At 43.2% G+C, this 144,179-nt stretch overlaps 2 protein-coding genes across 2 annotated transcripts; both read left to right on the top strand.

The window, feature by feature from the left end:
- The first annotated feature begins 87,647 nt into the window (after window positions 1-87,647).
- tncb (tenascin Cb) lies at window positions 87,648-136,298 on the top strand. Its single transcript, XM_056286786.1, has 22 exons — window positions 87,648-88,134; window positions 89,390-90,610; window positions 94,670-94,933; window positions 95,890-96,005; window positions 96,560-96,713; window positions 101,457-101,726; window positions 103,663-103,848; window positions 105,820-105,909; window positions 106,469-106,732; window positions 114,384-114,659; window positions 119,097-119,369; window positions 120,827-120,949; window positions 122,541-122,684; window positions 126,814-126,933; window positions 127,337-127,480; window positions 129,664-129,794; window positions 131,510-131,642; window positions 132,569-132,720; window positions 133,487-133,583; window positions 133,770-133,931; window positions 135,490-135,653; window positions 136,188-136,298. The coding sequence occupies exons 1-22, from the start codon at window positions 87,648-87,650 to the stop codon at window positions 136,296-136,298; spliced, it is 5,082 nt and encodes a 1,693-aa protein (XP_056142761.1).
- A 3,660-nt stretch (window positions 136,299-139,958) lies between these two features.
- b3galt8 (beta-1,3-galactosyltransferase 8) lies at window positions 139,959-142,670 on the top strand. The gene has a single exon (XM_056292285.1). It carries the CDS (start codon window positions 140,162-140,164, stop codon window positions 141,125-141,127), a length of 966 nt encoding a protein of 321 aa, XP_056148260.1. The 5' UTR covers window positions 139,959-140,161; the 3' UTR covers window positions 141,128-142,670.
- Window positions 142,671-144,179: the final 1,509 nt, after the last annotated feature.

Here is a 144,179-nt window from a genome sequence, read left to right as displayed (position 1 = left end):
CTCTTTCCCTCCCTGCCATCCGACTGTCAGAACGATTGCATGCTTGCACATACGGCCCTCTCTTCACACACTGATCTTGTGTCTTAACTGTTTTTCCATTGAAACCACATGGGAAACAAGGACACATTGTGTCAGAGATGTGAAGCTAAACTCTTTCCAAAAATTGTGTGTGCTCTGTTATCAAGGAGTTGTAGATTTGGAGACTTTTCGATGCATTCACTGCCTGTTGTCTCATACAGCACGTGTATACCAGGGGTGTAACAGTACACAAAAATCATGGTTCGGTAGGTACCTCGGTTTTGAAGTCACGGTTCGGTATATTTTCAGCACAGTGGGGGAAAAGAAACTAAACGTAAAATTGCTTGTTTTCTATTTAACAGTGGTTTACTGAACAAACTATGGCTCCCGTTCTTAAATAAAAAAGGTCTGTCAATACTGCTGCAACCTACTAATAAAAAGTAAAATTTACTTAAAAGTAAATCAAAATAAATGTTCTCTCAAATAAATAAAATATAATGAAATAAACGTACATTAAGGTGCTGCACTTTGGAAAATTAACTCTACTTGAATTGTGCTGTTTTTATATTGCCATTAGCAGCTTTCAGCTTCACATTAGGAAAGTGCAACATAAATATTCTCAAATCTACTACTACTTTCGGCTGCTCCCGTTAGGGGTCGCCACAGCGGATCATCCGTTTCCATTTCTTCCTGTCTTCTGCGTCTTCCTCTGTCACACCAGCCACCTGCATGTCTTCCCTCACCACATCCATAAACCTCCTCTTTGGCCTTCCTCTTCTCCTCTTTCCTGGCAGCTCCATATTCAGCATCCTTCTCCCAATATACTCAGCATCTCTCCTCCACACATGTCCAAGCCATCTCAATCTTGCCTCTCTTGCTTTGTCTCCAAATCGTCCAACCTGAGCGGTCCCTCTAATATAATCGTTCCTAATCCTGTCCTTCTTCGTTACTCCCAGTGAAAATCTTAGCATCTTCAACTCTGCCACCTCCAGCTCCGCCTCCTGTCTTTTCGTCAGTGCCACTGTCTCCAAACCATATAACATAGCTGGTCTCACAACCATCTTGTAAACTTTCCCTTTAACTCTTGCTGATACCCTTCTGTCGCAAATCACTCCTGACACACTTCTCCACCCACTCCAACCTGCCTGCACTCTCTTTTTCACCTCTCTACTGCACTCCCCGTTACTTTGGACAGTTGACCCCAAGTATTTAAACTCAAATGCCTTTGTCACCTCCACTCCTTGCATCCTGACCATTCCACTGTCCTCTCTCTCATTCACGCATAGGTATTCCGTCTTGCTCCTACTGACTTTCATTCCTCTTCTCTCCAGTGCATACCTCCACCTCTCCAGGCTCTCCTCAACCTGCACCCTACTCTCGCTACAGATCACAATGTCATCCGCGAACATCATCGTCCATGGAGACTCCTGCCTGATCTTGTCCGTCAACCTGTCCATCACCATTGCAAACAAGAAAGGGCTAAGAGCCGACCCTTGATGTAATCCCACCTCCACCTTGAACCCATCTGTCATTCCAACCGCACACCTCACCATTGTCGCACTTCCCTCATACGTATCCTGCACCACTCCTACATACTTCTCTGCAACTCCTGACTTCCTCATACAATACCACACCTCCTCTCTCAGCACTCTGTCATAAGCTTTCTCTAAATCTACAAAGACACAATGCAACTCTTTCTGGCCTTCTCTATACTTCTCAATCAACATTCTCAAAGCAAACATCGCATCTGTGGTGCTCTTTCGTGGCATGAAACCATACTGCTCCTCGCTGATTGTCACCTCTCCTCTTAACCTAGCTTCTATTACTCTTTCCCAAATCTTCATGCTGTGGCCTCTCCACCATGTCGTCCAACTCACTCCAGAATTCTTCTTTTTCGTCCATCTCACACCCAACTTGCGGGGCATATGCGCTGATAACACTCAGCAATAAACCTTCAATTTCCAGCTTCATACTCATCACTCTGTCTGACACTCTCTTCACCTCCAGCACGCTCTTGACATACTCTTCCTTCAGAATTACCCCTACCCCATTACTCCTCCCATTCACACCATGGTAGAAGAGTTTGAACCCACCTCCGATGCTCCTGGCCTTACTCCCCTTCCACCTGGTCTCTTGCACACACAGTATGCCTACCTTTCTTCTTTCCATCATGTCAGCCAGCTCTCTCCCTTTACCAGTCATAGTGCCAACATTCAAAGTTCCAACTCTCACCTCCACATGCCTACCCTTCCTCCTCTCTAGCTGCCTCTGGACATGCTTTCCCCCTCTCCTTCTCCTTCGCCCAACAGTAGCATAGTTTCCACCGACACCCTGCTGGTTAACAGTACCGGTGGCGGTCGTTGGTAACCCGGGCCTCGACCGATCCGGTATGTAAGTCTTATTTATGATCCGCATATTTGATTTGGCAAAGATTTTACGCCGGATGCCCTTCCTGACGCAACCCTCCCCATTTGTCCGGGCTTGGGACCGGCACTAAGGATGCACTGGCTTGTGCATCCTCAGTGTCTGGGTTATAAATATTCTCAAATAAATAAAAAATAATAGCTAGAAAAGCGCTATATAAAATGCAACTTGATTGATTGATTGATTGATTGATTGACTGATTGATGTCCATTAAGGTGCATTTAGAAAATCTAATTTTCTTGAGCTGTACTGTACTTGTATTCACATTAGCAGCGTTCAGCTTCACATTAGGACAGCTTGTACTGAGATTCATTGTATTTTCATGTTTTTGTTTTTAGTTGTTTTTTTTCAGAAAAATTAACTTGTATACGTTGTTTGCAGAAAGGGCAGATCTGCGGGCACTAAGTTCTGGTTTATCTGCATTTGCCATAACTACAAAGCTGCGCTGTGCTAAATTACAAGCAATCTCTCTGTGGAGTGCGCATGTGCGCAAGCAGTGTAATTATGAATCCCACGACACTTCTAGGCGAGACGCGCCCCGCGTAGCATTCAAGCGCTAGGATTGGCTAGTACTTGTTGCCTTCGTTGGATGGGTTGGTTAAGGTTAGGGTTAGGGCAGGGTTAGGGTTAAAGGTTAGCTAATCAGAGGCAGAGTAGGCGGGTCTTCCTAGAATCCTAGCGCCTGGATGCTACGCGGGGAGTGTTTTGTCTAGAAGTGCCGTGAGATTCATAATAACGCGTGCTAGCATGCTTAGTAAGGAGGCTGAAGTCCCCAGCTAAGGGTCTGACCCTTTAGCCGAGCGGTTAGTGATGTCGCCTTGTGGCGCAATACACCCCGTATCGAATCCCGCACCGGGCAAGAAAATAAGCGGTTGCAGTATTGTAGCGAAGTCAGGGGGTGGTCAGTAACCGCCTCAGCCGGGACGTGAACCAGGCCACCCGCGCCATTGGTTACTGCGCTAACTATAGTCACACTAAAGGGTCCGACCCGTTAGCCAAGAGTTAGCGAGTCTAGTCATTCGTGATTGTTACAGTTCTGGTCTGTTCTGGCCAGTGTGAAAGTAAAAGAGCACTCCCGGAGTCGTGCAGTGTATGGGACCCGGGTGCTGCCAATAAAATGAGATCTCGGCCTCTTCGACTCATTCTTCCATAACAGCTCGCCACAATAGATTTTTTTTCATCAGTTCATCCATCCATTATCCAAACCGCTTATTCTGCTGTCAGGGTCGCGGGGATGCTGGAGCCTATTTTCATCAGTTCAACAGAGCTAAAATTTGCTTGTTTGAATCATGTTTTTAGCTAACCGACAATCCAGAAAAGAAACCTGACATGTTGGAAACAATTAAAAACTTTTATCAAAAGATTGATTTGTTTGAACAATTTAAAGGTGATGGAGCACGTCTTACTGCTCTGTCAATGGTGTTTCTGCGAAATCCTATGTTGAATAAAACCACATGGACAATACCAAGTGATAGAGTACGAAGGAGAGTTTAAGAGACAATAATGGTGGGGGGTAATAAGGATTAAGAAATAAATAAAAAGCGAACTCTTTGATGTCTGATATCAGCATATATATATATATATATATATATATATATATATATATATATATATATATATATATATACAGTGCATCCGGGAAGTATTCACACCCCTTCACTTTCCCCACATTTTGTTATGTTACAGCCTTATTCCAAAATTAATTAAATTCCTTTTTTTTCTCATCAATCTACATACAGTACCCCATAATGACAAAGCGGAAAAAGTTTTGTAGAAATTTTTGCAAATTTATTAAAAATAAAAAACTGAAATATTGCATGTACATAAGTATTCACACCCTTTACTCAGTACTTGGTTGAGGCACCCTTGGCAGCGATTACAGCCTCAAGTCTTCTTGGGTATGAAGCTACAAGCTTGGCACACCTATATTTGGGGTATTTCTCCCATTCTTCTGTGCAGATCCTCTCGAGCTCTGTAAGGTTAGATGGGGAGCGCCGCTGCACAGCTATTTTCAGGTCTTTCCAGAGATGTTCAATGGGGTTCAAGTCTGGGCTCTGGCTGGGCCACTCAAGGACATTCACAGACTTGTCCCAAAGCCACTCCTTTGTTGTCTTGGATGTGTGCTTAGGGTCGTTGTGTTGAAAGGTAAACCTTCGCCCCAGTCTGAGGTCCTGAGCGCTCTGGAGCAGGTTTTCATCAAGGATCTCTCTGTACTTTGCTCCATTCATCTTTCCCTCGATCCTGACTAGTCTCCCAATTCCTGCCACTGAAGAACATCCCCACAGCATGATGCTGCCACCACCATGCTTCACTGTAGGGATGGTATTAGCAAGGTGATGAGAGGTGCCTTGTTTCCTCCAGATGTGACGTTTGGCATTCAGGCCAAAGACTTCAATCTTGGTTTCATCAGACCAGAGAATCTTGTTTCTCATGGTCTGAGAGTCCTTTAGGTGCTTTCTGGCAAACTCCAAGCGAGCTATAATGTGCCTTTTACTGAGCAGAGGCTTCCATCTGGCCACTCTACCATAAAGGCCTGATTGGTGGAGTGCTGCAGAGATGGTTGTCCTTCTGGAAGGTTCTCCCATCTCCACAGAGGAATGCTGGAGCTCTGTCAGAGTGACCATCGGGTTCTTGGTCACCTCCCTGACCAAGGCCCTTCTCCACCGATTGCTCAGTTTGGCTTGGCGGCCAGCTCTAGGAAGAGTCCTGGTGGATCCAAACTTCTTCCATTTATGAATGATGGAGACCACTGTGCTCTTCGGGACCTTCAAAGCTGTAGAAATTTTTTTGTACCCTTCCCCAGATCTGCGCCTTGATACAATCCTGTCTCGGAGGTCCACAGACAATTCTTTTGACTTCATGGCTTGGTTTCTGCTCTGACATTCACTGTCAACAGTGGGACCTTATATAGACAGTTGTGTGCCTTTCCAAATCATGTCCGATCAATTGAATTTACTACAGGTGGACTCAAATCAAGATGTAGAGACACAGGATGAACCTGAGCTCAATATTGAGTGTCATAGCAAAAGGGTGTGAATACTTATGTACATGCAATATTTCAGTTTTTCATTTTTAATAAATTTGCAAAAATTTCTACAAAACCTTTTTCACTTTGTCATTATGGGGTATTGTGTGTAGATTGATGAGAAAAAAAGGAATTTAATTAATTTTGGAATAAGGCTGTAACATAACAAAATGTGGGGAAAGTGAAGGGGTGTGAATACTTTCCGGATGCATTGTATATATATATAGCGTTTTTTCCAAAACCGTCAATGGTGTTGAGTGCTCGACTAATGAGGAGCGGAATATCAACACGGATACCATTCCTGTATCCGTGTTGATATATATTTATATATATTTTAGAAGCAGTTTCTCCCAAACATTTTTGAAGAGGTTACAACCCCCCCCCCCCGAAAATGTGTACAGATGGTATAGCTAAACGTGAGAAACTAAATGTCAGTTTGTGAGTAAATTCGAACCCAGGTCCATAAGTTGCTTTGCATCTAAAAAAATCCAGTTTAGCAAGCACATTTGAAACCATCAAAAGCCACCACACATAATTAAAATGTGTGTGAAGAGGGCATCTGGGTGGTGTGGCGGTCTGTTCCCTTGCCTACCAGCGCGGGGATCACCGGTTCAAGTCCCCGTGTTGCGGTCTGGCGTCCCTACAGACACATTGGCCGTTGGAAGCGGATGTGGGTATGTGTCCTGGTCGCTGCCCTAGCGCCTCCTCTGGTCGACCGTGACACCTGTTTGGGGGTGAGGGGGAACTGGGGGGGAATAGCATGATTCTCCCACGTGCTACGTCCCCCCTGGCGAAACTCCTCACTGTCAGGTATCAGAGGAGGCATGAGGTAGTCTGCAGCCCTCCCCGGATCGGCAGAGGGAGTGGAGCAGCGACCGGGACGGCTTGGAAGAGTGGGGTAATTTGGCGGATACAATTGAGGAGAAAAAGGGGGGAAATTTTTCACAAAAAAAAGTGTGTTAAGATGTGTAGTATTTTCAGTGCATTGAGCCTTGTAAGTTCTTGATGCCCTTTGCACCAAAAGGCCATTACATATTTTTAATTTACGTGGGTTTCATATGATTCTAAAAGGTAATAATGATGACGCATAGGGAAGATGATACAAACTAAAAACAACTTAGTCTTAACATAGTAAATACTTGATCATTTCATTTGCATGTAGTGGTTAACTGGCAGTGACCTTCCACCTCTGTGTTAGTGGAAGCATGACAATCTCAACAGGAGCAAAGGCATACTAATTAGAAACTTTTTCTTGTGTATATTAAAAAGGAAAAATCTCACAAATGCAGGACAAGTCTGTAATCGGGTTTCACTAATCCCTCCCTTCAACTGTGTATCAGAATGTTTAATGAAAGCTTAGTTCAATGACAAAGCTTTGAAATTCTCAAATCTCAAGGATTAGAAGACTTTCATGAAACCAGCATAAAAAGATATTTGGAGTGCCGGGATACAATATATCTGTGATTGCGACTGGATAATATTTAAAGTGTCACCAAGGATATTTTACATAAAAATGCTGACACCAGGGGTGGAAAAACGCAATGTGTCTTGGTGAGTTTTGTGGCACATTAAGGCACCAAGAGTTCAGGGTAGCATTTCTACCAATGGTAGTTCTTCCAGGTGGCTTAAAGTTGCTCTTTGAAGGAGACTGGATCTGCTGAGAGATATTTGCATTGAAGTTGGCCCATACTGCCCATGCAGGAGAGTCTGGAAAAGAGTCTGGAAACTCTGATTGCTCTCCCCTGGGATCTCCTTTGCCCATATTTACTGAAAATGTAGCTTTGCACAACCTATTGAACTTGGTAATAACAGTTCATCAATACACAGCATGACTTCATGGCAACAGGACCTCCTTTCTCCCTTAGCAAGACAGTCTGATTATAGACTAGGGTGGATGAAGTACGGGAGAACTAAAATGAAGTCAGTGACATCCACAGTTTATTCATACCCATTCAACTGACAGACCTTTATTTTCGTGGCTGCCCAGTACCATGGAGGGTGGTTGATGCAAAAGTATCATTAGCTTTTGCCCAACATGGAAAACCCTATCTAAATGATAGATATGTCTGTCATTTAGCATGTATATGCACCCGTGTGTACGGCCATGACATTTTGGGATTAGAAAGTATGTGAAAGCGAGTTTAGGGTGTTTTAACATGATGGACAGCATAACGTACACTTACCAAAATTGCGGTAAATGCTGGTCATCTGATAGTCAATGCAGATTAATACAAATACTGAGCATTATTTACAAGATATGACTATTTGCTCAATAGAGCTGGGCGATATGAAAAATATCAAAATAATCATAAGGAATTTTACACAATATCAAAATATATCACAATATCTGCTACATATGCTAAACTACCATATATATGAATCCAAATCAAGTTCATCACAATGAATTGTACGGTAATGTGAAGTATAACATCTAGCCAAAACTACACTGCTCAAAAAAAATAAAGGGAACACCTAAAAACACAATATAGACCTCGATGAATGAAATATTTCAGCTGAAAATCTTTATTTATTAGACAGAGGAATGTGTTTAGAGCAAAATAACCTAAGAATGATCAATGGAAATCAAAATCATTAGCCCATTAAGGTCTGGATTCAGAATCATACTCAAAATCAAAGTGGAAAATGAGAACATAGGCTGATCCAACTTCTGTGGAAATTCTTCAAGACGATTCAAAATGAGGCTCAGTAGTGTGTGTGGCCTCCACGTGCCTGTATGCACTCCCTACAACGTCTGGGCATGCTCCTGATGAGACGACGGATGGTCTCCTGAGGGATCTCCTCCCAGACCTGGATCAGGGCATCGGTCAACTCCTGGACAGTCTGTGGTGCGACATCGCGTTGGCGGATGGTACGAGACATGATGTCCCAGAGGTGCTCGATTGGATTCAGGTCTGGGGAACGTGCAGGCCAGTCCTTAGCATCAATGCCCTCGACATACAGGAACTGCTGACCCACTCTGGCCACATGAGGACGAGCATTGTCATGCATGAGCAGGAACCCAGGGCCCACTGCACCAGCATATGGTCTGACAATGGGTCTGAGGATCTCATCCCGGTACCTAATGGCAGTCATGGTACCTCTGGCTAGCACGTAGAGGTCTGTGCGGCCCTCCAAGGATATGCCTCCCCAGACCATCACTGACCCACCGCCAAACCGGTCATGCTGGAGGATGTTGCAGGCAGCAGAACGTTCTCCACACCGTCTCCAGACTCTCTCACGTCTGTCACATGTGTTCAGTGTGAACCTGCTCTCATCTGTGAAGAGCACAGGGCGCCAATGGCGAATCTGCCAACCAAGATGTTCTCTGGCAAAGGTCAATCGGGCTGCACGGTGTTGGGCTGTGAGCACAGGCCCCAATGGTGGACGTCGGGCCCTCATACCATCCTCATGCCTTCTGTTTCTCACTGTTTGAGCAGAAACCTGCACATTAGTGGCCTGTTGAAGGTTGTTTTGTAGGGCTCCGGCAGTGCTCCTCCTGTTCCTCCTTGCACAAAGGACCAGATAGCGGTCCTGCTGCGGGGTTGTTGTCCTCCTGCGGCCCCCTCCACGTCTCCTGGTGTACTGGCCTGTCTCCTGGTACCTCCTCCATGCTCTGGACACTGTGCTGGGAGACACATCAAATCTTCTTGCCACAGCACGCATTGATGTGCCATCCTGGATGAGTTGCACTACCTGAGCAACTTCTGTAGGTTGCAGATACCGCCTCATGCCACCTCTAGTGGTGAGGGCACTAGCAAAATGAAAAACTAACCAAAGATCGGCCAGAAAAGATGAGGACAGGCAAATGGTCTGTGGCCACCACCTGCAAATCCATTCCTTTTATAGGGGTTGTCTTGCAAATTGTTTAATTTCCACCTGGTGGAAATTAGACAATTTACCAACAGGTGAAATTGATTCACAAATCAGTGTTGCTTCCTAACCGGACAGGTTGATATCTCAAAAGTGTGATTGACTTGGAGCTACATTGCATTGCTTATGTGTTCCCTTTATTTTTTTGAGCAGTGTAGTTTTCAAATAGTGGTCCCTCAAATATTTCAGACCTTGTTTTGCAAGACATTTTAGGCAATAGATTCTCGCTATTATTAATTTTAAGACTATAAAATTGTGTATCACAGCATGATGGATTTGTTGATTTTCATCCCGATGCAATACCATTGAAAGATGTTAAATGATTATACTGAATAATTGTCCAGTCCCACTCCTTGACACCCTACTCATCAACACTTCTGGATTCAGAAAGTGTGTTGGTGCAGTATTAGTTACAGTCACACATGTTGGATGAATAACAGTTAACCGCTTAGAAACAAGCAGTGAATTCTGTCTGTCTGTCTATCCCCTGTGTCCGGCCTCAGGATTACTAGCTCATAGAGACTCTCTACAGTGTGTGAATGGAAACCTTCTTTACATTTTCTCCAGACATCCGCCAGGTTGACAACATGCAGCAGTGGAAGAGCTGCAGTGGATGAAAGATTGCTGTGTTAAAAAAACCACAGAGAGCGAAGGAGACAAAAAAGTAGATCAGTGATTATTTGGATTTTGAACCGTGAGTAAGCAAAATCGGTTCAGAGACCTCTCTGTCTGTCTGTCGGTCTGTCTGTCTCATTAAAGCTGAGTTTGGATATTTTGCCCTCTGATATGTTGTGAGATGTTTCAATAAAGAACATCAAACGTCTCTCTTCTTCTCTCTCCTGCTCCCTCTCCTACTTTCCTCTTGCAGAGACTGAAATTGCACATATCTCGCAGAACGATTAGTCTCCCTAAAATTCAGCAAAATGCTCTCCATCTTTCTTTCCCTCTCTCTCTAAACTTTCTAATCCTGTCTCTCATCTGGCTTTCTTCTGAACTCTCATTTTTTCAGTCTGTCTGTCGTTCTATACATCTTACTGTCATTTATCTGCCTCTTCCTCTCCTGTCTTCCTTGCTCTCTGGCTTTGATCAGGTTCTCTGGGTCCAACACCGGGAGTTATGTCAGGCTTGCTCCCGGGTGGGAAACCTGAGGATTAGGGCCTCTCGATGGGCCCCAGTGCTTCCTCCTCCTGCTTCCGTCAGTGAACTCTTCATTTTGCTCTCTCTTAAAGGTGGGTAGCTGATGAGAAAACCATCTGACAGAGACGGAAGAAGAGGAAGACAGAGATTAGATGGGCATAAAAATTCAGGACCTCGACAAAGACAGGAGGACGGAGGTAGTGGGGGTGGGGTGGGGTCAAAGGTCAACTGCAGTAGACTAAATCAGAAGAAGTCAAGAACATAAACAATTTTATTCTCTTAAGTATGACAGCCGTTTGAAAAAGTGGACTTGACGTATAGGAAATTGTTTTCATTTGGTCTGACAACTCCAAATGGAAACAAATGATGGTGCTTTATGAAGGCTCATGGTTGAGTTAAGGCAGAGATTGACAGAATGACATGTATTCACAGGTCCAACTCTCCGGTCTCTGCACAGGCTTCCAGGGTGTCATGGAAAAGACTTCAAAATACTTCTGCTCATCTACAAATTTTTCAATGGTTTACAACCAAAATACAACTAAAGATTTAGTTTTGCCACATGAACCCTCTCGACCTCTCGGGTCGTCTAAATATCCCGAAGTTAAAACAAAACATGGTGAAGCAACATTTAGTTATTATCCTACGGAGCTGGAATAAACGTCCAGAAGATGTAAGACTCGCCCCAACTCTGACCACTTCTATGTTTGCCATAGCTTTTAAATTGATCTTCTGCCTACTGACAGTTGCATTTAGACTGTTTTTCCCCTTTGATCCTACTCTTGAACCATGTGTAAACTACTAATAAGACACGTTAGCCCCTAGCTAACGGGTCTGACCCTTTAGCCGAGCGCTTAGTGATGTCGCCTTGTGGTGCAGTACACCCCGTAACGAATCCCGCACCGGGCGAAAAAATAACCGGTCGCCCGGTACTGCACCACAAGGCGACATCACTCACCGCTCGGGTAAAGGGTCAGACCCGTTAGCTAGGGGCTAACGTGTCTTTTGAGTAGTTTACAGTCGTCACCCTCTCCCGGAAGCGCGCCCTCGCGCTTTGTTATTCCCGCGCTCCGAAGAGACTTCTGAGGATCTGCACGCTTCCGGATCCCACCGCTGCCACCACTGTAACCGGTTATTTTTTCGCCCGGTGCGGGATTCGAACGGGGTGTACTGCACCACAAGGCGACATCACTAACCGCTCGACTAAAGGGTCAGACCCGTTAGTTAGGGGCTAACGTGTCTTATTAGTAGTTTACAGTCGTCACCCTCTCCCGAAATGTAACCGAGCTATATTCTCGCCCGGTGCGGGATTTGATTCGGCGTGCACTGCACCACAAAGCGACATCACTAACCGCTCGGCTAAAGAGTCAGACCCGTTAACTAGGGGCTAACGTGTCTTATTAGTAGTTTACACATGTATTCTGTTTAGTTTTTTTTCTTTTAATGTGTTTTTAACATTTGTATGTTTTATCTTTTTAATTACCTTTTCTTATTCTGTACATCTTATTTAAATATTTTATTCCTTTATGTAAAGCTCTTTGAAATGCCTTTGTCTATGAAATGTGCTATGTACTATGTGCTATACTCTTCCGCTTCCGGTGTGATAAGATGGCTGCGCGAATTCGCGTTTGTAGTGGCCTCATCCAGAGCCGGTGTCGGAAGATGCCGGCGCGAATTCACATTTGCAACGGCCTTACCTAGTACTGTCCATGCAGTGCCTTTGTCCTCGTCTGCGTCTAAGTTTTGTCTTCGTTTGATGGCTGGTAGAGCTGGCGCTGGATCGGCTGGGGGAGCGGGGCAGACTAAGCTGACTGCTAGCCCATGTGGACCGGCAGTTTCGATAACACCGAGGGTGGTCTGGCGGCGGCCTCACCTGGCTTTGACTGCGGTGTTTTTGATGTCGTCGTGAGGAGTACGGGGAGGTATGTTGAGGGTGTCTGGCCGGGAGAGCTGGCGCTGGATCAGCTGGTCTGCTTCGTCCGTTGGGCCTGGGGACCACGGCCCCTACCTGGAGCTGCGCCCGAGGAGGCGTCTGACAGGACGCGGAAGCGGGGCGGGCTAAGCTAACTGCTAACACATGCAGAATGGCGGTTCCAACAGTCATGCTGGCTGGCGTTCGTTCCCTTGGACAGTGATTTTCTTGTTTAGTTTGGGTATGTGTGTTCTTGTAGTTTTTGTATGTGTTTTTGTCTTTGTGTTGTACTGCTGGGGGAAATGGCATTTCGTTTCATGAAGTGAAATGACTAAGTTCTTGATTCCTTGATGTATATAAACTTGCTTTGCCTGTGTGTGTGTGTATGTGTATATATATATGTATATATATGTGTGTATGTGTATGTATATATATATATATATATATATATATTCAAATGCATATACTTATATAGCATTCTGGAAGTGAACTCCAGTTTTCTTTTACGGTTTATACATTGCCTTGTGGTGAATGTAAGGGCTCAGATCAGACTCATGCAGCACACACCAGGCAGAGCATATAGTTAAGAGTCTTTTACTTGGCAAGCAAAGCAGAGTATAAGACAGGCAGGTGTTTGGTACACAGTGGCAATCAGATCCAGGCATCAGTACAAAGTTAGCAGGGTTATGGGTAACAGCGGAGACAGGTGAGAGTTAGGTACACAGTGACAGTCAGATCCAGGAAAGAGAGTACAAAGTCAGCAGCTTAGGGGTCACAGCAGAGACAGGCGAGAGTTCGCTACACAGTGGCAGTCAGATCCAGGCAACAGTTCCAATTTGGCAGGCAAGAGGAGTCCAATATCTAATATCTAATATGTCTAATATCAGAGATATGTAATCTCATTCTACTTCCGTTGCTCTCCTTTGTCTTTTCTTGATGCCTGTTTAATAATATTTTGTCTTCCTTCTCTCTTTTGCTTACTCTCTCTTGCTCCCTTTCTTTTTTCTTTCTGTCCTCTTGCTTTTTCTATCACATTTTTAAAAGATTTGTTTCATCCGTGTCATAAAAGCTAAATAATTTATAAACATTTTGTATCTACTGATTCAAATGGAAATTATATGTGACTGTCTGATGTTGTCTGTTGATGAGGTCTGATGTTGTCTGTTGGAGTGCCTCTTTAAAAAGTGAAATATCTTCCTGTGGATGATCTACAGCAGGTTGTGAAGATGATGGATCGAGGTAAGACATGAGATGTGGTTGGTATTATGTCTTTTGTGTGTGTGTGTGTGTGTGTGTGTGAGAGTGAGAGTGAGAGTGTGAGACTTGGATTATGTCATCATCTTTTGTGGCTCAAACTGTATTAGGAGCCGAGACACTCAGACAGGATTTTATCGTGTTTGTCAGAGCAGACAGAAAACTGTAGCATAATATTACGTGTTGGAAAGACTGAACTAAAGGAAATGACCCAGATGGATGATCATGTCAAAGTTAGTGACCTAGTTAGTTTAACATCTCCGTGTTGCTGACACTTTTGTTTGTCTTTGTTTTGGAAACTTCTATTTTTACCTTTTATCATCATGTCTTGCTTGCATCTTTTTTTAAAGTTTAATTTCAAACAAAACCTCATTAATCACTGCTTACAAATTGATGTTTGTTGTTATTTTTACCATGGAAAAAAATAAAAAGGATAGGAGTAAGCAATACTTAAAATCTATAAAGATTCACACATTTCTCCCAGTAGAGAGATACGGAAAATAACGAGTGGTTGTTTGGATATCTGGTAAATAGAAAACACCTCATGAGGAAATTAGGTTGTTATAGCCATGTGTTCTGACAGAGGTGGAAGCCAAGGAAATGTGGAAACTATTCTTCATTACAAGCACATGGCTTTTCTCCAACCCAGTTCGCACCCTTGGGCTCTTTTAAACAAAAGAACAATTGTAAATGAATCAATGTCGTTCAGTTGGACATGATTCAGTTTATGCCTCTATTTCATCTGTGGTATATGGAGATAAAAAAATGCAGTGATATCTGTGAATGCAAGTTAAATTTCAAATGAAGCCAGTGATGCTGTTTTTATCAAATATTTAACATGCTAATGATTTTCAGTGGAAACTCACACTCTCATATGAGCGCATCCAGTCATTTTTGTTCTCCCTGTGGATGCAGTTAAATACATTTGACCCATTGTGGTCTTCCTGCCTCATTTAACACGTTTCTGAAATGCTACTCCTCTGTTAGTGTCTGTCACCACTCATTTCTCCTCTCTTGACGGCCACCCATGTATACCTTATAGATCCCATTCTTTTCAATGCTATTTCATCTCATCTGAAAGGCAATGGCACAGGCAATATCTCTTGATATTTTGGTTTACAGGTCATATAGTTTCATTTTATTGGGTGTGAGTGGGCTGGAAATATGGCACCTAAACTGTTAATTTGAAATTTCCCATCACACGGCCTCCAATTTCTCGACCTTTCACACCACCGGACCAATATGTGGTGGCTTGCCTTTCACCCAGCAAGCCATCGTTCAGTCTTATGATGATTGAAAAACATGAGCTTACTCAGAAGGATGCTTTATGAATCTTGGATGGCTGCATTTTGTTCAAGGCTGAATACTTGGCATGCTGGGAAAATAGGGAATTCCTGGTTGCAATGCATCCTGGGCCTTTCCAGATAACCAGTTCTCCCTTGGGCAGAATAGGTCTTCATTGCTTGCATTAGAGTGGATGTGAGGAAGAAATTGCTGATGCTAGGCAAGTAATGACAGGTATATTGCGGTCATATTTTGTTTGTAGACAAATAGGAATACAATGTAATATCTACTAATTCATAATATGAAGAGTTGTGTAGATTTTTTTATCAGCCTGTGATGTTGCTCTATTTGTCCTAACTATATCTTATTTTGCTTTTGGATATTATAAGGAAGTCTGTACTGATAAAATTAGCAGATTTACAATGATCCTCTGATGTGTTGCATTATATTAAAGCCAGAGAAATAAACATCAGATGCATTGCTGCAAGCACAAGCTGCAGGAGCAACTTAAGATGTTGCAAGTTACTCCTCTTGATGGTGTTCCTTGGTGGCAGGGTGGTCAGAGCATTCACATTGCGGTGAACCCTTCTGCATCTTCAGCAGGTATCTCAGGGTCACAAGCGTTTCACCCCTTAGTCTGTACGCCTTGCTTGAGTGGGGCAGCAAAGACCAAATTGGCCTTTACCTGCAAAAGGGTTCCAACTGCAGGCTCTCATCAACCACAACCATCTTGAGCTGGTCTCAGCTGCCATGGCTATCTCCCCAATGGCTTGCCTCAGTTGTCTGGGTTCTAAATCCATCTTCTGTAGGAAATAGCACACTAATGTTGATGGGAAACCACGGCTGCAGACTTTGATGGAAAATAAGGTTGCATACCATCCTTTGACGAGAGCTTCGTCGATCAAATCTTGGTACTTGGCTTTCTTCTGTTGGTGAGAGATGGCTAGCCTGGCATCCTAGGGCACTGTGATTTCGGCGACTAAGATAGTTTTTGTGCTCCTGGATAGAAGTACCATGTCTGGTCGGCGTGAGGTTACTACCATCTCTTCTGGAAAGACAAGTCTCTTCTTCAGGTCCACTTGCATCTCCCAGTCGGAAGTGTGATGCAAAATGGAGCATGGGTTTTTGGGAGTTGTTCTTGCCCAAGGAGCCTTATCTCCTTTCCTTTGGAAATTGACAACTTCGAGTGGTAATGCCTGGTGTTTATTGGCTTTAACCCTCTGCGGGTCCCTCCATTTGGCGATTTCTTTAAGAACCTTGTTGTGCCTCCACTTGTATCGGCCTTCTCCCAGTGCTTTGGGACATCCAGTCAAGATATGATTCAGGGTGCAAAGAGTTGCTCCACACTGCTTGCAGGATGGGTTGTCTTCTTTGCCCCAGATCTTTAGATTGTTTGGAGTTGGCAAGAGGTCAGCCACAGCACTCAGGAGGAAGGTCAGTAGGTCAACAGCCATACAGTACTATGTAACGCTAACATCCATCCATCCATTCGTTTTCCAAGCCGCTTATCCTAATTAGGGTCACGGGATGCTGGAGCCTATCCCAGCAGTCACTGGGCAGAAGGCGGGGAAACACCTTGGACAGGTTGCCACTCCATCGCAGGGCACACTAACATCCATTAAAGGAAATCTATCCTGTTCAGCTTTTACAATATAGTGTAAATGTAAAGTACTGATTTTTTTATGTTATTATTTACTTAAGCATGTTCTCCCATTGTTGTTAAGTTGTTTATAACATTTTCAATAGGCTGTTTTGTGTCAAAGTTAGTCAAATATCAAGTTTCGTAGCATTTCACATTGAATATTCTTTCCTCTAAGAACTCTCACATAAATATATTCAATAACTTCCATATTCAATGTCATTGCTCTGGTTTTGGCTGACCATGATGCTTTGCAAAAACACAGAGACAGCTTTGTTAAGAGTTTCTCCTCCATGGTTTTTCTCTGTGCAGTGCTCAATGTAACAAAATGTGGGGAATGTAGATGATATTGAAATAATGATGTGTATTGAGTCACACACCAGTCTATGGTTTGTAATTCAACATTACATTATTAGCATACTAGTTTGCAGAAGAACTTATTTCTGGTTATTATTTGAAATAAATCTAACTTGATTAAAAAGTTTGCGCAATGCGTCCGAGTAGCATGGTGGGGTATTTCATTGCCTACCAACACAGGGATTGCTGGTTCAAATCCCTGTGTTTCCTCCGGCTTGGTCTGGCGTCCCTACAGACACAATTGGCCGTGTCTGCGGTGGGAAGCCAGATTTGGGTATGTGTCCTGGTCGCCGCACTAGCGCCTCCCTCCTCTGGTAGGTCGGGGCGCCTGTTTGGAGGGGGGAGGGGGAACTGGGGCGAATAGCGTGTTCCTCCCACACGCTACGTCCCCCTGGCAAAACCTCTCAGTGTCAGGTGAAAAGAAGCGGCTGGCGACTCCACATGTAGCGGCGGAGGCATGTGGTAGTCTGCCGCCCTCCCCGGATCAGCAGAGGGGGTGGATCAGCGACCAGGACGGCTCAGAAGTGTGGGGTAATTGGCCAGGTACAATTCGGGGGGAAAAGTGTGTGTGTGTGTGTGGGGGGGGGGGGTTGTGCAAGACTCACATCAGCCAGGAAAAGGTGGACACTCCTTCAATATTTGCCTGAAGCCATACAGTAACATTTACAATTCAACCCAAATATAATAACACAACAGTGTACAGTACACTGTTGTGTCAGAACACTGTTGTCTCAGAACACTGTTCTGACACAAGATTACATATTGTATAGTGTACTGACACAAAAGTCTACCGATACTGTACTAATACAAAAAAGTATACTTGGATACAAGCACACATATCCTGTCATACTGAAATGACATCAGTCTTGTGGGGAACAAGCCGGGTCTTGCAGGGCATCCCTTTCATTTGCTTTTGTTTTTTTCTTTAAGGCAGTTGAGAATTTCATGAGGTATGTCCCCATTTTTAACAAGCACATCATAAATTGCAAAATGGATCTTTTACACAAGCAGAAGCCTCCCCCTCCTTTTTCCCCCATATCTTCCTCCCAGTATGGTGATGGGATGGTGGGTAATTTGTTTAAACAAATGACCATCTGTTCAGACAGCTTTGGTATGGACACCAGTGTCATACAATACCATGGTTGAGGAGTAAAGCCAGAGAAATGCTGCAGAGATGGTGACGGATTTCATATACCAGGTCTTGTGCTGTTATGTGTGAGTAAGGCTGGCAGTTTTAGCATGGCTGAAGGTTTTAATTGTCAAACAAATGAGTACATTAAATCATGAGAAAATTTGAGTTCGGAAAGTGAGTCATTGTTACTTGAATTGTGGGTGCATACAAATGCTATGATTTTAAACACATTTTGTAAATTACAATCTGAAAATACATTGGAACGCATTTAAGCCATTTTATACTATCATTAATTTCATTAGCAGCTTGAAGAGTTGGCAAAAATATTCACATTTAAGTAGATCAGCAGGCAACTGTGTCTCCATAATGTGCACCGTATTGCAGTTATAAACTGTCAAATAGCAACTGAGCATGTGTAAATTAGATTTTTATTAGATAAAATGTTATATTTTGTGCAACAGAGGACTGTTGTGTGTTATTGATTTAGGAGCGGTTGATCCATTGTACAACTGAACTAAAGGAACATTTTCAAGTGTAGTCGTACTTCTGCAGCTTGTATTTGACTTTGGCCTCCTGCAATAAATCCCTGCCAAAAAGAAACTTATAATATCAGTAAGTGGTAACCAGCTGTTTGTCTGTGTGTGTGTGTGTGTGTGTGTGTGTGTGTGTGTGTGTTTGTGTGTGTGTGTGGTGTCTGCATGTTGTGTGTCTGCGGTTTCTGTCTGTGTGTGCGTTCACAGTGGAACCTGACCGTGTCTATAGTCAAGAACAGCACCACAGGTGTGCCAGATGATAGATGCTATCTCCTTACCAATACGCCCAAAGGTCGGCCAGGCTTTTAGATAACCACACTTGTGTTTTAATGTTGGTTGAGGTGAATGAAAAAAGTTGAGTCATTTATCATGTAGAACAGCTGCTGTCCGGGACACAAAGGGGCATGACTTACATACTGAACAGCAACAGGTGAGCAAGAGGTAACAAAGACAACCACATCAACGTTTCTGTAACACTACCTTTCAACAATGTAATTTTCAGACTTTGTATTTCATTCTTCTCGCTCATATTATTTCTTTGTAGTTTCATTGAAAGTTGAGAAGTAATTTAGGTCCTTTTAAGGGGGAGAAAGAAAGGGCTGTCCCCCACCTGCAATGTCTCATTCTCCATTGAAAATGAATCTCTGATTACACTTTCACAGTGCCAAATTCAATGCTACAGTATCACCGTAAAATCGGGGAAAATGTGGCACATAAAGGGGGCATACACTCATAAAAAAGGAAAAAAAATCTCATATTCTTCAAACTCTGTCCTGCTGCGGATGTCATATAATGAATTCCCCATCTTTGTGGCTTATATAGTAGTAATTACTACAGGGTGAGCACATACCACCACTTTGTAAGCAAAGACACCAGGGACATCTGTCATTCAGCTGAGGAGGAATGTAGGTCACTATTCTTCATGTCTTTGCTGAGCGAGGCCTGATTAAAGACCAAAACCCCTTGCCTTTTGATGACCACACACACGCACACACACACACAAACACCACTCAGGCCAGCGAGTCACTGAAGAGTTACACAACATGGTCCTCTTCCGATGCCCAGGTTCGATGATGCTATGCCAAAAAAGATCTGCGATCTTCATGATCATTCGCCACTTTAAGAACCCTGGTCTGCAGCGGCAGCATGCAGCAGCCAGCAAGATTGGATTACCAAGCTGTCAATCATATGAATGTTGACGCAAACCCCACCATGAAGCTTCCCAAACAGATGGCTGGCCGGCCGTTGTCATGAGTGTGCACCCCCCACCCACGTGAGCCTGAATCCAGTCCCTGGTAAGAGACTGTAAGCTTCTTAGGTTTATTTATTTATTTATTTCATGCCCATCACTAATTTGGGTCTGTTCATCGGCAAAGCAATCAAAGCAATACATTCAGTGTTTTGCATAAACGGTGAGGGGCCAGTTTGGCTGACACCTCACATGTGATGTTTGGATTTTTTTTTTTTTTTTGCGATTTTGATGGTTGTCCAATTCATAACAAAAACGAAAATGGCTTAATGAGTTTGCTTATTAAAATCCAGGCGTGTGCTTAAGACAATAGCATGCCAGGGGGATGAATGATGGGTCTATTTTTGGGGCAGGGCGACGACCCCCCAAGACCCCGGGGCCAGCATGGGCAGGAGAGGAGGAGACTGAGATGGAGCAGGTGTCCCTGGTGACATCTGTCTCAGTTCACTGGGGAACCACAAGCACCCTGCAGCCACTACCACTGACAATGCCCCCGACGGGCTCTGGCTCCATATAAAACTACAACAAGGTAGGCCTTTTTTACCACTTCATTGCTAGCTTGCAAATTTGTTTGTCAGGGGGGTGGGGATGGTGAGGTGGTGATGGTGGTGGGGGGTGTTTGACTTTCATTTGCTGTTTTTGTTGCGTGATGTTGAAATTTTCATTGCATTGGTTTAATTCTGTGATATTTTTTTTTTCTGTTTTGGGTCCCAGAGGCTTTGCTTTTTTTGTTTTTCTTTATTTTTTCCCCCCTTGAGTCGCTAGGACTTTTTTTTTTTTACCATGTGCAATGTTGCAGCTTAATCCATAAAAAAGATTTGAGCCTTAAGAGGACTCAACCCAGTTTTTTTTACAAACATCAAAAGAAAAAGAAAATATTGGATGTTGCCTCTCATGTAATATTGATGCTGCCATGTTTACTCGTCTTCCCACTTTCTCTGAATCTAATCAAGCTGACAAGAGAGACCCACAGGGCTGTTAATTCAGATGCTTCATTGATGCACATTTGTGTCCCATTGACCCAAGTTTATTTTTTTAAAGACTGCAGTGTAACCCCCCTGCATGTGTGCTCACGTTCTCCCTGACCTGGCTTAGCAGATTTAGTCTTTGCCTTCTCTCCCCCCGTTTTAAATTATACTTTGCATTCAGCTCTTTGGCTTCCTTGTCCAGAATATCTTACTTTGTGGATTTGAGATAATCAGACATTGATCTGGGTTCTTGCAGTGTGCTTATCAAACAATGGATTATAACGGGACGCTGATATGTTGGCATGCGTGTGGAGCCGATGACAGGAGGATAACGTGTTGAGAGGACTTATGGGAGTCCCTCATAGGAATTCTGAGCATGCACCGAGGTGATATTGAACCCTGGTCCATATACACCTCCTATAAATGTAATCTGTGGCAACAACTTAATACCAGTAACCTTTACAGCTGCAATCTGCCCTGTTTCAGAAAACCCCAATAAGACAAGGAAGACCAAAGGCAGTTACTTCAGTATTCATGGTCAGTACTGCGACAGAAAATGGAAACGCTTTTCTCTCAAGTCTCATGAACCATGATTCTTACTCGAAGTTGTCAGTTGTGAAAAGGGTTTTAATGAGCACAAACACACCATAGACATATCATTGATTTGTGGCTTCGATTTGGTCATTGATTTGAGTGCTTTCTCATGCTCCGTTTTCTCTCTTAGGCACATTTTTCTTTTGTTCTGCTCTGTGTTTTGGCCTTTCTAGTCAACCGCGTGTCAGCATTTATCTTTCAAGACCCTCCAAATTCCAAATGTCAGTAGGTGTAATTAAATCTGGCATTCGGAGGGCTTAATGTATTTGGGCAGATTTGGGTTTTTCCTCTCTCAAGTTGTGAGTTGTGGATGTCTGCAGAGCGGGGCGAACTTGAGCACGCCTTAAAAACCACACAGAAATATCTCATCGTCGTGTTTTACGAATCATTTACTCATCAAGAACCGACTATGTAAGATTATCTCGCATGGTTTACGAATATCCATCTTGTTCTGAGAAATCTTACCTACTTGAAATATCTTACTGTACTGGCAGATTCATTTGCATGTTGGGAGGATTTTCTCGATTGAATTTTGACATGGCATTTCTGCAGTGAAAGTAAGCAGCCTCCTTTAGACTGGCGGGGTGTCAGTAAAATTGTAGGAAGTTATGTAAGCAGGCTCTTGACTGTGTAACTGCTGAGTTGAATTCCTGGGAAGGCTTATATAGAAAACCTGCCCCCCCCCCCAAACAAATAATCGAATTTTAGGGGTGAGGTGAAAAATCCATTCAGTTCAAAATCACTATCACAAATGTGATGATTTTTAATATCACAGCATTTCTCCTGAATCACAATGTTGAAACAGATGCTGTGAAGAGGTTTGATGTCATGATTTGTACATCTCTGAATGTTTGAATATGAATTGTTTGAACGTTTTACTCAAGGGATCAAACTTATGTTTTAAGCTTTTGTGACACTTTAAATAAATGTATTTTGTTGTAGTTTCCCCGGATTACTGCAATTTTCAGATTTTATTGCCAGTAAGAGTGGAACCTTAAAAGCTGTGATATCAAATATCACAATATTTATAAATTTGATAACAAGTTTCAGCAAGTGTACTGGTTTCATGATTCCAAAACTTGTTATAAGGAATTTTCACCAAACAGGTAAAGCAATCTAAAAACATTAAACCTGATTTAAGATCATCTTTCTAGAGTAAATGTCTTGAAACAAGTCCTGTTATCATGAAACAAGTGCACTTTCTTGAAACAAGCAAAAAATCTGCCAATAGGATAAGAAAATTTCACGAGCAACATCTTGAAATAAGCATATGAGACTTAAAAAAAGATAAAATGCCTTGATGAGTTTGTCTAATTTTGGCAGCTGTAATATTGAACCGGGCGGTGTCGGTTGACTCCCAGCCCTGTCTAACTTCCCTCCTGGAAAGTTGTACTAAGCAGCGCCTGTAGGGGTTACCGTGTCTGAATATGTTAAGTGTGAATCAGAGTGTTGCAAATGAAGAAAAGGTGTGCTCACAAACAGTATACCATCTCAAGATGAAAATAACAGTTTAATGGGAGGAAAGATAGTTTAATGGGGGGAATGACGGCACCCAGGCTTATTTGGTGGGGCCGGGGGACTCTCCAGCCTGCAGTCAGTTGCTGATCTGGCATCAGCCTGTCTGGGGACAGGATTAGCGGATGAGTTTGGAGGTGAGGGTTTGCGGATAGACCAACGGCCGCCAGCTGAGCCAAACATGCAAACAAGCGCATTATCAACACACAACCAATATACCTAGAATTACCTAACACATGTCCAGCAAGGTTTAGTTCTACACTTAATCCTCTCAGTGGAGATCACGGAATAATTCGTGACTACCAAAGCCGTATGACCAGCACAAGTTATTGTTAAATATTACGTGTCATGTAACTCAGTAGTCGACCGATGAAATTTCCCTTTGAGGATGATATTTTGACATAATTGCCCTGATCTCCTTAACCAGGTTTTAAAGTAGGATGAAACACCATCCAATTAGTTCCCATTTTTAACCCGATTGGACGTTATTTGCTTCTTATGGATGATTATTTTTTGTGCTCAGTGTGTTACATGCACATTAATATTTCATTGTTATTGACCGTGCCTACTTATGCATTTTTGAGTTGCCATCTGTAAACAATAGTCTGCAAATGACATTGTGGATAAGTACTTATGAGAAGTACCAAATAATACAGTAGATGGCCCTTAGATGGGATAATGTTGGCATCAGTTAATCCACTAAAGCCTTATTTTTTGCCATTTGTATTTAACTCAGCTTCAGCGGTAATGTTCAGAATATTCTCTTTATCAACGTATACCAGGACATTCATAATGAGGTATGAAGATGCATGCAGAATGTTCATGTGACTAAGTCTTAGCATGGATATACTATCTGAAATAACTTGCATACTTGCTGCAAACTTACAAAACAGTATGTTGCCTTGAAAATTGATGTGTGTCACACATTACACTAATACACACCAATGCAGGGGGCTATGTCCAATATTTCACCAGGGTCTCATTTTATGGGGTATTCAATGAGCTTTTGCAGAGCAGTGAATTACTCTATGTCATAGCTTTATACGTATTCTCATTACTATGGATGCTAAATATCTAGGTTAGGACACACAGAATGTCTGTTCAATTATATTTGATAAACATTTGAAGAGCTACTCATCCCTTTGATGCATGCTTAATAATCCAGGTAAGGAAATCACAGAAAGTTGAAGCAGTTCATCAGGACACAACATTTAGTGGGAGAAATGTTTCATCACTCATCTACATGACTTCGTCAGTCTCATCTGACTGCAGGTATCCCCAACCTTATAAACAGCACAGCTGCATAACTGAAACCGACACAGTTGCATCACAACCAAAACTAGCGATCGGTTTCATATGGAAATTGCCATGACCATTATTTATAGTTATAATAGCCATGTGTACTATTCACAGAGGATTGGGGGAATAGTTGCAATCACAGCATTGTAAGATGGCAACAGAATTGCCATTGGTGATGGGGGACATTTGATTGCTGATGTTTACTGTAAACCAATACATACTGATCAGTACTTAAGGTTTGACTCACATCAGCCACTGGAGCACAAAATAGGAGTCATCAGGACGCTGTACCATTGAGCTGACAATGTCCCCACTGACACAGCGGCCGGGAAAGGGGAGAAATCCCACATTAAACAGGCCCTGTTTAAGTGTGGTTATCCTAACTGGGCATTTGTCAAAGCCAGGAAAACGCCCAAACAGTTCACCAGCCAATTGAAGGGAGGAGAAGGACAACTGCTGCTTAAGCATAAACCAGTGGGGATTCCGTATGTGGCGGGAGGGTTGGAATAGTTGAGATGCATATTTTCCAAACACCATGTCTCAGTTGCTTTCAAACCCCAGAACACGCTGTGCCAGAAATTGGTCCACCCCAAGGATCTGGTCCCCTGGCACAAACAGAGCAATACAGTGTATTCTGTTTGTTAAGTGCTGGGAGGATTGCCGTGACATGTACATTGGGGAAACTAAACAGATGCTGGCCAAGAGGCTGGCACAACACAGAAGAGCTAACACATCAGGCCAGGACTCTACAGTCTACATCCATCGACAGACCAGTGGCCACTCTTTCAAGAATGTGAATGTGCACATCCTTGATAGCAATGGCAGACTGGCCATCTGGAGCACTGGGAGTTTACCCGGTCGTTTGTGTGGGTGGTGATGTATCACTGGGGGGGTTGATGGGCCGATCTGAGTCAAAAAGTCCAGGGCCATTTTTCATCCCCAGTCCGCCCCTGCTTGATAGGGAGGAATGCTGGTTTGAACAGGGAGTCAAAGAGGCCATCTATGTGAAGAGGGAACAACCATCCCTGAACCGAATTGGGGGGGGGGGGGGGCTAAGAGTACATCTGTCACAATATTACAATGCTCTGATTGCAAACATTCCCAAATCCTTTGTGAACAGTACACATGGTCATTTTAACTCTAGTTAATGGACATGGTAATTTGCACATGAAACCGATCGCTGGTTTCGGTTGTGACGCAACTTTGCTGTTTATAAGGTTGAGGGTACCTGCAGTCAGTTGAGACTGCAGGACATTCAGTGTGTCCTGACCTACAACTGACCTAGGAGCTGTTCATGCTTCTTTTTCAGAGTTTCCAAAAGCCCTTTGTATATAAAATATGGTGTCTGTCTCACAGAATGCACAAAATCAAATTTCTAAAATTGTTCAAGAAGAGGCATAACACCAAAGGTTCCCCTTTTTGAACCTTGCTGCCTGTGAGATTGATAACGATGCTCCGTGGTCTGTTCACAATCAAAGTAATCCCTCCCAAGTCAAGTGTTTTCATTTCCTTTTTTGGGGACCTCATCCTGAGGACCTTGACCCCATGTATGCCCCCATATCTTTTCAACAACCACTTTGTCTCAGCTAACAGCAAAACAACTTTACAACTCGGAGGTTTGGAGAGAAACTGTTTCCGCAGTCTTTGTGCAAGGATAGTTGAGAAAAAGGGTAACAATGAAAGGAAAAAGGTTAAATGGAGGATGACTAAGACTGTTATGGAAGTGAGTTCAAGGTTGGAGGAGGGTGAGGAGGAGGAGGAGGAGGAGGTAGATATACACACACATGCGCGTGCACACCCGTACATGCCAACACACACAAATGTGCATGTATTCCACATGAATACGTGCGCAAATCCCCTCCAGCCGGCACACATTCAGGAGATTTATTTCCCTTTTGAATGCATAATGAGTTTAATGTGGTTGATTTCTAGTAAGGCAGCCATGATCCAGGCAACACATTTAGGCTTATCTGCTACCAAAAGATAACAGGGAGAACAAAGCCCGGCTGAGCGCTGCAGGCGGACTATCCCCTCACCACTCAACAGGGATAGCCCTCACAGCTATGTGATTGGAGAATTACCCCCACATTACTCTGCCATGCCCCAAGGCAAACGCTCTGCAAAGATGGGGGGGGGACTTTATTTTGGTATGGCTTCTCAGACGTAGTCTTTTCAAACAAATGGGGATGACTTTTAACAGGGCTGGGTTTTCCACCAGACTTTTTACTGGCCCACCTTGATCACAGTAAGGGGTCTGGGAAACTGCAAACTCATTTTGTTCTGTGTTCACAGCCCAGCAGGTTGGTTATACACACTTCACACACACTGTGATGTTTACGATATTAACATGAGGTCATACTTGGATCTTTTACTTTTCCTGATGGGTTTGATTGTGAGACTGTGGGGGAGACTGCGTGACAGTTGCTGTACATGGGGGGACTGACTTTCACACCCATGTACAAATTACAGATTGCACTGGGAGGGGGTGGAAGGGCACATTTTTTTCAGAGTAGTGGTATTTGCCGTAGAACAGAAAAAAATCCCCAAAAGGATTTGTTTTTCTTTTCTTTATCATTGGAAAATACAACATATTAAGTATTTAAAAGTTCAAGGTCATTTGCGTTTCAGTGATTTAGAACGGTTGCTGTTTGACTTGTCCTGATGCGAGAAAACTCAGCCATCTGGTACACTGCAAAAAGACAAGCTTATCAAGGTATTTTGTCTTGTTTTAAGTCTCATAATGTCAAGCTATTGCAAGTAAAATATTCTTATCCTACTGGCAGATGATATTGCTTGTTTCAGAAATTGTACTTCTTTGATGATTAACAGACTTGTCATAATGAATTCTCACTAAACAGGAAAATAAACTTAATTTCAAATATTTCTTTTTCAGACTCGCTGGAATAATAATAATAATAATAACAATATAATAATAATAATAATAATAATAATGGTAATGATGATAATAATAATAATAATGGGACTTGTCTTTAAACAAGTCCCATTATCCTGAAACAAGTGCACTTTCTCGAAACAAAGAATATTATGTGCCAGTATGATAAGAAGATTTAACTGGCAGTATCTTGCAATAAGCATTATGAGATCAAAAAGAGTTGAATCAGTTCATCCGGACACGTTCGTTTCGTCACTCATCTAAGTGACCACGTCCCCACTGACACAGCGGCTGGGGAAGGGGCCGCCCAGGATAAAGTGTGGTTATCCTAACTGGGCGTTTGTCAAAGCCAGGAAGACGCTGAAACAGTGTACCAGCCGAGCGAAGAGAGAAGATCAACCACTGCCTAAGCATAAACCAGTGGTGATTCCGTATGTGGCGGGAGTGTCGGAAAAGCTGAGACACGTATTTTCCAAACACCGCGTCTCAGTTGCTTTCAAACCCCAAAACACGCTGCGCCAGAAATTGGTCCACCCCAAGGATCGGGTCCCCCAGCACAAACAGAGCAATATAGTGTATGCAGTTAAGTGCCAGGAGGATTGCCGTGAATTGTACACTGGAGAAACTAAACAGATGCTGGCCAAGAGGATGGCAACACAGAAGAGCTAATGCGTCAGGCCAGGACTCCGCAGTCTGCACCCATCTACAGGCCAGTGGCCACTCTTTCAAGGATGGTGATGTGCACATCCTTGATAGGGATGAACACTGGTTTAAACGGGGAGTCAAAGAGGCCATCTATGAATGACCATCCCTGAACTGAGGGGAGCCTAAGAGTACATCTGTTGCCATCTTACAATGCCGTGATTGCAACTATTCCCAAATCCTCTGTGAATAGTACACATGGCCTTTGAAACGCTAGTTAATGGTCACACCCATATTTGTATATGAAACCAATCGTTGGTTTCTGTCGTTATGCAACAGTATTGTTTATAAGGGCGGGGATACTTGCAGAAAATTTAGACTGAAGAGGTCACTTAGATGAGTGATGAAACATTTCTACCAATAAACGTTGTATCCAGATGAACTGATTCAACCTTCTTCCATTTTCTTACCTGGATTATTGAGCATGAATAAAGACAGGCATTATGAGACTTATAAAAATCCCTTGTCTTTTTTTGCAGTGTCCATAACGCAGGTCCCAAGTACATTCCCTTATTCTTTGTCTAAATGAAGAAAAGAAACAAAAGGAAGACAGACTGCCTGTGCAGCTTTCAGACCCAATGCAGTTGTATAAACTATTTGATTACTTGTTCATTCATTGGGACAATAATGCTAATAGGCAATTTCTCAGAATCAAGGTCAGCCAAATTATAGGTCAGCAAAATTATAACACAAATTTAGTTTTGGTGACATTGGATTAGAGAGATAATAAATGTGCTGTAGTTATATACCAGGTACTTGGTTAAGGAACACCAAAGACAACAGAACCACCCTACATACATACGATAAACAAAACCATTTGCATGACATATATATGATGTTGACTTTGTGCATGTGAATTCACCAGCTACATTCAGTTGAGGCTAGTTTTAAGGTTTTAGATGTCGTAGTTGCAAGGAAGAAAAATGGAAAAACTAACATACAGTATTGACAACAATATTAAGTACTGCAAAAAGTTGTATGTTCATTTGAGGTGGGAGAGCTGATGCATCAATAAAAGTTAAGTTCTTTGCGGCAAAGAATAATGAAAATTGATTTTTCTAATCCCGCCAATAGCAAAATATTCGCATGAACCCATGTTTTTGATGACTAGTAATATGTGCCCTGCAAATTGAGAGGTTGTTTATTTGCTTAAAGGCCCCATGAAATGAAAAATGTATTTTCATTCTTGTTACCGCTTTTATCTGCACTTAATTTTCATCTTTTTAACACTATGATCTTGAAATTCACCCCAAAATATGTCTTTGTGTTTCTGTGTTTATAAGAATAATCTCATCCTGCACTTGCGGGTAGAATAAGAAAAATGTCTTATGAATGAAATGGATGCACGATTGAGAGAAAACGAATGATCTTCTACCACCAAACTGAAACTAGCCAATAACATGTCAACATCAGGAATCAGGAACACTTTATTTGTCATTTCACTTCATGTACTTGCGTACATGAAATGAAACAAAATATCGTTTCCCCCAGCCCACAGCAGTGCAACACAAACACAAAAACACATATCCAAAAACTACAAGAACACATATATCCAAACTAAGAACGCGTATATCCAAATTAAGACCACATATATCCAAACTAAACACATACATCCAAACTAAATACATATATCCAAGCTAAACACATATATCCAGACTAAGCAACAAAAAATCACTGTCCAAGAGAATGAACGCCAGCCAGGATGACTGTCGGAACTGCCGATCTGCATGGGCTAGCAGTTAGCTTAGCCTGCCCCACTTTCGCATCCTGTCAGACCACCTTTGGTGTTTCCTCTTTGGGCGCAGCTCCAGGCAGGGACGTGGTCCTTGGGCCCACTGGATGCAGCAGTCCAGGCTCCCCCAGCCGATCCAACGCCAGCCCTCCCAGACAGACACCTTCGACACACCTCCCCGCACTCCACATGATGACGCCAAAAACACAGTTAATGCCAGGAGAGGCCGCCGCCAGACCACCCTCAGTGTTATTGGAACTGCTGGTCTGCATGGGCTAGCAGTTAGCTTAGCCTGCCCTGCTTCCGCATCCTGCCAGACTGCCCTCGGTGCCACCTCCATGGGCGCAGCTCAAGGCAGGGTCGTGGTCCCTGGGCCCACAGGGTGCAGCAGACCGAGCTCTCCCGCCGATCCAGCGCCAGCTCTCCCAGCCATCAAACGAAGACAAAATTTAGATGCAGATGTCGACAAAGACACTGCATGGATGATACTGGGAGAGGCCACCGCAAATATAAGGTCGCGGCACCATCTTCCCACACCAGTACTGGGTGAGGCCGCTGCAAACATGAGCTTGTGCCGCCATCTTCCGACACCGTAGAGCAGTGTGCATTTTTATTTAATTATTAATTAATTAAATTAACGTAATTCTTAATTGATTTAATTCTTAATTTTGAAGAATGTGTGCGTCCACATTCTTCTAAAAATGCCCAGCCATTATTGGCTGTGAGTGAAGTCAATCATCTTCCCCCCACATCATCATCATCATCAGCGGTCACTCAGGGTCAAGTATTACTGTCCCCCCTCTGGATCCCTTTGGGTCCTCAGGTGGTTGTAGAGGCCGATCCTGGAGCCACATAATGGGAGGACGCCTGTGCGTGACAGCTTTTTACATGGATTTGCTTATGCACCTGCAGCCACCACATGGTTCTTGGCAGGGGGTGGCCAGAGTCCAATGGCATGGAGAACCAAGACGATTGGGGACCACCCTCTGTTTCAGCCTTCATTCGCCTTCACTGCTGTTGTGACTTGGAGACATCTTTCGCCAGTTCTGCTATTGAGGTCGTTGTTGTCACAACCCCTCTCCCTTGACACCTGCTCACTCCTCCTCCTTCACTCTGGCACACCTGTCCATGGTCTCAGTCAACACACCTGCTGGCCATCAAGCAATCACTCTCACCTTTAAGAAGCCTCCACTGTGGACCTGTCTTTGCTGGAATGTAGCCGTTCATGGGTTGTTGCCTAGAGGTTATTGCATGTCCAGTCCTAGCCTGCATTCTCTGATGTTCATAGTTTTTGCATTTTTGCCTGCCTGTCTGATTTTTTGCTCTCTGCTCTCCGGGACTTCAGTCTGCCAGTCTCCCTGCCACTGAGCCAACTCCTGTTCTACTCCTGGGATCTGCCACTTCTATAAGGACTTGATTTCTTCCTTACCTGGTTGTCCCATCTGCATTTGGGTCTTTCCAGATACGTGACAGTTGTTGGCTTGTGCTTCGTCTAGAACCTCCCCCTTGACCAATTCGTCTTGAGTGACCCTATCAGGAGCAAAGCTCTGGACGGCAAAGCTCTTGGGATCATTGGTACACACAAGCTTCTCCACCGCAGCAAGGTGGCAATCCCCCCCCACAAAATCCCACCTGACCGTTCTGTTTGATTTGGATATACGTACTTCAAATCACAGATTCATGGAGATGTAGATGCATGGCGCCTTTCATCATGGCACCCTTAAATTGATTCATGCTGTGATTTTTTTCACTTAAAAAAACCCCCACTAAACATTTGGAAACATAGCCACTCACACGAAACCATCCGCTAAACATCAAGTGTAACACTTCTGAGAGTGTCATTGTGGCTTAAAGCAATGGCTGAATGGGGGTTATCCAGTCAAGCTACATAGCTGTTTAGGGAGAGTTGAATTCCTACCATGAATATTTCAAATGTGTAATGGAGGCTTCTTTTTCCCCCCCATTTTTCTTCTCAATTGTACCTGGCCAATCTCCCCGCTCTCTGAGCCGTCCCGGGCACTGCTCCACCCCCTCTGCCAATCCAGGGAGGGCTGCAGACTACCACATGCTTCCTCCGATACATGTGGAGTCAACAGCTGCCTCCCTTCTTTTCACCTGACAGTGATGAGTTTCGCCAGGGGGATGTTAGTGCTTGGGAGGATCACGCTATTCTCCCCAGTTCCCCCTCCCCCTGAACAGGCACTCTGACTGACCAGAACAGGCGCTAGTGCAGCGACCAGGGCACATACCCACATCCGGCCTCCCAGCCACAGACACGGCCAAGTGTGTCTGTAGGGACGCCCGAACAAGCCGGAGGAAACACAGGGATTCGAACCGGCAATCCCCGTGTTGGTAGGCAACGGAATAGAACGCTGCGCTACCCAGACGCCGTGTAGTGGAGGCTTCTTGATCGATGTGTTAATGATCGTGGAGACAAGGATTTTGGCATTTTGGCTCCTATCGCTTACATCAGATGTTTCTCTCATGTAGTAGGTGAGGCGTATTGTCTGTAAAATGATCCTAATGGAAATGACTTGAATCAGGTAGGCCAAACAAACAACAAAGGACTCATCAGTCACATGCCTAGTGTGTCAGGAAGAAAATATCACACAATGGTAAAATTAATTGCCAGCAAGTAATAGTAGTACTACTACTTCTACTCACATTGAGCCAGTTGCATGATCATTATTAAATGAAACAATAATGAACACCGAAAGGTTAAGATGGGACCGGTTTTCTACTGAAGGACATTTGCTAAAATGGAAAACTGCCAAATCTGTCATGTTTCTTTATTCAACACATTATACCATATTTCCCAGACTATGCATCGCTGCGTTTTTTTTGTTTTTTTTACTCGTCTTGTTGGTCCTGTGACTTTATTCCAAAGCAACTTCATACAATCTACTTTTGTTCGACGAACATACAGCATTTCAACTAAGGCCACCAGATGGCACTGTTTAATCCTGTGACTCATGAAAATACTGTATCCCCATATAAATGCGACTTACACACCGAAGCGACTTATGTACACTACCGTTCAAAAGTTTGGGATCACCCAAACAATTTCGTGTTTTCCATGAAAAGTCATACTTATTCACCACCATATGTTGTGAAATGAATAGAAAATAGAGTCAAGACATTGACAAGGTTAGAAATAATGATTTGTATTTGAAATAAGATTTTTTTTACATCAAACTTTGCTTTCGTCAAAGAATCCTCCATTTGCAGCAATTGCAGCATTGCAGACCTTTGGCATTCTAGCTGTTAATTTGTTGAGGTAATCTGGAGAAATTGCACCCCACACTTCCAGAAGCAGCTCCCACAAGTTGGATTGGTTGGATGGGCACTTCTTTGAGCAGATTGAGTTTCTGGAGCATCACATTTGTGGGGTCAATTAAACGCTCAAAATGGCCAGAAAAAGAGAACTTTCATCTGAAACTCGACAGTCTATTCTTGTTCTTAGAAATGAAGGCTATTCCATGCGAGAAATTGCTAAGAAATGGAAGATTTCCTACACCGGTGTGTACTACTCCCTTCAGAGGACAGCACAAACAGGCTCTAACAGGTACTATTTAATGAAGATGCCAGTTGGGGACCTGTGAGGCGTCTGTTTCTCAAACTAGAGACTCTAATGTACTTATCTTCTTGCTCAGTTGTGCAACGCGGCCTCCCACTTCTTTTTCTACTCTGGTTAGAGCCTGTTTGTGCTGTCCTCTGAAGGGAGTAGTACACACCGGTGTAGGAAATCTTCCATTTCTTAGCAATTTCTCGCATGGAATAGCCTTCATTTCTAAGAACAAGAATAGACTGTCGAGTTTCAGATGAAAGTTCTCTTTTTCTGGCCATTTTGAGCGTTTAATTGACCCCACAAATGTGATGCTCCAGAAACTCAATCTGCTCAAAGAAGTGCCCATCCAACCAATCCAACTTGTGGGAGCTGCTTCTGGAAGCGTGGGGTGCAATTTCTCCAGATTACCTCAACAAATTAACAGCTAGAATGCCAAAGGTCTGCAATGCTGTAATTGCTGCAAATGGAGGATTCTTTGACGAAAGCAAAGTTTGATGTAAAAAAAATCTTATTTCAAATACAAATCATTATTTCTAACCTTGTCAATGTCTTGACTCTATTTTCTATTCATTTCACAACATATGGTGGTGAATAAGTGTGACTTTTCATGGAAAACACAAAATTGTTTGGGTGATCCCAAACTTTTGAACGGTAGTGTATGTTGTTTTTTCCCTAGCAACAATGCATTTTTTTGCTGAGTGCGACTTATATCCCATTGTGATTTGTAGTTCAGGAAATGCGCTACTCATTTTTGTTCTTGAGAGGGAAATTTGCTGGGCTTGATTTTCCCCTCATAATTTTTCACGGTATCTTTTAACAAGATCTCCAGTGGTGGTGTATATGGGGTGTGGGTATGGGGTGTGTGTGTGTGGGAGGGGGGGACGCAGTCAACAGCCTTCTGTTGCCTCCAATCTCCTGCTGGACCTGAATAACAAAGTGACCTAGTTAGGAAGCCGCTGATGAGAAGACGTCTCAGCCACCTAATGTAAAGAGACTAATTGATGAAATGATTTAGGCCTTTATGAGCCATGTCGAACCAGCCTTTTTTTTTTCAAGTAATCAAGAAGAGAGTCAGGAACAGACAGAGAGAGAGAGACAGACAGAGAGAGAGAGAGTGGAAAAGAATGTGATCCTCGGTCAGGGTTTGTGTGACACATGACGGTTATCTAATCACCTCAAATGCAAACGCTCCGGCTCCCCCGGACGCCTTGGCACCATGCTCTGGCATGGCCCCCACTCATCTGGCCTGCGCTTTCTCTGGACCGAGCTAAAGACCCTCTGAGAGCGAGTCTTCAACTCGCTACAGTCAAGTACTGTTGGCAGCCAATTAATAAGTGCAAAGAGGGAAAAAGAAGGGGAGAAAAGCACTTTGCACAGCCCTTTTCTCATGCTCCTGTTTCCATGGGCAAATACTCTCTGGTGTGTTTGTGTGTGTGTGTGTGTGTGTGTGTGGGGGGGGGGTTGATGGGTGATGTCAGAGAGAGGACCAGGTACAGTGTTGTGCTACCTTCAGCAAGCTTAAACAGACCTCTGAGAAGGTTTTTTTTTTTTTACGACTGCTAGCTAACTTCATGACATGAAGATTACTGATGAAACGTGTGATTTCTCCCACCCCTGCCAGACTCCGTCCTATCGGGTGGTCATGCGAAGCTGGAGCCTCTTTGAGACCTCTCTCTCTTTCTTGCTCACTCTGTCTCTCTCTTTTCTCTCTCTCCTGTCACTGTGAGAAGACGGCGCTTTGCCACCGCAATCATCTGCCAGAAGAGTTGCTCTCGCGCCAACTCCTTTTCATTTAAACAGAACAAACGGCTGCATTATCTCAGTGCCATCTCCCCGGGAAGGCTCCTGTATCTCCTAGCCGGGGCTGCTGGTCTATACGTTTGTGAACAACAAGGTTTATTTTAAGTGTAAGGATATGTTTTTGTATGGTTGAGAGGCTGTTGTAGGTGATAATGTCCAACTTTATGCAATAACTTGGCAAAACAGAGCCAGAGAATCAACTCCAGAGCTACTGGACCAACAGAGCAGTTTATGGTGTGTTAAGAGACTGTCGGGAATACTATTGTTACCTGAGAAGTGTGAAATGTTAAAGTGGTGCTGCGTTTATCCAGCAACATGTCGACCACTAACTATCCATCAGCCAAGGCTCAGACTGGTTGATCTAAGCCTGTCCATGCTCTTCACATCCCAGGATGAATGTGTTTACATTGCATACTTGGCCACAAAGTGCACTCCCACTAAGTGATCATTAAATCTCTATACTTCTCATCTCTTCTCTTGTCCCTCTCTTCTCCTTTCTTTCTCTCTTATCCGCTTAATGGCCAAGTGATGATGCAGGTTAGGTCAAACAGCAGTCCATGATGCCAGCGGCCCAGTGTGTCAATGCAGCCCACGTGCCATGTGCTTAGTGTCAATATACCCACTGTCGAATCCCATCAGGGCTAATGGAGGGGGAAGTGTCCTTCTCTGATATGTAACCAAAGCGCCAGGTCTGCACCAAAGGCCAAACAGGATTTTGTCTCGGTTCTGCTGCACTAACAAAGCAGTCACGATGGCTTAATGGCTCCCCTCTGGCAGACTCATTGATGAGGTCATTATCTCTAAATAGCACTTTAAATTGGTGCTACAGGTCAATGAAGGTTGGATTGGAGGATTTAGACTATAAACCCAAACTTTTGAGATTTTTTTTTAAATTTTTGACTGAACAATTAGCAAACTATTTTTAAACTAGTACATAAATATTACAATGTATAGGATTATTTTAAGATCAGAATGGTCCAGGTTATTATTTAAAAGTAGCAAATATATTAAGCCTTGATAGTCTGAAAGGACACTAGGAGAAATTGCCTTAGCTCTACTCATGAATATTTTTTTTGCACCAAAATATTTAGTCAAATCAAACGAGGCATGGATGTTGCTGGTGTCAGAAGTCTAACGGTCCATGTAAATAAAAAGCTCCCCTTTCAGACAATAGCATCAAAGTATACAGAACAATGTGTTTTTAAAAAAAATGTATTTCTGATTTTTCCCTTTTTTCTCCCAATTTAGTGGCCAATCGATCCCTATTTTAATTCAAACACCCACCCTCGTACTGCATGCGTTCGCCAACTGCATCTCTCCGGCCGGCAGTCTCGAAGGAGATTGCCTCCCCACTTTCGTGACAAGGCGACTCCAGGCCCGAACCACTGTTTTTTCCGACACACACAGAGATGCATTCACGTGACGACCACAAGCCGACTCCGCCCTCCCGAAGACAGCGTTGCCAATGATTGCTGCTTCATCGAGTCCGGCCATAGTCGGATCTGACGAGACCGGGGCGCAAACCCCAGTCCCCAGTGGGCAACTGCATCGACACAAAGCCGATGCTTAGACCGCTACACCACCGCGGACTACTAGAACAATGTGTTTCATTGTTCCACACTAAAGTCCCTCACCCCACCATATACTGGGGTACACACACACACACACTTGCTTGCTTGCTGGTTGTCCATCGTGCCTGATGATGACCATCTTCTTCTATTTGTGGGTCCTTTGAGGACTCAGATAGCAGAAGATACCTGCGCAGAGATGGTTTTTTAAAGTGGCATGGGGGGTGCGCCTCTCCCAACGCCACATGACTTGATTGTAGAGGAGATGGTTCCGATGGCAAGGGGGATCCCTAGACGACCGGCACCTCCACACAACTGCAGGGGGCTGCCGGAAATCCAGTTTTTTGGAAACCGCCTCGAAGCGTGCCGCCACAGCTTGCTTTTCTGTTGGGGTAAGCTCCCTTAGCCTTATGTCTTCCAGACTCACCCACAAGGCAGCGGGGCAGTGGTTGATAGGTGCCAGGGTGTGTCCACCAGGGTGGGCCTGCCCACCATATCTCTGGGGCCCACTGCTGCTCCGAGATCCCCTGCCAAGTTAGCCTGGGGCCGCAAGACCCCAGTTACCATGTGTGGCCACGGTGAGGCCTGGCAGGAGTCTTGGTGAAGGAGAGGCTATGTACTGGCAAGGGAAGGGTTACACGCTAGGATGCTTCCCTATTTGCCACAAAGGCTAGCCAGCGGCAGCAAGCTAAGGGCAGGAAGGACACAAGCGGGTTGGAAGAACACGTGCACCTTCCCTCCAACTACACACTGCTGCACTAGACGCATCACAACACTCTGTGTGTATGTACACACACACACACACACACACACACACACACACACACGCACATTGTAAGATGACGACAGATGTATAACGACCGAAACCAATGACCAGTTTCATGATCAAATATGGGTGTGCCCATTAACTAGAGTTTCGATGGCCATGTTTACTATTCACAGAGGGTTGGGGAATAGTTGCAATCACAGCATTGTAAGTAGGTGACATATGTACTCTTAGCCCCCCCCAGTTCAGGGATGGTCCTTCCTTCTTCACATAGATGGCCTCTTTGACTCTCTGTTCAAACCATCGTTACTCCCTGTCAAGGATGTGCGCATCCTCATCCCTGAAAGAGTGGCCACTGGCCTGTAGGTGGGTGTAGACTGCGGAGTCCTGGCCTGATGTGTTAGCTCTCCTGTGTTGTGCCGTTCTTTTGGCCAGCATCTGTTTAGTTACTCCAATGTACAAGTCACTGCAATCTTTCTTGCACTTAACAGCGTACACTATATTGTTCTGTTTGTGCCAGGGGACCTAATCCTTGGGGTGGGCCGGTGCAGCATGTTTTGGGATTTGAAAGCAACTGAGGTGCAGTGTTTTGAAAATACGCGTCTCATCTTTTCTGACACTCCTTTCACATACGGAATCACCACTGGTTTACGCTTAGGCAGCTGTTGTCCTTCTCTCTTCGATTGGCTGGTGCACTGTTTTTTCTGCGGTAATGTCCAAATAATGTCTGAAAGCTGACATCTTGGTCCAATATGCATAAGTTAACAAACTGCTTTTTATTACTATTGACATGTCTCTATTTTGACTATTTTTAATGTGAAAGCATACATTTACACACTTCACTGACAATTGCAGGGGGAAAAAAATAGACCTGAGGAGTAAATTTAATGAAGCACTTAAAAAATGACAGACGTCGTACATACATATCAGGCGTCCTTAGCACAGTGACTACAATATGACTACAGTTCCTTAGCTCCATCAGGTGCACAGATTAGGCACATTTAAGATATGTGTTCAGTTTATATTAGGGTTAAACATAATTAACAAATATGGAGGTGGCCTTATTTCTTTCTGCGGATAGTCTTCTCTGGCAGCGAATGCAGCATAAAAGAAACCACCCATTAAGTCAAGTCAAGTCAAGTCAAATTTATTTGTATAGCCCAATATCACAAATTGCAAAATTTCCACAGGGCTTTACAGCAATACAACATCCTGTCTTTAGACCCTCGCATCGGGTAAGGAACAACTCCGTAAAATAACCCCTTTAACAGGGAGAAAAAATAAGAAGAAACCTCAGGGAGAGAGCAACAGAGGAGGGATCTCTCTCCCAAGACAGACAGATGTGCAATAGATGTTTTGTGTACAGAATAAAACACAATTTACAGAATACACCATTGAAAGAGGATGACAGAATTATAAAGGAATTATAAGATATATGAAGAATTTGTTGAGCAGGACGCCAAGCAGTGTCCAGATGCCCCTGGAGCAGCCCAGTACCTGAGTCACGTGACCACCGTCACCATGTAGACCTGGCAGGAGGACAGACTACACATGCGCACAGGGGAGACTCACATCACACCATTCACATACATGGGAGAAGAGACAAGAAAAGACATTAGTCACACATCGGAGTGAGAGAAGGATATAATATTGAAACAGGATAACAAAACTATGAATTTATAAGATATATAAAGAATGTGATGAGGAGGATGACAAGCAGCATCCAGGTGGTGACCACCCTCACCATAGAAACATGGGAAGTGGACAGACCGTATGTGCATATGGGGGAGACTCACATTACACCATTCACATATATGGGAGAAGAAAAAGAAGACATCTTTCAGAGACAGAGAAAAGACGTAAGATAATAGAACAGTTGCAATAGTCAATAATCTATATGCTATCTTGTCAGCAGACCAGTGCTTGGTAAATTGATTGAGACAGAAACTGACCCGCCATGCAGTACATGTCATGAAATACTCAATTTAAAGACAACTAAATATAGGTTAAGGCAAAAAGATGAGTTTTAAGTTTGGATTTAAAGGACTCAACAGACTGATTGTCTGACAGCAGCAGGCTCTGCCACCAGCTGACTTATTTTTAACTTTGGGTATACACAGAAGCCCTATATTTTGAGATTGGAGAGTTCGAGATGGAATGTACAGTTTAAGGGGATGAGACAGGTATGATGGGGCAAGCCCATTTAGGATTTTATAAGTCAGCAGAAGCACCTTGAAGTCTGATCTATCATGGATAGGAAGCCAATGAAGGGAGGCAAGAATTGTTGTAATATGGTCAAATTTTCTAGTTTTAGTTGGGATTGTAGCTCCAGCATTTTGAACAATCTGAAGACTTTTAGTACTAGCATGTGGCAGACCTGAAAACAGAACATTACAGTAATCAAGTCTGGATGAAACAAATGCATGTATTAGAGTCTCTGCATCAGCCATGGACAGGAAAGACCAAATTTTAGCTACGTTAAGTTTGGCAGTTTTGGTGATTTCTTTAATGTGCTTATCAAAAGAAAGACTGGGCTCAAACATAACACCAAGATTTTTGGCTACCACACTTCGTGAAATCTCAGAGTTGTCGATTGTTATTGTTATTTGATCAAATTGGTGTCTGTGTCTAGCAGGGCCAATGACCCGCATCTCAGTTTCATCTGAATTTAAAAGCAGGACCTTTTTCCAATTTTTCTCAGCAGCCAAGCAGGCCTCTAAATGAGTCATTTGAATACGATTATCAGCCCTTATAGGCACATACAGCTGAGTATCATCAGCATAGCAATGAAGATTTATTTCCTGACTGTGTACAATTTGGCCAAGAGGTGAAATATAAAGAGAAAAATAGAGGGCAGGGTACCGAGCCCTGAAGAACACCATATTTAATGTCAGAGAATTTTGATGTAATATTATTATAGCGGACACACTGTGTTCTTCCAGCTAAGTAGGACATAAGCCAAGAGAAAGCTAAGCCAGACACACCAAAATGACAGTTCATTCTGTCTAATAGTATACAGTGATCAGTGGTGTCAAAGGCTGCACTGAGGTCCAGTAGTAGAAGCACAGAGATGGAATCAGAGTCCATAACAAGTAGAAGATCATTAACCACTCTGGTCAGAGCAGTTTCAGTGGAGTGGCAGGCCCTGAAAGCTGATTGAAAAGGTTCATATATACGTAGATAGTTTTCTTCTATGTGGGTCGAAAGGTCCTGATACACATTTCTCTCTCGTACTTTAGAAAAGAATGGACAATTATCGATAGTTATTAAGAGACCCGATATCGAGGTGCGGTTTCTTAACTAGAGGTTTGACTACAGCTGTCTTAAAACTGCTGGGAACAATGCCAGTAGTAAGTGATACATTAACAATGTCTAGCATGGTAGGTCCCAGGAAAGGCCAGAGGTCTTTAAAAAGTTTTGTTGGAAAAGGGTCAGGTAGGCAAGTAGTTGGTTTAGAAGCTGACTTGAGCTTAGTCAAATTATCAAGAGGGACAGTCTGAAAAGCTGTAATAACAGGGACTATCAGTGACTCATTGTATAGTTATGAATTTGGTAAGACAGGATCTGCAGGAGTAGCTGGAGTTGAAGAACTAATTTTGTTTATGATCTCATCAACTGCATTGTAGAAAGAGTCTCAAAACTCATGGGCCGTGAATAGTGCGCAGCTAATAGACAGCTGCGTTTTAATAAATTCAGCTAGTGTCAAAGAGAAATCTGGAATTATGTTTACTAATATTGATTAAGCAAGAGAGATATGCTGCTTTTGCAGCAGATAAATCATGCTTGTATTTCAATAAATACTCATGCCAAGATAGGTAAAAAACTTCCAATTTGATTTTCGCCATTTACGTTCCAGTCTCCTGCAGGCCTACTTAAGAGCACGTGTCTCATTGTTCAACCAGGGTGTAGGTCTCTTCAGTCACCTAGCTCTGGTAGTGAGAGGTGCAACTGAATCAAGGAGACTAGAGAGGGCCACATTTAATTCACTAGTGAGATTTTCACCAGTCTGTCTCTACAGTGAAAGGAGCTAAGGCTTCCAGCAGCTGCTGGCCAAATGCAGCTACAGTTGACGGACCAATGTGGTGAGCGGCAAGTACATCTCTGCCGGCGTTAACAGGACAGGCCAATGATGCTTCAAATTTAATGAGAAAATTATCATTAATTTAAAAACAATTTTGTCTCAGCATCTCGTAGTGTCAAGTTAAACCACGATCTGCGACCACTGCCATTGTTTTGGAAGGGAAATGAAATGCTTAGGGAGCGTTTAGCATTTCATTACTGCCCATCATCTGTGTACCAGTTATCAACTCCTATTCCCATTCATACACACACAGCCAAGCTGATTTGCATAGAAACTGGAGTCATCTTTGGTTGTTGCTACTTGTTTTCAGCAGGACTTGGCACTACCAGTTGTTGATAGCTGGAGTGAATGTGAACTTGACCTGATTGAACACTAAAATAGGAAGCAACAGCTGTTGTTAGCTCTTATGTGAACAGGGCCCTCAAAGCCATCTCACCAGACCACATACAGTTTTTTGCAGCTCCATAACTCGCCTCTCAGGCGGTGCATTTTTGAGTTAAAAAAAAGAAGAAGGTATTCTTGAGTTGATAGTTTTGTTCTACATTAAAAAAGAATGCGGCTCTGATATTTATGTCCTGCTGTTATTCTGGTACGTCGTAAATAACTACGATTTGTGGGCCTCCATATAACTGCAGTGACCAGTCAGGTCAGTGTCATAATTGTAATAGACTGCTCTGGACACAGGAGGCTTTGTAAAATACTTTTAAAACTGAAGCATTAAAGAGGGAATAGGCAAACTGTCCTCATAACGATTTGCTTAAAGGAACTGGAGGTAGTAAACTCCTGTTAATACATCTCCACTGGGTGTCTAAGTATCTATTTCAAAGACAATTCAAAGTGGGTGTGCTGTTAGTTGAGAAATACAATATGGCCTCTCTTTTATTATGAACATTCAGAATGACGTGTATTTCAAAAGTAGTTTCATGGAGCAAAAAAATTCATGGAAAACAATGAAGAGATGGCGTTTCCCTTCACAGCTGTGGATGAGTTTCATTTTCAGCTTAATTGTCATATGTAATTAGAATACAATAAAATTCTTGTGCTGTGGCTCTCTCTGCCTTAACACAAGGGACATGGACAAAGAACACAAGGACCTGCCATCCCAAAAAAACAAAAACAAACATAGACTATGAAAGAAGAAAGCCACTTTATTTTGTCATAGTACCTTACAACGAATTGTATTCTTACAATGAAATTTGTTCTCTGCATTTAACCCATCCTATTGAATAGGAGCAGTGGGCAGCTGCAGCGCCCGGGGACCAACTCCAGTTCTTTCCATTGCCTTGGTCAGGGGCACAGACAGGAGTATTAACCCTAACATGTATGTCTTTTTGATGGTGGGGGGAAACCGGAGTACCTGGAGGAAACCCAGGCAGAGCATGTACACTCCACACAGAAAGGACCTGGGAAGGCCCGGGGTTCGAACCCAGGGCCTTTATGCTGTGAGGCAACAGTGCTAACCACTGGACCACCGTGCCATCACAGTGAATTCATATATTATATACACAATATACAGTGCACGATAACACAACAATGTAAGGTGCATATGGGTGCGTCAGCTGTTCTGCAACCTGACTACTTGTGGAAAGAAACTATTACTGAGACTGGTAGTGTGTGATTTGAGGCTCCGATAGCATTTGTTTTAGATGGAAAGAGCAAGAACAGAACATGAGCAGGGTGGCTGGTGTCCTTTTGCTGCTTTCTTTACAGTCCTTTGAAGCAGTCTGAGCCATACATAATTCCCATTTCTAAAAAAAGTGTCAGATATGACCTCTCACTGGGTTGTACAGCTTCTTTCCAACTGACAACTGGAAAATGGCTGGAAGAAAACATAAACCATATGCATATATTAAAGACGTCACGGGGATTCATAGTTGATACCTCTGCGAGGAACTGATTGGCCAAGAGCTATGAGATGGATTTACGGTTTTCATACTGTGGATTATGTTGCAGGAGGAGGATTATATAGGCCAAGTAAGTAGATATATTATCGCTGATATACATTCCATGTGTGAATAAGTACAATACACACATATAAATAGACACACACACACACACACACACACATAAGAAAAAGTCTACAAGAGACAGAGCTATATTCATGCTGTTTATTTCATGTCAGTTGGCTAAATTGTCAGGGCAACAGCTAATAGCTTTGGGGAACCAATAGCTTTAAGTGTCCACAGATGTTAAGGTAACAGACAGACAGTACAGAACAGATGAATATGAGTCCAGGAGAGTTTCCCTCAGTATAAATGTTAGAGAGAGAGAGATGGGGGGGGCCCATGCTACATCACTTCCCTTTCTGCTTTGATATGAGTAAAAGATATGCAGGCTGGAGTGTGAAGGAGCGGGTGACATGAAAATTATATTTCAACTTTTGTGCCACAGCTGTGATTGTTAATCTATAAATGCTTCCACAATGGGTTATTGTGTAGAGTTGATGGGAGGGGGTGAGGGGTAGACTATTATTTGATATGGGACGAGATGGAGGCATTAAGTGACATATCTGAGTTTGATGACATGTCATCATGGAGGATCGGCCTCCAGAAAAAAGGGCCATCGCCTCTCCGGTGATGAGCCCCTAAGTCTGGCCATGCGTCGGTTCTCATGGGCCACAGCATTGTGACTGGACTCCCCACTTCCACTTAACTGCTGTAGACACCTGTATGTGAAGGGCCGTATGACTTAGGCCTTGTCCACACGTGCACAGGTATTTTTTAAAACGTAGCTTGTTCTATGCGTTTTGACCTTTCGTCCACACACAAACTGCATTTTAGGTCACTGAAAATGGACCTTTTGGAAAACTCCTTCCAGGGTGATGATGTTCAGACACTCCGTTTTCAATGTTGACGTGTAGACAGAGAAAACAGAATTTTTGGTTTGTAGCATCAGTGTGTACAGGCGACATTTTGTGCAATGTCGAACGTGGCCAAAATATTGGTGGCAGCTAGGACGTCAGTATACTTGGACTGGCAAGACTCCCAGTCCATGTTTTCCTGATTTTTGCTAACTTTTTTCTTTTCTTTTTTATTTGGATTTCCTCCCACCCCTTTTTCTCCCCAATTGTATCTGGCCAATTACTCCACTCTTCTGAGCCTTGCCGGTCACTGCTCTACCCCCTCTGCTGATCCGGGGAGGGTTACAGACTGCAACATGCCTCCTCCTATACATGTGGAGTCGCCAGCCGCTTCTTTTCACCTGACAGTGAGGAGTTTTGCCAGGGGACGTAACACGTGGGAGAATCACGCTATTCCCCAAGTTCCCCCACCCCCCTGAATCGGTGCCCTGACCAACCAGAGGAGGCGTTAATGCAGTGACCAGGGCACATACCTACATCCGGCTTCCCACCCACAGACACGGCTAATTGTGTCTGTAGGGACACCTGACCAAGCCGAAGGCAACACAAGGATTCGAACCCATGTTGGTAGGCAACGGAATAGACTGCTACGCTACCTGGACACCCCGAGTTTTGCTAACTTTATATTCGAGTGTGATTTTGAGAATAACTCCACTTTGCTATCAGTCCACACATATGATTCTTCCCTTCCTCAGTGCACCATTGTTGGTGGCCTACTGGTAATAGCTGTTTTCAGACTTCTGATTGGCCAACATGGCTTTAGGGTTAGGGTTATATCGCCACCTGTTCATTTGGCATGCTCTTGACAGCGCTTCCTTTGTTTTTTTGTGTTTTCATTTGGACGGAGATTTTTTTTTTTAAAACAGTGCTTGTAAGAAGGAGGAAAAACTGTTTTCAAAAATACCCCTGCACATGTGGACTAGTTATTAATTGCAGTCAAGGAAGCACAAACTTATGAAAAATTTCAGCATCATAAAACATGGTTATGAAGGGAGGATTTGGATCAGAGGATCATAACTTGGGTTAGATCTTATACTTGAGAGCAACACAATCTTTCCGTCCAACACGTGCATGTATGCGTGTGTGTTTGCCACCAGCCTATATATGTAGTCCACGTCTGCTCCTTTCTTTTCCACCTAGAAATTCACACACTGAGTTCTTTGTATCACCTCCTGTTGGGTACTAGCACAGCAAAAGTGGAGGAGGGAAACCAAAAGCAAGCAGACCGCATTCCCCATCCATTCAGTCATGAGACTCCACCAGCATTTCAATGTATAGGCCACTTTTTTTCATACTGGACTCCACAGTTCGCTTTATAGTCAGCCATGCAATGAGATTACAGAACTACGGTGCTAGTCAATCACACAACAGGAGCCGCACACTGATACGCCAAAACCCTCCTGGGCTGTCAGAGCAGACAGAAAAAAACAAATAAAGCTTATTCTCATATTGAAATTCACTGCTGTTCTTCTACACTTTAATGAAATATGCAGGAACTTATAAAAGGGAGCACTCTGTAGCACAAAAAAAAAATACAAATGAATACAAGGAGTTGATTCAGTTACAGGGATGGTCATGTAAGGGTAGTGCGGAGTTATACTGTATGTAATGTGTTATATTTTCAGGGAAAGTTTTGCTTCACCTCTGCAGGGCTTGCGGAATTTCATCCAAGTTTACTATTTCAAACACTGCTGCGGCGTGGTGGGGTGAGATCACGCCGTAAGGCTCCAAAGCCTATCTCAAGCTGGGTCTGCCAAACAAATCTCCTGAATAACGCTCAGATGCTGCAAACCCCTGCAGGTTTTAAGATAGCTCCTGTTTTTGCCAAGTGTTTTGAAGATTTTACAAGACCTACCAGAAATGCAGCCCCTGTATATACTCATCTATAGATTTATACCCCAGTCACAATTAATTGGAGACGCACAGATATGAGTTTAAACTGCTGTATACAGAGGATAAAAGTGCAGATTCAAATGAAATATACATTTAAAAAACAAAAATGAACAAGGCATTCCATTGAAATACGTGTGTGTGTGTGTGTGTGTGTGTGTGTGTGTGTGTGTGTGTGTGTGCGCGCGCACACAAATGCATGTGTGTGTGTGTGTGCATGTGTGTGCATTGTTCCACGGTGATTATTGCGATTTTTCTGTCTCTTTAAATTGGTGGCCTGCAGTCGTTAATTGGATGCATTGATTTGATCAGAGGTGGTTCTTGGTGCACATGTTTAAAAAACATTTGTGCTTGTGTATGTATCCAGAATCTCGGTGCTGGTTGTGATTGATCAGTGCAGACCTCGGAGACAGAGATGATATCAGAAGAGTTGGGAGTTGTCGGGTGTTGAATCTCCGGCCAGGTTTAAGTCTTCCACAAACAAGTGTCCTGCTGAAATCTGAGATGAACCCTTGGCTATATTCTGCATTTTATATTCACATTAGTGACTCTATCTGTCTCATAAATCCCTCACACACTTGCTGAGTCCACTTCTCTCCATCCCCACCGGGCTTTGAATCGGAGGCCAAAACTCTGGATCTTTGTTGTTTTAGTTCCTTTCCTGGGAAGTACCTCCCTGTCTTTATGGGCCAGAGTGGTACAGTGCAATTTACTGTTGTGTGATGCCGCAGTCGGCGCACAGGCCACAGATCCTGATGTCTGTCCGGCTTTTTGCTGGGCTTGTAAAATGATTCGGGGTCATGAGAGGAAAGAACCGAGGTCACTGTCTGGCAGCTCACTGTGGTGGTTTATCACACACACAGTTTGAAGGTTTCTGCTTATAACTCACACCAAACCATTTGGTTGGTTGGTTGGTTGGCTTTGTGTGTGTGTGTGTGTGTGTGTGTGTGTGTGTGTGTGTGTGTGGGCAGTGTGTATTTTATGGAGTGCACCTTGTACAGTATCTTCATGATGAGCCCCACATAGACATATTCAGTAAAACCACTGATTTATCTCAGAACACATGTTTCAAATCCTTCACCGAATTTCAATAGAGGGATGGAAGCTGGTCGCCAACACTCAATATGTTAGCAGCACAGCTTTTGTACATATTTGACATACTTAACTCTGCATGAAACTCTTCCCCCAAACTGACCCTTTTAATGCTTTTTTGATTTTAAGTCTTTATACCTGGGTGTATCTTGTAGTAGAGTAGATTTATAACAGTATGTATTCTAGTTATAGGACATACATTTAACCACCAATAGTAAAGAAGCAGTGTTACCTTGGTTTAGAGGCATGGCTAACAGCTGGGCATATTATTGACAACATATATTGACAGATTGTAGAGCCATGTCACAAATTAGCAATACTGTGTAATGTGCTGTAATGAAACTGAAAGGAAATGGGCATATTAACTGGGATCAGAGCCAACCTGACCTATTTTCGTCAGGATGCTCTCTGTCAGTTGAAGAGATGACAGCCTTTATGAAAAAAAAGAAAACCTAGATAAGAAACAGCTCTCCTGTTAATTCGTGGCATGTTTTGTTATATATTACCTAGAAAGCAGATTGTACTTGCAGTAAATTGTCAGCTCCTTTAGACAAGGTTGCGACCCTTTGCTAGCCGCCCTGTTCCTATGGGATGTCTCAGATTTAACTGGCTTGTCTGTGCATGTATGTGCACTGGAATAGGCCTATGTGTGTATGTATTTACTGCCTCGTACTATATTTCATTGCCTAGCATCCTTTGAAGAGCCCATAGCAGGCAGATGTGTCAGTCTAATTTGTGTGCTTGGATACAACAACAGTAATATGGAAGACAATAAATTCCCATCTATAAAGCATTGTTCATTTTTTCATACTTATATACTTTGACTGTGGTTTCAGAGACAGCTTACTCATCAAGTATGTACTGCCTAGATGAGTGTATAAGTACTTGCAGTGGACAACTAACTTACTGATGATACAGTCTCTTTGAATGCCTGTATGTATTTTTTATTTAAATTAGAGATTATTGCAGTTTTATATTCTCTTGGCAGTCAAATCAGACAGTCACTTGTTTGGAATTGTTTTCCTGACCATTTAAATAACTATCAAATGTCTACTGAAGAGCTATTAAACCAAGTCAAGTCACCTTCCTGGGTTCCCTGTGGAGCTATGACTGCAGATAATCTTTAGCTTGACATCTTATTTGGGATCTTTGGGTTATCCTGCTTACTTAAATATGGGGTGTGCGATATATACAAGATAAAGTATTTGAATCTGCCCTTTGCTGATCTCTTCTTCCTTAGCTGCAATGTGCTTCTGAAATCCTCTGATTTTACCAAGCCCTTGTATTTACTTGTGCCTTTGCGCCATGTGAACCAGCTTGAACCTGGAAAAGCGATGCATGCCGTCACATAGACTCAATGCTGAGAAACTCCACTGGTGTCACTCTTCAATACAGAAGAGACAAAACGCATAAAGCCCAAATAAACTTCAACAGACAAGATGGTGGAAAGTGACAGGGAAAACAGCCAGCGTGAATTAGACTAACAGTGTCCTTTAACAAACACTTGATGCAATGAACTGCCATCCCAGTGCTCCCGGTCTTACTGGCCGTGTGCTGAGCCGACGTGACATCAGAGCATTTACACAAGACATCCAGGGAATTTCTCTGATACCTTCACATAGTTTACATGGAATCCTCCATGATGAGGGAATTCTGTTTAAAAACTAACTTTTGGAGAAGGATGTATTAGTTGCATCGGCTCTTTATTTTCAATCCTTCACATGAATCATTAGTTTATATCGTAATTGTAATTATTTTACTAACTGCATTTTTACTTTACCTTGAAAAATACCTGACTTATTACAGAGGCTCATAGGTTAGCTCCATTGTCGGGGGAAACACACCCACCGGTGGCCGGTGACACCCCTCCTCCTTCTCACAGCAACATATGCATGGGCAGGTTGATACTTTGACCTCCTGCTCTATGTCCATGTGCCCCATTACTTGGATGAAGGTAGTTGTAAAAGAGCAAAAAGTGGCCATCTGAGGGCCATATTTGAGGTCAAACCCCACTGTTACTGACCCTGTCAAACCATTGTGGCCCCCTGAAACCGGATCACACCTACACAGTAGTGCAGGGAGAAGGCTTTCACAATGAGTGGTACAGCCATCTGCCTGCTATGGGCTGAGGGTGTTTTCTTTATCTGCTGATTGAACCAAGTAGACAACAACCATCCTTTCTACTGGTGCTGGGCCCCATCGAAACCTGAAGATTTCTTTGGTCTCAATAGAACTATATCAGAGGACGACCTTAGGAAATTAACTCATATATTTACTGCCACTTTGTTTCGTTGCAGAAGCACAGAATGTCAAACATAATTTTTTTAGACTAAATTTTTAGGTTTTTTTTTTTTTTGAGAATTTGTTTGTTTCAAATTGTGTGCAAAAGTACTGCATGATCACTTTATGCTGGCCCTGTATCTGCTATAATTTTGACTAATTTATGCAAAATGTTAACATATTTCTCTACTTGCTTCATGAAGTTATTTTTAACCCTGGCCTTTGATCAATATCAAACAAATTATTAATCTTCCAGGATTTTATTAGGTTGGATATCATAGAATTTCTCATTATCATCTCATGATCATCTCATCATCTTATGCAAAATTTAAGTTAACGTAACCATAAAGTAATTTTGTCTGACACTGAATAAGCCCTTTTCCGCCATCAAGTTCAGTGATCTGGTTAGGGAAAAACTCCACAGATAAAAACATTTTCAAGGAGAAAACTGAAGACGTACAAGGAAGAGTTTCAAGGAAGAGGGAGGTAGTGGACACGGTAGACAATGTGGTAACAGGTTAAGACATAAATATCTGAATGAAAGTATTGAACAAGTGGTGCCAAGTAAAGCAAACACCACCCCTGAATTTTGACCACTACCTTATAAAATGCATTTTTCCACAACAGTGATGGACGGGAATATAGCTTTGAACTTGAAAGTCGGACATTTTGGTGCAAATTCGAAATAAATTGAACCATTTTTGACAGTTATGACCAAGAAACAACTTTGACCTCTTTCATGGCCCTAACCTTGACTGCGACGATGACCGAATCACCTCTACAATTTATTCCTCGCAGGTGAGGAAGTGGCTTGGACTGCCAAGGTGCCTCAGCAGTGTTGGACTCTACGGCAATGGAGCCCTCGCACTGCCAATTTCCAGCCTGGTTGAGGAATTCAAATGTGCCAAAGTGAGGCTGGACATGTCCCTCACAGAATCCCGAGACCCAGTAGTGAGAGGAGTTGCTCCAACCCTAGCAACAGGGAAGAAATGGACCCCGGCTGCAGCTGTACTGGAGGCGAAATCTGCCCTCCGCCACCGAGACGTAGTAGGCCATGTTCAACAAGGCAGAGGTGGCCTTGGCCTGGGAATAAAAACACCTACCTGGCAAAAGGCAACTACTACCGAACGGCGAACTATGGTGGTTGAGGAGGTCCGCCGACAGGAAGAAGCAGCCAGATGTGCTAAAGCCGTAGCACAAGCCAAACAGGGTCGCTGGATGAGGTGGGAGGGTGTTGAAAAGAGGAAACTCACATGGAGTGAGCTCTGGAGCATGGAATCAAACAGGCCGAGTTTCATCATCAAGGCCACATATGATGTCCTGCCCTCTCCCATAAATCTAAATCTCTGGTTTGGAGAGAATCCATCTTGCTCCCTGTGTACAGCCCCAGCAACCCTCAAGCATATCTTGGTTGGCTGCAAGACCAGCCTTACCCAAGGAAGATACACCTGGCGACACAATCAGGTGCTCAGGTGCTTGGCAGCTGAACTCGATTGCAAGAGGGTTTCCATCAATGCCCAACCCTTCAACAACCAGGAAGGGCCCCGGCGGTTTCCAGCTTTCATTCGAGAGGGGGATAAACTGAAGGCCAACCCTTCACTTCCCAACTTAGGCTCACTAAACTCAGCCAGGGATTGGGAAATGCGAGTGGACTTAGGCCAGAAGCTCATCTTCCCGACAGAGATCGCAACAACCACCTTGCGACCAGACCTCGTCCTCTGGTCCAATTCTAACCAGCTCGCTTACATCATTGAGCTCACAGTCCCTTGGGAGGATGCAGTCGATGAAGCGTACGAGCGCAAGAAGCTGCGGTACGCCAACCTAGCAGCCGAAGCAGAGGACAGAGGCTGGAAGGTGAAGGTGTGCCCTGTGGAGGTGGGTTGTAGGGGCTTTGTTGCCAGCTCCACAGCAAAACTCCTGAGGGAACTAGGAGTCAGGGGGCAGGCCCACAGGAGAGTGATCAAAGAGCTAGCCAACACTGCTGAGAGGACTAGCCACTGGATCTGGCTCAAAAGGCGAGACGCCGTCTGGGCTGCCAGGGTGAACAGCTAACCACAGGTCACACACCCAGGACCGATCAACCTGTGATGGGCCTGCCTCAGTGGAGGGTGTCTTGTGATAAAAGGCCGAAACACCCTGTGATGCTGAGGTACACAACTGATGATGTGTCCTGGTGGTGGCAATGTCACCCTGGCAGACATCTCCAGTTTGATCTCCACTGAATCTGTTGCAGTGCAAACACTAGGGATTTTAACAACCAGTCCTTTGTTGAATCAGGTCATCTTGGAACCATTGCCCACCTTTCCTGAAAATTTTATGTCATTTGCTAGACCGACAGACAAACAAACAGCACCAAAAACTATATCCCTTAGGAAAGAAAAATGACAACACTTATGTAATGCAATAATGCAAATGGTCCTTTTAAAAATCAAGTGAAACCTATTGACGTGCCTTGGATCAATTTGTGCACATTGAGCATAAGAAGAGAATGTAGTGCAACTAAACATAAATGGAAGTAAAATAAATTACAAGCCCTACATTAAATAGAATGAGACCTTTAGTCTAAGGTTCATATGGTGGTAAAAGATGCTGGTTTGCTTATTTCTTTGAGATCATAGAACTCCAGAGCCATTTGTAAAGGACATGGACTTGATGATTAAACCATCAAAACCTGCCCTAACATTTTTTTTTTGGTCAAAAACGTTTACATTTCAAAGTTTCAGATTGTGTCCCATCAGCTCCTCTACATGCCCCACAGGTGTTGTCCCCTCCAAATGGTGGAAAAAAAGTTTGAAAACAGTTACTTTTAATATTTATTATCAAATAGTTCCTCATCATTATTCACCCCCCCCCAGAGGTAAGTATGGATCAGTTCAGCCACTTTAAAAAAAACAAACTTAGATTCAAGAATATTTTACAAAAAAACTGGAGAGTGCACTTACCACCATATATCTAATGCAAAATTAATTTTGCACTCCAAATCGTAATAAAAGCCATCTGCTGGAAACACAAGCGTGATGTGCTGGCATCTGCAAAGGACCAGTGGTGACCGATTCAGAATGCCTCGTAAAGACTTGCAGGGGAAAGGCTTAAAAGTACTCAAACCATGAAGGGTGTAAGCCATGAGAGCTAGTAAATAGATTTGATTATGTTGCATGAATGGGTTTGGTCGGCAGTTGTTTGTGACCTTTTAAGCTCTTCTGCGACTGAGTGGAGACCAATGAGCAGGAGCACTCTACTAACCCAAATCTAGACCTAAGCCTAAGGGAGGCAAGGCCTTCAGTGTCAGGACACCTTAGAAGGGCCCATCTGAGGAGTTCAGGCTGGCAGAGTCAATATTTTTACCCCTACCTACTATTGTTGCAATTGACCTTTCGCAAAGTCCCGCCCCCCTTAGTTACTGCCCGTCAAGCATTGCAGAACTATCCAGGAAGTAGCCGGAAAACACCAAAACATGAAGGAAGAAATCAGCGCATTGTGTGGTTAAAAGTAACAGTAATAATACATTAGCTGTATTAGCTATCAATAATAGCTAGTAGCAAGCTTAGCTTGGAGCAGACAGGTATTTTTGTTGATGTTGGATGGATTAAGCTAGCCATGGGGTCTGCTATACTGCGAAATCTATTGCCGACATTGCGCTTCTTGCGTTCTGGGTTTTGGGAAGGGAAAGAAAATTACACCCCCCCCAAACTTTTCAGATATCTAGTATCCGATTTGCAGATCCCATAGGCACACCGTTTCAGCATTTTGTTGTGTGTTTGAAAGCTTGACGGACCGTTGCTATGGTAGGATTGGACAAGCTCCGTTCTGGGGCGGTACTTTGCGAAAGGTCAATTGCTCATGTCTTTTGGAGTTTTGTTTGATGATATGCTAATATACTGGTTTGTCAATGCAGCTCTATTCCCAACCCAGAACTCCCCATCTGCACTCTCATCTCATGGTGCCATTCATCAATGTTTTTGCCAAAGCGTCAGTATATGACGGGTGAGCTACCCATATGCATCTGTATAGAGACACGCTAGGTGTCCCGTAGACTACATTGTTAAACCTGTGGCCTAATATATAAATATGAATGACGTACAGGTTAGGTAGTGGTTAAGTTTAGAGTAAAGGTTAGGTAATGGTTAACCCAGTGTGTCTCAAAACAGACACAAAAGGTTACCTTGCTTGTCAATATATTCATTAATTTTCCAAGCCACTCATCCCAGCGCTCATTGGGCGGAAGGCAGGGAAACACCCTGGACAGGTCACCAGTCCCTCACAGGGCAGACGCAAAGACAGACACATTCATGCACACATTCACACCTAGGGGCAAATTAGTATCTCCGATTCACCTGACTTGCATGTCTTTGGACTGTAGGAGGAAACCGAAGCTCCCAGTGGAAACTCACACAAACACGGGGAGAACATGCAAACTCTGTGTCAATATATGACATGCAATATATGACAAATGCCCATCAAGACACACTCACTCAGTCCAGACACACCACTGACCATCAGCACATGTGTGCAGATGTACACACATACATACAATCATACACACACAACAAAATCTTATCCTTGTCTTAACCTGGCTATACAGCTAATAGTTTTAGCTATGTTTTAGCTTTGGAGACTGAAATATCAGCTACTTCACATATGCAGTCATATTTTGAGATTATATTCAGAAATCTAATATCTCATCCTGGGCAGAGCTTAACTACCATCAAACATCTCAAAAACAGGGCTCACGCTGTTATTACTACTTTTTTTTTTACATTTCCCCCCTTTTTCACTCCAACTGTATCTGGCCAATTACCCCACTCTTCTGAGCCATCCCGGTCACTGCTCCAGCCCTTCTGCTGATCCAGGGCAGGCTGCAGACTACCACATGCCTCCTCCGATACACGTGGAGCCGCCAGTCGCTTCTTTTCACCTGACAGTGAGGAGTTTCGCCATGGGGATGTAGCGCATGGGAGGATCCCACTATTCCCCCCCAGTTCCCCCTACCCCCCGAACAGGTGCCCCGACCGACCAGAGGAGGCACTAGTGCAGCAACCAGGACACATACCCACATCTGGCTTCCCACTCAAAGACATAGCCAATTGTGTCTGTAGGGATGCCTGACCAAGCTGGAGGTAACACGGGGATCTGAACCGGCGAGCCCCGTGTTGGTAGGCAACGGGATAGACCGCTACACTACCCAGATGCACGTTATTACTACTTAACCCCAAATCCATACCCTTATCCTATCCAGGGTCTATACTGTATGTTAACCAAACACTGTACATGCAAAGAAATGTAAACAGACACTTCTACAAACCCATCCTGCACCTTAAAATATTGTATTTTCACAAACCCTGGCGACCAATTCCATTGTTTTTTCTTTTCTTTTTTAACCTGGATGTGTCTGTCTCCTGTTTGTCTTGATTGTGCAGCACTTTGAAACCTTTTGCATGGGAAAAGTGCTACACATCCAGCCATCCATTATCTTAACCGCTTATCCTGCTCTCAGGGTCATGGGGCTGCTGGAGCCTATTCCAGCAGTCCTTGGGCAGCAGGCGGGGAGACACCCTGGACAGGCCAGATTTGCTACACAAATAAAGTTAGTTGTGTTAATATCCCACTAATATAGTTAACCCCCTTTCTTTTTCTCCTCATCTCTCCATATGTATCCATTCCATTTCTACATGGATGTTTCCTCGTGAATAGCAGTATCTTACGCAAAATGTTTCATCAAAAAAAGAAACATGCTTTCTGGAAATCTAGGCAGCTAAAGCAGTCACACATTTTATCTTTTCTCTTTCTTCTGCCTTAGATGCAATTATCCTCGGAGGGTAGTTACAGAGAAAGTTTTTTCTCCCCTGCTCAATGCATGCAGCAGTTTGAGTTGATCCATTTGAATCAGTGCTTGGAGGTAAAGGAGCCATATTTCCTCTGGTGCTCTTAGGGGAAATTACCCATCAGGCCGCCTGCTCTCACTTAGAACCTGCTTCTGTAATTATAGGCCACTGCCGCCACCACCACTGCCTATACTGCCGGTGCTGGGGCCGTAGCACTCCCTCTCAGCAGACTGGTCTTGTAATCATGCAGATGTACAGGCGAACATGTAGATATGTACATTCAAAGACACACACACACACACACACACACACACACACTAAATTGAGGAAACTATGGGTGCACTGGGCTTCAAGTGGAAATGTTTCCAGAGAACAGCTGAGACTGACTGATGACTCCCTAGTAAGTTCAGACAAGCAGCAGCGCATGTTGAACTGAGGCATGGAAGCCATTACATTAGCCCTGGAATAATGCATGAGCCAAAGTCTCACCAAGGGTAGTTCAGCCGTCCGTAACTATCACAGCAACAGAAAACCTTATCACACCCAGGTATTAGATCTGTTCCTCCAAGAAAGTATTCAAGTGTTTTGGACTGGTAATACTGGTTGTAATATACAGATATGAAGTAACTACTGTGCTCCTAATCAAGCATGGGTGAATTATGACTAAAATTTTTTTTATATATATATATATATATATATATATATATATATATATATATATATATCCATTATCCGAACCGCTTATCCTGCTCTCAGGGTCACGGGGATGCTGGCGCCTATTCCAGCAGTCATTGGGCGGCAGGCAAGGAGACACCCTGGAAAGGCTGCCAGGCCATCACACAGGGCATACACACACATTCATACCTCGGGACAATTTTAGTATGGCCAATTCACCTGACCTACATGTCTTTGGACTGTGAGAGGAAACCGGAACACCCGGAGGAAACCCACACAGACACGGGGTGAATATATACATTTTTTTTTTGCTGTTGAAGCACTTGAGTTGCGGGTGGGAAGCCAGATGTGCGTGTGTGCCCTGGTCGCTGCACTAGCGCCTCCTCTGGTCAGTCAGGGTGCCTGTTGGGGGCGGGGGGGGGAATAGTGTGATCCTCTCGCGCACTAAATCCCCCTGGCGAAATTCCTCACTGTCAGGTGAAAAGAAGTGGCTGGTGACTCCACATGTGTCAGAGGAGGCATGTGGTAGTCTGCAGCCCTCCCCGGCTCGGCAGAGGGGGTGGAGCAGCGACTGGGACGGCTCGGAAGAGTGGGGTAATTGGCCGGATACAATTGGGGAGAGAAAGGAGGGGAATAAAAAAAAAACGTATTTAGTCATCTCCAGCAAAACATTATGATGGAGGCGCAATCTACTTCCAATATGGGTTAACCTACAGAGGCCATTGAGCATCTCTGTATTGCTGTTCTCATCCATTTGCATCTCCACATGACATGGCAATATGGAGCTCCTTATGTGGTTTAGGCTTATAAGAGGCGTTAGGTGAAGCTTGGCTTGCAGTGGGAAGATATTGGTTTGTGGTATATGGGTTTAAAGGTAAATCCAACAGTCCAGTCTCACTCAGAAATGGGCCGAAATCCTGTCTGAAAATAAAGGTTAAATTGGACACAATAAAAAACTTAGATCACATTTGGGGACATAGTGAGAAACCTTACCATTGAACATTACCGTCACGCTCTGTTCTTATAAAAGAAAGTGAAGTTGTTTTTTTTCCCTTAATAGTTTTATCTCTGTTTCAACTAGTGATTAGATCCCATTACAGCTCCCATAGGCCTGCCATCATTAAAGGAAAGCTTTAGGGTAAATCTGGATATAATTCATGTTTGTGAGACATGTGCAATGCTCCATAAGTGAGCACAGCATGGCTCCGAATATATTTTCTCTTTGTTTCAAAGTGCCGACAGGTTGTGAGAATAAATAGAGCAGACTCCATATACCTCCGGAGATTAGCAGAGAGCCTCTAGAGTCCCACAAGCTAGTTTATCATTAATAAACACTTAGTATGCACCCCCTCACCACCTCCGCCACTGCTGTCCCCATTCCTCCTTTTCTCCTCCCCCCCCTCTGTCCCTCTACAGGCAAATATGAATCATTAAGTTTTTTGTTTTTTTTACAAGCTAGATTGCCTGCATGCCATGGTAGACAGAGTAGAAAAAGATGGGTGATGATCGATAGAAAGAGGGAAAGACAAAGAGAGAGAGAGAGCACCATTATCTTGGTTGTCATCCCTCATAGTAAGAGCGATAGCTCTACCAACTTGTTGTATGACAGGTTTTATTTTCCCGCTCCAACCCACCACACTGTCCAGTCATGAAAAAATCTCTCCCCGCCCAGGGAAAGCAAGCCAAGCATAGCGGCTTTTACAATCATCGTCTGTGTCGCTATATCTGCAGCCAAGTAGCCAAGCGTGCATGGATCAGGAAAATCATTTGATGTGTCATAAACGTGGTTTCAAACCTGAGGGTTTTCGACAGCCTGGGTCCAGTGAGAACCACTGACTGTTCTACTGATGGAAAAGAGATTTTTAGAGAAGGAACATTTGAATCAACATTAGCATTTCATATTGTCAGCAATGATTTAATGTTTAGTATGAAGCGTTGTACATATCTTTCTACTTCTGTTCTGCTTGTACTATGTAAATATTTCATTATATTAACTATCACTAATATTACAAGTAGCATTAGTGGCTGATAATGCCCCCTTGAACTTTGATTTTTCACTAACATGACCAAATTTTGCACTAAACTGAGCATCCAATTCCACATTTCATTGTTCATGTTCATGTTCTTGAACAATGACAGTAAAGTTGAAGTGAACTGAATTGAATGCAACTGAATTAAATTGAACTGAATGATCCATCCATTATCCAAACCACTTATCCTTACTCAGGGTCACAGGGATGCTGGAGCCTACCCCAGCAGTCCTTGGGTGGCAGGTGGGGAGATACCCAGGACAGGCCTGTCCAGGGTATCTCCCCAGCTGCCGGCCATCAGGGTATATACAGGGTCGACACACGCACACGCACACGCACACACACACACACACACACACACACACACACACACACACACACACACACACACACACACACACACACACACACACACACACATTCACACCTAGGGACAACTTAGTACAGCCGAGTCACCTGACCTGCATGTCTTTGGACTGTGAGAGGAAACCGGAGCACCCGGAGGAAACCCACGCAGACACGAGGTGAACATGCAAACTCCACACAGAGGATGACCCAGGGCAACCCCCAAGGTTAGACGACCCCGGGGCTTGAACCCAGGACCTTCCTGCTGTGAGGCGACCGTGCTAACCACTGCTCCACCGTGCTGCCTGAAATTATTTGAACTGAATTGAATTGAATTAAAATGAATTGAGATGAACTGAACATAATTGAATTGAATGGCGTTGGACTGAAATGAGGTAATGTATATATGTGAGCAGGTAGGGGTTTAGTGTTTTGCTTGGCAGAACACATTTAATCTGTTACCTTCTGGCTATAAAATGTTTTGTCCAGCAACGTCAAACGTCAAAATTTATGCATAACGAACTATGTATTTTGGCTCGACCCCAAAATACATCTAGAACAACTTAAAACGGTACGAATGGCAGGATCTAAATGTGGTTTTAAGTATGAGTATTAACAATTGATTGTAAGTAACAGACATGGCCTGAATGGTATCTTTCTTTTCTATTATCCCAGTCGCTCAGTATGGTATGTGGATGAAATATCAGCCGGCATCATTAAGAAGTCTTTCTCTGGCATTTTTCGGGAGGAGCAAGACAATGTGTAGAACAGCATGTTAATGGTGCTTCCATTAAACTGGGAGGGAAAACTTAATGGATGTTTAAAGCATCACTTATTCATTTTCACAACAGCTTATCTGATTTGCACAGAGCCAGCTTTCACAGCCACCCTCACTACAGTGCTGTCCACTGGACCTTCTGCTCTCTGGCTGACCCACCTTCCACCTCCCTCCATCAGTACAATAGCCATGGGCTTATGATGGATGTTTGTTTCCCCAGATTTACAGGTTTTCCTCTTCCCCCCAACAGGCAATTTATACAAAAAAAAAATGTGAATGACAAAGTTTGTTGCGGTTCAAAGTCTGACTCGGGCTTTGCGCCTGTCTTTTCCCCCCCTTTTTAGCTCTTCACTAGAGCAAAGAGAGAAATGGAAGATGGTAGTGAAATAATTGAGTCTATAGGGTGAGAAAAGCGAGGCAGAAGAATACAACAAAAGGTGCAAAAAAGGTGCAGAGGGGAAAGTGATGGGTGAAAGGAGAGAGAATGTAAATTGAAGAAGATGGAGAATGAGAGAGTGGAGCAGGGACAGCAGACGCACTGTCCCCTCCTGACCTTACCTCATCTCTACTATGATATGAGCTCACATAAACAACATAAATACGCCATAAAATTTAACCTTCCTCTACCTCAATTTTCATTAAAGACACCATTATGTCTCGAAGGGTATGGCCCTCATTAAAATTCATGGCTGCCATGGTTGCCCTAAAAGACACAAGTCCTCACAACGCCTGAACGTATTCACAAGACATTTTTTTTTGACTGAAAGGCCTGACAATGCTAATTCAGCCGATAGTTTTTGTTACAGTGGATGCGGCTCTGGCAGCTTTGACATGTCTGAAATGAGAACTACATATCACATTCAGGGACCACCGAACCAACAACCAATCACACCTAACCCGACTCGGACATCAGTCACCGAGGCGGAGCCATGGGGGCCTGATGAGGTGGTGGCGGCAGTGGCCGGTGGAAGCTTCCTCCTTTGTATTGCACAGCGGGACAGTTTGACAAGGACTCCATTATTCCTCAGCTCATCTCCTGTCACTTCACACATCACCTGTCAACCCCCCAACCAACCACCCACCCACTCCACTGTGGCCTAATGTCTGGAGGGCATTGATGGCCTTCACTTCCAACAACACTGTCATCTGCTGCTCACTATCATCCCAGCTGGCCCTAGACTCTGTTTTTTTATCTGTCTCGCTAACAAGGGGGCTATTGGGATGTCACTCACTGGGATGGAAACTGAGTACCAACTAAAGTGGAGGGAGCATTGTTTCTCATTTCACAATTGCCAAATTTTTTTTTTTTGCACACCTTTCTGCAGTTTGTGTGTGTGTGCGTGCGTGTGTATGTGTTTGTGTTCATTGGTGTGGATAGTTTTGCGTGTGTGAACAGGAAGAGATGCACACTGCATTTCTGAAGTGTAACTTGCCCTTTATATATAGGGCACTACAGGATTGCTGACACCAGAAGAAGGGTTATGTTATACTGGACGGACAGGCAGACAAGGATGACTATGGATGGAGGTTGGAGACAGTGGGGTGGCAGAGGTGTGTGGGGGGGGTGGAAATACAGGACTGGTTTGCTCAGAAAATGTAAGTGTGGAGTGGCAAAGGCGGGTGAATTTTTAAATGGCATTTCTGATAAGGTGACATTTAAAGATATCTCCACTTTCCATCTCCTTTGACTCAAAAAAAGGTTTTATCATGATCCCATAAAAGAGACTAGAGTCCAGTTTTGCTGGGAAGTTAACAAACACTGCAACTAAAGAAAAAATGCATGGTTAAGGATTAACTGTCATGTTAGTCTTATAAATTTAAATGTTTGAAGAGTTGCTGAAAGTTGTATTTAAGAATGACTTTTTCTGTGGAGGAGCACACAGTAACCGAGGGTTTAGCTCCGTTTCAGACAGCACATCCCTTTGGTGCTGGGATGATCTGTAAGACGTATTGGTCCTGATGTTGATAGATAATGATGGAGTATTTGGACTGTGGGAAAGAGGATGTCAGCTGTTCAGAATCAGAATCAGAATACTTTATTCATCCCCGAGGGGAAATGGGGTAACATCTCCCTCCCATTCCGGTCCTGTAGGTGATTCTCAATGCTGCCAAGACCTCCCTTTTTCCTCTGGCTGCCATTGCCCATACTAAGCTCATTTGTCCCCTCCCAATAGACTCATGATCTACCTTTTGTTTGGGCCCCAACCTCCCATTCATGTTCTCTGCAGGAGAGCGGACAAAAGAGGAAGAGACACAGGCTTGAACCCCCTCGCCCAGACGGACTTGGTAAAAGTAACCATAAAGAAATGCTGACCTTCAATAGCGCTGTGTTGTAGTACGAGTCTCTGTTAGCTTTGACTGGAGGCTCTGTGTGTTGAGATGGGCTCCTCTGTCTCCTCTCCATAACACACACCAAAATCTGTCAGAGCAGAATGCTGCCATTGTAATAGTATGATAGAGCCCCCATCTTGGGTCTTATGTTCGTTTTGCTCAGAGAAGACGGCACCTCCTCATGTGTTAGCTGCATTTCAGTATGTGTGAGAAGCAAGGATTTAATTCTCTTGCTTTAAATCAAAAAGGGTGATGGTGCTGCGTGCCTCAGATAGTAAAATATCAACTCTGGATCCAAGTTGTCAGACAAATTCCCGGGCTTATCCCTCTGCTGTGTCTTGCAGCTATGTGAGTTTGAGATCGTGAGCTTGTAGCTTCACCAGCAAGACCGCACTGAACTCAAAGACTTAACCAATCCCCAAATGGAATAAAGTCTGACAAATATGAAGCGTTCTCTCTCTCTCTCTACCGGCATTACATCAGTAACAAAGCTGGAGTTCAGCGATGAGACACACAGGTTGGGGTCGGCCATACTGCGCCATATGTATAGGCTCCTCTGTGGAGTTCAAACTGGGAGAGATAAAGAACCTGTCTCAGCAGGCATCCGCAATATTGCAGAAACGTTGTGAGCAGATATGTGTGTGTGTGTGTGTGTGTGTGTGTGTTTGTGTGTGTGTTTTTTATATATATATATATATATATATATATATGTATATATATATATATGCATTCTACATAGCAATGAGGAGTGCAGTGGCCAGCTACGCGTTTGGAGTTGAAAATGAGGAGTCTGGTTTTAATGCGGTGCCTCTGTAGATTGAACTAGCTGACTCCCTCTCTCATGAAATGATTGCTGAACGTTAGCAGCATCAGCTGAAAGACAGCAACATCAGTGTTCGATGTAATATTTGGTTCGCTACTTGATTCTGGATATTTCAACATCTTGTGACCATAGTTCTAGAAAATAGCAATGTTTTTGTATGAGAGAATCAATGTTTAAAGGTGTACTGTGGAGTTTTGCATGTAAACAAACAGGTTTGTTTACATGCAAACAGGTTTGTTTACATCATAATTTCCCTCATGTAGATGTAGAGTAGGTTGTTGAGCATGTTGACCCCATTGACTATGTTGGGTAGAAGTTATAACAATCAAAAATGTTGATAAATTCCTATTTTTAATATTTAGAAGGCTTCCATGTTTACATGCTTATTTCAGCGAAGCAGATCAGAGAGGAAGTTAATGTGTTTGTCATGGTACGGGGACCCACTTTGCTCACTCGCATTACTAGTGGCCAAAAACACCACATTTATTTTATCTTATCTTATCCTATTTATCTATTAATTTTTTTGTTTATTTGTTTGTTTTACATGGTGATGCTGGTCGCGTGGCTTGAGTCCTGGGCTGTTCCGGTAGCGTCCGGACACTGCTTGGCATCCTGCGCATCATATTCTTCATAAATTTTATAATTCCATTATAATTCTGTTATCCTCTTTCAATGTTGTTTTCTGTAAATTGTGTAGACACAACATCCATTGCACGTTGTCCGTCTTGGGAGAGAGATCCCTCCTCTGTGGCTCTCCCTGAGATTTCTTCCTATTTTTTCTCCCCGTTAAAGGTTTTTTTTTTTTTACATTTTTCTTTAGGGAGTTGTTCCTTATCCGATGAGAGGGTCTAAGGACAGGATGTTGTGTTGCTGTAAAGCCCACTGAGGTAAATTTGTAATTTGTGATATTGGGCTATACAAATAAAATTAATTTGACTTATATTTAACATTGAGTGACACATTTTAGAGTATTGCACAATAATCACCAAGCGTTGCAAATCTGCAATTTTTTTGTTTAGATTAAGAATTTGTTTGTTCTGTGTCAGTGGAAGTGTAAAATATACCCCAATATCTGTCCATTCAATTTGCATTGCTTAATTTTCTTGTCCAATGCAACCCTTCGGGATGATAGGTTGGAACTGAATTGTAACTGAGATTGACTTGTACTGAGGGTGACCAAGCATTCCCGCGTTAAATTGCATATCGCACATTTTTTGGGGGGGGGGGCTTTCCCCCCCTTTTTCTCCCCAGTTGTACTTGGCCAATTACCCCACTCTTCCAAGCCGTCCTGGTCGCTGCTCCACCCCCTCTGCCGATCCGGGGAGGGCTGCAGACTACCACATATCTCCTCCAATACATGTGGAGTCATCAGCTGCTGCTTTTCGCCTTACAGTGAGGGGTTTTGCCAAGGGGACGTAGCGCGTGGGAGGATCACGCTATTTCCCCCAGTTACCCCTTCCTCCTGAACAGGTGCCCTGACCAACCAGAGGAGGCGCTAGTGCAGCGACCAGGACACATACCCACATCCGGCTGCTCCACCCCCTCTGCCGATCCGGGAAGGGTTGCAGACTACCACATATCTCCTCCAATACATGTGGAGTCATCAGCTGCTGCTTTTCGCCTTACAGTGAGGGGTTTTGCCAAGGGGACGTAGCACGTGGGAGGATCACGCTATTTCCCCCAGTTACCCCTCCCTCCTGAACAGGTGCCCTGACCGACCAGAGGAGGCGCTAGTGCAGCGACCAGGACACATACCCACATCCGGCTTCCCACCCGTAGACACAGCCAATTGTGTCTGTAGGGATGCCCAACCAAGCCGGAGGTAACACAGGGATTCCAACAGGAGATCTCCATGTTGGTAGGCAACGGAATAGACCACCACAGTAACTGGATGCCCCATATCACAGACGTTTGACCCTTTGTCCCGTGACCCATGTATTGAAACGATGTCTAACATTTTGAAGCAAAAGAACAAAACTATCTAATGTTCTCCATTTAAACATTAAACGATCACTTTCACTGGATCAAGCATTAGCATCGGACAAAGAGGAGCATTGTGTCTGTCTGGCTCTCATTAATGCTTGCTCGCTAGCTAATCAGACATTCCTGCTTAATGACTTCTTTACCTCTCAGGAATTGGATTTTGTGTTTCTGATGGAGACCTGGCTTCACGCTGGTGAATTCACCCCATTTTCTGAACTTCTTCCCCCTGACTGTTCATTCATCAGCTCGCCTCGGACCACTGGCAAAGGTGGAGATCTAGCTTCTGTATTTAAATCCAGCTTCCACTGCCGACAGACTCCGTCTGACAGCTTTTCCAGCTTCGAGTTGCAACATTTTGAAATAAAGTGTAATTGTCCCGTGTTTCGTGCAGTGGTCTACCATCCACCAAAATTCAATAAGGACTTCGTTCAGGAATTCACATACTTTGTGGCAGGGACTATAGTGAACTATGACAGTTTCTTAAGTGTTGGTGATTTTAATATCCATGTCTGTTGTGAATCCAGACCTCTGGTCAAAGACTTTTTGAATCTTATCCACTCTTTTAACCTCAGTCAATTCGTGACTGGCCCGATGCATGAGAAGGGTCATGCACTGGACCTTGTGTTGGCCTTTGGTTTAAGTGTATGCATCATTGAAATATGTAATACACGTATATCGGTGTTATTTAATGTGACGCTGCCTTGTTCTCAGGTTAATTTGCGCACCCTGTTGCTTTTAAAGACTCTATGCTTCACACCCTGGATGACTCTTGTAATCTCAGTGCTGATGACATTACCACTCTTTTTAACTCTACCTGCACTGACATACTGTACTTGGTTGCTCCTGTTGCAACCAAACGCCCTAAACCAGTAAGAGCCATGGCTCAATGACACCACCCGCACTCTTAGACGCGCATATAGATGTGCTGAGAGAAAGTAGAAGAAAGACAAACTTCATGTCTCCTTAGGAATTCTAAGAGATTGCTTATCAGAGTACCAGAGAGCCGTTAAATCTGCAAAACCACAGTTTCTATCAATCTTTGTGTCCAACAATTGTCATAAGCCTCAGGTTCTTTTTAATACTATAAATTCTCTTATAAATCCATGTGATTCTCCTTGCATTGTGCCAACACCCACGCTCTGTGAAGAATTTCTTAAAGTTTTTACAGATAACATTTCTGCTATTAGGGCCTCACCATCTTCTTCAGCCTCAGAGCCTGCTGTTTATTCTATGTGCCCAGCTGTCTTAGAGCAGTTTCACCCCGTGTCCCTCTCCTTTATATCTGAGATAGTTAAGCATTTGAGGCCTTCACATTGCCCCCTAGAAAGTGTTCCACTAAGACTGTTAAAGGATGTTTTTACCACTGTTGGGTCTTGCATTGTAATTTTGATAAACACCTCTCTTCTCTCAGGCTGTGTTACAGCTGCTTCCAAACATGCTGCAGTACAGCTCCTCATCAGAAAGAGCAATATTGATCCCTCTCTTCTTTCTAACTTTAGGCCAGTTTCTAAGCTGCCTTTTCTTTCAGAAGTCTTAGAGAAAGTAGTTCATGTACTATTACAAACACCTAGAAATTAATGGCATTTCTGAAAAGTTCCAGTCTGGTTTCAAATCACATTACAGCACTGAAACAGCCCTTTTAAGAGTTTTTAATGGTCTTTTTTAACTGTGGACTCTGGGAACTCTGCTGTTCTAGTGCTTTTGGATTTGACTACTGCCTTCGACACGGTTGACCATAATATTCTTTTATCATGTCTTGAGCTGTGTATTGGCATTAAAGGTACTGCCCTAGAATGGTTCAAGTCTTATCTGTCAAATAGAAGCTTTTCTGTCCATATAGACAAATTCTCTTCAGCTGCAGCCCCACTTAACTGTGGGGTCTGTCAAGGCTCCATTTTGGGCCCCATTCTTTTCTTATTGTATATACTGCCCTTGGGGTCCATTTAAAAAAAACATAATATGTCTTTTCATTATTTTGCTGATGATTTGCAAATCTATCTGCCTATAAAAACAGACAGCAGAGATTCTATACAGGCTTTGCTGAGTTGTTTAAAGGATGTCAAAACATGGATGGAGTTCAACTTCCTAAAACTAAATCAAAATAAGACTGAAATAATTGCATATGGACAACCTGATCTTCTGGATGGTTATGATAGCGCCCTTGGCCCTTTAGCTTCCTATGGTAGCTCTTCCGTTAGGAATGTTGGTGTGATTTTTGACAGCTCTTTTAACTTTGATAAATAAGCTCAGTCATCAAATCAAGTTTTTTTCAATTATGACTTCTTGGAAAAGTAAAGGCCTATCCCACTCCAAATGATCTTGAAAGGGTAATTCATGCGTTTATTACGTCTCGTTTGGATTATTGTAATTAAATGTATGTTGGTGTAGCTCAGTCGTCACTTCGTTGCCTGCAGCTTGTACAAAATGCAGCTGCTCGCCTTCTGACAGGAAAGAAACGACGTGATCGCATAATGCCTGTACTGGCCTCCTTCATTGGCTTCTTGTCTGTTTTAGGATCCAGTTTTAAGATTTTATTGCTTGCTTTTAAGTCTTTAAATGGGCTGGCACCACCTTATTTATCTGAGCTAATACATCATCATACACCAGTCAGAGCACTCAGGTCGACAAACCAGATGCTCTTACATGTTCCGAGATCCAGGCTTAAGAATAGGTGCAACAGAGCCTTTGCAGTGGCTGCCCCTGATCTCTGGAACAATCTACCAGTACACATAAGATCTGCTCAGACACTAGAGACTTTTAAATCTTTGTTAAAGACCTACCTCTTCTTGCTGGCATTCATTTCAAGTTGAGCTTGACACCACGATTTTATTGTGCAAATATACTTTTACTCTTATGTTTTATTGTTTATAGTTTATATTCTTTATTTTATTATGTTTTCTTTACATATATTTTTATATTCATATGTGGCACTTATTTTATATTGTATTTTAAGCTTTTGCAGCACTTTGGTTCAACTGTGGTTGTTTTAAATGTGCTATATAAATAAACGACTTGATTATTATGCAACGTTGCTTGCAGCATTGGGAATCGGCATGACCTTCTCTTCCGAGACTTCTCCGCTCTTCTTCTCACATCTGATTAAATTATGGCCAGTCAAAAAACACCAACATGGCAGTCATCGGTGCTAGTCCACAATATCTCAGGTGGATACCACTAGCAAAAAGAAATGAGCCAGTGCCAAAAATGAGGCCAGTGCCAAAAAATGTGCTGGGGATAGAAGTATAGCTTAATAAACCAGATACGCAATACAAGTAGTCCCCGGGTTACGAACACCCGATTTACGAATGCCCGTACTTACGAACCGACCTCCGTAAAGCCTATTATTTGAAAAAAATCGAGTTACACACAATGGTTTATACTAATGAAAGGACGGACTACTTTGCACGGCGCTCGAAACATTGCACGTTTTAGGCAGTTCGCCGACCCGAGGGGAGAACAACGCCACGCTGTCCTCACCATTTTAAGTCAGATCGCATGAACATTGTGCGCGTTGTGTTTTGAATTAAAATATTCGTGGATTTACCTTCATAATCATGGCTTCAAAATGTAAATCTGATGCAAGTGATTATGAGGCATCGAAGAAAAGGGAAATGATCATGATTGAAACAAAAGTGGAAGTAATAAAGCGTTCAGAAAGAGGTGAAACGCTCTTGCCTTTTTCCCAGTGAGGCGGGGAGGCGAGCCCCGAGTGGGCTGTTGTTTCTGGCGTCAAACGGGTGGCCTCCGCCGGTCACGGCCTGCTCTGGGACAGTGACGGGGGGGGGGGGTTGAAATGTACAAAGTGTTTCTTTAGTGTTTTTTATACCTATACACACATTCTCTCTCCTAATTATAAATACTGTGCTATAATTACATTTATTATTATTACTGCATTGTTGTATTTATGATGTTTTAGGTAAAATATATACTATATACTAAGACAAACATTTGACTAATTGACGCTAGATGTGAACCATATGTAACTGTTCCGATTTACATATAAATTCGATGTGAGAACAGACTCAAAAAGGGAACTCGTTCGTAATCCGGGGCTGCCTGTATATCAGTTATTTTTGCATTGGTACAGCACGTAAGAAAAGGAATATTATCCATCCCATGTTGGCCCATTTGACCTGCATTTGCACTGTTTGCATCTGGTCACCCTACTTGTAATAATGTGACACTATTTCTGTGTCTCCATCAGTCATCTCGGGGGTAAAGGCCTAGCTAAGGTCAGCTCTCAGGGGTTACATCTCCCAGGAGGTCCCCTACTCTCTCTGCACATTCCAGATTGAACACATTCCAAACAGGCCAAGTCACTTTTTCTATCCTGTGCTAGTTTTCGCCTAAGTTTTTTTTTTGACACCTTCCAAACTTTTTTTTTCATTTGCTTGTGTATTTTGTCACAGAGCCAGTGATGTTAAAGAAGGGATTTTGGTTACACTTTATAATGAGTAGCTGTAAATAGTGATGAATAAATGAGTAATAGGGTACTTATAAGCACTTACGACATACGTATCATTAGTAGACAGTTTGAAAACATAATCACCTTATTAATATGTCTTGGGCTGTTGTATCTAGTGCCTTTTTCCTTTTTTGTCTAAACCTAACCTCTTCCTAATTGCACTTAACAGACTAGACTGCCTAGACCAAGAGATTTGTCTTAACCTCAACCATTTAGGACTTAACCTTCAGGTTTGTGAAGCCATTAGTTACAATTACCTAAAAATTATAAGGTCTTAAATATTTTTAAGCATTTCTTAATGTTAACAAGTGTGTTACAATAACTTATAAGTGCTATATTAATCATTTGCTCATCATCATTTACAGCTACTTATTATAAAGTGAAACCAAGATTGTGTAGAAGTATTCCAATTGAAAATTGGACTACGTGGTGTGTATTAGAGTACATGTGGATGCCTGTTTAATATTTGAAATATGTTTTATAGCTCTGGTCCTGTTTTGGACATCTTATTCATTGAGTTTCATCACCAGCGCAAACATGAATGAAGTTTTTGTTGCATTGACAGACATTTCTCAAAGACCTCTCAACCAATAAGACATCATCATATTGTAAATTTATTGCCAAAATATATCATTATTACTGAAATTATGAATAACATTGACTTATTCAAGACTGATCTACAAAAACAGTGTTACTCTTAAATAAGAGGTGTGCTGGCAGGAGTCTAATGCCAAAATTAAAACCATCCAGGAGAGAAATGTGAATTTCCTACACACAAAGTAACTTATGCAGCACGTGTCTGTCAAGCTATCTCGGGACTGGTACAAAACAGTTGCAGGATTTTATTTTCCATCCCTTATGTTGATTTCATTATGTAAGGGGGGCTTCCTGTGGCTCTCTAACGTCCCCCGTCTGCCAGTAAAGCTCTCAACCAACAGCCTCCGTCTTCACATCCTCTGTCCCGCTCGCCGCTGAGTCTTTTGTGGACAGACGATCAGGAAGAAAACGGTCCACTTGTCTTGACACGTTCTGTTCGACCTCATTTTGTTTGTACAGGTATGGGTTGTTCACTGTCTGATGGTTTGACCGGGCCATATCTTAGTAGTAGAAAAACATATAGCGCTAGGGGGTGGGTTGAATTGTTGAAGGGTAGTGTTTTATTCCTTAACATATGGCCTATAAATCAGTCTTTAAAGTGATTATATAGCACGTTGTCATGTGATATTGAATTTAATCATGTCTAGTGCATCATATAAAAAAAAAACCCCGAAGAATTTTACTTTTTTTTCTCTCTTACATTTGTGTTAACAAGAGTTATGTTTGCTGCCATGTCATATGTGCAGCATCAGTATATGAGATGATGAGAACAGTTGTGTAACACAGACGGCAAGACTTGAACACAGTACCAACTGTAGCAACACAAAATGTAGTTGGACCATGCTTATAGGGGTTACAGGTCAGGGACCACTGCACAGATAAAAGCTCTTCGCTGTGTGTTGAGGACATTAACTGGCATTTTATACAAATGGATGCAGGAGTGTTGTCTGTGTGTGGTCCAAGACAGCAGCCCATCTGCAGTGGCCCCGCACAGCTTCTCTCAGGTAGCAAATAACACATATGGCTGCAGCATTTGAGCAAAATATTTCGACTAAGTGGGCAAAGCTGGCAGCAGTTATGTAGTTTGAGTCATATTTGCTGTCATTGAGCCTGGAACGTTTGACTGACATTCACTTTTCACACTTTATTTTTTAAAGCAAATCTGGGACTCAAACTGGCTATTTTAATATCCCTACTATGCACATACACACACACACACACACACACACACACACACACACACACACACACACACACCTTGAAATATGGACTTTCCTTTGAAAATAAGATATTGTAATAGCCATTTGAACAGCTGCAGCCAAAGTACAAAGAAGACCTGACTCTAAGGTCTTCCTGCAAACCTCCATGTCCCAAACCTATCATAGGTTCAATCTCTCCCAGGTCTTATGAATTATGGATCCCTGCTAATAGGCTAGTTCTCCGTTGTTTAACTCATTGTGGCCATAGGCATACTGCTGATGGCTGACTTTGCATGCGCTCCATTGCCAAGCACTCTCCACTAACATTTATACCACCCATCACTTTATTGTCTTATTATTGCATTAGAGCAGCACTGGCTCCCGTAGACGGCTTTAGAAGTAGACCAGCTTTTCCGTCCGAATGACCCTCCCTGAGGACTTAACCCACACCATCCCACCTTGCTGCTGCATAATGGATGAAGGACAGACATTTGGAGGGAGAGAAGGAATGGGAGCAGGGGCCCTTATTACCTAGTGATACATTTTTAATGAGGTAAACAGGTCTTTCCAGGTCACCTGTGAGCTTTAACACACACACACACACCCATGGCGGGTGGTGTGTCTATCCCCCATCAAATGCCTTATTGCTGCTCACTTTGACATCCTCCATAGCTGCAGGGGCTCCATAGTATAATTAGGTTTCACTGTCATTGACAGAACGTGTCTCACTTCCCGCCGAGGCCTTTTCCTTTCCTTCAAGTTACATGCCACCAATTACACAGTGGCAAGAAGACCTTATTATAAGTGCTGCAGGCAACCTTTGCCTCATTTTTCTCTCTCGCCACCATCAGATTGGGTTTTCCAGCAGCGGGTTATGCTGTGTGAATAGCACCTCCACAATTAAGCCGCCATGCCATGTTCCATAATTGATTTCATTTGCAGTTTGAAGCTCATGGATTGAATTTTAAACTGTGTAGGAGCAAAGTGTTTCCTGTATATAAACTTTATCTCGCCCCTTCCTGGAAGTTTCTCAAGTCTTGGATATCAATACTGCCAGATTTTGTGCACGTATAGCTGACCTCTCTCTCTTCTTGACATGGTATAACAGCATTTTTTTACTGTATGGTGCTACATGACAGCCCATAACGCTAAACATAGCTGTGCGCTAATGGAAATAAAATGGGCTCTCTTAAGCAGGTGTCTGGTTCAGGAATGGTGGAAATTGGATGACAGGGAGGGATGCGCAAACTGGTGTCATCTGGGAAATCAAGCCTGCTCGCTGAGTTGCTTTGAAAGTCAACGAACAGGTACGCCTTCACAAACAGGGTGGGAGAGAACTCCCACAGCAATCCGCTGCAGACCCTGGTGATGTGAAGGAGTGAGAGAGAGAGAGAGATACGGAGCGAGAGAGAGAGTGTGTGTGTGTGTGACAGGAAGGTGAGAACAGGAACAGATGGAGGAACGCAGTATGTCTTCCCGGTGACGCGGGGAACTCTGCTGCTTTCTGCATTTAGCGTGCGGACATGTTCATTTGAAATAGTGCTATACATAGCAGCTCTTCCAAGTATCGCTTTCTAAATGATATCATTACAAGCAGTAGTCATTAAAATGGAGCTTTCTCGCCCGAACTGTATAAATTTCCCCCAGTCCCCTGAGGGAGAGGGGACAAAAATGAATTTAGGGCCCCTCAAGTCATTGAATATGCTTTTTATTACCTCGTATCCCTGATACCTATGTGCCATTGTGCTGTATATAGGATTAGAAGGGGATTGTTTCTGCCTGACTGCCGACTTGCTCTCAGCAACAAGACAAGGATCAACTCCCCTGGAGAGCAAAGCCTCTCTCAGACTGGCTGAAGTCCTCTCCGCGCATCGGCATGTTCAGCATCCATCCTGGCTGACTCACTACTGATGTCTATCAGCATGTGTTGGGCATCAAATCCAAAGGGCAGTTTTTTTTTTCTGAAGACTGCATCGTTTATCCATAGAAATGAGAACATTCACATTTTGCAAGGTCCAGTTTAACTATGCAGCCAAGTGTACCATTTTGTGTTTTATTCTACTACTGTATAACAAGCAGGAAAAAGCTCAGTCTGGTTTGTGTTTTTTGTTTTTTTTTGTCAAAGGCTTCTTTAATATTTCCCATGGGAAGCTCTGCTTGGCACCATTATCACCAGAATAACCTTTGTAGCTCTATGAATTAGTCTGAAGGGTCACATTCTGATTTAATCAGAGTCAATCCACCCTCCACGCTGGCTCCTGACAAAGATCTTTTAATGCACATCTCTTTGGTCTTTGAAGTCTATGCTATGGCGGGTGGTGGTGGGGTGGGGGAGGCTGGAGTTGCACGGTGAAGGACACCCCTGAGCACTTTGTAAATGTGTTTATTTGAGGTGGGGCTGCCTGTTTACATCAAAACTCTTGGTGCAGAAATGACTGGTAATTGCAACCGGCATCTTCTCTTCTGTGTTCTGATCTTCGTGGAGGAGGCTCTAATCAAGAGTTGCCTTACGGATGGGAATATTTGACACCATGCATCAGGCTTCAATCTGAATCCACTGTAAGAGCAATATGTGGAGGGATGAGTAAGGTCAGTGTGAAGGCGCCCGTCTGGGAGCATATCATCACTGCAAATATTGTGAGAAGACCTGTCGGGTGGCAGAGAGAGACAGAGAGAGAGAGAGCGCCAGCTCCACCTAGTTAACTTGTACACAACAATACAATGCAATACAAATGCATCTCTCACTCGGTGCTGATGTGACATGTCAATATGATGGTGTGCATGGAAGAGGAGGCATGTAGGGGCTGTGTGTGCTGTGTTTTGTGTGTGCTGTGTTTTGTGTGTGTGCATATAGTTTGATGCTGATTACCCTAAAAGGGGAGTGTTTACTCAAATGGACTGTGTGGCTGTCTCACCAGAGAAATGGTCCTTCCAGCACTGATCGTGTATGTTTGTTCTACTTGTTGGTTTGTGTGACCCTGAATAAATCTAATATATAATAGGACCACTCGAACCATCATTCTCACGTGTCCTTTTCCGCCCACAAGCATGAGAACTGAGCCACATGTAAACCGCCAGCATCTTCACCTTCATCAGTTCTAATGAATGGAGTGGATGCTCACTTCAGGCTTTACTCTGCTTTTAATATTTTAACTTCTCTAATGCCGTGTTGATGTAGGGCCTACATTCACCCGTATCTTCCTTCCCATTGGCTACTGCAATTTGCAGTTAATGGTCCACAAGCCCAATACCACAACCCCCCCACCCCCTTCTCTTTTTTCCCCCTCTTTTCTTTCATTCTTTTTTAAGTCAGTCCACTCACCCACTCTCCCTGTCGTCCCCATCACGAGCGGGAGCCAGCCTTGAGGCGTCCCGTTTCAGCCCCTTAGCTTCCAGTCAGTAGCTGAGGAGGGGGGGGGGGTAGGTGGGAGTGGAGTCTGACCGCAGAGGGCCTACTGTTTAAGAGAAAGAGAACTCTCCCTCCCCTCTCCCTCTCACTCTCTCTCTCTCTCTCGCTCTCTTTCACTCACTCAGTCATACACTCCCTCTCTTCTCTGCTCGCTCTCTCTCCTCACTGGCTGCACAACATCAGCAGGCTCTCTAGGTAGACTGGAGTAAACACACAGAGAACAGGGTGGAAAGATGACAGGGCTGTCAGAGCTCTGAGAGATACACACTGTTTGTTGAGGCTGGCTGATTGAACGTCGATTTTTTTTTCTCCCTTCACCTCGTTTCAAAATTGTGCTGTAGATTTCAAGTCGTGGTGAAGTGGCGAATTCTGTGAAAGGTAAGTCGTCCTTTTTTTTCTTTTTTTTTTATACCTGGTGATGGTGTCTTCTAACTGGCGGTGGATGAATTCATTGGTTGCTTTGCTTGATTGAGAAAATTTCCACGTTATACATTTTAACACCTTGTTGGCTTGATTCTTTTTTGTTTTTGTTTTCTTTTTTTACATATTACACAATCTGGTAGAAAAACTTCTTGGAAAGGTGATGTTGCATGAAATATTGCATGTGTCTCTGCTGACATGCTGTTGTCATGTGTTGTATTCTGTACTACAGCTAAGAATGCTGGCTTGTTTTAGGAACAGTTTGGCCAGTTTCATCCTTCAAAGCTGCCTCTGCTATTTTCACCTATGTTTTACGAGGAATGACTTGGAGGATGGTATAATTGCATGCACCTGGGTGCCTCTTGCAATAGTTTTGAATGTGAAAGTTTTTGTTCATATGGGTCTGTTTATCACCAGGCTTGGAAAACAGGCTAATTTGAGTCGCCACAAGTCAGTGATAAATGAATAATTGTGTAAATAATTGTGCATTTGGGGTTTGTGTTGAGCTGTGGTTTGATTGGGTAGGCAATGGGAGAAGGTTATGCCTAGTGTGTGTGAGTATGTGTTTGTGTGTGTGTATGTGTGCGTGTGTGTGTGTGTGTGCATCGTTCAGTCATGTTTGTGTGTGAGATGAAGCGTGTGCATGCGTGTGTGCTGCTTGCCAGTGTAGGTCTACCTCCCTCCACACTTTACATGGGCAGACAGCAGGCTTTTGTAGCCCGGGAGACAGACAGCTGCTCAGCATTAGATGCTGTTGGTTTCTCTCTCAGCTCTCTTCCATACATACATTGGCGGCTGGCTGTAAGCCACCAGTCCCACTGACACAGACAGACACACTCACTGTCTCTCAGAAGCATGCACTCGACACTCGACAGTCTCCGTCTCCAGTTCGGCTCAATTCGTTTGTTGGTTGAGTAGTGTCCCATGAAAAGCTCATAACACTGGATGTTGTGTGTGTGTGTATGTGTGAGAGTGTGTGTTTCTGTGTGTGTGTGTGAGTGTGTGCGTGTGCGTGTGTGTGTGTGTGTGTGTGTGTGTGTGCTTGTGTGTGCGAGAAAGATACGCCAATTGAAAAAGGAAGTGATACTGTGTATAAGAACAGAGAAAGGCAAAGAAAGAGAGAACAAGAAAAAGGAAAAGATGGTGAGAGGGAGAAAAAGAAAGGGGTAGAGAAGTGGGTGCATATGTATGGAGAACTTAGGTGGGTGGCGATGGAGGAGACCCATAGGATACCAGGGCAGTACGTCTTGGATGGTAATTGAGTATCAGGACAGGATGACAACCCAATTAAACATCCAGATTTGGGTAACAGAATGAGTAACTCATAACACATTGGGGACACGTGAACTGGTCTCCATGAACCTGATTCAGCTAGTTAACACCTCTTTCCAAAATCTGGTTGTGTGTCTGATTTATACTCAGCGTGTTCCACCATGTTGTGTGCTTTTATGTTTCAACTGCACCACACTAGGGTTTTCCCTTTCATCCACTGGCAATGGCTGTGTGGTCTTTGTGCATTAATGCTGTTATCGTGCTATGGCTATGTGTAAAGTGGCCAGTGACAATGACACCCAGCATAGAGATGAGTGGGAAATGGGGCTTTGTTTGGACAGCTGTTCGCTCCCAAACACTCTGTGCCCCACTATGCTCTCTAAGAGGGTGACTGTATTTAACCCCACTTAGCTCCTCTGCTGGTGATGGAGAGGAAACAACAATTGTGGCCGAAGCTTAAGAGCACCATCATGGTTTTAGCTTGGACAAAATGTGTGTCCCCTTCGCTTCAAACCGGTCAGCCCTCCCCGCCGTTGCAGCTCTCGGCTGTCCTCATTCGCCTCCGTTTACAAAACCACCTTCAGTTCCTGTTGAAGTGTTTTGCCGATGCTTTTCATGCTGTGCTGATTTGCTGGAGCTAGAAAAAACGCCCCCCCCATGCTCATTTATAAGTGTATGAAAAATAAAGAGTATCCAGTTTTTAAGATAGTCTTCTGATTCATGCCGTCCTTTCCAAAAAGAAATGTAATAGAATTATGATTGATTCCATTTTGCAGCAGCAGTCTTTTGGTAAAGCAAGCAATTTTTTCCCCCAATGTTCTTGCTTTGGAACAAACTTCTTAGAAATGATCATCCCACGCCTGGAGATGAACCCTTGTAAGGGTTTGAGGAAAGACACAAATGAGAATACCAGTCCTGTATGAAAGTCATGAAAATTCTTTTCCTGTGTCATTCTCCGAGCCAGCGAAAGAGAGAAAGACCCCGTCAGATTAGTCATCATCATGGAACAAAGATCCCCCTCAGAGGAATCCAATGTCTTAAAGTCCCAGATGGGTTTTAATGTTGCTGATGCAAATGTAAAAAGGGGGCAGGGGGGGTTGGCTGTTGGGTGGTTGGTGGATGGGTGGGGGGTTTAGGGGTGGAAATCTGGGCGCTCTCGGTTCCGGGATCCTTTTGTGAAGCCTTGCTTCTTCACTGGTGACTGCCAAGAGACAAACACATTGGGTAGACACTGCTCTGACACTTTGCCTCCACCAGTGACCCTACACATTGGAATGCATGAGCCATAATCTTTCTGGAAAAAGAGGGCGTGGGTTGGTGGGGGGGTTTTTGGGGCTTTTGAGCTTGCCAGACGAATTAAACTGGGGGGGGGGATGGTAAAACAGGGAAGCCAATAAAGAGCACAGAAACCTCAGGGACTAGGGTCATTAGGCTCATACAAGTGTCTGAATGGATGGTACTCCTAATTTGGACACGCAACATGCTTCAGGCTTTCATTACAGACAAGGACAAACAGATGTCCTGATATCACAGCCAGCATGCTGGCCTCCATTTCCAGAAGAGGGAACCAAAAAAAACCCCATCTCTTCCTTCCTGTTGGAAGGTGCCTGAGCTATAAAGCTTTAGTGAAATATGCTGAAATATGCACATATACCACCAAGCCATCTTCATCAGTACTTCAGAGGATATTCTGAAAGGCTGTGAATAAAAATTAACAGAATTCCTCTTAGGTGCTTGTAAAGTACACATTGGACTTTTCCATCCGGTTAGCCACCTTGCTAGCCCCGTGTTCAATCACAGCAGATGTGGATTTAAGCCACATTGCAGTTTGAGTTGGAGCAGCTAGGACCAAGGACAGAGAAAATCTCCCCTTTCCACATACTTGTGAGGGACTTCCAATACAAACGAGGGCTTTTTTTCCTCTTCGCAGATTTATACTTTCCTTCGCTACATAATCACAGAAGTCTGGGTTGTGCTTGGCCTCCCAACGGCAGGAAGCAGACCGTTTTTCATCAAGCTACTGAAACACACATTGAGATTTTCTCTGACTGTGTTCATTCATTCATTCCCTCTGTTTTCCACAGGTTAAGTTCCCATTTGTCATGTCTGCTTACTAACGTCACTTATGGAGATGCAAAGGTGGCAATTAAATGCACATTATATACATGATGGGGGACAGCCATGCAAAATAATGTAGTAGAAACACTTCTGAGATTACTTGGCGATTGTGCCCTCACCTTGCTGCTGATTACCTGAGAAGGAAGGGGTTGGTTACACAGTAAGTTTATATGCCTCTCCAAAGTTGACCTCAATACATCTGTGTAGCATTACGGCATGGTCAGCCAACCAGCCAGCCAGCCAGTCCGTGGTAGAAAGAAGATGCATTTTATTGTGATTGCAATGTAGTGCAAAAAAAAAAAACCAGAGGGAAGGAAGTAGGTTGAATGGAGGGGTATGCTGGTTACGACTGTCTGGAGAAATCAGCAGTTTGGATGAGCGCTGAAGGCTGCCAGGCCTCCACACCATGCAAAAGGTTAGGCTAATAAACACTAGGTCACCAGCACCCAGCATGTTAAAACGCTCATGAACAATGACTAGCATCCAGCGTCACCATCTGGACCCTGCGAGAGCAACAGCGTGAGACAGAAACACTGCAGGGGAAGAGCCATAAAGATTATTGATGGGCTCCATGGCCAGGCATGAGCCAAATTGCAATGCTGTAAAAAAAAAAACTGAATTGAGATTTGACTCTCTGCTCCATGGTTCATCCAATGTACTCGCATGAGACCCCTCATTTTTTTTCATTTTTTAATCCATATCATGGTGTCAAAGTCGGAAATTGGTTTTGGTTGGAAAAAAAATAGACTTTTAGGAGGTATCACTCAGGCATGTCAACACAGGTTCCAAATCATTTTGGTAGTTTCATGAGTGTGATAGGGCTCAGCCCCGGCAAAGTGATTTCTGGGTAATATCCAGATAAGGGTTTTCTGCTGGTATCACAGACACCCCACCCCCATTCAAGTCTGTCTTATCAGGCATGAACATGCGAACCCCCCCCCCCCCTTGCCCACTATCTATGTGATCAGATCCAATGGGGTCACGGTGGAGGTCCAATGAACAGAGTCTCAGTTGGAGTGAAACCAGTCTTTTCATTTATCAGAAAGCTCAAGTCCTTGTGTGATTTCCCTTACGACAACAAATTATATTGTTCTTGCCATACATAGCAAAGAGAAAAGTGATAAAAATGTTTACACATTTACTTACTTATCGATGTGATGCTAGCGTCTTCATTTGAGAAGATTTTTTCTATCAAGTTTCATATTTATCCTGAATACACATTAATAACTTGATGTTTACTCAGGGGGCCTTGAAAAATTTTGCAAGTCTGATAAAAAGGGGCGGCAGTGCCAAAGGGTCTTTTCATACCTGCTAAGTAAGTTTTTCCATAAATAAATGGAAATGACATTAATTGCTTCATCATCACGCTCTTCAGAATTGAGTTTTTCTCGATATCGATCGCCAATACTCTTCTTTATTCCCATGCCATGCTGTTCATTTCAGCACAATGTGGTAAAAGTAGTGGCGGAACCCAGACAGAGAGAAAGACGGGTAATTTATTTAATGAACAGAGGTGAAAAAACTTGAGAAGCCAGTTCTGAAAACTACCAATAACGGCACCATCGATCCTGCATCAGCTGGTTGATTCACGCAATGCCTCTTGCTGGAAATTCATTTCTATGTTTGATGATTATAACTCAGGACCGTAGTGCTGCCCTCAGCAACTTGTTATCTCTCTCTCTGTGGTTATGACCTTGGTGGACATATAGGAACAAATCAATATTCACCTGCCTCCTGTGAGGACATATTTGGTTTTCCTTCACTCCCAAGCTCATTGATTATGATTTATGTGTTTATCAGCAGATTTCAGTACTCTCGGAGATGTAGGTGGTATGTAATTCAAAAGCGATGGTGTATTTGTTAGATCACACCCAGCCTGGCTGTGGGCGCCTGTGATTGAAAGCCATCTCCGAGTCATTTGCCCCCCGTTACAGTGAGACATTAAGGAGACTCACATTTGTTATTGTGTATCTCAAGGTGAACTGAGTACCAGACTACAACCCATCATTCAGTCTCTATACCACTGACCCACATTTTAGATTGTGCCAAAGAAGGCTAGCCGAGTTTTTTTGTCATGGCTGACCTACAAAACTAGGGAAGCTTGATACATTCTTCAGAAATGAAAAGAAAGCATATGTATCCAATCAAACCTCTTTAACATGCGGCTCTGGGACGGGAGTTTGTTGTTGTAGTCATTGAATATTTACAGCTTTTACGCATCAAAGGGGGGCACGCTGCTTCATTATTCACTTTGTTTGTTGTGAAATTATCTGATGGATGCCGTAGTGTCTGCTTAATGCTGCCTCGTTTTCTGGTGATAGCGGTTATCAAATGGTTTTTTTTCCCATCCTACCTTTTTGTAAAAATTCTGTTGTTTGCAGCTTCATATCAGTCTGCGTTAAAGTCATCATGTGCCTTTTGCATAGTGATTATGCTCGCCTTTTTTGTTACACAAGCAATTTGCATTCTCCTTTCATAATGGCTGATAAACTGTTGCTGGATGCCAGGCAGAGCAGAAGTCTTCTGCTGTGATTTATCTCTCGCCCACCATATGGTCGAGTCTTAGTAAAGGTAGACTACGTTGACGATTAAGTTTGCCAGCATGGGGCCTGGGCTGAGTTTGGACGAAATCCCGACCTCTGTAGATGACGTCTTCAATCCTCCACGGACCAAAAAAAATAAAAAATCTGCTCATCAATCACAACATGCTCCATTTGAATCCAGTTGGAAGTTAAACCTATCCATCCAGAATATGACAGAGAGATGAAGGAGAGGAGACGGCAGGAAAAGTAATCATTTTGCAAATATTCTCAGTTTTGTATATTCAGTTTTTGTGCTTTTATTTCCCCCCTTAAAATGCCGGGATCCAAATGAAAAACACGATCAGTGCTACATTACAAACAGCTAACAGTGAGTTGAGATGTGTGTGTCCTATAGCTTACAGGGGGATTTACTATGCTGACTGGGCTGTCCTGGTTTTACCCTTATCTTGATCCTCTTGGTCCTGCTTTGCGTAAAAAAAAAAAAGCATTTCTTTGATTTACTCAAGGATTAGGGCCTTAGACTGACAAAACATGGCAATGAAGCCAAGGCAACATAAAGGGATGCTGAGGGGAACGCTTCTCTACATAAGAGTCACCAGTTGATGGTGCGTTCGTTTTTACATGGTGCTAAAAGAGAAATAAGAGATAAGGAAAGAGAGATGGACATCTATGGATTAGACCTAATTTCTTTGTGAATCTTGGTAGATAAATGAAAGAGCATGTTTATTAACTCCTCTTGCATTAGAAGTGTACTTCACTTTAAACTGCACTTTGCATAGATGCAGCATATGGATTAGATGGGTACAAACGAATCTCAACTATTAATGCAGAACTAGACAATATTAACATCAATTTATCTTTTCATTCAAGCAAAACCATCTTCCAGACTGTTTCCAGAACATTTTTCAATATTTTCCAACTTTATCACCATTCCACCAGATCCTCCAGCAACTTAAATTCAGCTTTCTTTAGAACTTCATTAAGCCGTTTCATGTAGAGGATCTTCTATCCGGAACTGTCTGCCATAAGACCTGAGAACTTGTGTAACAGTCCAACCCGGTAGCACACTTTTTCGTGCTCACATTCACGAAAATTAACCTATTGAATTGTGTCCCGGAGCACGATAGTCCGACTTTTTTCGTGCTGCACTGAAAGACATTTTAAACCCACGCATTTTAAATAGGAGCATTTCTCAGACTTTTTTCGTGCTGGACTGAACGACTTTTAAACCAATGCATTTCAATTGGAAGATTTTCTTTGACTTTAGCCTCTTCATACGAAATAACAAACTAATGATCATATACAGTCACTGAACGAAGATTACGAAAATGAAATGCACACTTCTTGCTAGAAATGTTATCAAAACGCATTTTAATACCGAAACTATCTGAAAATAATGCATTTTCAGGGCGTCCGGTCTATTCCGTTGCCTACCAACAAAGGAATTGTCGATTTGAATCCCCGTGTTACCTCAGGCTTAGTCGGGCGTCCGTACAGACACAATTGGCCGTGTCTGACCCCCCTCTGCGGCTGGGAAGCCGGATGTGGGTATGTGTCCTGGTCGCTGTACTAGCGTCTCCTCTGGTCGGTCGGGGCACCTGTTCAGGGGGGAGAGGGAACTGGAGGGAATAGTGTGATCATCCCACCCGCTACGTCCCCCTGGCGAAACTCCTCACTGTCAGGTGAAAAGAAGCGGCTGGCGACTCCGCATGTAAAGCAGGAGACATGTGGTAGTCTGCAGCCCTCCCTGGATCAGCAGAGGGGGTGGAGCAGCGACCGGGATGGCTCGGAAGAGTGGGATAATTGGCCATGGGGGGAAAAGGGGGGGGGGCGCATTAACCCATATCTCCCACTCCGCAAGCGACAATGTTAACCAGTCGACTGAAGGGTCCGACCCGTTAGTCAAGGACCAGCGTGTCTACTTATCCATGCACGTTACAATATGAAACGTGTTTTTAGTTCGGAAACATCGAGATTTTAATGTATCCGTGGTTTGCAGAAACGTAAAATGCCAACATTTTATTCTGGCGAGTGGGTTGCTCCCCCCCCCCCTTCTAAAGTCAAAGAAAACCTCCCAATTGAAACGCATGGGTTTAAATTTCGTTCTGTGTAACATGAAAAAAGTCGGACGATCGTGCTGCGGGATACGAGTCAATAGATTGATTTTCGTGATTATGAGCATGAAAAAGCGTGATACAATGCTGGACAGTCTGATTACCTTCAAAAAATTAGCCAAAGCCCACTTTCTGTCCCAATTAACCATGCCCCATCCACTTTTCTTTGTATGACTGCATTTAATTTGTTTATATTTTTAACATCTCCCTTTTATTTTCTTTGCTTCCCATTTTTCTATATTCTTTCTTTGTTATTATTTTTTTACTTAATTTTCACTAAGTATAAATTGAACTTATTTGGAAAGTGCCTCGTACAAGCCCTTTGGGCTTTTTTGTACTTCCTGCACTCTTCACTCTTCTCCAGATATTCCCTATGTTTGGTCTGTTGTGCATAGTAAATAAGTAAAATTTGGATGACTACTGATGTAAGATGCACAGATGTCGCATTCTTGATTAATGATATTTAGTTGATGTGAACCCCATGATTACACTGGTTCTATTGGCGACTATGGTGATACAGGTATCTATTCGCTGGATTAAAATAGCTCTTTAATTTGTATGCTTATTCAGTTTTACCCTGAAAAAAAAATGACACCCTCCAGTGTATTCATTCGAGTCACAGAAAAAGGAGAAAATTAGGCGGCTTTGCAATGAAACCTGATTGGACATTTAATGCATTTCCAGCTCTCAATCACGTGAGGTATAAAACTTCAAGCGTTGCCTTAGCACTCATTCAACACAGGGCTAATTAAGATCAGTTCCACTAACTCTGTGTGCCAGCAGGTTTCCCCTTCAAAAAATCTCCTCGCATTGGACCACATGGCACCTAAAGCTTCTCTCTTTTTTTGCCATTTGAAAGGCTAACTATAGACCAAAACCAAGTGAGAGAATTACAAAATGGCATCAGTCAAATTGTGTCACATCTCTTGAGTGCCAGCAACCAGCTGCATTACCATGATGCCACGGCCGCAGGGGGGCTCCTGAAGGAAGTCCAATGAGGAAAACAAGTTTGCTTCGGTTCAGGGTCACAGTCTCACTTCTCGTGTAATTATTGTCTTCTTGCATATTAAATGTAAGCATGTATGTAAGAGCAGAAAGGCCAAATTAAAATCTTTATTTGATTCCGCAGAAATTTCTTCTCTTCATCTATTTCTGAATAATGAAGAGTATTGCCAGGGCCACAGATTTTTGCACAAAGCCTGTTTTGGTCTCTCAGGGCCGCCTCGCTGAGAGGGGCATGTGGAGAGCAGCCAGCCTTCAAAGTGAGAAAGCCAACCACCCGCCCAGAACTAAAACCCTAGCAGCAACTCAAAGCAATTTTCTGGCTATTTTGTTGATTTAATCCCTGGTTTGTGATGCTCAGGCACAGCAGTGTGACTATGTGTGTGTGTGTTTGTGTGCACACGTGTGTACTGTGTGTGCCCATTGCACTTGTGCGGGCATGCATATGTGTGATTGAGGGAGAGAGTGTGAGGCTGGGGGGGGGGGGGGGCTCTTTCTCATCCCTTGAGGGTTCCCGATTCTCAGCACTCTCATCAGCAAAGCTACATTGGTGCTTTTACAGAGCGTCCATCATGGAGGCGCTCATCCTTTGCCTGTCTTATCAGGGTGGCTGAGGGGCGGCTGAAGCCGTGGGATCCCTCCAAGCAGAGCTCATCTGTCAGCCAGCTTAATCACACTGTTCGCCCCCAGTCCTGGAGACAGCATCTCACAGGATGTTACCTGCTCAAGAGCTCTTCCCACCACCGACTGCCCCCCCCACCCCCTTCCCCAACCGTCACTTACTCTAAAGAAGCCAGTGGCACAAAGATTGATGACTCATCAGTACTTCTTACAATATCCCATCCCTCTACTGGTTAAGACGCTAAACTCGAAACCGCAGGCTGTAGAGGGCTATCACCTTACCTCAGCAAGGGCCCTTTGGCTTGCTGGGTAAGTCCTGGGTAAGACACTAAACTGCAACTGCAGGCTGTAGAGGGGTAGCACCTTACCTCAGCAAGGGCCCTTTGGCTAAGGACGATGTCCCTACTGATAGATCTGGTTCTCCTGCATGCCTGTATGGTACTCCCCATGGTGCCCAGTCCAGCCAACACATTGGCATAGGAGTAGGGAACTCTGATTTCAAATCCACCTGCTGCCTTGTGGGTTGATGCCTCTTTAGGCAAAGGCTAGGAGAAGGTAACTCTGAATTCAAATCCCCGGGCACAGTCTACCCAGCTGTCAGTACCCGGAAAGGGTAAACCAAGGGTAAACCATTCCCCGGGTGCTGCACAGCGGCTGCCCACTGCTCCTAGCTACACAGCTAGGATGGGTTAAATGCAGAGAGTGAATTTCATTGTATGTATGTACAAATTACAAATAAAGTGTATTCTGTTCTATTCTACTGACCTGGTACTGGATTCACAAAGTGTTCTTTAAAGGACATTTTTTTATTCTTTTTTTACAATCTGGGTCTTGTTTTTGTCATTTTTGCCATTGTGCAATCATGATGATATGATTTTACTCAACTGCTTCAATTTGGAGATTTTGGATATGGGACCACTGTTGGACTCCACTTTACGACAACATCTTATGGTGTAACTCAGGGGTGTCAAACTCCAGGCCTCGAGGGCCGCAGTGTTTGCAGGTATTTGTTGCAACTGTGCACTACACCACCTGATTTAACTAATTAGCTCACCTCCTGGATCAAGGATGGAAAGGAAATAGTTTAATCTGTTGGTGTAGTGCATGGTTGCAACAAATAGCTGCAGACACTGCGGCCGTCGAGGCCTGGAGTTTGACACCCATGGTGTAACTGAACACGAGTGTCAGACATGTGTGATTGAGTCCAGTTTAATCTAGTTATCTAACCTGTGTATTTGGAGGTGAAATGAAAGTGCAAGTTAAACATTCTTACTTGAAATGTCCAATATTATCAACGATGGTCAATTACATTGCTGAGTTACTTCCTGGTTCAACTTGTAGGAACGAGCAGCCTATGCTTACTGTAGGTTGCAGTAACCATCGATAAACTACCCTGCCAGCACAATAGAGAAGTCATAGATAAAGTTTTGTGAATCAGGCCTTTGGTCAGCTATAACAATGTTATTCATCAGCTGATGAAATTCAAAAGTCACCCAGTTGAATCATATTGTGTAAATGCTGATTGATTGGAAAATGTGGTGCATGCTTCCAGCTGCAATTGTTGCTCAGAAATACTTTTTTTTTACAATGAGACATTGACATGTTGACTGCTAGCAGGTATTATTAACCTTTATAGCCGCCAAGGTGCACAGTTTGCAATACAGGTGGGAAATGTTTGGTGTCAGCATTTGTGGGGAGGGGGAGATAGTGGAAAGCTGCTGTGTAATTAGGTGAACACAAAACCAAGCCAGACACTTTTAAAGACAGGATGTTACGTGTTGTTTTGTACTAAAACTGCATTCACATTTTGTCCCCCTCCCCTTACTGTTCCCCTAATGAAACTCTCAGCTCTTGTCACTCATCAGTTTGCATGTAATTTACCAGAAACTTGATGATAGAAGCAGCACCAAAACATAACTAAAATCAATACTGGTGTTGTTCCAGAACATCTAGCAGATAGTCGTAGTCTACTACGTGCAAAGAGGGCCTACTTTTAACTGACCTGTATATTCAGTGTAACATTAAGATCAAAGACGGAGCATAAGCGTTTCAGATGGGCTCCATACAACAGTAGAACCTCAGCACATTTTCCACTAGGCTGTTACTTTTAAAAGAAACAATGTGTCTGAGGAACCTTGAGCAAACAGCCCAATAAGCTGTACCATGGAGAGAGTCGGGTTCCTAAATAAAACCCGGTAGCCATTGGGCTGACAGCAGGCCAGTCTGGGAGTGCTGACCTGCCAGTTTTTGAATAAGAGGGAAATTGTGGACGTTTGCGCCCAGAGGAGACCTGCAGATGGTCTAACCTGGTGCTGGTATTAGTCAGCTTGGGCTGTGGTCTGATGTTAGAGAGAGAAAAAGGGAGGTGTGTGTGTGTGTGTGGTGGTTGGTATTCACTGTGCAGGTGTTGTCTGCTGTTCATGGCAGCCTGTCATGAGAGACATGGTCAGAAAATTAGCGTCAGATCCTCAAGGTCACACTCCAACCCCCCTCGTTGTAATTGCTGCTGTTAGTCCTCTGAGGAATGGGGAAGAGAATACGCCAATGTCATTCGCTTAGTGTTTGTCTCCTCCTCCAAGAGGGGCTACAGTGTGTCACAGGCACCAGGGGTATGGAGGTGGTCTTTTGTCAGTGGCAAAAGTGGAAAGTTAATTGCTTTTAGTGGGATACTATGACATTTCACTGCAACACGGGTCCCAGGTTTGAGGTGTGGTGGAGTGGGATGGGGTTGGAGCTTATTGTTGAATTCATCCTGAATGGCAAGGGAAAACCACAACGGTCAATGTCCTTCCAAGTGCAGTTTCTACCTTCCAATGTACTTCCAAGTGCAGTTTCTAACTGGTGCAATAACATATGTAACAGGATCTCGACAGTTATTTATCTTATTATATATATTTATAATATATTATATTTATTTTATTAAATGTTGTTATTGTTATTTTCCAAATTTGTACAATATCATTTACTTCTGTGCAATGCTATATGCTTTATGCTTCACAGAAACCGGTCTTATGTCTTCCTTACATCATACCTCTTATGCTACACCTTGAATAGTGCTCATACTTGAATCAGCAGTCATAGCTTTAATTTTTATAGTTGTTGTGTTCAGTTTTGATCTCCCAATGTCATACTGAGCTCTCACTTAAATTCTTATCTAATCTTGCTGTGTACATGTTTATATGTTATGTGTAACTGAGAGCAATGTGCCTAGTCAAATTCCTTTGTATGTAATAAAACCTACTCTGACTCTGAAGAGCAATAGAATTCTGTGTTTGTTGAAAGTAGATTGATTTGTGTTCAGTTTGGTATATAAAACTATGCACATCAAGAAGAGCTATGTTTTCAATACAGCGCTAATGTGCATGCCTTGGAGAATTCCAGGGTTTGATCTGTTAACTATCCACCGATGGTCTTTTGAAGTGTCCTTTGGCAAGCTCCTCAGATAAAAGACTGAAATATAAATTTCAGCAAGAGACTTAGCGCTATTATTTTTTCTTAAATGAAAAGTACCTTTCAGATTTTTCCCATTCACACTACACTCATACTTGTCTCTCTTTTACTCCAGAACTCAAGGACAACTCCATCCTTCAGAGAGCTGTGCGTACTCCATTTTCCTCCCAGCTACCGCTCCATCAGAAGCTCTCAGTGCGGCGCTGTCATCATGGGGGTGAAAGGTTGCCTTCTCGGCTGTTTGACCATAGCCCTGCTCCTCCAGCTCTCAGCTGCCGGCCTGGTCAAGAAGATCATCCGCCACCGTAGGGAGACCCTGGCACCCAAGGCCCAGGAGAACCTGACCCTGCCCCACCCGGACCAGCCAGTGGTCTTCAACCACGTGTACAACATCAACGTGCCCTCCAGCTCCCTCTGCTCGGTGGACCTGGACTCCCCTGGAGGCACAGAGCTCAAGCACAAGACCGCCCCCCAGTCAGACATGCAGAACACAGAGCACATGGAGCACACGGTGGATGGGGAAAACCAGATCGTTTTCACGCACCGTATCAACATCCCCAAGCAGGCGTGCAGCTGCAACAACCAGCTGCCAGACATCAAGGACATCCTGAACCGACTGGAGATGCTGGAGTTGGAGCTGTCCAGTCTGAGAGAGCAGTGCAACAGTGGGACAGGATGCTGTGGAGCTCCAGTCACAGGCAAGCCCACTTTTCCCGCTCTTTCTTGCTATATGTGGGTGTTGAATTGATATGTTGCTGCATGACAAGTGAGTGAATGCAACTCAAAATGATATATGAAGTGCTTTAATCTACAGGTGTTTCACTAAGTACTTTAAAGAGCAAACGGCATTGACACAGATTTTAAAAGAAAGAGAACGAAAAGCATCACAAAGTTGGAAGTTGCACTGAAATTGAAACGCTACCATTTTCTGATATCAATTATTACTATTAGTCATCACATATTATGTAGTACCTCATTATATTGAAAAAATGGGTATAAAGTAGAATTTAGTTTTTCTGTTTTTCTCTTTAAAAGCACTCCCCCTTGTTTAGCTTCTCTTAGCCGATCCTTTATAGCTTACTTATGATGTCATCAGACACTCATTTACATACAGCCAATCAGATCAAATCATCAAAATTTGAAACCCCGGGTGTCCGGGTAGTGTGGCAGTCTATTCCTTTGCCTACCGATACAGGGATCGGCGGCTCGAATCCCCATGTTACCTCTGGCTTGGTCGGGCATCCCTACAGACACAGTTGGCAGTGTCTGTGGGTGGGAAGCCGATGTGAGTATGTGTCCTGGTCGCTGCACTAGCGCTTCCTCTGGTCCTTCGGGGAGGGGGGAGGGGTAACTGGAGGGAATAGCGTGATCCTCCCATGCGCTACATCCCCCTGGTGAAACGCCTCACTCTCAGGTGAAAAGAAGCGGTTGGTAACTCCACATGTATTGGAGGAGACATGTGGTAGTCTGCAGCCCTCCCTGGATCAGCAGAGGGGGTGGAGTAGCGACCGGGACGGCTTGTAGAGTGGGGTAATTGGCTAGATACAATTGGAGAGAAAAGGGGGGAAAATTAAAAAAGAAAAAGGAAACCCCGCCCACCCTTACCACCAACCCTTGCTTGTACTTGTCACTCAAAGGTCAGCTCATGAGTAGTAATGATGACTAGACCACTCCCCCACAGTTCTTAAGACAACTGTAAACAGTTATGGATAAAGGTGTAAAAAACACAATGTTAGACAATTACAAATTGAGGTTTGCAGACATGAAAACTTAAATCTGATAATGGATTTCAGTCCCACTTTAAAACCTGTGGCCATAATGTGAGGGTATGTATGTATTTGGGTGGGCCCAATAGTGCACTCAATTTAGTGACTTATTTGCTATCACACTAAAAAATGGTATTTGTTGGTCACAGTGTTTCAATAATATACTTTTTTTTATACTCTTCTTCAGGTGAAGTGTCCATCAAACCCTACTGTAATGGCCGTGGAAACTGGAGTACAGAAACCTGCAGCTGTGTGTGTGAACCAGGCTGGAAGGGCCTGAACTGCACCGAGCCCGAGTGCCCCAACGACTGCCAGGACCAGGGCCGCTGTTTGGACGGCAAGTGCATTTGTTTTGAGGGCTTCGATGGGGACGACTGCAGCACTGAGCTGTGCCTGCTGAACTGCGGGGACTATGGGCACTGCATCGACGGGAACTGTCTCTGCGAGGAGGGCTTCATTGGCGAGGACTGCTCCCAGACCAACTGCCTCAACAACTGCCTGGGCCGGGGCCGCTGCGTGGATGACGAGTGCAGGTGCGATGAGCCCTGGACAGGTTACGACTGCTCCGAGCTCATCTGCCCCAATGACTGCTATGACCGTGGGCGCTGTGACAACGGCACCTGCTACTGCGAAGAGGGCTTCACTGGCGAGGACTGCGGAGAGCTCACTTGCCCCAACAACTGCAACAACCGTGGCCTGTGCGTGAAAGGCCAGTGCGTGTGTCATACCGGCTACAGCGGTGAGGACTGCTCCAGACTCACCTGCCCCAACGACTGCAGTGAGAGGGGCCATTGCTTCAATGGGAGATGCGTCTGTGACCCGGGCTTTGAGGGAGAGGACTGCTCCGTCCTGTCCTGCCCAGACAACTGCAACAACAGGGGCCAGTGTATCAACGGGGAGTGTGTGTGCGACGTTGGCTACCAGGGCGATGACTGCAGTGAGCTCTCCTGCCCCAACAACTGCCTTGGCCATGGGCGCTGCGTAAATGGGCAGTGTGTGTGCCACAAGGGGTACGCTGGGGAGGACTGCAGCGTCAAGACCTGTCCCAAAGACTGCATGGGACGCGGGGATTGTGTGGACGGCAAGTGTGTGTGCTTCGCGGGCTTCACAGGCAATGACTGCGCTGAGCTGACCTGCCCCAACGACTGTCTGAACAATGGCCGCTGTGTGAATGGACAGTGTGTGTGCAACAAGGGCTTCACTAGTGAGGACTGCAGTGAGAAGACCTGCCCCAACAACTGTCTCGAGAGAGGCTACTGTGTCGACGGGAACTGTGTGTGTTTTGAAGGTTTCGCGGGTTCAGACTGCTCCATGCTGACCTGCCCAAGCGACTGCCAGAACCAGGGGGTCTGCGAGAATGGAGTCTGCGTGTGTGATGAAGGCTTAATTGGGGAGGACTGCTCAGAAGGTGAGATGGTGGAGTCAAGACTAGCCACATTTACATTATTCCACCAGTAATCAGGACCCACTATTTGTATGCCATTTTCACCCGCAGGTTAACATCGGATTAAGATAAAGGTTAAGGTTAGGTTAAGATTAGGGTTAAGGCTAGGGCCAGGGCTGGGTTGGGTGGGGTGGGGGTTAAGCTTAAAAAAGATAAGATCGGAAATGTTTAAGGTGATGCCATCAAGAGGGAAATTGCCTACAAATAAGGGAGTACAACTAGTGATCAGAGTAAAAGCCCAGCCATAATAAAAACAACTCGTGCAACCACCTCAGTCAGAGTAAACTGGCCCTGGCCCGAAAGAAACCTCATTCATATTGATAAGGGTGGTACAAAACCTTCTATATTCCGTTCGACAGATGAAAATTTGTAAACGCTCCCACTGTCTTGCTTAAGGCAAGGACAAGAGACTGAGACTAAAAGAGTATGAGATTGAGACTCCTCACAGATTACAGTTATAAAGATATAGTGCAGCTATATTAGGGTGGTTTGAAAATCCAAACTCAGACACAGATATTGCTGATATTGACCGGACCGACTTGCTGAGATAATAAGCAAATAGCAACAATGGGAAGAGGAGGTGGCAGAGGAGATATGGGAAAACGCATTTCCTTTTTTCAAAACGGTAATGGTCATCATCACCATCATCATAAACTCGTTTTTATTAATCGTTTTTAAAGAAAATGATTTATCATTCAGGCTGCTTTCAAGACTAATTTCAAGAACTTTAACCCTGTAAGACAGACCTTGCATCCTGAATAAAGTCGAGTCAGACTCAATTGTGGAGCTGTGAAGCTTTTTTAAAGAAATAGGTTCCTCTGTTTGATTTACAGAACAACAAAGGACATAAATACAACACGTAAACACACGGTGTCTCATACTAGCTAAAAAAAATACAAAAGAGGTGTTTCATTTATGTTAACCAATGATCTTAACAGTGGTTTGAATGAATCTAACCACCTGTACCTAGTTGAATAATTTGCTGTTTTGTGTGTGTTGATCAATCAATCAAGCAGTCAATCAGTCAGTCAATCAACTTGTTTACATTCCCAAATGTATCCTCAGACCATTTCCCCATCATTGCCAAAATAACATGTCAGGACACATTTGTGAAACATTAAATGTAATAGTGAATAATGGTTTGGCAAAATGCATATACAACATGAAGGGTATTGATTTTCCATGGCTACGGGCCACCAAATGAACAGATGCTATAATTTAGGAAATGCAAACATTTACCACTAAGAGACATGGAAAACTTTCGAAATATAGTCTGGAAACTGTTTATTTCAAACCCACCCAAGACACCAATGGGGTTCACCGCGAAGTAAAAAAAACCCTTCAAACATCTTTTTGTTTTCTTCAGCTAACATCATGTATCGCTGATATTAACATGCTAGTCGCCATTCAAACTGTTTTGTATTTCCAAAATTAACTATTATTTATTAATGAAACTTGACAAAGGTGCAGTGATTTAGGCATAGGCATATCTTTCCCGGATGATCCTTGACGATTCTGGGGTGCTGGAGCTCCTTTCCAGTCCAGTGACCCTTTCATTTTTTTAAACAAACAAACAAACAAACAAACAATACATTTTCATTTTTTGTAACCAGTTATTAAACACAAATGACAGACTACAAAGTATTTTATATTAATAAACATCAGGAAAAGTGATACGTGTACGCTGATGAGCCAAAATATTATGACCACTCACAGGTGAACCGAATAACGTTGATCATCTCCAAACACAGGCACATGTCAAGGTCTGGGTAGATTAGATGTAAGTGAACAATCAGCTCTCGTAGTCAACGTGTTGGATGCAGGAGAAATGGGCAGGAGTAAAGACCTGAGTGACTTTGACAAGGGCCAAATTGTTATGGCCACACAACTGGGTCACAGCATCTCTGAAACGGCAAGGCTTGTGGGGTGCTCCCAGTCAGCAGTGGTGAGTTCCTACCGACAGTGGTTCAAGGAGGGACGAACCACAAACTGGTGACAGGTTGTTGAACGCCCAAAGCACATTGAAGTGTGAGGGCAACGAAGGCTATCCCGCCTGGTCCAAACCGACAGAAGGTCTGCTGTGACACAAGTCACAGAAAATCCTAATGATGGTTACGAGAGGAATGTGTCACAACATACAGTGCATCGCACCCTGCTTTGTAAGGGGCTGCATAGTTTCAGACCAGTCAGAGTGCCCATGATGACCCCTTTCCACCATCAAAAGTGCTCACAATGGGCACACGACTGTTGCAACTGGACCTTGGCGCAGTGGAAGGTTGCCTGAGCCAATCAGTCCCGTTTTCTTTTAGATCATGTGGATGGCCATGTATGTGTGCGCCGTTTACCTGGGAAAGTGATGGCACCAGGATGCACTATGGGAAGACAAGCTGGTGGAGGGAGTGTGATGCTCTGGGCAATGTCCTGCTGGAAAACCCTGGGTCTGGTCATTCATGTGGATGTCAATTTGAGATGTGGCACCTACCTAAACATTGTTGCAGACCAGGTACACCCCTTCATGGGCCTCTTTCATAAGGATAATGCACCCTACCACACTGTAGACATTGTTCAGGAATGGTTTGAGGAACATGGTGAAGTTTTCAAGGTATTGCCCTGCCCTTCAAATTCTCCAGATTTCAATCCGACTGAGCATCTCTGGAATGTGCTGGACTGACAAGTCCGATCCACAGCGGCTCCATCTTGCAGTTTACAGGACTTGAAGGATCTGCTGTGAATGTTTTGGTGCCAGATACCACAGGACACCTTCAGGGGTCTTGTAGAGTCCATGCCTTGACTGGTCAGCGCTGTTTTGGAGGCACATTGAGGACTGATAGCATATTAGGCAGCTGGTCATAATGTTTTGGCTCATCGGTGTAACTTGCAATACAGGAATTAAAAACCATAGAAAAATGGTGGCTAAAAAGAAGTATCATGAGATTAAAAGACAACAGGATCTAACACAATACATAAAGTTCAGCATTCCACAGTTGAGTGTCCTGATGGCAAAAACACATTTAGCTTACGTCTCAGTTGTAGACTACCAAATACCAGGGAGGGCCCTGCTTTGGGATCTCATTATAGGTTCTGGGCTCAAAAGGATCAAAAAGGCCTTAAAAAATAGTGAGCTGCCAAACTGCTGCTATGTTTTAAACATGTAGTGTAAATATCCCAAGACTATCAGATCCTGTTAAGACCTTATGCTGTCCGACTGTGCAGATAAATGACATTCAATAACATTAAGAAAGTGCATTAAGGCTTGGAAGAATGAACAAGGGCACAATGTGATAGATGTGAAGTACGACTGCTGTGTTACTGCTGTGAACAGAACGATACCAGATCATTGCCTTAAGTTTGTAATTGGAAGTAGGTCTAGAATTGACTGTGCATTTCCAGTTGAGTAGGTAACGTTACATATTATTTACATCATATCCAGATTAGATGGTTAACATTGACATTATAAAATTGATTCTTTTTTTAGTGGTTCAACAGCGCTCAAGTTAGCTCATCTGAATCATGTTCACAACCCAGAGAAGCAAGCTGACACATCAGAAATTATGAAAAACTTTGATAAAAAGATTGATTTGTTTGAGCAGGTTAAAGGTGATAGAGAACATCTTGTCTCTCTGTCTAAGCATTTCTGTGAAATCTTACTTTGAATGAAACCACATGGACAACACAAAGTGATAGAAGACAAGGGAGAGGCTAAGAGAGAATAGTGCTGGGGGTGCAGGAAAAATATGTATTTTGACAAATGAGGATTATAATGTTAATTTTAAAAAATCTTCAATGTCTTACAACAGCACATCTGTTTAGATGCACTTACTCACAAACAATTTTGGAGAGGGATGCAACTTATCCCTCCACCTTACCACCGAATCCTCACACATGGTGCAGCTAAACGTGAGACTAAATGTCAGTTTGTGAGTGATTGTGTTAGAAGCCATGTCAATGACTTGCTTCACATTTTTTTTAAAAATATTCTGACACTATCTGTTAATTTTGCCAACGTCCAACATCTCCCTACAGTGTCGCCCCCGAAAGAGCTGACAGTGGTGGAGGTCACCCCAGAGACTGTGGACCTGACCTGGGTGAATGAGATGACAGTGACGGAGTACTACATCACCTACGTGCCCACCGCCCTGGGGGGTCTTGAGCTGGACATGCGCGTACCCGGAGATCAGAGGACGGCCACCATTCGGGAACTGGAACCCGGTGTGGAGTACCTGATCAGTGTATACGCCATTCTCAATAACAAGAGGAGCGTCCCCGTCAGCGCCAGAGTGGCCACACGTAAATCCTAAAATCTCTTTGATTCTTCATAACCACCTGCAAAACAGAAAACACTGGTGGTTTATAGAAAAGCTAGTCTCAAGGTTAATACACTTATAAACCGTACAGCCCCGGTACAAGGATTTAATGGATACGTACCCCCTTTGTGTTGTTTAATAAAACTGGACTATTTTCAGAACAGATGCTTAGAGAATTGACTCAATGAACATTTTACCTCTGCAGCAGTATGAGAAAAAAGTAGGTTCAGCAAATGCACCGTTTCAAAAAAGTGTCTGTTTTTCCTTTCCAGTTGTCACACTTAGGGCAGCAGTTCTCAGTCCAAGTATTAACTACAAGCCACCAATTTACTAAGCCACAGGAAAATCTCAATTGTAACATGAGCACACACACACACACACACACACACACACACACACACACACACACACTACAATCTCATCATGATAACAGGACATGTGTAAACATATTACTTTGATGGCAAAAACAATTACACCTTCAACACTATACTAGACGATATGTACTTTTTACTTGTAATTGTATTTACTTGTTTATATGATTAAACTATTGGTGTATCAGTTAAGTAAATCACAAATTGGAAATGTTAAAATATTTTAATGGTTTTGATCGGGCTTTGCCAATTTCCCAGAGCGTAACGAATTTCCAGAGTCATCTGGGGTACCACCAAAGGTGCACTCTGCACACAACCGGTAGTAATCATACCACGGTTTCAGAACTACTAGGCTAAGTTAATATTTCATATTATTGATTGATCCATAAAAGTAACTGGCTTGTCTCATCTGTATATGTCCAAAGTCAAAGACAAGTAGAGAAAGCTAATTTATCCTATTTCTTTGAAAACAGTCCACACTGAACTTCAACTAACAGATGTACCTCAAAGTTCTCCCTGCATTTAGTTTTGTTCCATTGCAAAATAGAAAACCATCTCTCATCCTCAGATCTCCCTGAGCCTGAGGGGCTCAAGTTCAAGACCGTGAGGGAGACGTCGGTGGAGGTTGAATGGGACCCACTGGACATCCCTTTTGATGGCTGGAACCTCATCTTCAGAAACACTGTAAGTCCAGCTCACCCATAATGCATTTGGAGCTGTTAATGGATCTTCTGTCTTCCAGGAGTATGTTAACCCACCCAGAGCCAACCGCAGTCTGTCATTATCCACATTTTCCTGTGGCAGAAACCTTATACGGTGCAGTGCAGACCCCTACTCCCAAACTCCTAATTGACTAATGTGTATAATTCTGCACCGGACACTATGGAAAATGACTTCAGCAGGCTGAAAATGCAGCAACTCAGCAGTTAAAAGTGTCATAATGTTCTGCTATGCTACAATTGACAGCTTTGTCGACTGTATGCCCCTGGGTAATTATTTTTTTGGTAGATGCTTTGTTTTTCTTTCACAAGTGCTTATATTAACCTTTACGACTACTTTAATGTGCACCAACTGAAAGCTGTGGTCTGCTATAGTAAGTCTCCTGTCAACACTACCATCCAAAAACACCGCCAAGAGCACCATTCAGCAAGATTTGGCTGTTCTGTTCCCACATGACAAACTAGGCCATGACTGGTCTTTGTAATAGTTGATGACTGGTAGTTTTTTGGTGTTGGCAGAAAGAGGAGAATGGTGAGATTCTCAACTCTTTGGGCCGACCAGAGACCACCTTTGAGCAGTCAGGCCTGGGCCCTGGTCAGGAATACGAGGTCAAACTGGAGGTGGTAAAGAACAAGACTCGTGGACCACCAGCCTCCAAGAACGTTGTCACCAGTAAGTACTTCTATTCGAAGCGCCTGCCCTTTATTTTCTTGCATACAAATTCTGTCTATATCCATTTTGAATATCTATTATACCTGGGGTTGTAGTACTCAAATATGGATTCGGTCTCAAGTCTGCATTTTGAAGGTCTCGGTCTCATCTCGGACTTCACAGAATAATGACTCAGACTTGGTTCGGTCTCACGCAGACCAGACTCATGATAATTTTTCAAGATCGGTCAAGTACAAGACTTTAATTTACTTTTTTTTATTTTTGAAATTAATATCAAATTCCCCTGAAGAGATTAATAAAGTGCATTTTAATCTGTTTCTTTTATATTTTTATTAATTTGTATCTTTGAAACATTGGAAAATTGGAATCTGAAACATTCCTTCCCTTTTGGAGGAAAAAAAATGCATAAATATTACAGTACAAGGAAATTTTGACTTTTACTACATTGCTCAACTAATACTATAGTTGCAATTACTGTGTTTAATTGGATTTGCACCGTTCTGGTGTCAGTCTTTACATCCAATTGGTCTTGAGTTTGACTTGGACTTGACTCAGACTCGATAAGCTCCAGTCATGGACTTGACATGGACTCGCCCCTGCTAAGACTTGGTCTGGACTCGGGTGGTCTTCACTAAAAGAATAATGAACAATATACAGTACATTTGAAAATTTCTTACAACGCCAACATTTTGTAAGAACGTGGGTCTTTTTTTTCAAATGATGGATGCAACAGGTCACAAAATTGAGCTCAAATTGCAAATGTGTAGTATACTATACACAATGGACTCAAAAGATAGATTGATTCAATAGATTCAATGTGTTAACAGACAGCCCAGCCATTCGATATGAACACTGGATTATCCTTTTTCATACGTGGTGGCTAAACTGGCTTACAATTGAATTGAGCTTTTATTATATAAATAAATGGGTCTTATTTTCAACCGTTCATAATTTTTTATTTAGGAAAAACATTGATATGTTTTACTTATGGCGACAGGCATGGGCGGAAGTTGTGTCAGGAAGGGCATCCGACGTAACATTTTGCCAGATCATTATGCGGATTGACAAGACCGCCATCGGTGCTGTGCCCTCACAGGGTACCAATGGAAACTGTCGACTCTGCTGTGGCGACCCCTGGGAAACAGGGAACAAGCCGAAAGAAGAAGATTGATATGTTTTACTTATATTTTGTACTAATGCTTCTTTTCTTTTACAATTTCACAAAGAAATAATTGATATGTATCTTTGAAAAATAGTGTAAGCCTAGTAGTCCCCTGTTAGTAAACCTTGTAATCATTGCATATTTGCAGGGGAATAGATTTTATAGCCATCTTTCACCATTCAGACTATTGGAGGTTGGGAGGAAGTGATCTGGAGATACTGCTTCATTAGGATTAAATTGTAGGTTGCAGCTCACAAGTTAAACACAAAACCAGGTTGTCGCTTTCATTCCAAAGTTTGCAACTCACACAGTCATTGGTTTCTATATCCTGTTCTCGGCTATCCATCTGCCAGCCCCACAACGGTCCATTAAAACCAACCTGACATGTCAGCCCTGAGTGATTACCTCATTACTTTTCATTGCATAGTTGTGATTTAGCAGGAATAGTAAACAGTGGCATGGTTTTCCAAAGCTATTGGCAAGTTGTAAGGAAAATGTTATATCTTTATCAGTTTATCACTATAAAGCATAATAGCTTGTAACAGATTGAAAAACTCGAAATTTGGCAAAAGGGGACTGAAAACACTTCACCTGCCTACTTAGCCTCCAGCACCAGCCAAACTATTTATGGGTGGCTTGGTGACACATTACCGCCCTATGCTTTCCTGTCGAAGATGTTGAATACGTATTTCGTTAAGACTAAAGCTTTGTGGAATGCTTCCCCCGCTGAAACCTGAGTACAACCAGTGCGAGCCTTCACCCCTGGGAGACTTTGGTTTCAACAAATCAGACTGTAGTCATTTCAATATGTGCAGCAATGTTCACCTCGTTCAGCACCGACTTTAACAGACGCCTTACTGTCCCAATGTTGGCTAAAGGTCATTTCTTGCTTGGTTTAAAACTATTCTGCACCTTGCCAGAATAAACAGAAGTTTGCCTGGGAAAGACATTGAAGACCTGTCATAACCCTCTCCTAAACACCACTGCACCATATCACAATCCCAGCAAGGAAACTATTAATTGTAGCGATTAGTTGTTGGACATTTAGATCCTGAACACCTTGCAATCAAGCTATACCACTTACACGTGTGTGCCTGTACATACATATGTCAATACATACATTTATATTATGTTTGTAAGTACACTATACACCATATGTAACCACTTATGATATATACACACACAGTTACATAACAAACACTTATGCGCACACGCGCGTGCACACACACATACACACACACACACACACACACCCCAATACAGGTTTGTTTATATAGCCTCATGGGGACAAAAGATTTATGTTTGAGTCAAAATTTGGGGTTCTTTCCAAGGCCCAAATTTAACTCTAACCAGCCTGATTCTAATGCCTAACTTTGAAACTACACCTAAGTCTAACCATTACCCCAATTACACCCGTAGCAGTAAACCTAACCCCTAGCCTGGAAATAACCCTGCTCCCTGTAGGGACAAAAATAAAAAATAAAAGTCTCACCAAGTAGATGGTTTTTGATTTCACTATCCTTATGAGGACATTTGGTCCTCAAAATTGTAGATAAGTGAAAACACACACACACACACACACACACACACACACACACACACACACACACACACACACACACACACACACACACACACACACACCAATGCTGCTCAGATTGTTTTTAATGTCACACAAGCTCTCTTAATGTTTGCCATCACACAGGCTTGTGCCCCATACTCCAGGATTGAAATGTGCATGCGTAGGGAGTTTTGCGTGAAGTGAGTCCTTCTGTAACTCTGTTTCCTCTCTCCACCCCTCCAAACACATGTGGGATGAACCAGTTAGTCAGTCAGTCAGTCAGTCAGCGCTAAGGGGGGGGGGGCAACCTCCCAGGAGAATCCAGACATCTTACCGGGATGAAGTGCTCGCAGCCTCCTTGGAGGACAAATCTGTGCTAAACTCAAATGCAGATCCTCCGTTTTATCAGCCCTACACAGAAGGTTGCCTTTCCTAAAGTTGCTTGTGTGTGACAAATCAATTCCACCCGAAAACTGTCCTTCATGGCATAGGACCTTGATCTGTAAACAGCTGGGAGAACCTTGTAAATGCGACAGGGTTCCAGCACTTGTGTTGTATTGTAATCTGAGGATCCTACAACCCCCCACCCTCAATCCACCTCTTTTGTTTCCCATCATTTCTCAGTGCTTTGGTGTCTTCTGTCATCTATTCCTGCTATGCCTTTAACTTTTCTTGTCCTTTACAGCTTGCTAGGTTTGGTATTTCTTAAAGTTCGGAGGTAGACACTGTCCAGTAATGCAGCAAGAGTATAAAATATACTCTTATTTCACCACAAGTGTTAAAGGAATACTCCAGTATGTTTTTAACCTAAACTCTATTTTCCTATCGTAAGGAGTCAAACCCAGTGATGGGTAGCAGAATATTTTTAATTAATTCAATATTAAGCAAGGTAGCACCAGCTAACTACTGTGCACCTGGCTGCAGTGTAATCCTTTGCCAAGTAACTTCTACCAAAAGAGCTCTTTTTCTGCGCTAACAGGCTCACAAAGTAATGAGAAGAGTCTACAGAGCCTTAGCCAGGATATCAATCATGGAATTTATATATATATAGCTGTGATGGCCTGGCGGCCTGTCCAGGGTGTCTCCCCGCCTGCCGCCCAATGACTGCTGGAATAGGCTCCAGCATCCCCGCGACCCCGAGAGCAGGATAAGCGGTTAAGATAATGGATGGATATATATACATATATATTTATATATATAGCGGGTTTTTTTTTCAGAAACCATCAATGGTGTTGATAAGAGTGCTCAGCTAATGAGGAGTGGAATATCACTATAGATGTAGAAAACTTTTTTTTTTAATTCATAGAAGTATCAGTCAGAGGAGAAAATAAATGTTTTCTCCTCTGATTGGTTGCCGAAATTAGGGGCGTGACATGGGGAAAACCTATACTGTGTGCACTAAACAAGCTTGTATTACTATGTATTAATTTTTTTTCCTACATCTAGATTGATATATATATATATATTGTATATATAATCTGCACATATAAATATCAGTCCATTTATAATCCAGAGCAGAAGTATCACTCTGTAATCCTACAAGGAGTGAGTTGTTGCAAGAAAACAGTAGTGAAAGCATGAGAGAGTTGGAGAGAAGCACAAAAAAGTAAACGTTGAAAAGGTCTATCACTGTCGGGAAAGTCTCTTCGTAATGAAAGGTGTTTTCAGACAGATACTTCCCAAATCATTGAGTCCTTTAGTGCCAAAAAGAGCTATTCTAATTGACGTTATTAGCCGAAGGACAACAATGCACCTTGGTGCATAGCAATCAGTCAATACGGAATTAAAAGATTCTGATTCCCTTTGTTCAGTTTGGCTCTTAATGATATAAAGATAGCACTTAGGTTTAAGAATACCAGAGTATTCTTTTAACTAACTATTTAAGTAGTTAGCTGACACTCTTATCCAGAGCCACTTACAATGAGTGAGCAGGTAGGGGGTTTGGTGTTTTGTTCAAAGATCACCAAAGTTACTTTATGGTTTATGAATGACATATGTGATTCCCTCCCCATCCCACCAGTGATCGATGCCCCCAGTCAGGTGGACGTGCGGGATGTGACCGACACCACAGCTCTGGTGACCTGGTTCCAGCCCGTAGCCCTGGTGGATGGGCTCAGCTTGTCTTTTGGGCCCAGCTCAGATCCAGCCGACCGCAATGTGCTGGAGCTGTCCTCCACTGACACCCAGCACCACATGGGTGGCCTCATCCCTGACACCGAGTACGAGGTGTCTCTGATGGCCAGGAAGGGAGAGATGACCAGTGTACCCATATATGAAACCTTCCTCACAGGTCAGATTGAAATTTATTATTAATCAATCAATCCATCAATAAAATGTTAAAAATTGGGTAATTTAAAATTTTGTGAAAGGTGGCAATCATATGAACAACTGAACGAAGTGACTGTTGAAAAGACTTCTAAAGTGTTGTAATTGTTTCGGGACTGAGACTACCTCGTGATCCTTTTCCGCCTATTGAATAATGTTTTCGGATCCTGTTTGCCAATCATTCTGCTTTTAAAAGTCATTGAGAAAAATAGGTACAGCGATTTCGGGGGGGTAGCCCAGGAACCGCCACAGCCGGTACGCGAACCCGTATCTCCCGCACCACGGGCAACACGTTAAGCAGTCGACTAAAGGGTCCGAGCTGTTAACCAAGGGCTAGCGAGTTTGTTTACGTTTGCACGTCATTATATGAAGAAGTCATCACATATTTTAACATGTTGCCAATTTTATAGGAATAATTTTGCTAATAACCATGGTGCAGATGTTGCATCACCTGGCAGAGGACCACAAGCCGCTGGATGTCGGGAGACACCAGGAGCAAATACAGCTTATGCTAAGCTAAGAATTGCTAACAATTTCTTAACGTAGCTTCAAAACCGATCAAAATTCCCCTCAGCCAATATAGAAATGCATGAGAACAATTCTCAAAAGAAAAAAAGTCACTCTCAATGCTGGACATAGATCATAGCAATTATTTTATACCTCCATGCGTTTTTGCAGTGGACTGTAAAGGGGTTGGATCCCGATTTCCTTATTTGGGTATGCAATTTACGTGACATTTTAAAGGTCTATTGTACAAAGATAGAAATTTTTTGGTTAATGGTCTGCCTCAGTGTTTGCTTTTATACATACATTAACAATGTAGGCGATGCAAGCAAATGTGGTTCTTTAAAAGTGCGCTGTGTCTCACCTGAGGGTCTGGACTGTGGGACTTTTAGATAAAAATGAATATCCGTGAACAGGGTTGCCAACTGTTCCTTAAAATAAGGAATCATTCCCTATCATATATATATATATATATATTAAAAAATATATATATGTGTGTGTGTGTGTGTATGTGTGTATAGTCCAAGGCACATCATATATGTTATGCCCGCGCCGCCCCGTCCGTCCAACCCCCATCCCTGTCCCTTGTTCCTTATTTCCATTTCAAGGAGTTGGCAACCTTATCCGTGAATATCCTTTCGGAGATATCGTTCAAATCTGATACCAGAAGCAATGCAGTGTGCATGTGTTTAAATATTGGGGGTATCTATACTTTTAATGATTTTTGACTGTGGTGTGTTTTTATTGATTGTTTTTTGATTGATTATTTTATTGACTCTGTATTATATATTATTGTAAATAAAGTTCCTACATTTAATGAAATATAAAAAAAAATATCCGTGACATTAAAGCCCTTGCCAAATGAGTTCACACAATGAGGATTAAGCCTATCACCACCAGGTGAAGTTCTCTATATACCAGTATACCAGGGAGCTTTAAATGTGGTGTCTGGGGCGACCATGAATGTACTGGCACACCGGAAGTGATGCTTGTGTCGAAAGCGTTTGCATGCCTCTGATTGGCTGACGCTCAGCGCTTTCTGCCAGACAGCTTCCGCTTTGGAAGCTATGACGGAAAAACCTAAGAAGCATCCAAGAAGTATTTTTGATGCTCCAGAAAAAAAGATACTTGACGTTCAGTTCACAAAAAAAAAGAAAAAAAGGGAGATATATACAGCGAGGACAAACAAGGATAACCATTGACTGGTGTAGCTTGCTTTTCCTCGTTGGAGAGCGCTGAAAGAAGAGAAGTCAGTACTCTCACTACCAGAAGGGGGAGACAAACTTTCGCACTGTGAATTTAACTGATATGTGTTTATGAGTTAAGAACCCATGCTAATTGTGCGTGTGTGCGTGTGTGTGTGTATACGTGCGTCCGTGCGTGTTTGTGTTTTGTAGACCTGGATGCCCCGAAGGACCTGCAGACAGTGGAGCTGACGGATGAGAGCATCACTCTGGAGTGGAAGAACAGCCAGGCCCAGGTGGACAACTATCGCATCAAATATGGCACCTTGTCTGGAGGAGAGCATGGAGAGCTGCTCTTCCCCCCGGGACCCAGGGACACTACTCAGGCCAAGATCACCGGTATTACCCCCATCCCTACACACACACACACACACGCGCGCGCAGTCATGGATACATGCACACACAAATACAACTTTATCAAAGGCCACAATCACCAGTACTTTTTGATATCTCCAACATTTCCCCAGACACATGTAGATGCTAAAGAAGACCCACAGACAGACACATGTACAAACTGAAATGTACAACTTAACACTGACATAACTTGTCACATATAAGGCTTAACTAATGTTAGTGTTATACTCATATATTGATAATTAACTAATATCATCAGTATGTAACTAATAAGCTGTACTATAAGTATATTTAGCAACAGTATATATCTATCTACAATTTTCTTTTTTCTTTTTTTTTTGTCCGAACCCGGTCCAAGCCTGTTGGGACCAGACAGGTCAGGCCAGGTTCGCACAAAATTTTTGAAATGATGTTCAGGTTTTCGGGTCAGGTTTGGTTATACACACACACACACACACACACACACACACACACACACAGGGAAGAGAAATAAAGAGAAGAGAGTAGAGAATTTTATCTGTGTTTTTATCCTTCAGATTTTTATTATTTTATATTCAAGCATTTCTGGTGGTTCCTGGTAAATGGCCAGTATTATTCTCATTGTGCTCATTTCCAAAATGTGCTCCCTTTGTTCCATGTTGTAAAATGTTTTCCCGAACACAGAAGGCCCTGTTTTATTAGGGAAAAAAAATCACCCTGGGCCTCGCTCCTTGTATTCATTCTTACAACAGAATTACATCCTTGCCTTTTTCAGCATCAGCTATGCCTTAAACAAGAAAAATGGGATCTATTTCATCTTTCTGCACCACTCCAATTATAAAGCCATGCTTTGAGATGGACATGGTTTTTTGTTTTGTTTCCATACCATGAGCCACTACATGAAAAGAGTAGTTGCCCTGAGAAAAAAAAAGCCCCCAAGAACGGGCTAGTAGTGTCTTTGTCTGGTTCTGTTCTTTGTCCTTGTGAGGCCCTACCCTGAAAGTTAAGCACTTTGTCTATTCAACCTCCGCTTCACACACCTCAGCAGTTCTTTCACACAGTTATTATCTGTAATTGCCTTCACGCCCATGATTTTATTGATGATGAGGTTCCTGAGCATTACGTGTAATTGCGTGCTGTGAGACTCCACATGATGACCTCTGTGGGAGTTAATAAACGAATTAGGGGCGATCAGATTGAGGGAGGCCTTAATTGTGGGAGACCAAAGGGCCCCTGAAACCCATTGTATCAAAGCAGGTATTGTTTCTAGTCCACGACAAGGGCCCTATAGATCCATCAATGTAAATACAACACTGATGTTCTGCAGCAAACAAAGGCTGACCATAAAATACAATTAGGCTGCTGACTATTGTGCCATCAAGACACTTGAGAGTATTTCGTATTTGCCATTAGCAATGGAGACATTAGCTGAAACAGCTGGTGAGTTTTCTACCCAGCCTCACCAAAGTGCCATATGACATGGAACATATTATACAATAGTCATAGGGAACTTTACACAATATCCCTATATATCATGATATCTGCTTACTCAAAAATACCATGTTTAAGAATCCAACTGGGGTTCATGAACTTATTTAGATGACCAAATTTGATTATCAGGACATGACAATATCCGACTTTCATCCAGATACAACACCAGTGAGAGATGATAAACGATAATATTGTAGCAAATTCGGGGAGCAGTCCAGGAGACCGTCACCACAGCCCGGACGCGAACCCGTGGCTCCCACTCCGCAAGCGACAACGTTAACCAGTCGACTAAAGGTTCTGACCCGTTAGTCAAGGACCAACGTGTCTACTTATCCATGCACGTTACAATATTGAGATATTGCCCTGCCTTACTTCACCATTTTACATGAAGACACTCTGCGGAATTTTACAAATAAAAGATCGTTATCATCATCATCATCATCATGCTCCTTACAATGCAATGTTTAATTTCTCTGTGATATGTAGGACTGAGACCTGGAACAGAGTATGGAATGGGCGTGACTGCTGTGAAGGACGAGCGTGAGAGTCTACCAGCCACTACCAATGCAGTGACTGGTGAGATAACCTCATTCGAATCATTACATCCAATAGTATCCATAACAAAGAAGTTTCTACTTGAGTGTTTTCTGTGCCATATACGTATAAAAACCATTTCCGTAGTCCGCGGTGGTGTAGCGGTCTAAGCATCGGCTTTGTGTCGATGCAGTTGCCCACTGGGGACCGGGGTTCACGCCTCGGTCTCATCAGATCTGACTATGGTCGGACTCGATGAAGCAGCAATAATTGGCAACGCTGTCTTTGGGGGAGGGGGGAGGAGTCGGGTTGTGTTCGTCACATGAATGCGTCTCTGTGTGTGTCGGAAAAAGCAGTGGTTCGGCCTGGATTCACCTTGTCACGGAAGTGGCGAGGCGTCTCCTTCGAGACTGCCGGCCGGAGAGATGCAGTTGGCGAACACATGCAGTACGAGGGTGAGTGTTTGAAATAAAATAGGGATCGATTGGCCACTAAATTGGGAGAAAAAGGGAAAAATCAGAAATAAATTTAAGTAAAACCATTTCCGTTGCTCCAAATGTCAACCTTCCATCCCCTGATCTCTCCTCTCTCGTCCCATTAGCACTAGATGCCCCAAAGGATCTGTCCACCACTGAGGTGACAGAGACCACAATGCTGCTGGAGTGGAAGCGGCCCCTGGCTAAGCTGGACACCTACAGGTTGGTGTACGTGTCCGCCGACGGGCACAGGGCCGAAGTGGTGGTCCCCGGCAGTGCCGAGTCTCACAACCTGATCAACCTGACGCCAGGCATGCTCTACACCATCAGCATCACAGCCGAGAGAGGCCACCGGACCAGCACCCCAGCCACCATTTCAACAGCCACAGGTCAGTTTTTCCAAAGAAGGAAAACCGTCTTTGATTCACCAGCATCAATGAATTGTTCATAAGCAGCTGCTGAAGTTTTGTTGTTTGATTGTTACTGGGCAGGATTTTTTTTTTTGCAGTCTTAGTAGATTGTGTTGGACAAATGGCTTTTTTTCTGCATTTGCAGTCTTGATGCTGCTGCGAGGAGGTTTTCACTGACAATTTATCAGTCTCGTTCTATTTTTGATTCCTCTGTATGACCAACATGAACAAATGAGACCATCAGCGAGAAGATTAAATATTGCTATATCTACTACTACTTTCGGCTGCTCCCGTTAGGGGTCGCCACAGCGGATCATCCGTTTCCATTTCTTCCTGTCTTCTGCATCTTCCTCTGTCACACCAGCCACCTGCATGTCTTCCCTCACCACATCCATAAACCTCCTCTTTGGCCTTCCTCTTCTTCTCTTCCCTGGCAGCTCCATATTCAGCATCCTTCTCCCAATATACTCAGCATCTCTCCTCCACACATGTCCAAGCCATCTCAATCTTGCCTCTCTTGCTTTGTCTCCAAACCGTCCAACCTGAGCGGTCCCTCTAATATAATCGTTCCTAAGCCTGTCCTTCTTCGTTACTCCCAGTGAAAATCTTAGCATCTTCAACTCTGCCACCTCCAGCTCCGCCTCCTGTCTTTTCGTCAGTGCCACTGTCTCCAAACCATATAACATAGCTGGTCTCACAACCATCTTGTAAACCTTCCCTTTAACTCTTGCTGGTACCCTTCTGTCGCAAATCACTCCTGACACACTTCTCCACCCACTCCACCCTGCCTGCACTCTCTTTTTCACCTCTCTACTGCACTCCCCCGTTACTTTGGACGGTTGACCCCAAGTATTTAAACTCAAATGCCTTTGTCACCTCCACTCCTTGCATCCTGACCATTCCACTGTCCTCTCTCTCATTCACGCATAGGTATTCCGTCTTGCTCCTACTGACTTTCATTCCTCTTCTCTCCAGTGCATACCTCCACCTCTCCAGGCTCTCCTCAACCTGCACCCTACTCTCACTACAGATCACAATGTCATCCGCGAACATCATGGTCCATGGAGACTCCTGCCTGATCTTGTCCGTCAACCTGTCCATCACCATTGCAAACAAGAAAGGGCTCAGAGCCGATCCTTGATGTAATCCGACCTCCACCTTGAATCCATCTGTCATTCCAACCGCACACCTCACCATTGTCACACTTCCCTCATACGTATCCTGCACCACTCCTACATACTTCTCTGCAACTCCTGATTTCCTCATACAATACCACATCTCCTCTCTCGGCACTCTGTCATAAGCTTTCTCTATATCTACAAAGACGCAATGCAACTCTTTCTGGCCTTCTCTATACTTCTCAATCAACATTCTCAAAGCAAACATCGCATCTGTGGTGCGCTTTCGTGGCATGAAACCATACTGCTGCTCGCTGATCATCACCTCTCCTCTTAACCTAGCTTTTATTACTCTTTCCCAAATCTTCATGCTGTGGCTGATCAACTTTATACCTCTGTAGTTGTTACAGTTCTGCACATCGCCCTTGTTCTTGAAAATCAGTACCAGTATGCTTCTTCTCCACTCCTCAGGCATCCTCTCACTTTCCAGGATTGTGTTAAACCATCTAGTTAAAAACTCCACTGCCATCTTTCCTAAACATCTCCATGCCTCCACAGGTATGTCATCAGGACCAACTGCCTTTCCACTCTTCATTCTCTTCATAGCTGCCCTCACTTCCTCCTTGTTAATCCACTGAACTTCCTGATTCACTATCCCTACATCATCCAACCTTCTCTCTCTCTCATTTTCTTCATTCATCAGCCCCTCAAAGTATTCCTTCCACCTTCTTAGCACACTCTCCTCGCTTGTCAGCACATTTCCATCTCTATCCTTGATCACCCTAACTTGCTGCACATCCTTTGCAGCTTGGTCTCTCTGTCTAGCCAATCGGTACAAGTCCTTTTCTCCTTCCTTAGTGTCTAACCTGTCATACAACTCACCATACGCCTTTTCCTTTGCCTTTGCCACCACTCTCTTTGCTTTACGCTGCATCTCCTTGTACTCCTGTCTACTTTCTTCATCTCTCTTACTATCCCACTTCTTCTTTGCCAACCTTTTCCTCTGTATAATTTGCTGTACTTCCTCATTCCACCACCAAGTCTCCTTGTCTTCCTTCCTCTGTCCTGATGACACACCAAGTACCTTCCTAGCTGTCTCCCTCACTATTTCTGCAGTGGTTGTCCAGCCATCTGGCAACTCTTCACTACCACCCAGTGCCTGTCTTAACTCCTGCCTGAACTCCACACAACAGTCTTCCTTCTTCAACTTCCACCATTTGATCTTCGGCTGTGTCTTCACTCGCTTCCTCTTCTTGGTCTCCAAAGTCATCCTACAGACCACCATCCTATGCTGCCTAGCTACGTTCTCCCCTGTCACCACCTTGCTGTCTCCAATCCCTTTTAGATGGCGCCTTCTACATAAGATATAGTCCACCTGTGTGCACTTTCCTCCACTCTTGTACGTCACCCTGTGTTCCTCCCTCTTCTTGAAATATGTATTCACCACAGCCATTTCCATCCTTTTCGCAAAATCGACCACCATCTGTCCTTCCACATTTCTCTTCTTGACTCCATACCTTCCCATCACCTCCTCATCACCTCTGTTCCCTTCACCAACATGTCCATTGAAGTCCGCTCCAATCACCACTCTCTCCTCCTTGGGTACCCTCTCCACCATGTCATCCAACTCACTCCAGAATTCTTCTTTTTCATCCATCTCACACCCACTTGCGGGGCATATGTGCTGATAACATTCAGCAATAAACCTTCAATTTCCAGCTTCATACTCATCACTCTGTCTGACACTCTCTTCACCTCCAGCACGCTCTTGACATACTCTTCCTTCAGAATTACCCCTACCCCATTTCTCCTCCCATTCACACCATGGTAAAAGAGTTTGAACCCACCTCCGATACTCCTGGCCTTACTCCCCTTCCACCTGGTCTCTTGCACACACAGTATGCCTACCTTTCTTCTTTCCATCATGTCAGCCAGCTCTCTCCCTTTACCAGTCATAGTGCCAACATTCAAAGTTCCAACTCTCACCTCCACATGTCTACCCTTCCTCCTCTCTAGCTGCCTCTGGACATGCTTTCCCCCTCTCCTTCTCCTTCGCCCAACAGTAGCATAGTTTCCACCGACACCCTGCTGGTTAACAGTACTGGTGGCGGTCGTTGGTAACCCGGGCCTCGACCGATCCGGTATGTAAGTCTTATTTATGATCCGCATATTTGATTTGGCAAAGATTTTACGCCGGATGCCCTTCCTGACGCAACCCTCCCCATTTGTCCGGGCTTGGGACCAGCGCTAAGGATGCACTGGCTTGTGCATCCTCAGTGGCTGGGTTAAATATTGCTATATAATGAGTCTAAATGCTTTTCCCCATGCCAGATTCCCCACAAAATCTGATAAAAAGATTCACGACACAAATGGGATACATAGCCACAACAAGCGATATATTACCTCATTGCTTTATATCTTGCAAACAGTTGTTTTTCTAAAACACCACTATATCGCTTACTTTTCTCTTAAATAACTTGCACCAGCTACCAGTGGCTGAATGTAGATCGTTGCAACAAGAGGGAAAGCTTATATGAAATGTGGTTCTTCGAAACACTACCACTTTTGTCCACAAGGGCGCACAAAGGAAACAAAAATCCAAAACGTCTCGTAGCAGTTTTAAAATAAGGTTTATTGTTATTGCATGAAATATAAAGGGTGGTATTGTTTCATGTCTGATTATATTATTCATCCAAAAAGGCTATTATTGTCTCTTGTTCTCTTACATTGTGTTTATTGATATGAAGTATTGCATACTGTACAGTTCTTAGACAGGGGTTCTTTTGAGTGTTACCCGCTGTTTTCTCTGAGATTATTTTGCTGGTGGTTTAGGGCAATGGACTAGTTCTCATTAACCTAAGTTCATTTTTTTGTCCTGCAGCACAGCAGCCAAACCAAGGGAATGAATTGAATTCATTGTTGGCTTCTTTCTGTGAGCCTCTCTGTCTTTGCCCTCCCCCCCCCCCCCCCCAAAAACGTTCATTTACAGCATGTGTGTTTATTTAACTTTTTACTGGAACAAGGAAAGACAAATAGATGATTGTGACTTTTTTTTATAGTGCGGTGAGGGTGCCTCCAAACCAAACATCTCAAAAGTAAATCTTCTAGTTATGCAACTGGTGCCCATTACAACTGCATGACTGTGGGTGAAACTCAATGGCATGGGAGGGAAATTTGTTGAGCTTTGTGAAATAACTGTCCTTTGTTGCATTTTTGGATTGGTCACTGTCCATAGTCGCCATATAGATGATCTCTCGCTCTCCCTTTGTGTGCATGTGTATGTATGTGGGTGCAGTTGTCTGTGTGTGACACTGAGAGAAAAAAAAGATAGAGAATAAGAGAGTAAAAAAGTGTGTGTGTGTGGGTGTGTGTGTGTGTGTGTGTGTGGGTGTGGGCTTATATGTACATGTGTGCATCTCATACAATATCCATTCATGTGATAATTGCTGGCGTGAGCCCACTCCCCTCTGGTTTTGTTTGATTTGACCGCGATGAACTGTGGGGCTGCCAGATAAAAAGGGCCACATGCTGGGACCCCTGTTAAAACATTGTCTCCAAAAATCACCAGTGCTCTAATCCATGGCCCTGCCAGTCTGCAGCCTTTATCGTCTTGAGACACGTCGCGCAAACACAGCTCACACACGTTTGCAAGGATAGAAAGGGATTGAGGAGAAGAGGAGGGGTGGGGTGGGTATGGGATGATGAGGTGAGGCAGCATGGGGAATGAGAGGTGGGGGGAAGGCCCAGGCTCCTTTTGTCTCTGACAGTCATCGTGTGTCAAAACTATCATGAGAATTTGACTTTAAGTGTGTTGGAAGAACTGCTTCATGCGGACGCTCAGACAGAAATAACACTACGGCTAATCCAGACACGTCGACTCATCAAGATCCGGCTCTGGAACTGAGAGGGAGATGTACAAACAGGCAATTTTTTTGATGATACAGGCAAATGGAGAGACAAAAACTAGGCTTATCATAATTTGAGATCAGCTTATTTGGTACTGGTAGAGTTGTGGGCAGCCTCGGTGTTATTTGGCAGGCTTAGGGAACAATGACAACAGATATGATCAAATCATAACGGCTTCAGAAAACAGTTAAAAGATTCAAAAACCAGATTTGAACAAACGTGAGCTTGTCTTTGTCCATTGTTGTGTTAAAGGAAAACATAAAAGGCGTCCAGGTGGCGTGGCGGTCTATACCGTTTTCTACCAACATGGGGAATGCAGGTTCGAATCCCGGTGTTACTTCCGGCGTGGTCGGGTGTCCCTACAGACACAATTGGCCATGTCTGAGGGTGGGAAGCCGGATGTGGGTATGTGTCCTGGTCACTGCACTAGCGCCTCCTCTGGTCGGCCGGGGCACCTGTTCGGGGGGAGGGGGAACTGGGGGGAATAGCGTGATCCTCCCATGCGCTACATCCCTCTGGCGAAACTCCTCACTGTCAGGTGAAAAGAAGCAGCTGGCGACTCCACATGTACCAGAGGAGGCATGTGGTAGTCTGCAGCCCTCACCGACTCGGCAGAGGGGGACGGCTCGGAAAAGTGGTGTAATTGGCCGGATACAATTGGTGAGAAAAGAGGGGGAATGAAATCCATAAAAAAAAAAGAAAAAGAAAACATAAATCAGCAATGTAAAGTTCCAGATGGCCTTTGCATTTGGTACTCTTTCAAAAAACTATAACTAGAAAACAAATGGTCAAGACACACGTCTTCTGAAGTAAATCAGTCCTGTTGGGGAAGTAATTCTGTGATGTAATAACGCTGCATGACAAGTTTGTTGTTCAAAAAGGGTAAAATGAAAGACAAAGTGTGTCAAGAGGACTCTCATTCTTGTGCATGATCTCATATGATCAGTGCTATCGTGCATGGCAGTGGATTGAGCATGGTGTTAACTCTACTTACATTTCCTATCTCACACAACAGGCAGACCATGGCACTAACAATGCTAAGGGTTAAGTTTGCATTCTTGCAGGGACCACCCAAAATGTAAATGAAGGTGCGTGAAGTGCCAAAAAGTACTTTGGAACTTACAATGTCCACTAAACAGCAGAAATCAAAATAACAAGATAGCTTAGAATAACATTTAATTTCATTTGGCACAAATACAAATCTCCACCTACATGTGATGATTGCCAACTCTGAAACGAAGATACAAAAAAAAAGACAAACTTTCTTGGCAAATCTTAAAAGTGTGCAAAATCTAATCAACTGGATAGTTTGAATTTTGTGGGATACCTTTTCAATTCGAGTTAGTTATCTGAGGCCCTAATTGTGTCACAGTGGTAGGTGGGGATCTCTGCATTTGTCCATCAGTTTCTCTAAAATGGCTGGTTGACATAGTTGGCTTTTCTTATTGAAAACTAGGGGGCGAGCTAGCAGCAAGCCTTCTGGGAAACTGAGACTAATAAGAATAAACACGGTACGACACTTCTTCCAATTTTGCGGTTCTCTGGCGATTGCATGGCCAAATAAAAAATACAAATTTGTCTCAAAAAGGAAGCTCGAACAGGTATCAAACAATCTAGTAGTGACAAAGGCATGCTCACGCCTTCCACCAGTAATGCTGGATGCAAAGCGGACTCACATCTTGCCAGCTGGTGTGCTCTATAGAATCAGAACAACCATCATATATACATTATGAACTCATTCTTCTTTAGTATGTCAGCTCTTATAAACAGTGATCGGCTGATTCAAGCAACCCCATCTCCATTGTCCTCCATTACGGTTGCTCTCCACTCTTCTCAACTGAGCTCCACCAGGGACTGAAAAGAGGATAATGGTGGCCTTGACATTTACCTGCACCATCTATCTCTGTCTCTCTCTCTCGCTCTCTCTTTATGCTCTCTGAATGCTTATGCACACACAATGGACTCTAATTACAGGGTGCTCGCACTGCTGCATGGCTTCTCTCCAGGTTTGAAGAGAGCTGTGTACTCCTGCCTTGCCGGTGGGCTACACCGCACCTTCAAAAATTAATGGCCCCATTTGCGGCCATTAATACACGCAAGCCGCATGAATGCATCTACCTCTTTTTTACCTTTATCTTTTATCTTTTCGTCAGAACCCCTTAAGTACGTCCTTCCAATTATTCTGCAAGATGGCGGCAGTGGCCATAGGTGGCAGTTGCTCTTGAGTGTGTTCACCCTTGCACTTTGTAGTGGAAATAAGTGAATATCTCCATTCCAGATAGAAGGACTTCTTCTTCTCTCCTATTCACAAAGAGTAGTGATTGAAATACAAATGAGCCTTGAATAATGTCAATCATTTTCCATTCATAAGAAAATGTTCTAAGAAAAATCATCATACCTCAGAGTGTATTGAAGTAATATCATGGGGGAGGACTCCTTTTTTTCTTCCAGTGAGCAGGAGCTCAATCTTGTGTTTCTTTTGCATGTTTGACTATTCACATTGACAATAAGAGGAGGCTCAAAGAAAGACCCATGTATGTGTTTGTGTTCACATGTCTGTCTCAGTCATGTAACATTGATGTGTTGATGTGTTTGTCACCAATCAGAGGAGGAAAAGCCGGTGGTGACCAATGTCACCATCAGCGACGTGTTGTGGGACAGCTTCCATCTGTCCTGGCTGGCTGAGGAGGGGGCATTTCAGGGCTTTTTGGTTGAGGTTACAGACGCAGAGACGGGCGCAGAGTGGCAAAACCACACTGTGCCAGCCGATGTCCGCAGCCTAGCCGTCACTGGCCTTTCTCCCAGCACCTGGTACAGAGCCAATCTGTATGGCGTGTACAGGGGGACCCTCTTAGAGCCTGTCTATGCAGACACCATCACAGGTATCAACACCCGTCGAGGCGTCTTTCTTCCCTTTTCCACATTAAAACTAAAAAAATGAAATAATTTCAAAGAGACAAACAAGGTATAAAGTATAATATCTTTTTGTATGATTTTTTGTCTGAAGATGTTTTAACCAGCTTTAAAGGGAAACCATTCCTACATTTGACACTCTCTCTCTCTCTCTCTCTCTCTCTCTCTCTCTACCTACCCATATATATATATATATATATATATATATATATATATATATATATATATATATATATATATATATATCTCTTCATGTGTCTCTGAAACGCCACCAAAACTGTACCCGTTGGTGATGTCACTGGAGGACCATCTGTGAATGTGAAAGAGTACGTTCTGGTTTGCCGATAGGCTGCATTGCGTAAGAAAATATGAGTTACAATATTACAGTAAATATGTACAGCTGTATAAGAAAATGCAAATAATGCACTAGAAAATGAGAATAATAACGTGACCTATAGTTGTATAGTGTGCTGTTGTTGTTTGCATTTTCTTATACAATGCAGCCCATCAGCAAACCAGGCAAGTTTTCACATTGACGAATTGTCGGCCAGTGACAAAAGTTTGGCTGCATTTCAGAGACACTCAGAAGACTGCTCGGTGTTATGGCTGTTAATGAGCTGTTACCCCTTCAACATGTATTCATATAGATAGACATAGAGATGAAAATCAAAGGGTCTTTTTTATTTTAGGTAAATTCATGGAGTTCACTGAAAGAAATGTACTGGAAAGAATTCATTTCAATCCAGAGAAGGATTTTTTTGCTCATTAAAAAGGATAAAACATAAAAAAGGAAAAAAATAATACAATTTTACATTTTTGTATGTGACATTTTCAGCACAAGAGCCTTTGCCAGATAAGTCATAGTGAGCAAAACATCATTTTGCAACAAGAGAATCAGGTTTTGATGGAGAGGGTTGCTTGCCTGTTTATCACTGTTGGACTAGTTTATGTGGAGGTTCACACCTCGGCTCCCATTGTTTGAGCACTGTTCTCCTTTCTTAACAAATACAGTGTGGAAAGAAACTGATGTACCTCTCAGCCACTGTGGTAGAAGTTATTCCTTCCAGGGTAAACAAAATTCACTTGGCATTCAGGTGCCTTTGCACAATGCTAATCTCCACAAAACACCTTCTCATCTGCTATCAATCATGTTCATGTCCCTTCCCTTTGATGCAGGGATTGTGAAAAGAGCTCACACGCCTCCACACTGCCCAGATAAACACTCATTCAGTTTGTATTCGCCCAGCTGCAGATCCGCTTTTGATCCACCAAGCTGTCAATCTTGCCTGCTGGTACGAGTCCAGTATGAAAGAGCACGTGGTCCGTTTCCCTCACAGTTAGCCCGCTAATGCTCACTGGGGCTGCTGATCGGCACGCCGAGCTTGACAGATGCACCAATACACCAGTCCGCTGCATCACTTATAGTCATTCACATTTGGCATCAACACTCTGAAACCTGATCGTGACAGTGAATGTGTGTAAACAGTGAAACCCAAATGACTGTACTCAGCAGTCAAGTAAAGGACTACTGCATGAATTATTTCAGTTTAATGGCACTGATACTAAAGCACAATATTGGTATATCCACCTCTGATTGTCCTTATGGCAGAATAGATATGGATAATGATATGTTTAACATACTGCGTACATAAAGGTTTTTTTCCACTGTGTTGACATTTCTGCGATGTTTGGATTTTTCCTGCGAACGGTTCTCAACACAGAATGTCAATAGCCACTTAGAATGAAATAACATCTGTAATTTGAGGTGATTTGTCACTATAATAACCCCCCGCTGTCCCGCACATCTCCCCTGAAAAAAGTACTGAGACAAGAAGAATTGGAAGAGCACGTGAGCTTTTGAGGATTACCCTCCCTGTATGTCCTTGAATGCCCCCGTTGCTCTGGCTGAAGAGTATCATTTTACAGGTCATCTGAAATAATCCTTTCTTGGCTAGCTGGCGTTTTCAGGGCATTTTTGCTCAACATTGCAAGCGTCTATCATATGATAGTGTTATCATTCGGCAGCAGTGTCATTCATCTCTCCGATGAAGATCAGTCAAGTGAAGAAACGATGGGGAGACTGACAGAGGAGGAAAAAAGAAAAGAAAAAGAGGGGGAAAAAAACCCTGAGGTGCCTTTGTCAATTTGTGTGAGGGCTCTCCTCTGTATGCATTCCCAGTTTCCCCCCAGAAAAAGCTCAGACTGCTCTTCATTCTCATGCTGCTATTGCCTCTGGGCTCTGGTGTGAGAGTAGCCAGAGGGCTGCCAGGGCCACGCAGAATATGGCATGCACTCAAGTCGGCCCATTGTCTGCATGCTAATGGCTGGTGGAAGTATCTTAACATTTACATTAAAATCAACTGCACCCATTAAAGCACCCTTAAGTTACAATGCAAGCACTGATGCTGATATTGCTCTACATATGTCCAGTGCTATTCAGGACACTCTGACTGTAGATGCTGCAGCAAAAAGTGAAGTGTTTGGTTAAAGGATGGCGAAACCTCCACACAGCTATAGTACTGTAATGCAGTTAATGATTGACAGGGCCCACAATTTTTTTTAATTTTATTTTTACATTTATAACAACATAAGCTGCTCCTGTAAAGTTCATGTGCAGTTCTGGAAACAGGACTGGGGTTCGGCTCAGCTCAGCTCGCAGACCCCCTTTCAGCAGGTTAGCTGGCGCCTTATACCTCCTCCAATAACAGTCTCCCCTTTGTCAGCAGGGATTGTGCCCCCTAAGGTCTCGCCGGTATGGAGGGGTTGGGAGCATCGGGATGGGGGCAGGGGGGTCAGCAGCTAGCTAGCGCGTGTTAGCCCCCTCTGAAGGATGTGGCCCTCCCTCTCTCAGTGACCAGCTAAAGCTGCCTCAGGGGCTAATGAAGAGTGACAGCTCCCAGGGATTTGTCTGCCCTGCTTCTTATTTCCACCACTTATTCTCACAACAAATGCCTTATGCGTTTCCCCCAAAAAAAATGAAAAAAGGAGGGGTTCAAGCTAGTTCAGGGACCTCTGAGACCCTTGCATTTGGTGTAGTGTTTTAATGAGCAGTGGCACCGGGTTTATTGAGGCTGTGCTGCACCCGCTTATATCTCCTTCTGTCTAGGCTACTTTAAAAGCACTCTGGTCCATATATGCATCTGTGCTGCAAACCGGAAGGCAAATTAGCTGTGGTGCAGGACGACAATAGACACATCCCTAACATAGCATTTTCTCCAGCAGCTGTAGAGTCCCACTGTCTGCTCGGCTCTCTTCTTTTCTCAGCCATTAGTAGCCGCTGTTAATGATTGGCTAAATACCAGCTTTTACACTGCAGTGCAACATGCACACGTGCTAATCAGCACACACACACATGCTGCAGTTAGATGACTGTACTGTGTTTTGAGCTCTATGTTGACACCGAAAGGCGTTATTTCACTTAGCTTCCTGCATGTGTTCTATTTCTTCCTCTTGTTAGATGAAGCAGAAGCGAGCTCCTCAAGATGCAATGAAATTTTATTATATTCACTACAGTGGCATTGACAGGTGCTTTTATTAAACCTGAAATCCGTGATTTTTCTCCATAAATGAAGTTATTTTATCCATCTAGACCATGGAGTTCAGATGGATAAAAGATGCCAGTCTAACTGGCGTCTTTACCATGGTTGGAGACGCTCTCCATATACCACCGTTGACATTGAAAAAGCCTGTTGAGGCAAATTTATAATTTGTGATATTGGGCTATACAAATAAAATTGATGACTTGACTTTAAATTCTTGACCTGATAGGATGAACACTGTTGCAGTGGCAAACACATTCTTACCCAAACAAGGAAAAAAGATTGAAATGTGATTACTATGTGACAATGCTCTTTTGGACAGTTAATCTGCCAGTGCTACAATCAATATTACATTACAACAGTGCTTCTATATAGTTTGATGTAGTTTATAATACATTGCTTTGCCTGTGTTAGCTTTGGTCCCAGGATCCATTGTTACAAGGGTAGGAACTGTTTACTGCTGAGCTGGCAGCACACCAACCACAATGGCTGCTACACCTTGTGTGTAGATCTCACTGCCAGAGGGATGGACGGGTCAAGGAAATCACGGATTTCAACTTTAATGCAATGATTTCTACTGATTTGTTACTATGTCCAAACAAGAATTGAGTGAATTTAATACACAGGCTTGCCAACCAGGCTCCCTCAGTTACCTGACACTTGTTCACTAAATTGAGTAAAAACAACTCTTAATATCAGCTAAAATTGTTGTTAATTGATATCAATAAACTTCTAATTAATATTGGGTACCATCTCAAACAAAGCTGACATTTGGCCGCAGGTTGTTATTTCCTCTGTCATTTTCATCAAATGTCAAGGTGCTCTTTAGGTCCACGGAGGAACAACTTTATTCTCCTTGTCACTTAGAGGCTGAACCAGAAGTGGAGGCTCTGATGGTGTCTGATGTCACCACCGAGAGCTTTAGGTTGGCCTGGACAGCCGAAGAGGACGTCTTCGACACCTTTGTTATAATGGTTAGCCACACTGATGGCCTAGGACATCCGCAAGAGCTGGTGCTGGGCGGCGAGGACAGAAGCACAGTTATCACGGGTCTCGCTGAGGACACGGAGTACAAAATTGAAATCTTTGGGCTCGTATTGGGACAGCGTTCCAAGTCTGTTACAGATGTGGCGAGAACAGGTACACGGTATAGCAACGTCACGCCGGCAACCAACCTGCAACTAGTGAAATCATTTCCATTGAACTGACGCTTTAAACCTGCTTTAAAGTCACAAACGCTGGACATGTCATGTCGATGTAGTGTGTTTTATAACACATCCCATGTCGTCACACTCTGCTCTTTGTGGTAGCCGCATGGGGACAAGGTGGTTAATGTCAACGTTCTAACATTTCTCCTATATGTCATTGCAACTTTTTGTTCACTAACCTGGTTAATTAAAAAAAAAACAAGTTAATGTTGATTGTCCAAGGCACTTAATGTTGTGATCTGGTGAAATTAAAATGCTTAACCTCAAATATGTACTTTATTATACCCCTTTAAATGCAGACTCCCTGGAAAGTCATGAATTGATGATGAGGACCAGCTCTGGCTCCGTTGTGTGCCTTGTTGTGTCAGCGACTATGTGTGTGTGTGTGTTATCATTGTCCTGTCTGTCAAACGCTCCTGAGTGATTCCAACACCAAGCAGTCAATCCACTCATCAATACCCAAGCGTAGTGTGTGTGTATATGTGTGTGTGTTTATGTTAACCCACACTTTGTGTCAGATTTCACACATGGTACCTCCATGGCCTGTCAATCATACTGCTCCAAAGAACTGCTCAGGAGATGTATTCAGCTCTTCCTTATTCTTTCTCTAGTTTAGTCTCTGTCCAGTTGTCCAGTTGTTGTAGTCTTTCTAATTTTGTCTGTGACCGCCAATAGTCTCCCCCCCCCCCCTTCTTGGGGGGAAGGTTGTCTGTGTCAAATAGAATGGGCGTCTGTGGCTGTGTCCCTTGTCCTCCCTAGGGGTAAGGCTTTACTCTTGGGTTGCGTGGCGCATGTTTCACTTTTGTGTCCCCATGAAATGGGGGCAAGTTAATCTCCCTGGGTCTGTCACGCAAGATATTGTGGCTCAGTGTTACTGCGAACGGCCGCCGGGAGCCCTGGCCTCCCCAGGCTCCTTTGTCTCTCTCTGTCTCTCACTGTCTCTCTCTCTCTCTCTCTCTGTCTCTCTCTCTCTCTCTCTCTCTCTCTCTCTCTCTCTCTCTCTCTCTCTCTCTCTCTCTCTCTCTCTCTCTCTCTCTCTCTCAAACTCTCCATGTACTAAAATTAGTGCCTTTCAGTGGTGGGTCTGCCCTGGCTTAAAATAACAGAATACATGTCTGTCTCTTCTTGTTCATCGCCAAATCGTGTGTGTGTGTGTGTGTGTGTGTGTGTGCGCGCGCGCATGTGGATGCATGTGTGGGGTTGTTTTCCACAGCAGAAAACACACTAGAATTGGCTGATGTTCATTGACACATACTGTATCTTCTGATCTCCGGTCATGCCCATGTGGGAAGAAAAAACAAAAACAAAAAGGCCATACACAAGTACTTACTGAAAAACACCTGCATTTTGTTTCCTTGTCCTATCCTCCCCTGTCTTGTTGGGTGTCAGAGCTGGGCACCCCCAAGGGCATCCGGTTTTCTGATGTCACCGATACATCTGCCACCGTTCACTGGATGGTCCCCAGAGCCCGGGTTGACAGCTACCGTATCATTTATGTTCCCGCTCAAGGGGGTGAGTATCACTGTGTGGCAGACGTACTCTGAAAAATGCCCTCTATATGCGTTGATACTACATTAATACATTAATCACCCAACAAACAGCAATATTCAGAAAGAGGGAAACTCGCACTACTTGGATAAAGTCATATCGTGCATCAATGTTCTTTGCCTTTTAAAAGGGGTGAAATTGTCTCACCCATCTGAAATACTATTTGACCTGTGTGAAGAGAAGAAGGATTTTAAGATTGAATAAAACATTGGGTGACTTGTTAAGATGGGTAGGTTTTAGATGCACCATATTTTAAACCAACTCTAGTATGTACTGCAGGAGATTAGTTGCATTTAATTTAATTTGAAAATTAATACAGCTCTAGTATAATTTCGTCAACATTTTCCCTGCTGGTTTTCCCCATGACAGTCGATCTCCCATTTTCCTCCTAGAAAACGTAAGCTCTCCTATCCCATGGTAGTATACCTGCGCCCTCTAGTGGCTATCTTTTAATAATTTATGTAATATGAGTGATTGGGAGTCCCACAAATAGAATTTTAGGGCACATCTGTTCATAATAATAATAATGATAATAATAATTTTATTTATATAGCTACTACTACTACGACTACTACTTTCGGCTGCTCCCGTTAGGGGTCGCCACAGCGGATCATCCGTTTCCGTTACAATTTTATTTATATAGCACTTTTCTAAAACAGTGTCACAAAGTGCTTCACAAAAAAAAAACAGACAAGGCAAAAACAAGAGTAAGACCAGACAAGTAAGCGCAAAAACAAAAACAGCATAAATAAAAAACAAATATCAAGCATTTGTAAAAGCTTTCATAAAAAGAAACGTTTTAAGAAGAGATTTAAAAGAAGCTAGAGACTTGGATTGTCTACATTGAACAGGAAGAGAGTTCCGTAGTGTGGGGTCTCTAACAGCAAAAGCCCGATCACCCTTTGTAACAAACTGAGACCTGGAAATAACCAGCAGGGCTCCATCTGTGGATCTTACTGGTCGAGAGGGCACATACCAGGTCAATAAATCAGAAATGTATGTTGGAGCAAGACCATTTAAAGCTTTAAAAGTGAGCAATAAAAATTTCAATCAATTCGCGATATAACAGGGAGGCAGTGTAAGGAGGCAAGCACAGGACTGATACGGTCATGCCTCTTTGTCCCGGTAATGAGCCGAGTAGTGGTGTTTTGTACCAACTGCAGACGGTAGAGGGAGCCCTTGCTGATACCAGAGTAAAGTGCATTGCAATAGTCAAGCCGAGAATAGATAAAAGCAAGTACAACTTTTTGCAGATCGGCGATTGATAAAAATAACCTAATTTTGGAGATTAGAAAAGATTTGATTCAAATGAGATGAAGATTTGGTGGGAGAATAGAATTCACCATGAAATCTTCATGTTGTGAGCTGTCTTTGGTTAGCTGTGAGAAAACGGTGAAATCTACAGAGAAGGATTAGTCGTTAGAGTATTTACCAATGCGTTCATACTAAGGAAACAGGGTAAAGTATCTTTCCAGGTGAATAAGTAGGGCTTCTCAACCAAACTAAACTAAGCGTATATCACGTTTCACCTCCTACTTTCTTTAATGACATGCAGGGAGTCCAAATACTGTGACAGTGGACGGCACCGAGTCTCACACTGTGCTGGCCAACTTGACCCCTGGTGTTACCTACCAGGTCACCATCATCGCTGTCAAAGGTCAAAGGGAAAGCGAGCCTGGTTCAGACAGTGTCACCATGGGTAAGTGGCACCTAACTTAAAACACACACGCACATGCACACACACACACACACACACACACACACACACACACACACCAACACACACACACACACACACACACACACACACACACACACACACACACACACCCTAAACCAAAGTCCTAACCCTAAATTAGACCCTTCTCCTCATGGGGACCCATAAAATGTCCCTACAAGGTAGGTGGTTTATGGTTTTCCAGAATCGGAGTCAGCCAAGTGTGCCTATGCGCACAAGGAATTTGACTCTGGTTCACAGCAGCGTCCAGTACTTGCAGACTCACATAAAATAAAGAAAAAAGAAAACAACCAACAAACAAATCTATCCTTTCTATCACAATAGGGACATTTGGTCCCAATGAATATAGAAAAATCTGGTGTACACACACACACACACACACGCCGCACAGAACATCTCAAAGTAAAGATAACCAAGGATAATTGATACTGGAAGATCACACCAAGGCTAGGCCAATTTATTTATAAAGCACATTTCATATGCAAACGCGGTTCAACGTGCTTTACATAAAAGCATAAAAACACATTAAAAAAGAGATACAGACCAAGATAAAATGATTAAAAGAATAAGGTAAAGAGTTAAAGAAATTAAAGGAAAATAAACAATAATAATCAAACAGAGTTAAAGAGTCACTTAGTAAAATGCAGTACAAATTCAAAATACAGTTTACTTCAGTGGGCATTGCTGATTCATGCAACTTAAACCAGCTGTGCCATGTACATAGAAGGTAATGAACACCATCTGATCCTTTACTCTGCAGCTAGACTCAAACTCACCGCAATAGCATGTAAGTATGTGAAATTATGTTTAGTTCAAATGCGAAATCATAATTAAGAGGATAAACGTTTGTTCAAAAGTTTGGTTTACATTTGCTGCATCATTTTGGTGAAGCTCTGATAAAAACAAAAAACACAGGCGTCCGGGTAGCGTAGCGGTCTAGTCCATTGCCTACCAACACAAGGATTGCTGGTTCAAATCCCCATGTTACCTCCAGCTTGGTCGGGCCTCCCTCCAGACACAACTGGCCGTGTCTGCGGGTGGGAAGCCGGATGTGGGTATGTGTCCTGGTCGCTGCACTAGCGCCTCCCGTGGTCGATCGGACTGCCTGTTTAGGGGGGAGGGGGAACTTGGGGAATAGTGTGATCCTCCCACGTGCTACATCCCCTGATGAAATGCTTCGCTGTCAGGTGAAAAGAAGTGGCTGGTCACTCCACATGTATCAGAGGAGTTATGTCATAGTCTGCAGCCCTCCCTGGATCAGTAGAGGAGGTGGAGCAGTGACCGGGACGGCTTGGAAGAGTGGGGTAATTGGGCGGATAAAATTGGGGAGAAAAATGGGGGGGGAATCCCACCCCAAAAAAAAACCAAACCGAAAACACTGTTTTTCTATGTGACAATAATTTACAATTTAGCTCAGTTGACCCTGACATAGGCAAATTCAGTACATAAATATATATTTATCAGCCTGAAGGGCCACAAACCAAACTTTTTAAACAAGCCAACATGTAGATTGATCAACCCCACCAAACCGGAAATCGGAAAGATAAGTAAAAAAAACATCGAAAACATGACCGATCAAATCTTGAAAAAAGTTCCCGTAAACCAATGGAAAAACACGGACCAAGTATTAGAATGGTTTAAGAACAAAGATGACAAGAAGAACTGCAAATTTATATGTTTTGATATCTGTGAGTTCTACCCCTCCATAAGCAAAGAGTTACTATCCAAATCCATCCATTTTGCCGCTAAACACTCGGTGATATCCTTGCAAGACAGAGACATTATAAACCAGGAAAAGGAATCACTTTTGTACCACAATGGAGACCCTTGGCAGAAAAAAAGGTAATAGCAAATTTGACATAACCATGGGCAGTTTCGATGGGGTGGAAACTAATTGGAATATATTTGTTATCTCAACTACAAGACCTAGACATCAATGTTGGACTCTATAGAGATGATGTAGCAAAACACCAAGAGAGGTCGAGCAAATTAAGAAAACAATATGGAAAATATTCTCAAACAATGGGCTAAAAATCACAATTGAAGCAAACAAAAAACAAATGGACTTTCTGGACATCTCAATGAACCTTAGGAATGGCACATACAAGCTGTACATTAAGCCCAACAACACCCTGCAGTATGTCCATAGAGAAAGCAACCACCCACCCCTCCATCTTGAAGAACATCCCAGAAAGCATTAATAGAAGTCTCTCAAAATTATCATCGCATTAGTTCATCTTCAATGACGCTACACCCCCATACCAAGATGCATTACAAAAGAGCGGCTACAATTTTAAGCTCAAGGACAACCTGCCATTAAATACTGACTGCCAGAAACCAACAAACGTAGCAGAAGAGGAAACATCACCTGGTACAACCCCCACTACAGTGATACCATGGCCACAAACATTGGTAAGCAGTTTTTTGAACTTTTGGATAAATACTTTACCCCGGATCATCAACTGAGGATGATATTCAATAGGAACACCATCAAAATTAGTTACAGCTGCATGCCTAACATTCAACAAATAATGTTGTCCTACAACACAAGAATCATGAACAAATCAACGACACGTTCATCACAATCGGACTCCCCCCACTGCAACTGCCATGTGAACGACTCATAATAATACTAATAATTACATTTATATAGCGCTTATGCCCCCTCGAAAGAAAATGCCAGACAAAAGGAGTTCTCTACCAAGCTACAGTGACAAGAAATGACAATGACAAAACAGAGACATACGTTGGTCTAACAGAGGGAACATTCAAAAAGAGGTTTAATGCACACGTGTAGCTTTAGAAACAACCATTATATTTGGTCATAGGCAGACAGAAACATTAATTATTCAACCACCTGGAAAATCCTCTCAAAAAACAAAGCACATTAAACCAGTAGTAAAATGTGCAATCTATGTATGTCTAACTGAAACATATTTTATCATTTGCAAACCAGAAAGGTCCACATTGAATAACAGGAATGAATTGGCCAGCAGTTGCAGACATAGATATAGGCACCTATTTTGTAATTATAAATAAATTATGCCAATAGACAAATACCAACCCCCCGTCCCCCAATTAGACCATTAGCGATCATGTGTTTTTGAATTTTTGGAAGTAGGCACCTCTCCCTCCCCCATTGGACGTTGTGCACGTGATGTGCATGACGAGGCAGTAAATGGTATGTTCTTACCCATGTAGCTTTATTGACAGATTGCTTATGTCATGAAACAGGCTTGTACTGTCTCATAAAGAATTTACTGGACTCACTGGATTATTTTGCTCCTTATTTGTTGAGCACTTTCCCTACCGTTGAGTGTTTCTTTTAACAAAGTTGTATGTATATATATATATATATACACACACACACACAAACACACACACACACACACACACACACACACACACACACACACACACACACACACACACACAAGTATTGGTTTGTAGCTCACGTTTAACCACCGTTTGACGGAACAAGGAATGATCATTCATCGGTTATCATATCAGGAAACTGCAGAAAAAAGTTACTAGATTGGACCAAAAGGTTTGTACCTTGGGACAGTTCTGCAAGATGTGCATCGTGGTGTTTAGTTCTCGTACAGTGCAAAATGGCGGCGAATCAAAAAAGGTTGGGTGACTCAACGGATTAGTTGTCTTTCGTGTCCTGTATGTGCCTTAGGAGATACGAAATAAAGACACAGGAAACATTGATGGATGAGCTGTTGTTTAGGGTTTTATGGAGTTTTTGTCATATTCTTGGCAATATCCTGTGTTTTTATTGCTGCAGTGACCGATTTGAATATAGGAACCATCATAGTTTAATCCTGTTGGGCTTATCTTTAAAAGAGAAAAAATATGTTGTTGTTCCCTATTGAGGGTGTTTTCGGTTCAGAGACTGGACACATGCCCGAAGGTAGCTCAGTCTCATGCTTCATTCACACAATACACACCAGCTGTGTCCACAGGTACTAGTCATGGGAGATTTAGCTCATACACTGACTATGGTGTGTGTGTGTGTGTGTGTGTGTGTGTGTGTGTGTGTGTGTGTGTGTGTGTGTGTGTGTGTGTGTGTGTGTGTGTGTTACAGCTCTGGATAAGCCACGCGGCCTGACTGCAGTCAACATCACAGACACTGAAGCTCTGCTGCTCTGGCAGCCTGCAATTGCTACTGTAGATGGCTATGTCATCACCTACAGCGCAGACACTGGTATGTAATGTAGGCACACATATAAAATACACATACATACACACGCGCAAACATGCTAGCACATACAAACTCAAGCAAATGTAAATCTCCAGATTTGCATATATGAAGCAAATTATCGTTTAATTCAGTGCAAAGTATGTTTGTGCAACCATCTGTTTGTGTGCATGTGTGCATATGTATGTGTGTGTTAGTTAACAAACATTACCATTTACCTAATTCATTTATTATTTTTTGATTACTTTATTTCTTCATACAGTATCCTTAAAAATAGAAATAGCTTTGGAATAAATATGTGCGCCGAGAGGAATAAGTTGCAGACAACCAACATACAACACTGAAGATATATAGAAGTCCAAATGCTGGAAGACATTGTTAAGACATGTGTGTGTTTGTTGTTTTGCAGTGGCCCCAGTGATGGAGCGGGTGTCAGGAAACATAGTGGAGTTTGACATGAGCTCTTTGACCCCAGCCACCCACTACACTGTCAAAGTCTATGCTGTACTAGATTCTGCCAAGAGCGCCGCCACCACAACGGATTTCACCACTGGTGAGCGGCCTCAAAGTCTAAGAATCATATACAACACTGATTGAACACCATTTTTCTTTTGAGAGGTTACCAGATAATTCATGTTTCTGTTTGTTTACTGAAAACCAGGTCTGTATTTCAACTTTTTGTATAATGGCCTTTTGGACATGCTGCAACCGGATGAGAATGGCAATATATTTCATGCACTTCACAAAATTTTCAGTAATTTGTGAAATTTGTTGCAGGGATGTGTCGAACAGCATACAGAGAGATAAGTAAAGCTTATATAAGTAGAGCAGATGGACAGGGCCTGATACTGCTTCAGTGTAGATCTGTGATTCCCAAAGGTTTTCACTCAGGCCTCCATTCACAATGGAAAAAGTCTACAGCGAAAATGACCAATCAATATGCATTTGGCTTTTATCTTTGAAATATCACATATACATCCATCCATCCATTATCCAAGCCGCTTATCTCAATTGGGGTCATGGGATGCTGGAGCCTATCCCAGCAATCATTGGGCGGCTGGCGAGGAGACACCCTGGACAGCCCACCAAGCATCACAGGGTTCACACATACGCGTGTATATATATATATATATATATATATATATATATATATATATATATATATATATATATATATATATATATATGGGCAGTGTGGTGGCCCAGCGGTTGGTGCTGTTGTCTAACAGCAAGAAGGTCCTGGGTTTGAACCCCAGGGTTGTCCAACCTTGGGGGTCATCCCAGGTTGTCCTCTGTGTAGAGTTTGCATGTTCTCCCCATGTCTAGGGTGGGTTTTCTCCAGGTGCTCCGGTTTCCCCCACGATCAAAAAGACATGCATGTTAGAGTTAATACTCCTGTCTGCTCCTGACCAAGGCATGGCAAGATGAACTGGAATTGGTCCCCAGGTGCTGCACGGCAGCTGCCCACTTCCCCTAGCTGCACAGCTAGGATGGGTTAAATACAGAGCATAATTTCCCCATGGGGATTAATAAAGTATATCAAAATCAAAATAAAAATATACACCTTGAAATATCATTATTATTGGAGAGTGGAATGTTTTTATTTTATTTTATGGCTTTGGCCTCACCTGTGGCAACATATCTATGGAAGCGGGAAGTATTAGTAGCTCCTTCGCTATCGTGTAGTTTTATACATTTTGTATTTGATATACTATGTGGTACTGATTGTACATCGTTTCATGTTTTGCTCTTAGAAGTATGGGGACTTTTTGTGTATTTCCACCATTGGTGTACAGCCTCTATATCCACAAAATATCCATGTTATGACCACTTGTCATAACCTCTATGCAGTATTTAGGCCTCCTACCCCTTCTGTCTCTGACTTGCTCTCTTCCTCATAAGTCATTTTAATCTGCTCCAGTCAAAGCCTTGGCTTTTACACTTGGCGCTCTGTGTAGTGATGCATTGTGTTTGTTTAGCGCCCCCACATACAACGTTCTCATTAAAAACGTGTCCTCTTGAGCATCCAGGTAGTGTAGCGGTCTATTTCATTGCCTACCAACATGGGGATCACCGGTTCGAATCCCTGTATTACCTCCGGTTTGGTCGGGCGTCCCTACAGACACTATTGGCCGTGTCTGCGGGTGAGAAGCCGGATGTGGGTATGTGTCCTGGTCGCTGCACTAGCGCCTCCTCTGGTCGGTCAGGGCGCCTGTTCAGGGGGAATAGCGTGATCCTCCCATGCACTACGTCCCCCTGGTGAAACTCTTCACTGTCAGGTGAAAAGAAGTGGCTGGTGACTCCACATGTATTGGAGGAGGCATGTGGTAGTCTGCAGCCCTCTCTGGATTGGCAGAGCAGGTGGAGCAGCGATCAGGATGGCTCAGAAGAGTCAGGTAATTGGTCGGATACAACTGGGGAGAAAAGAGGGGGAACCAAAAAAAAAAAGAAAGAAGTACCCTCTGATATTTTTACAGTGCAAAAATGCCATGTCAAAACTGGGACAAACTTTTGCATATAGAAGTAACAAGATAAATTAATTAATCACAATAATTACTGCACTACAAGAATGAAGTTGACCTGACCAGGGTGCCATTATTGTGCCATTATTGTGGCAAGTTTTCGCACTGATTAAATACCTTGATAAACTTTTCTTCTTCTTTTTTGTAGTGTAGATATTTTAATTAATTTAATTTAATTATTTTAATTTTAATTTAATTCTGTTGCGTGTCTTAGGTGTTGACGCCCCTCAGGATTTGGCAGCCAGTAACATCCAGACGGAGAGCTCCCTCCTGACATGGAGACCTCCCCGAGCCGACATCACCGGCTACATCCTCAGCTTTGAGTCTGCCGATGGGACTGTCAGGGTGGGTAGATAATATATTTGTTATTCCAACAGCCATAAAAATCAAAATTATTCCAAAAAAAAAAAGTTAAGTTACCAAAGCAACAGGTATGAATAACACTACAGTGTCTGGTTGCAGACTGGGGATCGTTTTCCCCATGCGGTTCATACAGTTGTCAAAAGTGATATTAGTTTAGTTTAGAGTGCAAATATGTTTAGATGTCTGTGAGTATTTACCATACTATCTAAGGATATAAAAAAAACTAGGTGGAGAAGAGTGTCTGGAGTGATTTGTGACAGAAGGATACCAGCAAGAGTGAAAGGGAAGGTTTACAAGATGTGTTGTGAGATCAGCTATGTTATATGGTTTGGAGACAGTGTCACTGATGAAAAGACAAGAGGCGGAGCTGGAGGTGGCAGAGTTGAAGATGCTAAGATTTTCACTGGGCATAGCAAAGAAGGACAGGATTGGGAACGATTATATTGGGAGAAGGATATATGTTGGATTAAGGATTATATTGGGAGAAGGATGCTGATTATGGAGCTGCCAGGGAAGAGGAAAAGAGGAAGGCCAAAGAGAAGGTTTATGGATGTGGTGAGGGAGGACATGCAGGTGGCTGGTGTGACAGAGGAAGATGCAGAGGACAGGAAGAAATGGAAAAGGATGATCTGCTGTGGAGCGGAAATGAGATGGCATTTTTACATGTAAGAGTGCCACATATGCTCCTTCCTGAGACATAGAGGAAATTAAATTAACCAATAAACACATGTTTTGTTGAGAAGCACCCTTCACAGTTTGTCATATCAATGACAAGATCTTCAGTATCAATAAGAGTTTATTTATTTATTTATTTATTTATTTTTGGCATTTTCTGCCTTTATTTGATGGCAATAGAGAGAGACAGGAAAGGCAGGGGCGACAGAGGGGATGACATGCAGCAAAGGGCCTGGGCCGGCTTCGAACCCAGGCCTCTGGGGTAAGGACTCAGCCTTATGTAGTATGCACTCTACTAGGGGAGCCACCAGGGCGCCCCAAGAGTTTATTTATTTTACTATTTACATATAAACACATCTGGCACTGCCATCACTAACACCACTACCATTAACAAGAACCCACTGTGAACACACCCAAACACAAGGAGTAGCAGCAACAAGGTAGTGGTTAAAAGAAAACAGCAGAAACGACAGAAGTGTCTTTATGCATACTCAATAATCCAGGTAAGGAAATCACAGAAAATTGAATCAGTTCATCTGGACATAATGTTTATTGGGAGATATGTTTCATCACTCACCTGAGTGACCTCTTCAGTCTCAACTGACTGCAGGTATCCCCACCCTTATAAACAATACTACAGTGGCATGACGACTGAAACCAACGATCGGTTTCATATGCAAATTACCGTGAATATTAATTAGAGTTACGTACAATGGCCATGTGTACTATTCACAGAGGATTGGAGAATAGTTACAATCTTAGTATTATAAAATGGCGACAGATGTACCCTACTGTTAGCCCCCCCCCCCCCCCCCCGGTTCAGGGATGGTCGTTCCCTCGTCACATAGATGGCCTCTTTGACTCCCTGTTCAAACCAGCATTCCTCCCTGTCAAGGATGTGCACATCCTCATCCTTGAAAGAGTGGCCACTGGCTTGTAGATGGGTGTAGACTGCGGAGTCCTGGTAGAAATGTGTTCCTCTTATTTGACATATCGTGTTTACTTTGGGTTCTTCCTTTTAGGAGGTCATCCTGAGCCCAACTGCCATCTCCTACAACATGGCCCAGCTCAGCGCCTCCACCGAGTACTCGGTCAGGCTGCAGGCCATCGCTGGACCTAAGAGGAGCAGGGTCATCACCACTGTCTTCACTACCAGTGAGTTGGTATACAACTTCCCATTGGCACTGTCTGTTGAATTTTTTTTTTTTACTTTAGAACAAAAAAGCTGCAAATGAGGTGAGAAATTTTCAGTTGCTGCAAACCGACGTTTCAAGACTTTTCTCAAATCTGTGATTTTTCACTTGTTAAGAGTGAAGAGATGTGCCAAATTTTAGGATAACAGTTGAACTAAGGCCCCGTTCACATTTGCATCTCCAATGTCAACAAATATGAGGGAGGCCCTTAAAGTTTTGTTTATATCTGCTGAGAGAAGCTAGAGAAGACGTGTGTTTTCACTTTTTTACCAGCAGCAAATTTTGTCTCAGCATCTGTCCAAGTTGAACCATGACCTGCTGCCCCTGCCATTGTTTAGAAGGGAGTGAAACATTCAGGGAGCGTTTTGCTGTTGAATGCAGCACATCATTCTCCAATTGTCAGGTCCATAAATATGCAGCCAAGCTCATTTGCATAGAAACTGGAGTCATCTTCTGTTGTCACTTCCTGTTTCCAGGAAGGACTCAGTACTGTCAGTTGTCATTCCCATTAATAAGTGGACTGAATGTGAACTTAGCTTGGGTTAAACATTCAAATGGGGAGCAACAACTGTAGTTAGCACCTGTGTGAACGGGGCTTTGGAATTATTGAAATAAATATAAATCTTTATTTTTAATCAGTCTCGAATAGCAAACTCATTGGCTGATTCTCAATCAGCAACTTGCTGAGATGAACAATCTTGCAGAGCGACACTTACAAACAGAAATCCTCTGGTCCTTTTTCCTTCCAACCACCCACCGTGACAATCTGTCTACTTATTCACCATCATTACAATCCAATCATATGTACCTGTGTGTGTGTGTGTGTGTGTGTGTGTGTGTGTGTGTGTGTGTGTGTGTGTGTGTGTGTGTGTGTGTGTGTGTGTGTAGCTGGTGTGCTGTACAGACACCCCAAGGACTGTTCCCAGACCTTGCTGAACGGAGACACCACCTCAGGTCTTTACACCATCTACCTGGGTGGAGATGAGAGCCAGGCCACTCAGGTCTACTGCGACATGACTGCAGATGGAGGTGGATGGATCGTAAGTGTTATATGTTAACAAAGTCCATTCAGCAGCAGGGTAGTAGTCTGTACAGAGACAATCTTTCAGCTATAGGACCTGGTTAAAGCCCTTGTGTCAGTCAGCAAGCATCAGCTTTACTTAAAGGGACTTTGGGCAAAATGCTGAATCCTCATCACCATGAGGGCTTTGCCTTGAACTCCACCAAGTGCGCAAGGGGAATGAATATTTCATATTTATTACCAAGCATCACTTTATTCCTAAATTACTAATGTAGTTTTTTTCTGTGATGTGTAAATAGAGAAGCAGGATGGTTTAGTCCATATTATATAAAAAAAAAATGTAAAATCCCTAAACCGGAAGATCACGCATTAGTTTTTGTGTGGTTTTATTTCAATCTACTGTTTGTGCCCCGTCAAAGTAAAGTCAAAGTAAAAGTCAACCTGAACAACACACTGAAATACTTCCTGTTCAACTTACTGTAAGACATTTTGCATTTATCTAAAATGTTAAAAAGACACCTGACTGTCTTACAAATGAAATCCACAAATACCTTCTTTCTTCTGTGTGCTACTTAATGTCAATTAATACACCAATGGAAAAAGACTGTTGGTGCTCTTTGAAAGAAAGTTGAGTAAGTAAGTAATTAAGGGAACCTTTAATATAGGTGAATATGTTTTTGGTAGTGAATCTGAAACAGCCATTGAACTCAAAGTTAGATTTTATAGTGACTTATCTACTTCTCATGTCCTTAGCACTGGTTTTGTTTTTTATTATTTTCTTGCAGGTGTTTGTCAGACGGCAGAGCGGTAAACTGGAGTTCTTCCGCAACTGGAAGAACTACACCGCTGGCTTTGGTGACATGAACGACGAATTCTGGCTGGGTACATTTCTCTATCACAAAACAGTAATGAGACAAGATATTACGCCATATATATAAGAAGGTGGCCTCGTTACCACAGTCATCATTAACATCATTATCATCATGACCTTTATCGTGGCTTTATTCCCATTTCAGTTTGTCATATTTCCACCATGCCTAGTTCCAGTAATCCCATTTCTCCCATCAGGTCTGAGTAATCTCCATAAGATCACAGCCGGAGGTCAGTATGAGCTGAGAGTCGACCTGAGAGATAAAGGAGAGACAGCCTACGCTCACTACGACAAGTTCTCTGTCTCTGAACCTCGAACCCGCTACAAGGTCCATGTAGGAGGATATAGTGGCACTGCAGGTGGGTCCGTCTTCACAAAAAAATCAACAATGTGCGTCCGGGTGGCATGGCGGTCTATTCCGTTGCCTACCAACACAGGGATCAGCAGTTCGAATCCCCGTGTTACCTTCGGCTTGGTCGGGCGTCCTTACAGACACAATATGCATGTCTGCGGGTGGGAAGCCAGATGTGGGTATGTGTCCTGGTCGCTACACTAGCGCCTCCTCTGGTCGGTCGGGGCACCTGTTCGGGGGAACTGGGGGAATAGCATGATCCTCCCACGTGCTACGTCCCCCTGGCGAAACTCCTCGCTGTGAGGTGAAAAGAAGTGGCTGGCGACTCCACATGTATCGGAAGAGGCATGTGGTAGTCTGCAGCCCTCTCCGACTCGGCAGAGTGGGTGGAGCAGCGACCAGGACGGCTCAGAAGAGTGGGGTAATTGGCCAAGTACAATTGACAATTGGGGAGAAAAAGGGGGGTAAAATCCCCCCAAAAAAATTTTTTTAAATCAACAATTATGTCAAAAAGATCAATGCACAGTGTAAATTTTATGTGTTTGTACAACTTTTAGCCCAACCATGACTCTGCCTGGGTCAAAGTCTACCAGCGGAAATATGTTGGTGGACCTTGTTGTGCCACTAGTCAGCAAATTAAAGGAAATTTTGCAGCCATAATTGTGGGTGTTGTGTCAACCTCGAATGTTACTTGAAGTTATAGAAGCAAAAAAAAGAAATCCAAATAGTTGAAAGTATGCGTAGCTGTACTGTGGACTCCGCCAAAACATCATGAAAGAAGTCCTCATCCATCACATTCTCATCTGTTATGAACATTTCTACAGGCCATTTCTGCTTTTTGTATTTCATGTGTTAAAATTAGCATGATCAAAATGAAGGAATCTGTTGGTAAATGTGAATTGCCTGAGAATCAGGATGAGACGGGGGTTGTATTTTTCAATAGATTCAAATCCACGGCTATGATGTCGTTAACAGGTAAATTTTTGCCCTATCCACACTGCACCTCATTGACACGGCACAAGAGGAGAGAAATGCTGCCATCCTATAGTGAGCATTACTGAGTGCATATGGAGATAAAGTTGAGATACAGCAAATTTTCCCTTTAAGGCATTGTAATGTTTTTCAGAATTAACCCTGGGCTGCCTTCTTTCGTATTAATTAATTTGAAAATCTCCTTAAAGGACACTTTCTTTATCTACTGGTTTCCCATGAGAGCTAATTTTCTTTTTGGTGTCATTTTGTCATTCAATATGTAGGTACCCTCCCAATGATATCTATCTATCAGTAATAGCTATCATTCAGTTTCATTTAATTTTAGCCCACACTAGAGAAATCTAGAAAAGAATAAACTAAGCTGCAACACAAAAACTACACTACACTACACTTCATCAGAATAGAATAGAAAAGAATAGAATAGATTTTGAATACTGGGCTAACGAGAGCAATGCACCAAAAATCCACACTACAGTAGGTATTGATTGTGTAAATTAGATATGTGACCTATTCATGACACAAACATTGCATTGGTCGATTGATAAACTCTCTCTTGCTGTTTTCCTCTGCAGGTGATTCAATGACCTACCACCATGGTCGTCCATTCTCCACTTATGACCATGATAATGACATTGCCGTCACCAACTGTGCCCTGTCCTACAAGGGTGCCTTCTGGTATAAGAACTGCCACCGGGTCAACCTCATGGGACGTTATGGAGATAACAGTCACAGCAAGGTAGGTATATTGCTAATAAAAAGAATCCAAAGGTGGCCAGGGTCAATGTGACCGGTGAACAATATATCCATTGCTAATTAGTGAACAGAGCATGAGGGTTAAAGCAATAGTAGGCGTGCATTTTTTTTAAGTGGCTGTATCATTGGTTCAAACTCTTTCTAGATCCCAACAGATATCAAGCAAGTAGATACACTGAGAGAAAAATCCGGTCTCTGGTCATCCCACACACTGTAAACAGAGACAGAACATTTTCTCTGCTCCACTCCTTATCAGCCAACCAGCAGAGTTCTTTGCAAGCCAGCGTCTCCATTAGTCCCTACTTGCTGTCAATCATTTTGCGCATTCATATGGCTCTGAGGCAGATTAGGGGGCAGATTATGTTTTCAAAACATAGCTAGTTCTTGCTAACTTCCACCCAGGATCGCTTACCACCACTTTAATGTTCATTTTGATGTTGTTGTAAATGTTGTGTTTTGACTTCAACAGCCACCTCCTTTCCGTGACTAATACAATCTGTCCGTCATATATTTTCAGGGTGTTAACTGGTTCCACTGGAAGGGCCATGAGCACTCGATTGAGTTTGCTGAGATGAAGATTCGGCCATCCAACTTCAGAAACTTGGAAGGAAGGAGGAAACGATCGTAAACCACCGTCACCACCGCCACTCCACTCCGTCCAGACACCCCGCAAACCACCTTGATCCGAGCCCCCTAACACGTTCCAGTCCACAACACCTCCTGCAGCTACCAAAGTTACTGCCAAGATCTCCACTGACCTCCACTCAAACCAACAACCCATCTCTCTCTCTTCTTTTTTTTCCTCACAGACTTAAGGGTTATCCATTGTCCTCTGCTCTAAATCAACTCTAAATCCACCAATCCCGCTCTCACATGAATGCATGCAGTATAAATACTGCCAATGTAAATTAGGTTTGGATATCAAAATGGACTTGAATGCCGCTCAAATCAAGCTCGACCTGATCCCTATTCATACACCAAAGAAAAGCAAACTCTGTCATGCCCAAGTATTTTTCACTCTCGTTCTTACTTTGCAGCACTTGCAGAGAGGTGTATTTGCGTGCCGCTTGTGGCAGGCACTATGTAGTATGTGGTGCTATGCATACAAGTACCATATATTACATTCAGTCACATTTTTTATTTTTTATTTTTTTTACACTTTGGTGTCTCAGAGAGGAGGGCCGTTTTCCATGCGGTTTTTGTTTAGTGTCAGGGCCTCTCCTCTAAATGGGAAAACATCAATTAAAACTTGATTATAAGAGAAATTCTATTCCAGAGATTAACACTTGTACAGTCCATGTATTCATCTCAATTCAAAAGTTTTTTATAGGTCGAAGGGGATATTTCACTCAGACGACACAGCTCTGTCAGACACCTTTACGCTGGATGTAGAGTCCCTCTAACTAACTCACCCTTTTCTCGTCCTGGCGTTGCTTTGTCTGTCCCTGGTTTCCCTCCCCTCTACTCCCTCTTTTCCCCTTGTCCAACACATGCTGTCATCCGAAGTGATATGTGGGCGAAGAGAAGAAAAGACACGCCGAAGAAAAGGATCATAATCCCGCGTGCATGCGGACTACATTGTTTTTAATGATTGTGTGAGCCTCAAGGGCACTGCGCTAATGTCTTACACATGTCCCCAGCTAGCTTACAGCTACAGTATCATGCATTTTAAAAGCTACACAGAGAAAAGTTCATGCTGACGTGCTTCAATTTCTGTTTATTCTTTGACCCTGAGGCAGGACCTGTTTATTCAGTATGTAATGAAATGGGTGATCACTCTTTTTTTTTGTTTTGTTGTTGTTTTCTTTGCAAAATGTGAATACAGTACGTATATATGTGGAACAAGAGAATGTTATGTGTTGATTGCAAAAAAAAAAAAAGTTGCCCAAAACATAAAAAAGAGCAAATCGAATTGATATTGTAAGGTCATCATGCTTTGTGGAGAAAAATACTGTGTTGGGCAGGCCAAAACTAGAGACCTAGTCATCTTCCCCTTTACCCTGCTCCCCTGTGATAGGGCAGGATACTAAACCACTGACCCTCTAAAGAATGCCTGTGTAAATTAAGTTTCTTTTTATTGGTTTCAAGTTTTGTTTATAACTGGGTGATCAACAGGTGTTTCTCTGTAAACTGTATGACAATAAAACAAAAGTTTGTTTAAAAGTAAGAACCGTTTTCTTTTTCCCCCTTAATAAGTATCTCGGGTGAATGAGGCATTGCATTCAATAATTCGGTGGCTAAAGTTCTTTTTTATGCCATCGGAAGTTTTCAGTGGATTAATAAGAAAATAATTTTACAGGCTTGGCTGCTCAGTGATATTGGTAAAAGGTTATAAAATGTTATTGTATTTCTGTCTGGACTAGAAACCAGTATTATTATGAGTTAAAGGGACAATCCTTAATTTCAATGTAAACTAAAGGGAAGCCCCCCCCCCCCCAAAATCCAAACCTGCTGTCATTCCCAAATTGATGGACAGGTCTCTTAATACAAGGACGAACACTTAACGACAACCAAATCTGAGTTTCTGATGTTTTCTGATGCTGTAAAAAGGTTTTGGGGTAAACACCGGAGTGAAACAGGCCCTCATTTTAAATTGCAATCAGCTGAGAAAGACACAAAATGTATGTATAAATATACCTCAATCACAGATTTGGGCCTCTAAAACAGAACCAGAATCAGTTAAATTAGACAAGAAAGTTTGCACAGACAAGGAGTTTGACTGAATGGGTTACACACATTAATCCAATTAAACCAAACAACATTATTAACTTATAATAATAATAATGACGATAGTAATTGAAATAATTCTATTTGTAAATCAACTTATTAAAAACCTCAAGTTGATGTCTCCTTGACATTTGAGGATCTGAAAGCAAGCCTCTACATGGGCCTGTAGTTTGGTGGAAGGGACAGATTTTTTGTTTCTTAATTAGGGCCAATGACTCATAATGTCTTTGAAGAGGGGTGGGTAAAATAGCCAGAGGGCTTGAACAGGAATACTGTACATAAAGATGCCTCTTTACAGCAGTGAAACATGGGAAGATGAAGAACATCTCTAACACAAGAGCAGAGGGGTTTATAATATGGGACCTGGTGTCAGCAACTTTTTACTTTAAGAAGAAAGGAATAAAAACATTTCAGCATTTGAAAAGAAAGGCAGGTGGTTTACAAATCTGTCAATAGAGCTGACTACAGGAAGTTGGGTTTATGTTGCTCACTGTCGATTCATTAAGAGAAATAACTGGTCCCTGCGTCTATTTTGTAGGACGGTAAAAGGTTCTTCATGTGAAAATAATGGCCCTGTAATTTCTATTCTCTCCCATTCTATCGCTATATCTATCGATACCAATCTGTGTGTGTGTGTGTGTGTGTGTGTGTGTGTGTGTGTGTGTGTGTACATACACTATTTGACATCTGATTTATTTTCATCTTATTTTAAATCTCGTTCAGGTGTGTTGGACGTCGTTACCAAATCGGAGGGACGGTGCAATAAAAAGCACACACGTTTTTATCACGTTTGATTAGGAAGAGAATCACCAGAAAGAAGATAACAGACCGTAAGTAGAGCAGCGAATAAACCGGAAAAGGGGAGGGGGCTTGGAATATATTTGTAGTTCGTTTGTAGTCCGGAAGTGAATGAACCGCGCTATCTTAAATGTCACCCCAGAGTATTATTCTTATTGTTTTCGTTGCTTTCCACATCCATACTGGTCATTGGTGAATGTTCTAACAACTAGTATGACAAAAGAACTAAATCTCATGTAAACCAGTAGGTCGTTTTAAAATATCCACGACTCGAACTCTACAGATTCGTTTAAACGAACTGTGACGGCCTAGCGGCCTGTGCAGGGTGTCTCCCTGCCTGCCGCCCAATGACTGCTGGGATAGGCTCCAGCTACCCCGCGACCCTGAGACCAGGGTCAGCGGTTTGGATAATGGATGCATAGAACTTTACAAAAAAAAACAACAAACAAACAAACAAACAAACAAATAAATAAATAAATAAATCTTGTCAATATACAATGACTACAACAAATGTGGGCACGGAGACAATCAAAAGAGGTGTACCATGGAAATTAACGACATCAACAAAGCCCCATAATAAAAAACAACAGTAGAAATAAAGATTAAAAAATAGAAGAGGGAAATGAACAAAAAGAATAATAAAAATAACATAGAATGAAAGAAAATATAGTGATAAGGATCAGAGGGGAGGGGGAAAAAACACCTACAACTGCTACTGTGTGGAGTCGGCTGTCAGGCTTTTTGCCATGTTGGAATGAAACTGAGGCGTTTCCTGGTTCGTCTGTCGCCCTGCTGGGAGCGGCTGCTTTTCAAAACCGGATGTAAATACGCTGGTCGACAACGTGAGTCGGTGACTTTAATTTAACCCACCGAGGTTTTACTAACCTGTATATTTAATCCTCAGAGTTAAACGAAACCAAAACAGTGCGGGCTGCTGAATTAACCTCCCCCCCCCCTCTCTTTACCATGTGGACAACTTTTTCACGCAGGTTAGTGAACTTACTCGCCGTTTTACTTGCGCTCATCCTGTGCTTTCACATCTTGCAAATTAAAATCACATTTAATGCACCGAAACCAAGTCCAGTTCCTCCAGAACAACATGCGGTTTTATCACCAACAACGTACAAGTATGTTCTCAACCAGCCTGCTGCATGTGAAAACCGAAAGCCCTTCCTGGTTTTGATGGTACCAGTTGCACCAGGCGATGTTGCATCAAGGGAGGTCATCAGGAAAACGTGGGGCGCACCTGTCCCAGGTGTGGACACCCTCACTCTCTTCTATGTGGGCCTCTCTAAGGAGGGTCTCAATTCCTACGTCCAAGCTGACCTGCAGAGGGAAAGCAGAGAGCATGCCGACATTATCCAAATGGACTTTGTGGACAGCTACCACAACTTGACAATCAAGACCATGATGATCATGAACTGGCTCACCACCCACTGCCAAGGTGCCTCGTACGCAATGAAGGTGGATGCTGATATATTTGTAAACGTGTTTTACCTCATTACACTGTTGGATGGCCGCCCCAGGCAGGACTACATCACAGGTTCAGTTATTGCGGATGGGAGACCACGGAGGGACAGCAAAAGTAAGTGGCATCTGGCAAAGGATTTGTACCCAGAGGACAGCTTCCCTCCATATGTATCTGGTGCTGGGTACGTCTTCTCCACTGACCTGGCCGCAAAGATCTCCAAGGCCTCCAGGTTTGTCAGGATGGTTCCCCTGGAGGACGTCTACGTGGGGTTGTGTCTTCATGTGCTCGGGGTCAGGCCCGTGTACTCCCAAAGTTTTCTGTCTCTGAGGAACCTCTTTGAGGTGCGGCGGCTGGATTATGAGAGGTGCACCTTTGCCCTGCGGGTCATTGTCACTGGATTCACCCCATCCGAGTTGCTGTACATTTGGCAAGACTTCTCCCGAGGCCATCACAGTTGCTGAAACAGTAACAGAGGTAGGCAACCATGTGCAATGAGTATGCAGGTTTCCATTCAACCTATATGCACATCACATTATTTACACATTAGTTGTAGTGACTAGTTGTATGAAAATCCTGCATACTATTGGCATTTCCGTGGCACATGGTTGCCAATGTCTGCAACAGAAGTAATTTTTCCTGAAATATACATAATGCTGATAGTTTCACACTGAAAGACGATCGAATAACCAAAGAAATTCTCAGGATATGGCTTAATTTAAAGGATTGTTTTTGAAGTAATATTGGGGTGCAGAAACTTTTTTAGACAAAATCTGATGAAATAGCTCAACATTAAAGTGCAATTACTACCCCGCCTTTGAATGTATTCTGAATCAGTTCTGCTGGTTTACGTTTCATGTTAAAGTTTTTCTGCATCACAAAGAGCTGCTAATCTGCAATGTATCATTATCGTAGCGAGATGAGACCATGCTGATGGTTTTTATATAAAGCATTTTAGGGCACTGTCACAACTTCTGTTGAGGGGATAGATGACTGTGATTTGTTGAATAAATGAATGTAAAAGAGAATCTCTGAAATATAATTGCAAAAAGAGATAATATACTTTATATACACTTTATAACCAGAGCTGCCTGTCATAAATGGACTGCTATGATGCAAATGTGATGAGTGGGTGTGATGCTTGACCACACTTTCTGGGTGTGATACTTTACCATAAAATCTGCTGGAAACCTCATATGGGATTTGTGAGAAAAATTGGCAAGAAGCATTGGGAAAGGCAAGGCACCTTCTGGATCATAAAGCATTGTACATTCTGTATTGTTCACTTGTATTGCCATATTTGAATTACGGCGGTATGAGGGAACACCTACAAAAGCAACCTACAATCTTTATGTCCATCCATCCATCCATTATCCAAGCTGCTTATCCCAATTGGGGTCGCGGGATTGGGCGGCAGGCGGGGAGACACCCTGGACAAGCCGCCAGGCCATGTGTACTACAAATAAGAGCAATAAGGTTAGTAAACAATGTAAGATATAGGAAACACACTAAAAAAATTTCAAATTCACACGCTATAAAGGTCATGGACCTGGTAGAATTCAAGACTTACAAATGTTGTACAAAGCAAGATATAATCTACATCCTGGCAACATACAACAATTGTTCTCAGATGGGCGGGGGGGGGTGCAATTTAAGAGGAGAATTGAATTTTAAGAAACACTGTTAATACCACTCGCAAAAGTATGTTTATTTTAAATTATGGGGTAAGTTTGTGGAATGGTCAAGATGAAGAACTCAAGGAAAGCACAAGTTTAAATCAATTCAAAAAGAGGTACAAGGATGTGGAGGAGGTTTTGCTCCTCTCATGTTTGTGACACCCACGGTGGACACTGTTATTGTTGTTTCTTGGAAATCATTGTTATTGTTTTCTTTGTCCATGGATGGTGCAATTGTCAAAACGCCAAGAAGCGATTCCTGCATCAGAATTAGGAATAAGGTGGTTTTGGTTGAAAACATTGTTATTGTTACTGTGAGGTGTTTGCATGTTCTCCCCATGTCTGTGTAGGTTTCCTCCGGGTGCTCCGGTTTCCTCCCACAGTCCAAAGACATGTAAGTCAGCTGAATTGGTTGTACTCAATTGTCCCTAGGGTGTGTGTGTGTGTGTGTGTGTGTGTGTGTGTGTGTGTGTGTGTGTGTGTGTGTGTGTGTGTGTGTGTGTGTGTGTGTGTGTGTGTGTGTGTGTGTGTGGGCCCTGTGATGGCCTAGTGGCCTGTCCAGGGTGTCTCCCCGTCTGCCACCCAATCACTGCTGGGATAGGCTCCAGCATCCCCGCGACGCTCAGAGCAAGATAAGCGGTTTGGATAATGGATGGATGGATGGATGTTTTATTGTTTTTATTTTTTATTTCTTTTATAATTTTTTTTATGGATTCATTGTGAGATAGTTATTGAGAATGGCATCCTCTGATGTGTAAGACACGTAAGTTTATTATTTAGGTTTATTAATTGAGCATTAGCGTGGGGACAGGAAATTATAAGTAGTAACTTCCTCCTGCTCATATATACATTTTGTTGGATTCTCGACTGAGAATTCTTGTTGAATTTCTTCTGGTTTTATTTTTATAAATTTTTTTTTTTTAATGCTTGGTCATTTTTTATTTTATTTTGCATGTTCGAAATAAATGAAAATTTGAACTTGGAGTTTATTTCACTTGTTGATGCCCTGGTTGTAGTTTTAGATGGTAACCAGCAGGGGTCGCTATATTTCAACTACTTGCATTAAATGACTCCTTATGGTAAACTGACTACTTACACGAATCAAAATCATTTTACCGTCCAAGTTTTCACATTAGCAAGAATTTAACGCGGCAAATTATTCACTGGGACATGCAAGTATACTACAACATATAAGAAAATGATAGATATAAGTTTAGAAAAATGTAGAAAATATAAAAAGTTTCAAATGTAATATACACGTGAGAGAAAGTTAGCTGTTTTCTGAATATTGGTATGCTGGATGACAATAGGTGGCATGTACGCAATCTGAATGTGTCAAATTTGATTTTATGTAACCTGCTGTATTTATGTTGTGTCACAAATGCAGTCCTGGGAGCTTTATTTATTTTCATTTTCTGTCTCTTTCAAAATTCTGATTAAATCAGAGCCATGACATATCCATTCTGTGGTGTTCGTTTTTGGATTACGTGGACAAATGAGCCTGAGTCCAGAAGGGATTATGCGCAGTGTACCAGAGGGAGAAGATAATAATAATGTCTTTAGCTGCTGTGGAATAACGGGCCTGCTGGCGGACGAGTTCCAGTGTCAGAAGTGTCGGTAGTGCGTAGGCTCAGAAAATAGACCGCCGCTGATTCATGGACAGGAGAGTCGACCAAATTCACAGCAGATGGCTCCCTGACAGCCAGTCTACAGCACCGTGTCTCAACTCCGTCATGTGAGTCAACAAAACATGAGTTTATTTCCTACAGCGTGTTGGTGTCCGGAGCCCTGAAACCCTGAATCACTACAAGCTGACTGTGGTTATCACTCTCATGCTTAC

Source organism: Lampris incognitus, chromosome 1, assembly GCF_029633865.1.
Source record: "Lampris incognitus isolate fLamInc1 chromosome 1, fLamInc1.hap2, whole genome shotgun sequence".
NCBI lineage: Eukaryota > Metazoa > Chordata > Actinopteri > Lampriformes > Lampridae > Lampris > Lampris incognitus.
Note: the sequence above shows the minus strand (reverse complement) of the source record. Positions and strands in the feature narration are given on the sequence as shown.

Coding starts and splice junctions, on each gene's coding strand:
- b3galt8 (XM_056292285.1), top strand. CDS start 140,162: ATGTGGACAACTTTTTCACGCAGGTTAGTGAACTTACTCGCCGTTTTA.
- tncb (XM_056286786.1), top strand. CDS start 87,648: ATGGGGGTGAAAGGTTGCCTTCTCGGCTGTTTGACCATAGCCCTGCTC. Junction 126,934..127,336: donor CACCTACAGCGCAGACACTG/GTATGTAATGTA, acceptor GTTGTTTTGCAG/TGGCCCCAGTGATGGAGCGG. Junction 127,481..129,663: donor CACAACGGATTTCACCACTG/GTGAGCGGCCTC, acceptor TGCGTGTCTTAG/GTGTTGACGCCCCTCAGGAT.